Source organism: Arachis ipaensis, chromosome B2 (genome assembly GCF_059453495.1).
Source record: "Arachis ipaensis isolate K30076 ecotype BB chromosome B2, ASM5945349v1, whole genome shotgun sequence".
Taxonomy (NCBI): domain Eukaryota; kingdom Viridiplantae; phylum Streptophyta; class Magnoliopsida; order Fabales; family Fabaceae; genus Arachis; species Arachis ipaensis.
Genome location: NC_142437.1, coordinates 7,600,734 through 7,744,912, shown reverse-complemented (window position 1 = coordinate 7,744,912; position 144,179 = coordinate 7,600,734). Strand labels below are relative to the sequence as shown.

General features: G+C 35.7%; 7 protein-coding genes, 1 long non-coding RNA gene and 3 pseudogenes across 9 annotated transcripts; 4 read left to right on the top strand and 7 right to left on the bottom strand.

Moving 5' to 3' along the window:
- Window positions 1-79: 79 nt before the first annotated feature.
- LOC148572947 (uncharacterized) lies at window positions 80-772 on the top strand. The gene has a single exon (XM_088505585.1). It carries the CDS (start codon window positions 80-82, stop codon window positions 770-772), a length of 693 nt encoding a protein of 230 aa, XP_088361711.1.
- Window positions 773-795: 23 nt separating this feature from the next.
- LOC107626718 (uncharacterized) lies at window positions 796-2,850 on the top strand (annotated as a pseudogene).
- Window positions 2,851-30,758: 27,908 nt separating this feature from the next.
- On the bottom strand, window positions 30,759-38,604 carry LOC107624748 (uncharacterized). 2 transcript variants are annotated; one of them, XM_016327192.3, is made up of 9 exons: window positions 38,237-38,604; window positions 35,086-35,140; window positions 34,738-35,005; window positions 34,219-34,571; window positions 34,019-34,138; window positions 32,388-33,291; window positions 31,795-32,268; window positions 31,299-31,465; window positions 30,759-31,129 (listed from the first exon to the last, which is right to left on the bottom strand). In XM_016327192.3, the coding sequence occupies exons 2-9, from the start codon at window positions 35,095-35,097 to the stop codon at window positions 30,950-30,952; spliced, it is 2,478 nt and encodes an 825-aa protein (XP_016182678.1). In that variant the 5' UTR covers window positions 35,098-35,140; window positions 38,237-38,604; the 3' UTR covers window positions 30,759-30,949. The 2 variants fall into 2 exon arrangements, with proteins under 2 accessions (XP_016182678.1, XP_016182679.1); XM_016327193.3 differs by having other exon boundaries at window positions 31,795-32,253.
- Window positions 38,605-66,100: 27,496 nt separating this feature from the next.
- Window positions 66,101-67,467, bottom strand: LOC148572946 (uncharacterized). Its single transcript, XM_088505584.1, has 2 exons — window positions 66,492-67,467; window positions 66,101-66,219 (listed from the first exon to the last, which is right to left on the bottom strand). Exons 1-2 carry the CDS (start codon window positions 67,465-67,467, stop codon window positions 66,101-66,103), a joined length of 1,095 nt encoding a protein of 364 aa, XP_088361710.1.
- Window positions 67,468-76,780: 9,313 nt separating this feature from the next.
- On the top strand, window positions 76,781-84,408 carry LOC107626715 (uncharacterized). Its single transcript, XM_088503516.1, has 2 exons — window positions 76,781-77,951; window positions 84,383-84,408. Exons 1-2 carry the CDS (start codon window positions 76,781-76,783, stop codon window positions 84,406-84,408), a joined length of 1,197 nt encoding a protein of 398 aa, XP_088359642.1.
- A 10,221-nt stretch (window positions 84,409-94,629) lies between these two features.
- Window positions 94,630-96,920, bottom strand: LOC110267437 (uncharacterized). The gene is made up of 4 exons (XM_021112993.2): window positions 96,017-96,920; window positions 95,426-95,899; window positions 94,964-95,130; window positions 94,630-94,809 (listed from the first exon to the last, which is right to left on the bottom strand). The coding sequence occupies exons 1-4, from the start codon at window positions 96,918-96,920 to the stop codon at window positions 94,630-94,632; spliced, it is 1,725 nt and encodes a 574-aa protein (XP_020968652.2).
- A 7,538-nt stretch (window positions 96,921-104,458) lies between these two features.
- LOC107626714 (uncharacterized) lies at window positions 104,459-105,630 on the bottom strand (annotated as a pseudogene).
- Window positions 105,631-107,765: 2,135 nt separating this feature from the next.
- Window positions 107,766-109,658, top strand: LOC148572945 (uncharacterized). Its single transcript, XM_088505583.1, has 4 exons — window positions 107,766-107,836; window positions 108,311-108,512; window positions 108,597-109,431; window positions 109,615-109,658. The coding sequence occupies exons 1-4, from the start codon at window positions 107,766-107,768 to the stop codon at window positions 109,656-109,658; spliced, it is 1,152 nt and encodes a 383-aa protein (XP_088361709.1).
- A 10,418-nt stretch (window positions 109,659-120,076) lies between these two features.
- LOC107624747 (phosphoenolpyruvate carboxylase 2) lies at window positions 120,077-125,633 on the bottom strand. The gene is made up of 11 exons (XM_016327191.3): window positions 125,418-125,633; window positions 125,035-125,249; window positions 124,014-124,408; window positions 123,814-123,898; window positions 123,402-123,624; window positions 123,100-123,203; window positions 122,908-122,995; window positions 122,584-122,738; window positions 121,280-122,278; window positions 120,657-121,043; window positions 120,077-120,538 (listed from the first exon to the last, which is right to left on the bottom strand). Exons 2-11 carry the CDS (start codon window positions 125,206-125,208, stop codon window positions 120,242-120,244), a joined length of 2,907 nt encoding a protein of 968 aa, XP_016182677.1. The 5' UTR covers window positions 125,209-125,249; window positions 125,418-125,633; the 3' UTR covers window positions 120,077-120,241.
- A 15,871-nt stretch (window positions 125,634-141,504) lies between these two features.
- LOC148572944 (uncharacterized) lies at window positions 141,505-142,697 on the bottom strand. Its single transcript, XR_015905262.1, has 3 exons — window positions 142,350-142,697; window positions 142,204-142,259; window positions 141,505-142,125 (listed from the first exon to the last, which is right to left on the bottom strand). It is a non-coding gene; the product is annotated as an uncharacterized LOC148572944 (long non-coding RNA).
- Window positions 142,698-143,789: 1,092 nt separating this feature from the next.
- The window catches only part of LOC107624746 (pentatricopeptide repeat-containing protein At2g22070-like), a 9,485-nt pseudogene continuing 9,095 nt past the window's right edge, over window positions 143,790-144,179 (bottom strand).

Genomic DNA, 144,179 nt, shown 5'->3' with positions numbered 1-144,179 from the left:
GATGTAAGATTGAAGAAACTATGTTGCATGTTTAAATTTTTTATTTAGGAATTAACAAAATTTTATTGCACTTTTCCAGATGTCTGAATGTCTTGTTACCCCTATGTTTCACCACGGGGGAAATTTCACGAAGGACAGTGAAGGAAATCTTAGCTACATGCATGGAAAAGTTCATAGGTGGCCACCAATGGATGTTGACCTGATTAATTACTTTGATTTGGTTGTTTTGTTTAAAGAGTTAGGTTATGTGAAGTTTAAGGCAATGTATTGGTGTGATATGACTGCCTCTAATATAGAATCTGGCCTTTATCAAATTCATGGGGATAAAGAAATTAACGAACTGAGGGAGGGTATTGATAAGAACAGGCACACAGATGAATTTTACATCTACTTTGATCATCTTGTGGACTTGCCAGAGTTAGTTGCTGAGGGGGCTGTGGAGGAGGATGTGATTGCCAGTGATGTCAATTCGCTTAGGTCATCATCATCTTCCTCGGATGATGGATATGAAAGCACTGAGGATGAGGCTTACAAACCGCCTCCTCCTGGTTATGAGTCTGATGACAGTGGGAGTGATGACAGTTTGAATAAGAAGATGAAAAAGCAGAAGACCCGAGTTAAAGAGAAGATGTCACCTAAAGGAAGAAAAAAATTGGTGTGGCTAGGAAGAAGGGGACTAAGTCAGCAGAAGATGGGCCAAAGATGTCTCCTAAAACAGCTAAGAGAAGGGCTAGTAGAAAATACTCTGGTGCTAAGAGAAAACATGTGCTAAAGGAGGGGCTTGGTAGGCAAGATATGCAGGGGGAGAAAAGTGGGCCTAGGCCAGAGCTGGGAGGCCCAAGAAGCTCCAGACAACATGGGTCTGGGGGGCAGGATACAACAAATGCTGCTAATGGAGCTGAAGACCATGTACCAGACCCAACTGCAGCAGAGCTAGATAGTGAGTATGAGAAACCTTATGAGTATGAAAGTGAAGTATTCAACAGTCCAGTTTCATCTGGAGATGAGGGTAAAACAGCCTATGATACTTTTGATGAGGACACTGAATATGGTGAGGTCCAGTTTAAGGTTGGACAGTTGTTCCCCACCATGGAGTCATTCAAGAAGCCCTGAAAGATTATTTTGTGCACGAGGGTAAAGATGTTTTATACATTAAAAATGAGAAGATGAGGGTGAGAGCAGCTTGTGCAAGTGAAAAATGTCCTTGGCTAATTTTTACAAGCTGGAACAGTTCAAAAGGTTGCTTTCAGGTCAAAACCCTTTACAATAAACACAATTATGGAAGGGATTTTGGTAGCAACTTGGCTGACAGAGCATGGGTCACTGATAAGTTAGTTAAGAAGCTCTTCACAGAGCCTGGCCTAAAGCTAGGTACAACCAGGGATCATATCATAGATGAATACAATGTGAAGGTGAACATTAGAATAGTAGCTAGAGCATTGAAGGTTGCGAGAGAGGTTGTCATTGGGAGTGAAAATGCACAGTATGAAAAGACACGGGATTACCTGATGGAATTGCACAGAAGTAACCCAAGATCAACTGCCTTGATGGAAGTAATTCCCCAACCTAAATCCCTGCCACTATTCGATAGGTTATACATTAGTTTGGATGCCTGTAAGAAGGGGTTTAAGGAGGGATGTAGGCCACTAATAGGGTTGGATGGCTGCTTCTTGAAGGGACGTTATGGTGGCCAGCTTCTAAGTGCAATGGGTCAGGACGCAAATAACCACTTCTATGTCATTGCATATGCAGTGGTCCCGAATGAATGCAAGGAAACATGGAAGTGGTTCTTAACTTTACTGAAAGAAAACTTGGGTGAAGTTCCACAACATGGTTGGAACTTTATTTCCGATCAACAAAAAGTAAGTTAATTATGTTAAGTTATTTAACAAGTATACCTTGTTATCATAATTAAATTATTTTAAGTTAATTACATTTTCTATTAAATATCACATGTTCAGTTTACCTTTTCCTGATAATAATCACACTGATATTGTGTTATGAATCTGCCATAGGGTTTGGAACTGGCAATGAAGGAAGTTAACCCTATTGCTCATCACCGAAACTGTGTTCTTCATATTTGGAAGAACTTTATAAAACATTTCAAAGATGAACAAACAAAGCAGATGGTATGGGAGTGCTCTCGTTGTACAATAATTCAAGAATTAAGAAGTGCAATGGAGAAATTAAAGAATCTGAATGAGGGAGCCTGGGAGTATATGCAGAGGTTTGACCCGGGTGTGTGGTGCAAGGCTTACTTCAGCCATGGGCCCAAGGTTGATAACATAACAAACAATATGTGTGAGGTGTGGAACACAAAAATTGTTGAATATAGAAAGAAGCCAATTCTGTCAATGTGTGAAGACTTGAGGTATTACATCATGAGGAAAAGGGCTATGCACAAGAAGAGACTGGAGCACCACCCTGGTATGTTGGCCCCTGTGCAGCAGAAGAAGCTTGATCAGTTTATCAAGCCCAAGAGTACAAAGTGGAGAGCAACTTGGGCTGGTGATTCTGATAGAGTACTGTTTGAGGTTCATATGCAAAAGCACAAAGTTGGAGTAAACTTACAAAGCAAGACATGTACTTGCAATGTGTGGCAGCTAACTGGTATACAATTCATCGTCTTAATATTTTGTTAAGTTCTTTAACTACTTAATATTTTTTTAACATAATCTATGTGCAGGCATGCCTTGCAGACATGCGGTTGCAGCCATGGCTAAGATGGGGTTGAAGCCAGAAGACTTTGTGCATAAATGGCTCACTGTGGATGCTGTGAGAGCAGCCTACTCTGTCTGCATTAATCCAGTTAACAGTAAAAAATACTGGAACCCAACTGATTCACCATAGCCACTACCTCCCCCAATTAAGAAAGCTGCACATCATCCAAAGATGAAGAGAAAAGTTGATTCTGTGGAGACGGAGATGAATTTCCACAAAGCCAAAAAGTCATTCGAAGTGACTTGTAACAAGTGTGGCCAAAAGGGGTCATTACTATAAAACATGCTCCAATCCACCCAAAGACCCAAATTAGAAGCCTATGACCAAGAAGGAAAGGAGGAATTTGAAGCATTCTGCTCCAGCAGTGGACTCTGCTAGCACCACACAGGTATGCTTGTTTCAGGGTTCGATTTGTCATCTTTTTATAATGTTTAAGGATTTAAGTGTCACCTGATAGATTGGTTAGGGATTTAATTGTTACACCAAAGATTGATCCAGTATTTAAATGCTTGTTCTGTATGATGACCCACATAGAACCAGGTTGGTGAGGAAAACATGAGTACTGGTGTTGAAGGAACAATACTGGATCCTGTGGTAAGTAGTTTATAGGGTTAATTTGTTCATATGTTCACATGAGGTCTATTGTTGACTCTATATTAAGATAGATTACTATTCATGAATGTAGACAAAGGCAAAAAAACAAAAAAAGAAGCTACCTAAATCAACACCAAAGGAAGGTACAACTCTGGGACAAGGAGATGAAATTCCTCTTTCACAGTCTGCTCCCGAACCAGAAGTTGTAAGTGACCAGCGTAATTCACAACTGCATTATAAATAGCAACACCTTAGTCTTACTTTTTGTTTCATATAATACAATCTTGTTGGTTTGCAGGGAGCATCTGAGACCCCCATTTTCAATAACCCACCTCCACAAAGGATGAAGCAACCAATTGTTAGGCTACCAATCTCCTCCACCTTTGTTCAAACTTCTGTGGTGAATCAGATTCCCCCAGTCATTGGACCTCACTTCAGGCCTCCCACTCCTACCAACACAGAAATTCCACCCAACAATGATACTAATGTTGCTACTGGTTCAAGGATGCCTAAACCAAGTCAACAACATGGTCTTAGTGCCGAGACAATGGCCGCAGCAGCTTCCGGGACTGCATCAAGACTATTCAAGTTCATCCCCACTCCTGGATTTAGGCCTCCTAGAAAGAACTAGAAGTGTGGTCCTATGTTTAAATCAAGTTAAAAGAAGATGCTGACTTTTGGATAAACTATCTTTTATATAGCCACCACAAACAGTTTTTTGCTTTCTTTTTTGATAGCATATGTGAATTAAGGGCCTCCAATACTCTTTTTATTTTGGTGTTGCTGATGTTGGTATATAGGGCTATATGTTGCCCACTTTTGGAATTATTTTGTGACCAACATGTTGACATTTGGTGGCTGTTTGCAGTTGTTAATGTTACATATTACTGTTAGTTATTAATGGATTACTTTTCATGGTATGAACGGATTCGAGTATAACACATTCTAATTTTTGACACAATGAAACTTTTCCAAACAACCAGCACACCTGTTTCATTTAATAAAATCGGTTTTACAGTTTGAACTGATACAATAAAACTATTTCAGCAACAGGAACTTCCAACACAAAACCAACAAGATACACTAACTAACTTTCTGCTATCCACTCTAAAGGAGATATTTTGCACATATAACTCCAAAGACAAACATAACAAGAGTGAATGGATAACTAAACCACCTATTACACTTAACGTGGCTACAATTTTTCATCTGCAACTCTAACCCTGAAACTCTGTCCTCTAGCTTTGTCACTTTCCCCTCCATCCAAATAGCTTCATCAGAAAAATGATTTTCCTTTCGATTTCGACCATAAGGACTCCCATCATTTCTTTGCTCCTCTTCACACAGTGAAACATATTCATCCAACCATTGAAAATACTTACAACGACCTTGTGCAGTCTGCACAGTAAAAATAAAGAAAACTCAAATTATTAATGCAGACATGCCTGCTACAGATCTTGGCATGAATAGCAACATTACTAACTGTTTCATACCTTAAAATTTGGGCATCCAAAGAATAGTCTCTTAGGGTTCGACTATGTTGATGACATGAATAGAATTGCATGAATCCCACAATTGCATTTTGGGGCAACGAATCTTTTCTTCATCCTCGCTCCAGCACTACCAATGGAGCTCACAGAAATACTCCTGCCCTCGTCGTCCGACGCATCTCTTCCAATCCCACGATCTCTGCTGTTGCTCATGGTGGTATTAATTCCATACACAAAACAGGGAAGATAGACGACCAAACTCGTCTAATAAACGATGCCTGGAAGCCTCAAAACGCCATCGTTTTTGTGTTGTGGACGAGGACAGCAAGGCCCCTATCCATTTCATCTTGCCAGATAGGATTCCATCTTCCACGTCACAACCCGAGCCATCCGTGTCATATCCTAGCCTTCACACCTCAGCATTTTCCGTCGACTTTCCGCCGTGAAAGTGACAGAAGGACCGGGTTGGCAGACGGAGTTTAGGGTCAGGGACCGTAATGGAACGTGTTTTTGGTTAAGGATCGTCTTGACATTTTGGAAAATGGACAGGGACCGGGTTGGTACTTTACTCTTATTCATTATATGAGTGGTAAAATTCAAGTTTAAATACAACGGCTTCTACTAGTGGAAATGTTAAAGTAGGAAAATATGAAATCAAGAAATTTAATGGAAAAAATTATTTTTCCTATTGGAGGATGCAGATAAAAAATTTGCTTATATCACAGAAATTGCACAAGGCACTGGCGGGAAAAGAGAAAAAGTCAGAAGATATGAAGGATGAGGATTGGGAAGAATTAGATCTTGAAGCGCGGGCTGCGATAATCTTATGTCTTGAAAAAATGTTGCTTTCTTGGTGAATGAAGAAGCAATTGCAGCAGGCGTCTGGTTAAAGTTAAAGAATAACTTCATGACAAAGACTCTAACTAACAGGATCAACTTAAAATCTAAATTGTATACCTGCAAGATAGAGGAAGACACCTCAATTCGAGAATATATTAATAAGTTTGATAAGATTATATCAAACTTAAAGGATATAGATGTGAAGATTGATGATGAGGATCAGGCACTCATATTATTACTTTCATTACCGAAGTTCTATGAAAATATGGTACAGACTTTGATACTGGTGGGTGACACTCTTGCTATGGATAAGACAAGGGCATCACTTTTAGAAGATGATCTACGTAAAGTTGCTACGAGTGTAATGTCGTCTTCAAATGGAAGATAGTATAATGATCAAGCACAAGGATTGTTTACAGTTAGAGGGATGAGTAATAAAAGAGGAAAAGGTAAGCGTGGAAAGTCTAGACTAAAATCTAGACCTCACGTGGAGAGAACATGCTTTAAATATGATGAGCCTGGACATTTTAAAACAAATTGCCCAAATAAGAAGATAAATTCCAAGAAACAGAATAATGGCAACTCAAGAAAAATAAGAAGCAAGTTACGTCTTAAATGATGATGAAAATTGTTACTATATAATAGATTATTCTTACGAGATATCCGGTAAGTGGATGCTTGATTCTGGAGCCTCTCACCATATGTGTCCAAATAGGAAGTTGTTTACTACCTATTAAAGCACTAATAGCAGCATAGTTTTGATGGGCAACAATCATGCTTGCAAAACTGTAGAGGTAGGTACTATAAGAATCAAGATGCATAATGGAGTTGTAAAAACCTTGAAGGATGTGAAACATATTCCTGACTTGCAAAAAATCTGATCTCTATAGGTTTGTCAGAGAAAAATAGTTACAAAATTGTTACTGAAAATGAGATTTTAAAAGTTGTTCGTGGTTCTTTAGTAATGATGAAGGAGGTTCATCATGAATCTTTATCCTCTTTTGGGGACAACTGTTATAGGTGAGCTAGCAGTTGAAATCGGTGGAAATAAAGACCAAACAAACTGCACGAGGATTTGGCACATGCGGCTTGGGCATATGTTGGAAAAGGGTCTATCGTTGTTTAGCGGAAAAAGTTTGCTGAAAAATATGAAGAAACCACAAATTGAGTTTTGTGAACACTATGTATATGGAAAGGCACACAGGGTAAAGTTTTCTACAAGCAAACACAAAAGCAGAGGGTTGTTAGACTACGGGCATACTAATGTTTCGGGTCTGGCTAAAGTTACTTCCAAAGGTGGTTCCAGGTACTTTGTTACGTTTGTTAATGATTATTCAAGGTATGCTTGGGTTTACTTCCTCAAGCATAAGAATGAAGTATTTGATACTTTTAAGCGGTGGAGAACAATGGTTGAAAATAGAACAGGTGAAAAGCTAAAAACTTTGCGATCTGATAATGGCACAGAGTATATGGATGGAGCTTTCAAGGAATTCTGTGATCAAGAAGGCATTGTGAGATACTGACAGTTAGAGACACACCACAATAGAATAGAGTCGCGGAAAGACTGAATCGTACACTATTTGAGAAGGCAAGGTGTATGCACTCTAATTATGGGTTAGACAGATAATGGTGGGTTGAGTTAGTTGCTACATTGTGCTATATAGTAAATCGATCTCCACATTCTTCTTTTGATGGAGACACACCTTATAAGATGTAGTCAGGGGAACATGCAGATTACGAGAAACTCAGAGTCTTTGGATGCACGGTTTATTATCATGTCAAAGACAATAAACTTGATGAAAGAGCTAAAAAGACAATTTTTTGGGGTATCCAAGAGCGGTTCAAGGCTATCGTCTTTGGAGCGTAAGTGATTCGAAGTTTGTAATCAATAAGGATGTGACCTTTAATGAAAGATCTATGGTAGCTTTGTCTAAAGTTATGACGCCAAATGTTGGTAATGTTGGAAAAACTATAAACACTAAAGTAGTAGAGATAGAGTCTAAAAACTAACTAATAGACTCTAGTCATGTTCAGGTGGAGCATCTTAATGCTATTCACGAAGATGAGGAGGACGATGAACTTAATCATGAGCTGATTCAGCGAGAAAATACGCATGTATTACAACAGCAACAACAGGATTCTTTGGCATCTACTAGGCCAAAGAAGAATTACAAACTCATACAGAAACTTGGGTCAGACAAGCCTCTGAGGCATTATGGGAAATTAAATTTGGTAGAGTATGCACTCTCAGGTGGGTGATGATGAGCCAATTACCTTCAAACAAGCTATCAAGGATAAGGATAGTGAGAGATGGTTAGTTGTTATGGAAGAAAATATGTAGTCTCTTCATAAAAATAAGACATGGGAGGTGGTCCTATTGCCCGTGAAAAAGACTACTATTGGTTGTAAGTGGGTGTATAAAACAAAAGAAGATCCTCCTAAATCAGATGGTACAATATTCAAGATTAGGTTAGTGGCCAAGGGATTCGCAGAAAAAGAAGGAGTTGATTATAATAAGATATTTTCTCCTGTGGTGAAACACACTTTTATTCGGATGCTTTTAAGTCTTGTAGCTCATATCGATCTTGAGTTAGAATAACTAGATGTAAAGACAGCGTTCTTACACGGTGATTTAGAGGAAGAAATTTACATGTATCAACCTGAGAGTTTTAAGGTTGAGGGTAAAGAAGGTCAGGTTTGTCGCTTGGGTACTGCGAGAAAAATTTTAGGCATGGAGATTAGAAGAGAGAGAGATCCAGTCAAAAATTGTTCCTAAGTCAAAAAGGCTACATTGAATGGGTTATCGAAAGGTTTGGAATAAAAATGTTAAGCCAATTGTGACTCTATTGGCTCCACATTTTAGGCTTTTAGGTAAACAATCTCTTACAATAGTAGAAGATAAGGCTTAAATGGACAATGTGTTAGGTACCAGACAAATGACATAGCAAAATATAGAGATGAAAAATTAGAAATTTGTATAAAATATAGAAACAATTGAATAACTTTCTTTGAGAATTACAACTTCTCTCTATCACAAGGAGATTATAATAACACTCTCTCTTGACAAAAAGAGAACACACTTCTCTCTATCATATATAGGAGAAAACTAATCAAAGAAATATTATGTTATTCTATCTGGATGACTTGATTGAAATGAATTAAAGAAAAACTCAATTTATAGGCGAGTCTCTTCAATATGAACCATCCGTCAATTAGAGGTATATAATTCTTCTCTTTTTCAACCACTAAAATTCTAAGGTTATAAACTAAGATTGTTTATTACCTCTCATTTTATTTAGTTATTATTTATTTATATATTTTCTAAAATTAGCTTTACTATTTTTTCACAATCTCCCACTTAAAGCTAATTTTGATAAATTTTTAAAATTCATGTTGCTCATGTATTCCATAGGCCGTATGAGGATCTACATCATTCAAACTTTTCTGTGTTGATTGGTTTTGTCATGGCATCTGCTAGGTTATCTTTCGTGTGAATCTTCTGCATATCAACACTTCCTTCTTCTACTACTTCCCGAATAAAGTGATATTGTACTCCAATGTGTTTTGTTTTTGAATGAAAGGCAAGATTCCTTGCAATGTGCAAGGCACTCTGACTGTCACAATACACAGAAATCTTCTGTTGTTTGTGCCCGAGTTCTTCTATCAACCTTTGGATCCAAATAGCTTCCTTGCATGCTTGTGTAGCTGCCATATATTCAGCTTCTGTAGTAGATAAAACTACAACAGTTTGTATTTAGATAGCCAGCTCACAGCTCCTCTTGCAAGCATGAACACATATCCTGTAGTAGATTTTCGTTTATCAAGATCACCTGCAAAATCTGAGTCGACATATCCATTGACAATGAATTTCGATCCTCCAAAACATAATGCAACATTCGAGGTCCCTTTGATGTATCTCAAGATCCTCTTAACAACATTCCAATGCTCTTTACCCGGATCTGCCATAAATCAACTTACCACCGCAACTGCTTGAGCAATATCTGGCCTTGTACAGATCATGGCATACATAAGGCTTCCCACCGCTGATGCATACGGTACTCGAGACATTTCCATCCTCTCTGCTTCACTACTAGGGCACATACTTGAGGATAATTTGAAATTCATAGGAAGTGGGGTTGAAATTGGCTTACATTCTTGCATATTGAAGCGTTGCAAGATTTTCTTCAAATAATTCTTTTGCGATAGCCAAATCTTCCTATCTTTTTTGTTTCGGTGAATTTGCATCCCTAAAATCTTGTTTGCTGGTTCCAAGTCTTTCATATCAAACTCCCTAGCCAACTGTGCCTTCAATTCTTGGATTTGATATTTGTTGGGACCTACCACCAACATGTCATCCACATACAATAGCAGAATGATGAAATCATTATCACCAAACCTCTTGTAATAAGTACAATGATCTGAACTAAGTCTGTTGTATCCAAGGCTAATAATGAAAGAATCAAATCTCTTGTACCAACACCTTGGCGCTTGCTTTAGACCATACAGAGATTTAGTTAACCTGCAAACTAAGTTTTCTTTTCCTTGTTCTTCAAAACCTTTTGGTTGGAGCATATAGATCTCTTCTTCAAGTTCTCTATGAAGAAAAGCAGTCTTTACATCTAATTGCTCTAGATGTAAATCAAATGCAGCACACATAGCCAAAACTACTTTAATAGTAGTTAGTCTCACCACTGGAGAAAATATTTCATTGAAGTCAACACCTTCTTTCTGAGCATATCCCTTGACAACCAATCTTGCACGATATCGTTCCACCTGATCATTACTATCTCGTTTGATCTTGTAAACCCATTTGCTACCAATGGCTTTTCGACCTGCTGGAAGTTCAACAAGTTTCCAGGTATGGTTCCTATGTAATGCCTCAATTTCTTCTTGCATTGCTGTCATCCACATAGAAGCGTCTGGATTGCGCATAGCCTCCATAAAAGTTGTTGGTTCTCCATCTTCTGTTAAAAGACAATATGCATCATGGTTTGTCAAAACATAATTTGAGTGCCATGATGGTATTCTTCTTTGTCGAGTGGATCGACGAACTTCTATGTCATTGGCCTCTGCTTCTTGTTCTTCGTGCTGTGGTTCTGCTTCAGAAAGATCACCTTCTCTGCATTTTTCATCTATTTGAACAGTGGTTATCTCTTTAACAGTGCTGTCATTTTCTTGTTCCTTTTGCAATTCATCTTCTGCAAATATCACATCTCTACTGACAACTACCTTGCGGGCAGTGGGATCCCACAGGCGATACCCCTTAACTCCGTTAGCATAACCCAAGAATATACATTTTCTAGACTTTGGGTCCAGCTTTGTTCTTTCCTAGGAATTGTACATTACGTACACAGGACAACCAAATATATGTAAAGAAGAATAATTAGGTGGCTTACCTTGCCACATCTCCATTGGTGTCTTCAACCCAATTGCAGTTGATGGTGACCGATTTATCACATAACAGGCGATTTTAACAGCTTCTGTCCAAAAAGACTTAGCTAAACCTGTATTTTGTAACATAGCTCATGCTCTTTCTAGGAGAGTCCTATTCATTCGCTCTACTACACCATTTTGCTGAGGCATGTATGCAACTGTGAATTGCCGTTGAATACCTGCTTGCTTGTAAAATGTTAGAAAATCACCATCGACATATTCTCCTCCATTATCTGTCCTTAAACACTTGATCTTCTTTCCAGATTCAAGTTCTAACTTTGCTTTGAACTCTTTGAACATCGCAAACACGTCTGACTTCTTCTTGATCGGGTACACCCATAGCCTCCTAGAGTAATCATCAATAAATGATACAAGATATTTTGCTCCTCCTAGGGACATCTCTGGCGATTCCCACACATTAGAATGAATCAACTCCAATATGTGCTTGCTCCGAACAGTTGATCTACCAAACGTCAATATATGTTGTTTGCTTGTAACGCAGTGCTTACAAAACAATAAGTTTACCGATTTGAGCCTGGGAATGAGATTACGTTCTACAAGAATCTTCAAGCCTCTTTCTGACATATGGCCTAGTTTGCAATGCCATATCATCGTCATTTCTTCTTAGCTTGTTGAAGCAACTGATGCCTCTGCCTCTTGCAAAGTATCTCCCATAAGAATGTATAGATTTGCTGCAATCTTTTCTGCTTTTATTACCACAAGAGCTCCTTTAACAACTTTTAAGATCCCACCTTCAATATGGGTCTTACAACCAAGTTCATCCAATTGCCCAATCGACAACAAATTCTTCTTCAAGCCTTTCACGTGTCTTACCCCTTGAAGTGAACGAATAGAACCATCAAACATTTTTATTTTGACAGTACCCATTCCAATAATTTTTAAGGCATGATCGTTTTTCATAAACACAGATCCTTCCAAGACAGGTTCATATGTACAAAACCAATCACGATGAGGAGTCATGTGCCATGTTGCTCCTGAATCAACAATCCAAACATCAGTGAGCTGTTTACTGCCTTTAGAACCAATTGTTGCTTCGCCATACAGGATTTCTCTATCATCAGAGGTACTTGCAACATATCCTTGAGAACTTGATCATTCTGGAACCTTCTCTATACTCTTCTTATTCCAACAATCTTTCTTGAAGTGCCCTCTCTTACCACAATTGTAGCATTTGACCTGCTTCTTACTTTGTGACTTTGGTCTACTTTGACTCCCACTGGAACCACGCTCCATTGATCTTCCTCTTGTCATCAACAAAGCCTCTGCTTGTTTTGAGCTCTCTAATCTATCTTCCTTATTCTTGTGCCTAGATTCTTCTTCAAGAACTGCAGCAGCCATGTCATCAAAAGAAAGATAATCAGTCAAAACATTATTAGTTAAGTTAATGATAAGTTGATCATATAAATCTGGTAGACTTTGAAGTAAGAGCTCTACACGTTCATTTTCTGCTATGGTATATTCCAACGATGAAAGTTGGAAAAATAGCGTATTTAGATTGTTGATGTGATCCGTTGCCGATGTGGACTCACTCATTCGAAGAGTATAAAGTCTTCTCTTCAAGAATATCCTGTTGTGAAGTGACTTGACTTCATATAATTTGGTGAGAGCATCCCAAATTTCCTTTGCTGTCTTTTTCTCTGCTACACTTGATAAAACTGAATCAGCTAGTGCCAAGTGTAAGTTTGCAACAACATTATTGTCCATCTCCTTCCATTTTTCATCTGTAACTCCAGTGGGTCTACCTTCAATTGCTATCACACAATTGTCTTTTCTCATAATGGCTTTTATCTTCAATTTTCATATGGAAAAATTACTCCCACTGAATTTTGGAATTTCATACTTTGCTGCCATTTTTTTTAGACGGTAACTCGCAGCGGAAAAAAATATATTAATCAGCAACCTTTGGCTCTGATACCACTGTTAGGTACCAGACAAATGACACAGCAAAATATAGAGATAAAAAATTAGAAATTTGTATAAAATATGGAAACAATTGAATAACTTTCTTTGAGAATTACAACTTCTCTCTATCACAAGGAGATTACAATAACACTCTCTCTTGACAAAAGGAGAACACACTTCTCTCTATCATATATAGGAGAAAACTAATCAAAGAAATATTATGTTATTCTATCTGGATGACTTGATTGAAATGAATTAAAGAAAAACTCAATTTATAGGTGAGTCTCTTCAATATGAACCATCCGTCAATTAGAGGTATATAATTCTTCTCTTTTTCAACCACTAAAATTCTAAGGTTATAAACTAAGATTGTTTATTACCTCTCATTTTATTTAGTTATTATTTATTTATATATTTTCTAAAATTAGCTTTACTATTTTTTCACACAATGTACCTTACGCAAGTGTTGTAGGAAGCGTAATGTACGCTATGGTATGTACACGCCCAGACATTTCACAAGCTGTCAGTGTTGTTAGTAGGTTTATGGCAAACCTGGGAAAGACACACTAGGAAGCAGTCAAGTGGATATTAAGGTACTTGAAGGATACCATTGGAATAGGTTTATGCTTTGGTGGTAAATCATCATGTCAAATTAGCGATTTTGTTGATTCTGATTATGCTGGTGATCTAGACAAACTACGATCTACAACTAGTTATGTATCTAAAATCTATGGTGCTTCGGTTAGTTGCCGATCAATGTTACAAGCTATAATGACACTATCTATTATAGATGCTGAGTACATGGCAATAGTAGAAGGGGTGAAGGAGGCATTGTGGTTAAGGGGTCTTCTAGATGATTTAGGTTTTAAGCAAGGTTGTATGAATCTTAGTTGTGATAGCCAAAGTGCGATTTATTTGGCTAAAAATCAGGTTCATCATGCTCATACCAAACATATTGATATTAGGTATCATTTTGTGTGTGATATTATAGAGAAATGTGACATTTCTCTTGTAAAGGTACACACAAATAAAAACCTAGCAGACATGTTGACTAAAATAGTATCGAAAAATAAATTTCAACATTTCTTGAATTTGCTCAACATTATTCCCTATTAGGCATTACATGGCGAATAAAGGAACTACGTTTGGTTTGATCCTGGTAAAGGGTACGTAGACAGTCATTGTCAAGATGATCTAACCAGATACGACTACTACAATTTGTTTGTTCAAAATTTGAGTCAGTTTATCAAATTGTGACTGAGGTAGAGAATTGTAGAAATAATAGGTGTTCAGTAAGATTAGGAAAACCATGAGAAATTTAAAAAAAAATAGTGGAGTTTTATTTCTCATGTCACATAAACCTTCTTTAATTAGAAAACAATGTTAGTCGTTCTTTCTTTAGTTGTTTCAAGCATTATAAATTACATTGCATATTTTGTATCAGATGAAAAAGTGTAGTATTCACATCATATTAGAGCATTAATATAATCAATCTTTCATATTAGTTTTGTCTTTACAAAATATATAACAAGTGCATCGTTGTGGATAGTGATTAATTTCATATTACTTTGTATCTATTAGAAGTCCAAATTTCACTGCAGACTCAACAATAATTATCATTAAATGACAACGAAACTCCCAACAAAAAAAAATTTGTTAATACTAGTTAGTTCTTAATGGATAAATTAACATTTTAACATGTCATGTAAGCTTATTCCGTTAATATCGATAGAAAATATTGATTAAGGGGCTAATCACTCTCACAAAAGTAAATATCAGGGACCGAAAAGGATTTTTTTTTGTTGAGGATCTCGTTATCTTTTAAGATAATTGTCAATGGTCGTTTAGGATTTTTTTTCAATTTAATGTGATACAATGTTACTTTATGAAATTGAGAATGATATAATCAATTTTATTTTTTATTTAAATTATTAATTTTTACTTTTATTATACTTTATTTTGTCACAAGTGAGTTTTATCAGGAACAAGTAGATGTTTCACTTCATATTTTCTGTCAATATCTCTTTTAGGGTGTGACGCATATGTATAGGTGTGATGGCGTGGCAAAATTTTTGATATTAGGAATAGGTAGATGTTTCACTTTATACTTTCTTTCATTTTCTTTTACAGGTTGTGATGCTTGTGGATAAGTGTGATGAGGTGGCAAAATTTTTTATTCTGTATATCAAAAATAGGTAGATATTTCATTTCATACTTTTTGTCATTGTCTTTTTCAAGTTGTAACATGTATGGATAGGTGTGATGACATGATAAAATTTTTGATGTTGCAATGACTGTGGCAATAGCTGTGTAGATTTCTATAAAAAATTGCACTTTTGACCTCTTTAGAATTTATTTTGTGATTATCATTTATTGTATTATTAAATATAAAAAATTTACAATAAATATTTTTTTTCTTTTCCTGGTGAAGGGTATTGGACCTTGTATTATTGATAGCTGGTATTTAATTGTTTCAGAAGACTATATGCTGAAGTATCGAAAGTTTTGTTTTAATTTTAAAAAAAAACCTAATTAATACGTGCTTCAAATATTTGTGATATGAGACTTCAAGTATTATTTAAAAGTTATTAGTTTATATTTTTAAAATATTCAATTTAGTTTGATGTATTTTTATTTTCTATATTTAGTTACTAATAAGAGGTTATAAATAACTCATAAATTATTATAGTAGTCATATTCAGTGATTAGAAGTGTGAAAACCTCCATTTTGATTTCGTGATAAAATCATGATGTGGACAAGTGAGATTGAGTGAGTCTCTTTCTTGTTACAATTGAGAGGAATTGAGTAGAAAGTTGAGTGAGTCCATTCCATTCCTTCCCAAACTATGATGTAAGCAAGTTAAGTTGAGAAGTTCCCTTCTTGTTGCATTAAAAAGTTGAGTGATTTTCTTTATATTCAATTTCAATCTATCCTTTTTGTTTTTATTTCAATTTCAATATATCTTTTTATTCGGGTTTACTTCTTGTCTTTTTGTTTATTTTCATTTCATATTATTTGATATCAGATTTCAAGTATTAGATTAATATTTATTAATCTATATTTGTTCTTGTGTCCAAAAAAAAAAGATTTTCAATATTTCTCGCGTCTTTTTTTATGTTCTTGTTATTTCTGTCTTCTTTATTTGTGTTTCATTATTGTTTTATTGTTCATGCTGATTTTATTATTTAAAAAAAATAAAAAACATACAGTGCAAAAATAACAAAAAGAAGAAAAAAAAATATAAATTATCTTTTTGTATTTATTCTTTTCATACACTATTTTTTTAACTACAAGATTCGAGGACGAATCTTTTTTAAAGAGGAGGAGAATGATACGTGGTTCAAATATTCGTGATATGAAGAGTTCAAATATTATTTAGAAGTTATTAATTATATTTTTAGAATGTTCAATTTAGTTTGATATATTTTGATTTTCTTTATTTTTAGCTACTAAATTAGATTTTATGTTATGGGTTTAGAATTTTTTTTATTTTTATCTAATAAGAGGTTCTAAATACCTCATAAATTATTGTAGTCATCGTGTTTAGTGATTAGAGGTGTGAAAACTCTCATTTTGGTTTCGTGATGAAACTGTGGCATAAACAAGTGAAGATGAGTGAGTCCCTCTCTTGTTACATCGGAAAATTGGGTAGAAGGTTGAGTGAATCCCTTGGATTCAATTTCCAAAATATGACTTAGACAAGTTAGGTTGAGAAGTCCCTTTCTTGTTGCATCAACAAATTGAATAAAAAGTTGAGTGGTTTTCTTTATATTCAATTTTAACATATCTTTTTTATTTCAATTTCAATGTATCTTTTTATTCGGTTTTATTTCTTGTCTTTTTTATTTATTTTCATTTCGTATTATTTGGTATCAAATTTCAAGTATTAGGTTAATCTTTATTAATCTATATTTATTCTTTTTTTTTGTCCAAAAAAAATTCTAGTGTCTTTCACATCCTTTTTTATGTTTTTGTCATTGCTATCTTTTTTGTTTGTGTTTTATTATTGTTTTGTCGTTGTTATTGATTTCATTATTTTAAAAAAATAAAAAAGCATCAAGTGCAAAAAAAACAAGAAAAGAAAAAAAAATAAAAATTATTTTTCTTATATTTGTTCTTTTTATACACTATTTTTTTAACTACATGATTTGAAGATGAATCATTTTTGAAGAGGAGGAGAATGATACGTGCTTTAAGGTTGCGTTTGTTTTTTAGAACAGGACATGACAAGACACTGAAAATAAGACAGGACAAGACACTGATGGACAGAGACACAAAATTTTGTGTTCTTGTATTCTGTTTGGTGACATACTAGAATAAATTATAAAAATATAATTTATTCTCTTTTTTTTATTCAAAAAATTTGAGATGAAAAATATAATAATAAAAAATATAGAGGACTACCAGGGACCAGCAACTTTTGTGTTTTGTAACCATCAATTGGCCATCAATAATATTTTTAATCGTGTGAGATTAAATCTAATGGTGTGGGATCATTCAATTTTCTTTTGATGGTTAAATACTGGCCAACTTTTTAAAAAATTGCTGGCCCCAAGACTTTTCCTAAAATATAATTATAAAAAATTAACAAGAATAATAAAAGAAAAATGAAAAATAAGTTGTGTTCCTTGTTAGTGTCTCTGTATTCTTCCTGTTAGGATGGATACAAAATACACTAATTCAGTGTCTCTGGACACATTATCTCTATCCATGTCTCTTCTGTCAAACACAATTTTGTGTCTTTGTGTCCCTGTCTCAGTGTCTTATTTTTGTAAACAAAAGCAGTCTAAATGTTCGTGATATGAAGAGTTCAAGTATTATTTAGAAGTTATTAGTTTATATTTTTAGAATGTTTATTTTAGTTTGATGTATTTTGATTTTCTTTATTTAGTTACTAAATTAGACTTTATGTTATAGGTTTAGGATTTTCTGTGTTTTAATCTAATAAGAGGTTATAAATATCTTATAAATTAGTGTAGCCATCATATTCAGTGATTAAATGTGTGAAAACTTCCATTTTTGTTTTATGATGAAATCATGGTGTGGACAAATAAATTTGGATGAGTCTCTCTCTTATTACATCGAAAATTTGGGTAGAAGGTTGAGTGAGTTCCTTTGCTTCAATTCTCCAACTATGGTGTAGGCAAGTTAGGTTGAAGAGTCCCTTTCTTGTTGCATCAAGAAATTGAATAAAAAGTTGAGTGATTATCTTTATATTTAATTTCAATCTATCTTTTTCGTTTCTATTTCAATTTTAATGTATCCTTTTATTCGGTTTTACTTCTTGTCTTTTTGTTTACTTTTATTTCGTATAATTTGTTATCAGATTTTAGGTATTAAATTAATACTTATTAATTTATATTTATTCTTCTTGTGTAAAAAAAATATTCTGGTATCTCTAGCGTTCTTTTTTATGTTCTTGTCATTTTTGTCTTCTTTATTTATGTTTTATTATTATTTCATTATTTTTGTTGATTTTATTATTTAAAAAAATAAAAAATGTAGTGCAAAAAGAGAAAAATATGTTTTTGTATTTGTTCTTTTCATGCACTATTTTTTTCAACTATAAGATTTGATAACGAATCTTTTTTGAAGAGGAGAAGAATGATTCGTGTTTCAAATGTTCGTGATATGTAAAGTTCAAATATTATTTGAAAGTTATTATTTTATATTTTTAAAATGTTCATTTTAGTTTGATGTATTTTAATTTTTTTATTTAACTATTAAATTGGGCTTTATATTATGGGTTTAGAATTTTTTTATTTTAATTTAATAAGAAGTTATAAATATCTCATAAATTATTGTAGTCGTCATGTTCAGTGATTAAAGGTATGAAAACTCCTTTTGATTTCATGATAAACTATGGTGTGGACAAGTGAGATTGACCGAATCTATTTCTTATTACATCGAAGAATTGTATTGAATGTTGAGTGAGTCCCTTTGATTCAATTATCAAACTATGGTGTAGGCAAGTTAGGTTGATGAGTCACTTTCTTGTTGCATCAAGAAATTGAATAAAAAGTTGAGCGATTCTCTTTATATTCAATTTCAACCTATCCTTTTTGTTTCTATTTCAATTTTAATATATCTTTTTATTCGGTTTTATTTCTTGTCTTTTTGTTTATTTTCATTTCGTATCATTTGGTATCAAATTTCAGGTATTAGATTAATCCTTATTAATCTATATTTGTTCTTCTTGTGTCTAAAAAAAAGAGTTCCACTATCTCTCGCATCATTTTTTATGTTCTTGTCATTTTTGTCTTCCTTGTTTGTATTTTATTATTGTTTTGTCGTTCTTGTTGATTTTATTATTTAAAAATAAAAAAGAACATAGAGCCGAAAAGAGAAAAAAAAAAGAGAAAAAAATAAAAATATCTTTCTTGTATATGTTCTTTTCATACAATATTTTTTTCAACTACAAGATTCGAGGATGAATCTTTTTTAAAGAGGAGAATAATACGTGCTTTAAATTTTCGTGATATGAAGAGTTTAAGTATTATTTAAAAATTTATTAATTTATATTTTTAGAATGTTCAATTTAGTTTGATATATTTGATTTTCTTTATTTAGTTACTAAAATAGATTTTATATTATGCGCTTAAGATTTTTTATTTTTATCTAATAAGAGGTTATAAATACCTCATAAATTATTGTAGTCATCGTATTCAGTGATTAGAGTTGTGAACCCCCCCTCCCCATTTTGGTTTTATGATGAAACCATAGTGTAGACAGGTGAGGTTGAGTAAGTCTCTCTCTTGTTATATCGAAAAATTGGGTAGAAGGTTGAGTGAATCCTTTGATTCAATTCCCAAACTATGGTGTAGACAAGTTATGTTAGTTGAAAAGTTTCTTGTTATATCAAGAAATTGAATAAAAAGTTGAGTGATTCTCTTTATATTCAATTTCAACCTATAATTTTTTTTTTGTTTCAATTTCAATATATCTTTTTTATTCAATTTCAATGATGTGTTCTTGTTTATCCTTTTTTTTTTTTTCTATATTACTAATTCTGCAATAATCCTCTATAATTCCAATATCTAGATCCATTAGGTTTAACATGTATTTGTAGTTCTTTGGAGCTGCAGTTTTTTTTAGTTCTACTAAGTATTTGCAATGAGTTTTCTATTCTTTGCTATGACCAAAGAACATCATCATTCTGGTGTTTTCATAAGTTGGGAAGAAGCCAATAAATATGTTACTAATTTTACTTTCCTGAAGTTTGAATGCTTCGATAGATATGAACAGGCGTCTATGTGCTTTAAGTCAAGAATGCCATAACCTATTTTTCCATTCAAATTTCAGTTCAATACACCATTGTCATCGGAGATGACCTTCCATTGCTCTTTAGAAGAAGCCGAGACCAAGCCTCCCGCTTCACGCCCATGACCATCACTAGAAGTCGTGATTGCTGTCGCATGGGTGTTGTCGCGCCTCCCTCGATTTGGAGAGTCAGTTTCTGTTGTTCGTTGATGTCGGATCATGGTTGCCGCGCTTGGACGTTGTCACGCATGGACATGTCCTCCTCCCTAATTTGTGATTGTTGAGTTAAGAAATTAACTAAATCAATTAGTGATGACAAACATTATTTTTGGGCAAAATAAATAATTAGTGTTGATTATTTATATTTACTTTTAACTAATTGTTTATTGTTGTAGGCCAAATTTCAATAACCCAAATGGAATAAAAAGCAATCAGCAAGGATATTGGGCTGAAAGCAAAAAATTAAGAGCCCAAGAAAAAGCAAGGAAAGAAGCCAAAGAAATCAAATCTAGCCAAGCATACCAATACCCAATCCAAGCCCGATCTGGTTTCAGAAAAGCAAATCCCTCTCTTTTGCTTAACCAAGAGCAACGTTCATCTCTCTCTGACCAAGTCAAATCAGCTTCAGAAAAGTAAGAAAGAGAAAGAGAGAAAGAGCTTCTTCACCAAGATAGTCACCAAAGAAGCAAGAAAGAGAAACTAAGCTTGAAAGGCAGAAGTCATCTCAACAAATCTAAACCAAATCAAGCTTAGGTTATAGGTAAATATTTTTCTCATACATGCAACTTGGTTACATCTCTTCTTCCCAACTCTCTGCTCTATCCGAAATGGGATACAAAGGAAAGAGGATTTCTGTTCTTCCCTGCTGTGTATCTACAGTCTTAAACAAGACTTGGGAACCAAGTTGGTTTTCAAGGGTTCAGATCAAGTTGACTTTTGGAAGATTTCTATGGTTTCTATTTTATGGCTTTCGGTCAAGATGAGGAAGTCAGAAGGAAAGTTTCCTCTCTAAGGATTAAGGTGAAAAAGTGATTCTGTGGGTTGGTGAAACTCAAGGCTCAAGGTGTTGACCTTGGAAGAAGAACCAAGCAACATGCAAGGAGATAAAAGAAGCTTGCTGCTCATTCAGAAACCAAGGAGAGAAAACCAGAGTGTGAGAACAGTGTTCTGTAAAGAAGTTCCTCTACTTGGATAATGCTTTCTTTCAAAGAAGCATTCGGCCAATACTGAAGAACTCAAGCTGAGGTTTGCGAATCTGGTTTTGCACATAGCAAAGAGGCTGCTGATGAAGTCAATCTCCTTCATGTTTTACTGATTGTAATGTACTTTTCTAAGTTTATCTTTCTGTAATTTCTTGAGAGAAAAGGCATTGTGAGAAAGCTTAAGAAAAAGCCATGAGTGGAAAAAGGCTGAGAGATACACTTGAGAGAAAAGCCTAGAGTTATTTTCTGATTTCTTTAGGTATGTCTATGTCTTGTATCTTGTACCTGTGAGGAATCCCTTTCTTAGTTGGGTTAGCACTAAGAGTGAATAGTTAGGTATTAGCATAGCCAATGTCAAGTTAGGTTAGAACTTGAGTGTGAAAGGATTGGGTCAATCCTGTGAAATTGGTGTATGTAATACTGTTAACTATAGTGAAATTCTTCCATAGTTGTGGAGGAGACTGGACGTAGGTTGCATAGCACAAGGTAACCGAACCAGGATACATGCTGGTGTTAGCTTTTCTCTTCTCTGCTGTGTTCTGTTTTCTGATATTCATGAGACAAAAATAAATTGTCTCATAAATTTTCGCTGCTAAGTACAAACAGAATCAGAATTGAAAGTTTGTTTAAAAAGGATAATAACAGCAACTTAAAAGGAAGGCATAGATTCAACCCCCCTTCTCTAAGCCTACCACAACCTTCAGTGATCGACGGCGCGTTAAAGATGTCTCTGTTCCGACGCTCTAGTGACCTTGTTCCTCTTCTCTGGCAGCGTTTTTCAATCTACCGTTAATTTCTCGGCGACTACTCCCATGACCTCTCCAATCTCTCTCCCGTAATTCCTTCACTTTCCATGATCAAAAATCAACAAAGATTTTTTTAGAGTGAATACCCCACCCGACCCTGATAATTAACTCGAAAGGACAACGAGGCCCCTAAAAAAAAATACCCAATCCAGCCCCTAATCTTTATTTTTGGGACTGATTAGCCCCTGTGCCAAAAAAATAACATTGACTATTTTTGACACAGAGACCTCGTTGTCCTTTTGAAGTAATTGTCAGGGGCCAAGTTGAGTTTTTTTTTTGTGAAGGGCCTCGTTGTCTTTCGAAGCAATTGTTAGGGGTTGTTTTGGGTTTTTTTTTCAATTTTTTATTATTTGGCACTGCAAAAAAGGAGTTTTTGTTTCGGTGTATTTTTTTTATGGTTGGAACCAAACACAATAAAAGCCTCCTATAGACTCATATCTCCCAAGACGAAAAACTATGCAAATCTATGATGTACGGACATTGACACGGATACAGGACACGACACGACATGACACGGGACAAGCCGACACGCGAATTTTAAAATCTTACATGACATGGGGACACACATACATATAAAATATAAAATATTTTTTAAATAAATCGTAATGATATTTTGATATTTTATTGATATTAAAATATAAATTAATTTTTTTAATTATTTTTAATGTCTTATTTTAATTATATCAAGTATTTAAAATATTTTTTGTTTTAATAAATAATAATATATACTATATCTAAATTTATTTTAAGAATATATGTTAAGAATAAGACTGGACACGCTGACACATGATGGTATTTAGGTGTGTCCAAGCGTGTCCGGAGAAGAATTTTTTATTTTTTTATTAAGACACGGTTAGACACAACAAACACGCGTGTCGGACGAGTGTCGGCGAGTGTCGTGTCCGAAATATGTCCGACACGCAGACACAGTAATTCAGCGAAGTGTCCGTACTTCATAGATGCAAATATTATTAATTTTGTGGTCCATTAGAGAATAAAAGAGGATTAAATATTTCAGTTTCAAATTACGCTAAAAACGGAACAAATATACCCTTACTTGTATAAGACAATAGGAGGTGGATGCTTCACCTCTTCTTACTAGGTGCAGGTGAAAACTTACTCTTTTTGTCAAGATTGATTATGTTTAACTTTTATTTTACTAAAATAATTGGTGGGTTTTAACCTGCACTTGATAGAAAGAAGTAAAACATCAACTTTGTATTTTTTGGGTTGTTATCTTTTTCACGCTGTAATGCGTGTAGGTAGTTATATATGATGGCGTGGAAAAATGTGTGACCTTGCAAAAATTATGTAGGTTTTTATAAAAAATTATACTTTTGATGTTTTTGAAGTTTATTTTATAATTATCTTTTATTGTAATGTTAAGAAAAGAATTTTTTTTTAAAAAAAAAAAGAATTTTTTTTATTTCTGGTTTAGGGTATTGGACCAATGTCCTGCCTTGTATTATTGATATCCTATAATTAATAGTTGGGTAAAGTACTAAATTGGTCCCCTAGGTTTGGGTGTAATTCTGTTTTGCTCCTTAAGGTTTAAAGTGTTCTATTTGAATCCAAAAAAGTTTCATTTAGCATCAATTTAGTCCCACAGTGAAGTCAAAATTAAATAATTAACAAAATGTCCTACATAACAACAGTTCAAGAACAAAATCGATAATCTGGAGAACAAGTACAAGCTCCAGAGGCACAAAATCAACCATTGATGCATAAATATATTTATTTATCATTTTCTTTAGTTTTATAGAAAATATTTTATTTATATTATAAAAAAAATAATAAATAAATGTATTGATGTATCAATGGTTGATTTTATGCCTCTGGAGCTTGTACTTGTTCTCCATATTATCGATTTTGTTATTGTACTGTTATTATGTAGGACATTTTGTTAATTATTTAATTTTGACCTCACTGTGAGACTAAATTGATGCTAAATGAAACTTTTTTGGATTCAAATAGAACACTTTAAACCTTAAGGACCAAAACAGAATTACGCCCAAACCTAGAGGACCAATTTAGTACTTTACCCTTAATAATTTTAGATTATATGCTATCTCATTTTAAATTTAAAAAGAAAAAGAAAATTAATTTTGCGATCCTCTATAATCCCCAATATATAGATTTATGGGAGATGCTACACATCCATGTAACCATGTAACCAAGTTAGTCCAACACTAAAAAAACCCAATACCATTAAATGAAATGTGAAATATACGCGCCCAACATACACGAAATCACTCTTGCCCAAAGCTTCTTCTCCCCCACACTTTTTCTTCTTCTTCTTCTTCTTCTTCTTCTTCTTCTTCTTCTTCTTCTTCTTCTTCGCATTCCTCCTTCTCCTCTTTTTCCTCCTTTTTCGCGTTCCTTCTTCTTCACGTGTTTTCTCCTTATCGTAATTCTTTTGTTGTTGTTGCTGCTGTATTTTTTTTTACTTTTTCTCCTTCTCTCTCTGGTGAAGAAGCCGTAGAAGGTGAGGAAGAAGAGTTTTAAATAGTGCAGAATGAACCGAACACAGTACTCATGGTGAACCGAACACAATACAATTATATAGTACTGAGTGAATGAAACATAATCCATTATATAAAATCAAATTCAAACAGCTTTCTGCAGAATGAACCAAACACAGTACTCATGATGAATCGAACACAGTACTCATGGTGAACCAAACACAATCAATTGTATAGTACTGAGTGAAAGAAACATAATCCATTATATAAAATCAAATTCAAACAGCTTTCTGCAGAATGAACCGAACACAGTACTCATGGTGAATCGAACATAGTACTCATGGTGAAACAATTGTATAGTACTGAGTGAACGAAACATAATCCATTATATAAAATCAAATTCAAATAACTCTGCCTACAATTTACATATTATCAATTCAATTCAGTACACCTCCGTCCATTTAATTCAATTCAAATTAGCAATTGCATTCCATTCAATTCGATTCAAAATTGAATAATCCAAACTTTGTCAGTTTGATTCGTTTCAGAAGAGTAATCCAAATCGCTCTCCTGATTTGAAGTTGAGTCATTTATTGTTTCGATTCAGAAGTGCAGATCAAAGAAGAAAACGAAGAAGAATAGGAAGAAGATAAATGCAACGTAACCAGATCGAAATAAGAAAACGAAAAGATGAACGCGACCAGAGGAGAACGACGAAGGCAATGCAGATCAATAAGGAAGAACACGAGCAGAGAAGAAGAAGGAGGAGGAGGAGGAGGAGGAGGAGGAGGTTTACGTTGCAGCAGAAGGTTTACGTTGAGCAAAGCTTTATGTTGTAGCACGTTATATGTAGTGCGTGTATGACAAACGAGTGAGGGATGGGGGATGCGCGTGTGGAGGAAATTACTTGGTTAACAACCATGTAAAAAATACATGGATGCAGAACTTTTTCGTAGATTTATTTTGTTTAACATCTATTTCTAGTTTTGTCGAGATGCAGTTTTTTTAGTTCCATTGAATTATTTACAGTGAATTACATTGAGTGAGTTGCACAAGTCCAAAACAAAAATGGATAAAAATCTTGAGCATTTTCTATTTTTCGTTGTGACTAAAGGACATCGTTCGAATGTTTTCTCAAGTTAAAAAGAAGTCAATGTACAAATTACTAACTTTACCTTTTTAAAATTTGAATGCTTGAATAATTATGAATAAATCACTAACTTTATCATTAATAGCTCTTTTTTCCAAATTGTCATAGAAGTTGTCACCAAAAAATTCATCCATATTAAAATTAAGAGTAAAAGACAAATAGGTCCCTGAACTTTTAAAACGAGGACATTTTCGTCTTTCAAAATTGGAAAATACATTTCGATCCCTCACGTTTTAAAACGGCTGACAATTATACCCCTCCGTCTATTTTGGGCAAAAAACGGCAACAGAGCCAGCTGACATGGAGGGGTAGAGAATGACGTATCCATTACACTTACTGAAGTGGACTGGGACAAATTATTAGTGGACAAATTCGTCCCTTAATAACCAAAACGACGCCGTAAGCATGAATGAGCCATGTTTCATCAAAATGCAAGGTGGAAGCCTTGACCACTACTGGTGCGATCGTCAAACACCCTTCTGCTTCTCATGAAATCCAAGCTAGAGGCATTGCCCATAGATTGTGCCTTCATTAGCCTACATAGAGCACATTGTTAATTTGTTATGTAAAATCCTCAAAATTTGTTATTAAGTATATGATAGAAAGGAAGACCCACCTTTTCATGTTTGCAGACCAACCACATTTTCCTAACACCAGAACACAAGGTGAAGAGCTTAGTCTGTTTGAAATTTGCACACTTGCAACTTTATCCCCCAAATGTTTCTTAATCCAGTCACAAGTTTGGCCGAATTCCTGTTTCATCTCCTTTTCCCTTTCTTCATTCTTATCACCTTTAGAAACAACAAATCAAATTTAACTAGCTATAAAGAAGAACCAAGCCATGATGAATCCACTGAAAGACAAGGACTACTAAATATTTGGTTGATGAAAATACTGATACCATTGACTAAATGAATATTTTCCCAAAACATGAAGTATATCAAGCATTTGGGATATGTTATTCCCATACACCACGCAATAGGAACATACCTAGATCCAAGTCTTCCTTGCTAATATCAACAAAATTCTTTTCCTTATATGACTTGAGGTTTTGAATAGCAACCTCATCAATTAGATCCACCAAAAACAGTACCTAAGAAAAAAACACAAAATCAATATTAAGAAATGATATAATTAATCCGTACAAAGTTATAAACTTAGGAAAGAAAACAAACTTATATTTCAAGATCCTTCTCTGCAAGTCTCTCCAAGAAAGGTGTGTTCTTTGCACTATTCACACTATCGGCTACAATATAATAAATATCTTTTTGATCAGACTTCATGTTCTCAACATATTCATCCAAGCTGATCAGTTCTTCTTCACTTTGGGATGAGAAAAACCTAAGCAACGGAGCGATGCGTTTGTGATTCTCATGATCTTCAATACAACCCAATTTCAAATGTTTGCCAAAATTCTCCTAGAACTTCTCATAGTCCTGCATACAGAGCAAGACATCTAGTCAAACGAATAAACACATATAGATATACGGATAGTATTAGTGAATCTAAGTTAACACAATTTATCCTATGTAGAATGGGATAATGACAGAATGTGTACAACTAAAATTCGTCAAAATATGAACATACCTCCCTGTTATCACTCATAGATATCCCCAAAATCATGTCAAAAGCTTTCCGAACTAAACGTTTCCTCATAATCCGCACCTTCATAAAACATGGAAAAAAGGATAAGCAAGATGAAGAATCCCCCTCACTCGTCATGGACGATCGCACCAGCAGCGGCCATAGCTTCCACCTTGCATTTTGATGAAATAGGGCTCACTCATGCTTATGGCGTCGTTTTGGTCATTAAGGAACGAATTTGTCCACTAATAATTTGTCCCAATCCACTTCAGCAAGTGTAACGGACACGTTATTCTCTACCCCTCCATGTCAGCTGGCTCCGTTGCCGTTTTTGATTGTCAGCCGTTTTAAAACGTGAGGGATCGGAATGTATTTTCCAATCTTGAGAAACAAAAATGTCCTCATTTTAAAAGGTTAGGAACCTATTTATCTTTTACTCTAAAATTAATATCCAATACTTTTTTGACATAATTTTTTAGAACACGACAACCCTCAATATCCTTTCATGACAAAGGATCATTATTGTCGACACGCATATCTTCATCTTGCAAAAGGAATGAACATTCCAAATGGTTCATTGCTTTCTTATTCAGGCACGCCTATACAAAACGCAGAACTAACTTAGTCCCATCTTTTATTTTTAATTCACTATTTTGAATAGTATAGCAACAGCAATATTCAATTACATACATGCATAAATTTATCTCTCCAAGATGGGCAAAATATGCAATATTATTAATTTTGTGGTTTATTACAGAATAAAAAAAGAACAAGTATTTTAGTTTGAAATTATGCTAAAATGAAACATATATATCCTTATCTGTGTTAGAAAATACGAAGCGGATGCTTTATTTCTTTCTATTTGGTACATGTAAAAACTCATCAAAATAATTATAATAGAGAATCAAATATATATTTTCATATTATAAAATTTGATTATAGACAATTTTTAATTAGAGGTAAATACTAAATCAATATCCGAAAAATTTTGACACTGACAAAATGGTACCTGACTTTTGTTATTGACAAAATAGTTTTTGAAAAATTTTAAAATTTGACAAGCGTACCCACGAGTTTCGCCGGAGCACATCTCCGACAAGTACAATACTGACATGGCCACGATGTTTTAATGACATGGCAAAAACCCTTCCCACCCTAATCCTTCCTCTCCAACGGACTTCCTCTTCCCCCTTCCCAATGCACTCCCTCCTTTTCTTTCCTGAATGCACTCTCTCCCCCTCCCCAACCCTAATTCTTTCCTCCCCCTCCCTAACCCTAATCGCCCCCCCTCCCCCCCCCCCCCCCAACGCACTTCCCCCTTCTCAATCCAAAATCCCCTTTCTGAATCCTAATCCCCTTTCCTTGTCCCTTTGAACCCTAATTTCCTTCCCAACACATTGTCTCACACTCTCAACTTACTCTCCTCCAAAACGGCAGTGGAGCTCAACATTCTCAGTCTTACAGAGCCAGTGTCACCGACACCGCACTATCGTCATCTCGTCGTCGGGTCTTCTGCGTCTGCTAGCATCGTCTGTCTCCTTCGTCGGCATTGCGTCGTCTGTGCGCCTTCACTATTGTCGCCTTCACTGCTTGTATTTGCTTGCTACTCGCTCCCAGTCGCTGCCCTACCTCCTCTGTCTGTGTTCCATCTTGGTTCCGTCGTGTTGTGCCTTCTGTCTCTGATGTTCTTCTTCTGGCCTTATCTAAATCCGCTTCATGTTTTGGTGGTGTCTGTATTAAGCTTTATTTTATTTTTATTATTGTATATGAATTTGTTTGTTTTCTCTGAATTTTGGTAGTTTGCCAAGTCACCAAAACACGGTGGCCATGTCAGTATTGTGCTTGCCGGCGGCGAGTTCGGAGACACGCTTGTCAAATTTCAAAATCTTTTAGGGATTATTTTGTCAATAACAAAAGTTATTAGGTACTATTTTGTTAACGTCAGAATCTTTCGAATACCATTTGGTATTTACCTCTTTTAATTATTAACTATAATTTATTTATATTTTTGTATTATATATATAAATAAAAATACTATTTATATACCAAACACTCTTGACATTCGTATAAAAATATGGTTATTATTAATTAATTATATATTTAAATTTTTTAATAAATAAAATATAAAAGATACATATTTAATTGTTAAAAAAATATTAATATCAAAATAATATTTATTATAAAATTTATATATATATAGTAGGATTGATATATAAATATGATTTTAAAATTTTTAATGTACTAAAAATATGTTTCAGGAAACAAAAATTCTAATGAAACAAAATTGAGTATTAAAGTGTGATGGAGAAGAAGAGGTAGACTGCAATAATAACAACAACGATCGTAGTGTTGAAAGCTGCAGCTACGGTAGAAAGCAACAATTGTGATGGTGACAAATTAAAAGATATAATAATTTTGAAATATTTGATAAATGTTAAAAATAAAAGCAAATCTTATTCATGGTAATTAAAGTGTATATCTTACCTACACCTTTTTAAAAATGGAAAAAACTTATATTTTTACAAACAATAAACACTAATTATACATTTATACTTACTCAAAATAAAATTTCATCTCCGCGTGGCCGTTGAGTTTTTGTTTTTTTCTAACAGGTACTACATTAATTTCTTTGTCGTTAGCACTACGAACCTTACTTTAAATGGACAAAGTACTAGGCTGTGCCCTATCCATATCTTCACTCTTCAGGTAATGACAGTTACCATTTTCCTGTCTTATTATAAAAGATATTGGAGTATTACTGCTGTTTTATTTTATTCCTAATGGCCCTTTCAAAATCAGTTTTAAAAAAGTAAAATATATATGAATTACTTTTCATTTTATTAAAATTACTTTTAGGAAAAAATATTAACTAAAAAATAAAAAATCATTCATTATTTAACTTCAAATTTAAGTAAACAGTTTAATTAAATTTTTTTAAAAAAATAATTTAAAAAATAAATATTTATATTAAAAATAGCTTATAAATAAATTATTTAATATTAAGATTTTTAATTTTAAAAATACTTATTTTAAAAAATATATGATAAAAAAAATTTATTATAAAAAAAATTATTTTTTTTAATTTTTCTATAAACTCTTAAATAAATATTATTTCTTGTGGTCGCTTTTACTATCTTACATTTTACCAATTTCGTTAGGAACAAAAAACTCATTACTATTGTTGACTTACGCTTTTCACCTCCAATAAAAAGAGATTTTGTCTCCAAGGAATTGCATGTTCCCATATCCACTCATAATTCTTCCGTATTAAATTTTTTAACCCCATAAATGATTTCTAAAAATGTTATCTATTAAGCTTTACAAAAGGTGCAAATCCTTCACAGGTTCATGCAAAACGAAAATGACTTCTCTATCTAACCTCAACAATTGGCATACCTAATTACGAATCTGACCTTCCATCAAATTGCTAATTAGTTCGGCCAATTGCGGCTACTATATTTAAAATAAAAAAAAAAGCTGAGCTTACAAAAGGTATTGTAAATTATTTTTTATAGATGTCATTACAATCATTCTCTTAAGCTTTTCTACCTCTAGAATACGATCTTGAATCTCCTTAACCAGATCTTCACATTCTTGGTTGTTCTCCGAAATGCACTGCAGAACAGTTTTGAGGCTTGTGATTTCTTGTTTTGCGGCTTTGATCTGAGCCAAGGTTCAACATGTCACTTAGCAATTAGCATGCAATGCAACCATGTAACACAAAATAATGAAATACAACTTCATGCAACATATAAAATACACAAACATATTTCACAATATCACGTTCTAAATTTCAATCTTGTTACACTTGAAAATAGAAGAAAAAACGAACCTTAATAGACTTAGGTTCCTTGCAACTGCTCTCACATGTCAATTTTGCCTTGTTCACATGTTCTCGAAAGAGATCAGCCGCTAGATTCTTCTCTGCCAAGTCATATGCACAAATGAATCTGACAGCTTCGATATACTGCTCATTCTTGATAAGATTCTCAACAAAATCTGTGCGAAAGCAAGAAGAATACATTTCATAAAAAATAACCAGAGGAGTCCTATATTACTTCAAAAGAGGAAATACTAGTGCATTGTGCATGCAAAGTTCAAGTCATAAAAGAATATCAGAGAGAAAACCAGTTCTAGTTACCATATCTAAGCAGAAGGAACTGTACAGAAGTAACCTCAGATCAATTAGAAAAATGGCAGACGCAAGTATACATGAAAAGAGATCTAAAGTTCACTCCTAAAAGTATTAACTAGACTAAGATTCAATTTCATTTGAATTGCTACCCTTAATATTGGCAACTGAACAAAATAGTTTTCAATCAACATACCAGAGATTTTATCTGCGAAACCAATCATCTGGAAGACCTCAATAGCTGGCTTGTGGTGAGCAACAATTTCAAAAAGCTTTAAAACTTCATCTTCATCAAAGGAGGAAACTAGTTTATAAATGGACAAGATCATTAGGAAACTTAGAACCACCAATGAATTGTCAGTACTTAATCTCATATTAGCTTTCATATGAAGAGCAAGCTCCATTGCCTCCTCTCTAACATGAGATGCAATATCTGGTGAGATTTTCATCAGCTGCTCAAGAAGGAAGATGTGGCTATCATCTATAGCCATAGCTTGATCTCCCTTCTTACAATGTGAATCAATAGGATCCTTTATTATATCCAAAGTGACTTTTGCTGGATCCGACATCGATCGGAGAACATCTAAGATGTCTCTATCATTTGGTTCACTTGAGAAAAGTCGAAAACTCCCTTCATCAGTAGAAGATTGATTATCTGTGTAATTTGCAACTGTAGTGTTGTGATGTTAAGACACTTAACCAAGGATACAATATACTAAGATTTTCTGCATTGGAAAGACATTTACAATGCTGTTCAAAACAAACTAAAAACAAAGACATTTTTTTTACCTTCTTGTTTTTGCTCTTTGAATGATTTTACAGATGCTTCATGCTGCATCATTTTAGCCTCAAGCTCCTTCGATTGAGCTTCAACTTGCTTCTGTTTGAATAGGATCTTCTTCAATTTGCATTCATATTTCTTCCTGATTGATTCAACTTCCTCCAATTGGCCTTCAAATTGCTTCTCTTTTGAATAGAGTTTCATCGTTCGTTCATCAATTTGCCTCTCCTTCAACTCAATGTCTTCCATTCGGGCAGAAAATCGCTTTTCTTTCGACTCAAGCTCCTTTATCCGTCCCTCGATGCCTCTTTGCAACCTTTCATATTCTTTCCTTTTTACTTCAACATTTGAAGAATATGAACTCAATTGTCCGTGAATAGAATCAAATTGTTTCTTCTTGCATTCAAGCTTTTTCGAGAGCTCCTCAATATCTTTCTCTAGCAAGTGCAATTTCTGATTTACAGCTTCTCTCTTCTTTTGGCATTCCTCTGAATACTGACCCGACAATATCTCTTTTCCTTTCAAATGTGTTATAGAAGTCTCTTCCTCTTTCAAAGAAGGGAGTAAGTTATGTTTTGAAGCATTTTCCGACGTCTTTAATTTCTTGGCCTGCTGCACATAGTTTTGGGAACTACGCATCTTAGTACTCACGGGAATATCATTGTCATGGTCACAATCGAGCATATTTCGTTTCTGAGGTTCAGGAAGAACCTTTTGAACAGAGCTATCATTTTTACTGATGGATGTTGCTAAACTTGAATTCAGAGCTATGCGTGATGACAAAGGAATATTGTCATTATTATCAGACTCTTCCATTCCAGTACTCACTGGAGAATCATCATCTGAATCACCTAGAGACCTTTTCCTTATCTGAAAGAAGCTTAGTCTCTCTCTCTTAGGCCGTGTTTGAAACTACATACAGAGCAGAAATACAAAGTAAGGTAACAAAGGACAAAAACAAAAACGAAAATGTATTTTGTATCATATTCAGTTATAATTTATAAACTTATAATAGCATAGACAAGAAAAAATGTGGATGTATCATTTTTCATATTTTTTATGACTCTATCTCTCTATTTGTACTTTAATCACTCTAAACACACAAGCCAAACACTACCCTAATGACACTTATTTAACTTGCAATAGGGAACTTCACAGACCAGTGACAGTTTACATGCAAAACCCTCAGACAAAAAACCGGGAAAAAAAAACAGAGAAAGTTCTGTAGCGATGATATGGTCCGAAACCAAAGACAAATGGCATGCAAAAAACTTAAATTTATTTATGGTCTTTATCAAACTTCATAGTACATACAGAACTAATGCATGAAATATATATATATATATATATATATATATAAGGAAAATTATAGGGGCCAACTCCTAAACCAGCCAACTTAAACCACTATTTAATAATTAATTTTTAAATTTTCAAAAAATCAGAATTTGAATAATTAGAATTAATTAGGTTTTGAATAATTAGGATTAGGTCAAGGAAATTCCTAAACGCATTCTCTCACAGAATGCACAGTGCGCCGCCTAATATCAAAGAAACATCCACCAAACAAGAAGAAGCATCCTAGTAATTTAGTAAGAAAGTTCCAAGTACAATAAAAAGAAACACCCATTTAAGTAACTACCTCGTCAAGAACATTTATTGCCTTCTTCTCGAGCTCCTCAGCAGTCCATGCAGAAATCCATGGCTCCGGTTCTTGACAATGCTCTAACTGGCCATGTTTCAGCCATTGGAAGTACAATACCTGGAGAGAGACAAACACAAATTATGGTTGCAACGTAAAAGTTGGGTACAGTTAAATAATTGATATATAACATAACATACCAACAAGGCGAACATGCAACCTTCGCATGTCTTGTTCTTTTTAAGTTGGTACTTTTTGATTGCCTTTTTCAACCAGTTGAAAATCTTCATTGGCCAAATGAATCTTCTTGGATTGGAAACATCCAGAATCGGGGGAATGTGCCATGCCGAGATTACTGGTTGGGTTGTGGGGCACAAGAACATTTTCAGGACAACTAATATGAAATGTCTTCTAAACTCCATCCTGTCTGCTTCACTTTCCATTGAGCATTCGTATATGAACTTGCGAAGTTCGGTCTGTGTTCTTCTATGGAACTGTTTTTTCACTGCCACATGAGCTGCATTCTTGTCGTTAAAAGAGGGGAAGTCATCGCCTACATCATGCAGATTTGTCAGCTCAGAAACATGAAAATTGATAGATGAAATATATATAGTTTGGATAAGATAGAAATATGGAAATTGAACGAATTGGCCCAAAGAAGTCTACTTAATATAAAATGTATAAGTCATGTTGTATAACATATGCAAATCGGTACTCACCACCAGAAGGGAGTCCGAAAACACGCCCAATTAAATCGGCGTTAATTGAAATGTTGGCAGCATCCAGCTGCAATGTATTTCTATCAAGGTTGTAGGACCTTGCCAACGCCACCATGATGCCCTGCTTCACAGGCCACTTTGGGATGTGCCTCAAGAATCCGAAGCCTATAGCTTCTATTTCCGCTAACTTCGCATCGGAATGGGTCTTTTCTAGATGGCTCATTATATCATTAATATAACAGGGTGAGCACCTTGACTCTAACAATTTCTGTAAACATTGGAAGTGATAGTAAGAAGCAACCACAATCATGATGGAATACAAGCATACCATAGTAAATGATGTAGTACCTTTTTGCCCATATCGTTACGAGTTACAGCAACACAGCAAAAGTGCGGTTATAATCTGTAAACATCCGATAATGGTAAGAGAACATCCCACATTATATTTAAGAAAAAAATCGAAAGGCAGAAACCAAAGATACAGTGTATCACTAAAAGAAACATCCAGGACCCAAAAACATTTAGTAGTCGATCTTGAGAATCAACTGAGTTACCAAACGATACACTTATAGCAAAATAGAAACATCCACTTATAAAAAAATTAGGGGTGGTAAAACGGGTTGAACCCGTTGGGCCGATCCACTAAAAAAGACGGGTCGGGCTAGGATTTGGAGTCCGCCAAATTAGCGGGTTTTGGCGGAGAGGGGCGGACCGGTCCGCCGGGCCGAAGATTTTTATTTTTCTTTTTTTTTATTAAATAAAAGAGTGATTACTATTATAAAATTAGTAATTATAGAATTTTCAAACACTTTTTTTTTTTATTCTTCTTTTAGTTATTAACTTTATTTATTTTATTTTACAATTTCGTATATTTGCTCAAATTATGTGACTTATTTTTTAAAATAAAGATGATTTTATTGACAAATATTATTTTAAACAATTTTATTGAAGTTAAAAATTAAAAAAAAAAATATAGTGAAAAAAATTATATTATAATTTGACTATTTTTTATTTGTATTTGATTTTTTAATTATTATTTTTTTGTTAATTTCAATGAATTTTATTTTTTAAAAAAAAAAAAAAGAGTCAAGCGGGCTAGCCCGTCAATCCGCCATAAAGTGGGACAAGCTAGCATTTTGAACCCATCTTAGTTGGCGGGGTGGGGCGGGCCGGCCCGCTTTGCCACCCCTAAAAAAAATCCACTTATTCATATAGAAGGATCTACTTACTTCAAGAGAAACATCCAATTTAATTAAAAAAAATTCACATATTCATAGAAAATGACCAATAGTATTACTAAAAATAAATCCAATATATACTGAAAGAAGCATCCATTAATCCAACTAGAGAACCATCATAGAGTTACCAAAAAGATCCAACTCTCTTAATGCTACAATTTTAAATGACTACATTCAAATCCAACTTACATAGATAAATCAGTTAAAATCATATACTAGAACATCTAAAATAGTTTAAAAGAAGGAGGCTTCTATGGTGGGGAAAGTATTTTCTGGTCCCTGAAGGACCTGAATACTTTTTGAATTATAGAAAAATTTGGGATTGTTTTGAAATTATGTATTCATACCCAACAATGGTTCAACTACCTATTCAAAATCCAAACAAAGCCCATGGAGAGCCCAAGCTAGCGGGAGCGGGTCCTCTCCCATGCCAATAAAAATTGACACCCTCCAGTGCTAAATCTCAGCCTTTAATTAATTTAAATGGTGATAATTATAGTTGTTTTACGACATCGTTTTATTTAACCAACAAATTATCTTTGCCTTCTCTTCAGTTATGTTAAACCTTTCTTCTGCCAGGCCTTTCTTCTTACTTGTACGTTTCATCTCTACAGACTACAGGCCATCAAACTTTATGTTCATGATGCCGCTATGCTTCCGACCTTAGTTTTTTTGCTTGACCCTCCTTCTTCACACAACTCCATCTCTTCGAGCTCGATGTTGATGTCGATGATGCCACTGTCATGTTCGACCTCATATAAAATTGAGTTTTTATTCACACTTTTTCGCTTAGACAACAAATCGTAACACCTTCCCATCTATTCAAATGGTCAATGCTCCTAAGCTATTGATATTGATGAACGAGACTAACACATGTCTGCTATTTGGTTTGGTGAGACAGATTTTTGAAGGATATGGGAGGACACGGATGGACACAGAGATACTAAATTTGTGTACCTCCAATTTGGTGAAACACTGAGACACAACTTGTGAGATTGATTTTTTACTCTTTTACCCTTATTAACTTTTTAAAATTTGTCCTCTTATCTCTCCAAACCTTTTTTTTTTCTCTTCCTCTTCTAGATTCTACAACCAAATTTATCCTTCTATTTTCTTCAAGAAAAAAAATTGTACATTTAATTTTTTATTTATTTAAATTTTGATTAATCTTTAATAAATTCTAAGCTTTAGTTTTTTATTTTTTTAAAGAAAAATTATATATTTAATATTTGAATGATAATTTAAGATGATATTAGAAGAAATAAAAAATATTAGAAGAAATAAAAATTTAATGGTGATGATATGCAATGTTTGGGGTAAAGGGTATACACTAATAATGGTAAAACTTGTGGTTGAATGAAGGGTAATTCAGTCTTCTTTAAATATGTGTGTCTTGTTCCTTATTTTTTCTAAACACAATACATTGACACAAATATTTATGTCCATGTCTTTAATGTCTGTGTCTTTGTGTCTATGTCTTATCATATACATCAACCAAAGGGAGCCTAATGTGTATGTCTTGGAGAAAATGTGTGACCAAAATGAGGTGGATGGCGATGATGAAATGCAAATGGTTTGGCATGAAGCTCCTTATGCTAACTAAACAAACCTTTCAATTTTTAATAATATTTTACGATGGAGCAATAATGGCAAACAAGAACCAATTTATGAACAAGAGCATCCTCATTCAAGACTTGAATCTAGAACTCACGATCAAACGGAAGTGGAGTTAACTAAGGGCATATCATGGAAGCCATGGAGTTTGTTCTCGGTGCTGGGATTCAAGTTCTTTTTTTTTGTTTGGTCATGTGGGATTCAAGTTCAACACATCGAGAGAGATGATTAGTATTGGGTTTGGGTTCAAGTGGGTTGGTGTTGCGGGTTCCGATACGGTTTTCGCGCTAAGCCCAAGACAAAAAAAATCCAAACAAAGCCACTGTAAACATCTGCCAAGTGCCACATCCTCATTCATTTACTTAATTATTTGGGCACCTAACTGAATTTTGAAAAGTTTTGGGTACACACGGCAGAAAAAAAAAACTTACGTACGGCAGCAATGAGAGCCACAATTTTGGGATATTCCATATTGAACCTCTAACTCTAAGAATCACTTTCTACTTTCTTCACCAAAAACAATTCCTTATAAGAAACATCTAGAATAAAATCAAAAAACAACTTATATGAACCACTGTACCCAGTATCAGGACCATGGAACAGAGAAGATACATTCATTGAACCATAAACCATAAACATCTACTAACCTTTTTAGAGACCACTGAGGTAAATGAAGAGCAGCGGTGCGCGACCGAAGAGGAGGAGACACGATGACGCGACTTGGAAGCAGAGGCGGAGGAAACGCGGCTCGATAGAAGGATGGTGGTGGCGGCGTGACGTCGCGGGTTTTTGAAGAGGACGTTGACGTGCGTCGGAAACGGCAGCGGCGCTGAGATGCGCTGTTGACGGGGACGGCGTGCTCTCGGGGGTCGGCGGCGGCGCTGAGATGCGTTGTCGACGACGGAGACGGCATGTGAAGGAGGATGAGCGACGTGGCTGTGGTGAAAAGAGGGAGAAAGTGAAGAAGGGAAAGGAGAAATGGCAGAAAGTAAAATGTGAATTAGGGTATCATGATTACTCAATAAAAAATCGAGTTAACTATTAGGGTGTGAAATTTAAATCTTTTAAATTTTGAATTTTATTTTAAAAGGTAAAGTATATTTTTTTATTATTTATTTTATAAGTGAAATAAAAAAATATAAAAAAATTATTTAAAAATAAAAAATTATATTTTATTTTTTAAAATAAATATTTAAAATTTAAAGTATTTAAATTTAATTGTGTATGTTTATTTTTAGAATGATAAGTTGACAACCTGATTTTTTAAAATAGAAATAATTTATTTTTGTGACGCAATGTAATTTTTGTGAATATTTTTCTATTAATTTTAAATAGAAAATGTTAACATATTAAGTTTAAAAATAAAAATAAGTATTTTTTTAAATTTATATTGATGAAAAATTTATTTATCTTTATTTTTTTAATAATATTTTTTAAAATTATTTTTATTATTATATTAATATTTTTTAATAAATATATAGTATAATAAGTAAAAATTAATTAATAAATGATTTAAATTTAAAATATTATTCATTATAAAACTAAATAAATAATTTTTAAATATATAAATAATAAATATTAAAATACGGTTAATACATTAATAATAATAACTCTATAATATATTATTAATATTACGATCTAAATAATTTTTATAATAAAGTAAAAACTAGTAAATATATTATTTGATATATAGTAAAAAAATTGAATAATAACAAATTTAATTTTTTATCTTTTTAAATTAAATTAATAATTATATTTGATATTTTTATATTAAAATATACTATGAATAGGCTACTAATACTAAATATAATAAAATATTTTATATATATATTATAGAAACTATTTATAAACTCAAAACATCAATAATATTATTAATTTATTGATAATACATATTGTTATAAAAGTTACAGATCGATAAAAATTTATCAATATAAGAATAATATAGATTAATTAAATTTACATATTTAATTAATCCACATTATTTTTATATTGAAAAATCTTCATCAATTTGCAACCTTATCACAATTTATCAATAGATTAATAATATTATTGATACTTTGAGTTTATTCAATTTATAAATAGTCTCCATAAAATATATATATATATATTATGTTTTATTTTATTTAGTATTAGTAGCCTACTCATAGTGTACTATACAAAGATATCAAATAAAATTATTATTTTAGTTTAAAAAGATAAAAAATTAAATTTGTTATTACTCAAAAAATTTTACTATATATTAAATAATGTGTTCATTAGTTTCCACTTTATTGTAAAATTATCAAGGTTATTATTATTAATGTATTAGCCGTATTTTAATGTTTATTATTTATATATTTAAAACTTATTTGAAAATTATTTATTTAGTTTCATAATAAATGATATTTTAAATTTTAATAATTTATTAATTAGTTTGTACTTATTACATCATATATTCAACAATTTATTGAAAAAATATTAATATAATAAATAAAAAAATAATTTGAAAAAAAATTATTGTTTAAAAAATTAGGACAAATAAACTCCTAACCAATTTAAATTTAGAAACAATTAGGCCCCTCATTTAACACGTCAGCATTTTTCGTTCAGAGTGACGGAAAAACACCGTAGAGACACGGAAATAAAAGAAAGGAACTGAAGTGGATCGTTTTTATCTTGATGATTGCGTTGTCATTCTGAGAAATGACAATTAGATATAAACCGAATTGATAGTTCGTTCTAAAAATTTATTTGACTACATTTTTATTGATTACTTAGCGAGATTGTCTATATAAAGCATGAAAAATCAATCTCAAATTGTGAAGCATGAACAAAAATTACCTAGCTTGAACGGTAAAAATGGAAGATGAAGGTAACAAGAAAGTTTACCTAGCTTGAAAGCAAATGGTTTCGAAAGGTTTAGAGAACAAAAGGGAACAGCAACGACGAGTCAAATAACCTAGCAAAGAAGGCTCAACTTCAGTTTACACTTTCTCCACGTCCAACTTCATTTGATAGCGGATTTTAATAACTAGAATTCTAAATTTTTAAAATTAGATAAGATATAAATCAATCTAATCTAAAAATCAATCTCTAAAATCTCTAAAGTAATGGTGCATGGATTGCAGGCATTCATTAATGGGATAATAATTGTCGATCAATGTCCCCCTTTTTTTGGAAGGGAATGTTTAAGTATTTTCAATTGTTTCTTTCAATTTTTTAAATTGTTAGGAGAACTCTTACTACTCTTTTGTAGTTTATAGAACAACTTTTTAATTTCTTCTTCGATGAATGCCATTCAACCTTTCAAAAAAAAAGAAAATCACTCTTTACCCTAAAGAGAGAGTAATCACTTGAATACTTTACTTTTGAGTAATATTAGATTTAACTACAGTGAAAATTTATATGGAGTTGTTTTTAAGTGAAGTTGATATTTAAAAATTATTAGATAATTTGATAAGTTTAACTAAATAATTATCTAATAGTTTTCAACGGTTCAATTTCATATAAAAACATCTGCATGTGAGTATTTTATCTTTAATTATTTTGAAGATCTTTATATAGTGTGTATATGGAATGATAAAAAATTTGTTTTGAAAAATTTAGATCATATATGACGCTTTTCATTTTTAAAATGGATGCAAAAATGGTGTTTTATAAATTAAAAAAGAATAAAAAAATATAAAAAATGAAAATTCCTTAGAAGCAAAATGTGCTCTTTTTAGTTTTGGTGTTAGTCTTTCAATGGTATTTTTAAATAATGTAGATATTTTTAAATAATATAGAGATTTGATGTATTTTTTTTATATGGAGATTGGAGAACACAAATTTTAGGGTCAAATTTGTATCTAAATGTACAACTTAGATCCTAAATTTTTGTATCTCAAATAAAACTGAGCCTTCATTTTCACCACATCACAAACTAAATTCTAGATTTTGTATTGCTGACAAAATTGAGCCTCCAATTTATAAATTTTAATTAAAAAAATTCATTTCCATATCTATAACAAAATGCTATAGTTTTATAACTGTACATAACACATACTAAGTCTCCATTACAAAAAAAAAAATTAGCCAGAAAAAGGGTTAGGTTAGCTTTATTTTTCTTTTTTGTTTACTCTATCCAACACTGAAAGTAGGTTGGAATTTAATACTTAGTGGAGTATGGGAAATAATTATTATGTCTTATAAAATCATTTTATATTTTCCTAACTATTATAAATAGAAGTAGTAGCATTGGCCAAAGAAGTATCCGAAAATCGTGGGTCTTGAATAAAGAGTTACTGGTTTTTTTTTTTTTTTTTTACCGAAGATATGGAGACTCGAACCCGCAACCTCTTAATTGAGTATGGAGAGACTATGCCATTTGAGCTATTGCTTCTTGGCAAAGAGTTACTGGTTTGTTTGAGTTTCTTTTGTGAGATTGATTGTATATACCATTTGGTTTAATATCAATAAGTATTTAGATATATTTGATATGAATTTGTGTGGTTTGTTATCATTTCCAGTTTGATTTTTTTTTTAAATATTTGGTAAAGATAGGATTATAACTATTTTAAATTTTTGTCATATTTTATAATAAAATATTTAGTTATTAGTTTGTTAGTAAACTTTTAGAATCACATAAATTTTCTTGTACCAATATTATTTATTTCGGTTTCCTTAAGAAACCAACTAAAAAGATAGTCAACTAGAGCTAACTAATTGAAAAACAAAAAATCTGTTATAAAAAAGAAAAAATAAACCCCCACTATCCTAATTTTTTGAATTTTAAAACTAGAAATACAAAAAATTGGCTTGAGATAACTTATATTGTAGTTGACTCTTTAAACTTTTTCTATTTTTTTTATGTTTCTGGTCTCGTGTAATTCATATCTTCTAAAATCCTAACAAAATCAATGCAATTCCATTGGGAGTTAAAAAAGTTTATAAAAGTTTCTTCTCATGCTTTTCGTCACCATTGAAAAGTGTTTTTCTGCCCCAACAAACTGCGTATTCTTATATGCACTCATAATTCTTCCTTATCAAAATTTTCCAGCCTTATGTGATTTCTAAAAATAATGTCTATTAAGCTTTACAAAAGGTACAAAACCTTCATGAATTCTTCAGCTCATGCAGAAAAAAACGGAAATATCTAGCAACAAAAAAATATTAGTCAAAACAGTCAGAATTTGCATTATTTAGCATTAATTAATTGTTGCAATAATTAATGAATGTTAAATAAAGCAAGTTCTGTCTATTTTTTTTGCCTCCCTAGTATTACTGAAAAGAAAATGACTTCTCTGTCTAACCATAACAATTGGCATACCTAATTATTGCAGCTATTAGATAAAAAAAATGTTAGTTTACAAAAGTTATTGTAAATTATTTTTGATAGAGGCTATTATAATCATTCTCTTAAGCTTTTCTACCTCTAGAATGTGATGTTGAATCTCTTTAACCAGATCTTCACATTCATGGTTGTTCTCCAAAATGCACTGCAAAACAATTTTGAGGCTTGTGATTTCTTGTTTTGCGGCTCTCATTTGAGTCCAGGTTCAACATGTTATTTAGCATGCAATGCAACCATGTAACACAAAATAATGAAATACAACTTCATGCAACATATAAAATACACAAATCATATTTCACAATGTTACGTTCTAAATTTCAATCTTGCTACGCTTGAAAATAGAAGAAAAAACGAACCTTACTAGACTTAGACTTAGGTTCCTTTGCAACTGCTCTCACATGTCAATTTTGCCTTGTTCACATGTTATCGAAAGGGATCAGCCGCTAGATTCTTCTCTGCCAAGTCATATGCACAAATGAATCTGACAGCTTTGATATACTGCTCATTCTTGATAAGATTCTCAACAAAATCTACGTGAAAGCAAGAACAATGCATTTTATAGAAAATAACCAGAGAAAGCTAAGTCCTATATTACTTCAAAAGGCAAAATACTAGTGCATTGTGCATGCAAAGTTCAAGTCATAAAGAATAGTAAAAAGAAAAAGGTTCTGGTTACAATATCTTGTAACCTTAATTTAGCGGAAGCATTAATTAAGATCTTAAAAGTTGTAATTTTCATACCTGAATTGGTTGCCATAATGAATTTTGGTTATGGTAGAGTTGGACTTTAAGACTGATTTCTCTCCCTTTTCTTTTCTTGTAGACGTTCATCAAGATGGCAGTTTCTCGGTATTTTCAGTGAGTGAAAACTATAAAAGATGTCGTGTCTAAAGGCAGAGAGAGGACCACTTTTTATCTGTTATTATCTTTAAATCTAATGTGTCCATCAAACATTAGAATTAACGGATGAGATTAAGTCATTAATAATTTATAAATAATTACTATTAGGCCACAACAGAAGTTTAAATTACAATAAACTTCTAATATTCTCCCACTTGGCCTAAGTGTAATCATATTTTCACACGTTACATAATTGTTTTAATATGGTAAAATACTTTGTGTGAGTTATGGCAGTCATGCATTTAATATGAAACACATTTCCTTCCATATACTACAATCACTAGCATCTTACTACACAAGCTACATAAATAACACAATTTTATATTTGTCTCGTTAAATTTCTAGATCATTATGTTATAACTCATAAAATAATATTACTTTAACTAGAAACAACAAACTATCAATGTTCAAAAAATACATAAATAAACATAGTGAGCTCAGAGTGTTAGCATCATTTAGAAGAACCAAGACCTATTTTATGTACATTTTCCTTAAATGTCTTTGGTTGCAATCCTTTAGTTAATGGATCAACAAGCATAAGTTTTGATCTAACATGTTCTATGAACATTCTTTGTTTCCGAACTTCCTCCTTAACATCAAAGTACTTTATTTCCATATGCTTGGCACCTTTAGAATATCTATCATTTTTGGAAAAAAATACCGCTGCAGAATTATCACAATAAATTTTCAATGGCCTAACAATTGAGTCAATAATACTAAGTCCTGAAATGAAATTTCGCAACCATAAAGCTTGATTTGTAGCTTCAAAACATGCTACAAATTTTGCCTCCATAGTAGATGTTGCCACAACATTTTGCTTGGAGATTTTCCATGATATGGCAACTTCTCTAAATAAGAATAAGTAGCCAAATGTAAACTTTCTTGTGTCAGCACATCTACCAAAATCTGAATCTGAATAACCAATTACTTCTAATTAGCTAGACCTTTTGTACATGAGTATATAATTTTTTGTACCTTGAAGATATCTTAAAACCTTCTTCGCAGCTTTCCAATGATCCATTCCAGGATTACTTTGATACCTTCTAGCTAGCATTCCTACTGCAAAGCTAATGTCCAGTCTTGTGCAAGTTTGCACATACATAAGACTTCCCACTATAGAACTATATGAAATTCCTTCTATTTACTTCCGTTCTATATCATTTTTTGGGCATTGCATAAGACTAAATTTGTCCCCTTTTTGAATTGATGCAATTCCTGCAGAATACTTTTTCATATTGAACCTCTTTAGAACTTTATTTATATAGGCCTTCTGAGACAATCCTAACAATCTTTGTGATTTATCACGAAAAATTTCAATTTCTATCACATAGGATGCCTCCCCCATATAATTCATTTCAAAGTTTCTAGAAAGATATTCTTTAGTCTCACGCAACATTCCCAAATTATTTGTTGCAAGCAAAATATCATCAACATATAAGACTAGAAAGATGAACTTACTCCCACTGACCTTTCGGCATATGCATACATCAACAACATTTTCTTCAAAACCAAAAGAAAGAATGGTATTATTAAACTTAATATACCATTGTCGTGAGACTTGTTTCAGTCCATATATTGATTTTTTAAGTTTACACACCATACGACCTTTTCCTTCCGTTGGAAAACCTTTAAGTTTATCCATATAAACTTCTTCATCAAGATTAACATTCGAAAAGGCAGTTTTTACATCCATTTGATGTAACTCTAAGTCATAATGAGCCACAAGTGCCATAATGATATGAAATGAATCTTTCTTAGAAATAGGTAAAAATATTTCTTTATAATCAGCACCATTCTTTTGAGTAAATCCCTTAACAACAAGTCTAGCTTTATATTGTTCAACATTGCCTTTTGAGTCTCGCTTAACTTTGAAGACCCATTTACAACCAATACATTTAGCACATTCTGGCAATGCAACAATATCCCAAACTTTGTTATCTTCCATGGATTTTAACTCTTTTTTCATGGCATCAATCCATTTTTCTAAATCATCACTATTTATGCCTTGTGTAAATGAAACTGGATCTTTAGGTATCCCAATATCTTCTTCTTGTAAATAAGTCTCATAATAGCTTGGAATAGCTGACTTTCTTTCCTTTGAGATCTCCTCAATGGTATTTTTAGAGACTCATTTCTTTCTGATATTTGTGAGTTAGTTTCTTCATTAGGAGCATTATCATTTAAATCTTGTTCATCACAATTAATGTGTTCAACAATAGTTGGAACAACTCTTTGAGTAGGTGTGGATAAAAGAACACTAACATATATAGGAACATTAACTTTAATTTCCTTTATTTCTATATTTTGATGATTTTCACTCCCACTAACTTCACCATTTTCAAAGAATTTGGCATTACCAGTTTCTACAATTCTTGAACTATGATTTGGATAATAAAAAATATACCCTTTAGACTTCTCTGGATAGCCAATAAAATAGGCACTTACTGTTCGAGAATCTAATTTCTTTTCTTGTGGATTAAATATTCTTACTTCTGCTGGACAATCCCAAACACGCAAATGTCATAAACTAGGTTTCCTATTAGTCCATAATTCAAAAGGAGTCTTTGAAACAGCTTACTAGGAATTCTATTTAGCAAATACATGACAGTCTTTAATGCATACATCCACAAAAATTTGGATAAAGAAACATTACTCATCATACTTCTAACCATATCCATTAACGTTCGATTACGCCTTTCTGCCACACCATTTTGTTGTAGTGTGTATGGCATTGTGTATTGTGCACATATACCATGTCTTTCTAGAAGTTTTACAAATGGACCAGGATATTATCCTATTTCATTATGTTTTCCATAATATTCACCACCTCTATCTGACCTAACAACTTTCACCTTTTTGTCTAATTGTCTTTCAACTTCTTTAATATAAATCTCAATAGCATCAACTGCTTGAGACTTTTCTTTAAGCAAATAGACATATCCATAACGTGAAAAATTATCAATAAAAGTGATGAAATATTTTTCTCCACCAATAGATGGAGCATCAAAAGGTCTGTATACATCAGTGTGTATAATTTCAAGAAGCTAACTACTTCTTGTGGCACCTTTCTTGTTTTGTTTGGTTTGTTTTTTTCTTAATACAATCCACACATAAACCAAGATCAGTAAAATTTAGATTTTCTAAAATCTCATTCTTTACTAATCTTTCTATTCTTTCCTTAGATATGTGACCCAAGCATTTATGCCACAAGAATGCAGAACTTTCTTTAAGCATATTTGATCTAACTACGTCATTTTGGTACTCAATAAGCAAGGATTCAGAAAATTGATCAAGAAGTTTTAATTTATATAAGCCATCAATTAAAACACCATAACCAACAACATTAAAATTTTTAAATAAATTAAAACAATCATGTCCACCATTAAAAGAAAAACCACAATTGTCCAACTTTGAAACAGAAATTAAATTCCTGACATTGAAGGTACATAAAGAGTTTTAGGTAAATCTAAGTGAAAGTTTGTATCCAAACGATAAGTTTCTATTCCTTCAATTGGTACTTTCACACGGTTTTCCATGTAGAGGAACATCTTACTTTGGCTTGTGATTTGGATCGTAAGAAATCCCTGCATTACATTAGATACATGAGTTGTAGTACCAGAATCAAGCCACCAAGAATTATGAGGAATATCAATTAAATTTGATTCATAAGTACATACATATGTTTCAAATATACCTTTCTTTTCGAACCATGTCTTAGGTTTAGGACAATCCTTTTGGAAATGTCATTCCTTCTTACAGAAATGACACTGTTTTGCATTGGCATATCCTTTCTTCTTAAAATTCTTGGGCTTTGTCTTTAATTTCTTTTTTGATTTGTCAGCTCCTTGAACTAAGTTGACAGAATAACCACCACAATTTTTAAGCCTATTTTCTTCCTATATGAGCTTTCTAATCAATTCATTAACATCCCATTTTTCCTTCATAAAATTATAATTAATTTGAAAAGCTCCATACTCAGAAGGTAGTGAGTTCAGAATGAACTGCATCATAAAGGAGTCATCAACTGTGATACCCAGTGGCTTTAATTTTGTAGCAATATTAGTCATCTCAATAGTATGCTCTTGCATATGCTCTTAGACCCATCAAACTTCATGGTCGTAAGATGTGACATTAATGTACTAGCAAGTGACTTATCAGCAGAACAGAAGCGGTCTTTCACAAATGTAAGATATTTTTTAGCACTTTCTGTTTGTGGAAGGGTAGTCTTAGTATTGCTTGTCGTAGTCATTTGCATAAACATAAGGCTTAATCTATTAGAATGTTCCCATGTCTTAAGTGCATACTTCTCATCCTCATCATTATCATCAGTGATAATGGGTCTCTCCTCCAAAAGTGACAAGTCAAGATCTAAAAGACCTAAATGGAACTTCACGTGTTCACTCCATTCAGATAAATTTAAGCCATTAAACATGGTAATAGATGAAACTTGCAAATGAATTGAAATACCTGTCATTTAATCATACAATGCTCATATTAATTTTAATTTTATCATCTACTCAAATTACAGAACATAACAAAGTATATTACAATTCACCTTTGGGTAAAATTCTATAATATACTAACATACAAATAAATGCCATATTTATCCTACTTGAAGATTGAAATTCTCTGCCAAATACATATACCATCTTTGGACAATATATATATCTGACTCAAAAATAATAAATTTTCTCTTTCAAGTCTATTAATAATAGAAGAGATTTTTCTTTGGGTAAATCTAATTCTAAAATTAATTAACATATTATTAACTATACTGGCATTTTACGTTATAACTTGGTCACTTTGGTGTACACAAGTAGTAAATAGTCAAAATAAACTTAATACTATAGATAAAATATTTATAGGTTTTTCATAAAACTAGAGTACGTACTCAAAATGAATTCATAATTGTCATCAACACTAAACATAAACTCAAGATTAAATTCATACATGAGTATAATTTATGGTCAAATTAAAATATTCAGAAGAAAACATATAAAACATATACAACCACAAATATACCGTTTTGATGGCATGGAATTTGAAACTCACTTAATTAAAATTCTACTATAAATAATTAATCAGAAACATCTGGACATCATAATTAGATCAGAAAAAATCACACACTTTCAAAACACATGCTCTGATACCACATGTAAACTTAATTTAGCGGAAGCATTAATTAGGATCTTAAAAGTTGTAATTTTCATACTTGGATTAGTTGCCATAATGAGTTTTGGTTATGGTAAAGTTGAACTTTAAGACTGGTTTCTCTCCCTTTCCTTTCCTTGCAGACGTTCATCAAGATGGCAGTTTCTCAGTATTTTCAGTGAGTAAAAACGGTAAAAGACGTTGTGTCTAGAGGTAGAGAGAGGACCACCTCTTATGTGTTATTACCTTTAAATCTAATGTGTCCATCAAACATTAGAATTAACGGATGATATTAAGTCATTAATAATTTATAAATAATTACAATTAGGTCACAACAGAAGTTTAAATTACAATAAACTTCTAGCATATCTAAGCAGATTTTTTGCATTGAAAAGACATTTGCAGTGATGTTCAAAACAAACTAAAAACAAGAAAATTTTTTACCTTCCTGTTTTTGCTCTTTGAATGATTTTACAAATGCTTCATGCTGCATCATTTTAGCCTTAAGCTCCTTTGATTGAGCTTCAACTTGCTTTTCTTTGAATAGGATTTTGTTCAATTTGCTTTCATATTTCTTTATAATTGATTCAACTTCCTCCAATTAGCTTTCAAATTGCTTCTTTTTTGAATAGAATTTCTTCATTCGTTCGTCAATTTGCCTCTCCTTCAATTCAATGTCTTCCATTCGCGCAGAAAATCGCTTTTCTTTTGACTAAAGCTCCTTTATCCGTCCTTGGATGCCTCTTTGCAGCCCTTCATACTCTTTCTTTTTTACTTCTTTGAAGAATATGAACTCAATTGTCTGTGAATAGAATCAAATTGTTTCTTCTTGCTTTTAAGCTTTTTCGAGAGTTCCTCAATATCTTTCTCTAGGAAGGGAAATTTCTGATTTATAGCTTCCCTTTTATTTTGGCATTCCTCTAAATACTGAACCGAAAATATCTCTTTTCCTTTCAAATGTGTTATAGAAGTCTCTTTCTCTTTCAAAGAAGGGAGTAAGTTATGTTTTGAAGCACTTTCCGACATCTATAATTTCTTAACCTGCTGCACATAGTTTTGGGAACTACGCATCTTATTACTAACGGGAATGTCATCATCATCGTCGTCATAGTCATAGTCGATTATATTTTGGAGGCTCTTGGTTCAACTTAAGCGATGTTGCTTGCACTTTTTTCAGAGGTTCCTGGACATGCTCGAAGACTTGCCGACACATCTCCTTCCAAATATTCCAAACTATAATCAAAATCAATCGAGCTCTTTGATGGCTTGTTCCATGAAGTCTAGTATGTAACACCGAATCCCTCCAACAGTCAAAGAACAAGGAACATCTTTGGTCCGGAATGAGGTAAGCCAAAAGATTATTCTTACACACTAGGTTAGCATCGTCACAGAAGAATAGACAGTGCATAACTGATTCTGGAGCTAACTTACAGATTGGACAAGTTGCCGGAGTGGATGAGAACGGCTAGTGGATGAGAAGCAGAACATGAAGCTTACCATGGAGGATTTTTCACGCAAAGAGAAAAATCTTGTGAGGAATTTTCGGCTTCCATAAATGGCTCCAAACTGGCCTCTGTTGCATGAAGTTCGAACAAAATTCAATGGAGGTATGGTAAAATTGGTAAGCAATCATGTATCCTAATGCAACATCACATGTTTTTGCTCATTTTATTACCCATTGAATTGTGTCTTCACCTTCTCTTGGGTTATGAAGAGGATTCGTTGAGCAATTTCTAGAGGAAAAAAATTTGAGATTAATATTTGGTTCCATTGTTTATTTGACAAAAATAGTTCTTTCACCCATAACAGATGGTAACTATTTGATAATAGTTTCACAGATGGTAGAACAGTGAAGGGGTAAGGAGGAGGGAGCCATAGTTCACTGAAGATTCGGATATTACCAGAACTTACTTTCCAACTAATACCTTTCTCTACAACTCGTCTCCCTTCAAGAATACTTTGTCAACCCCAAGAAAGTAAGTTTTCTATTTCTGCTGTAAAGATAGAATTAAATCTGAAGTATTTACCTTTAAGTATTTTAGAAAAAAGAGAGTTAGGTTGGGTCATGATTTTTAGCACTATTTACCCACCAAAAGAGCCAGGTTTTAAACCCTGAGATCTTTGAAATCAAGTCCTCCTTCTTTCTTAGGCCTAGTCATCTTATCCCAGAAGAATACCTGGTTTTCTTCATTAGATAACAAGCACCTTTTCCATCCTTGTGTCCTTTTGAGAACCTTATTTAATTGAGTTGAAGGTGGCTTTCTTAGAGCGGTTGACAAGGGAAGATAGACCTAAATATTTATCTTGTGCACCTATGTGAGAAATATTCAACTGGGCTGTTAGAGAGGTTCTAGTCAGCTCTGGAATCTTATTACTGAATAACAGGGCCGGTTTATTAAGATTGACTCTTTGCCCACTGCAACTCTCATAAGATTCCAATAATTCTAAAATAGAGGCACAACTATTTTCTGAGACTTTACTGAATAGAATGGAATCATCAGCAAATAGCAAGTGATTTATAGTTGGGTATCTTCTGTTTATCTGAATTCTCTGAATGAGATAGTTTTGCTCTGCTTTGTGTAGCAAGAAGGAAAGTTCTTCTGCACATAATAAGAAAAGAAAAAGCGATAGAGGGTCACCTTGATGGATGCCTCTATTTGGTTTAAAAAATCATAGGGTTGACCTTCAACAACAAGAAACAGTTGTCAACAATTCACGAACCCAGTCAATGAATCTCGATTCAAAGCGCAACTTCTCCATAATAAACCATAGAAAATGTCACTCCACCTTATCATAGGCTTTACTCATATCAAGTTTGAGTGTCATTTCGTATTTCAAGCATCACTTCTTTTGTTTAAAGTAGTGCATACATTCGTGTGGTATAAGAATGTTATCAGAAATAAGTCTACCTTTCAATAATGCACTTTAAGTAGGGCTAATTACCTTGTTCATACATCTTTGGAGTCTGTGGACTAGTACCTTTGAAATAATTTTGTAGACAATAGAGGACAAACTGATGGGCCTTATCTGAGTCATATCACTCGCATCTGGGACCTTTGGTATTAGACAGATATTAATGTGGCTAAAACTTTTCAAAATTCTACCTCCAGCAAAGAAACTCCTCACAGTCTAGAACGCGTCTTCTCCCACTATATTCCAGTAGAATTGGAAGAATTTAACTGTTATACCGTTCTCTCTTGGTGCACTCTGAGGGTGGATAATAAAAGTAGCTCTTTTTACTTCCTCCATAGAAACAAATCTTCCACCAAGTTTCTCACCTTGATCAATAATAGAATTGAAATCACCAACAATAACCGATTTATCTTAGAATTGGGAGAGCACTAAAGAGATTTCTTGGAACTGGGATAACCGAATATTCTCATTGCCATTTAAATAAACGCCTACAAATTTCCATTCAATATTGAGAGGGACATCTTTTATCAAGGTAGCAATATAAAACTCAAAACAACTGAATGGGCCATATGTGCTTGATTTTGTTGGGCCAACCTTGAACTTGTATTTAAAATAAGGGATAAGTATTGTTTTGGTCCCTAACGTTGAGGGTCAGAATTGAAACCATCCCTGGTGTAATTTTGGATTTAAAATCATCCTTAACGTTTTTTTCGTATTAAAATCGTCCTTTTAATTTTTTCCGGACAAAAATACCCTTACCACTACTGGCACCTTTACTTCCACCACCGGCACCGGCACCTTTACCTCCACTACCGGCACTGGCACCGGAACCGGCACCAACACCGGCACCAACACCAACACCTCCACCTCCACCTCCACCTCCACCTCCAAGAATAACAACATCAATGAAATGAACACAAATTCAACAAATCAAAGGAATCAGAAATTCAACAAATCAACACAAATTCAATAACTAAATCAACACAAGCAGAAACAGAAAGTAGAAAATTCAACAAGAAAGAGAAGAAGCACAAATTCAACGATGGAGAATTAGAAGCAAAAACTCAAATCACAAAGCAGAAAATTTAACAAAGAGAAGCAGAAGCAGAAAATTCAAGCACAAAGCCAAATCAACAGAGAAGTACAAAGCCAAATCAAAAATTCAAAGCACAAAGAAGTAGATGCAGAAGGCGAAGTAGGACCACCGGCAGCTCGTGGGCGACAGAGCGACGGCAGCTGGGTAGATCGGCGATGGCAGGAGCATGCATGAACGGCGGCGACGCACTCCACAGCTGGGTAGATCGGCAGCTCGGGCTCCCCTTCCTGGCGACGCACTCCACGGTGGCGGCAGAAGCATGCATGAACGACGGCGACGTCTTCCTCTATTCGTGGTTCTGGCGGCGGCTCGTGGGCGGACTGGCGACGATGCACGTGTCGGATGGTGGCGGCGGCTGTGGCGATGGCCTCTTCCCCTCCCTCCCGCATTTCCTTCCCCCCCAACAAAAACGCGTTTCCTTTGCCCCCCCTCCCCCAAAACGCATTTTTTTTATTAAAATAGGGGTAGTTTAGGAATAAAATTAAAAATTTTATTAAAAAAGACAATTTTAATACGAAAAAATGTTAAGGATGATTTTAAATCCAAAATTACACCAGGGACGGTTTCGATTCTGACCCTCAACGTTAGGGACCAAAACAGTACTTATCCCTTAAAATAATTATTTTCATATTATTTTTTAATTAGATTTATTTTTCTGATACATGGTGTATTACATGTACCTTGAGTCACAGTTGTAAAACTGTTTCTTTTTAAATTTTTTAACATTGTTTAAGCTTAGACCTTTGCACTTACATAAAACTGACCAGTATTCTATAAGTATTACTTTTTTCAGCGCTTTTCATTTATGACATACTGATTATGTTTTCTAAAATTTTCATTTCATTTGTTTATATTTTGTTAAGGCAAATGCATAAATGTGTTCATTCAAAAATTGCTTTACTTCATTAATATTGGTTCTTAAATCTAATTCTGCCAAGATCAAAAGTTTAGCTGGGATTGTGAAAGATGTATTTTAAGAGTTTGTGAACTTATCTGATCTTCTCATTAACATTAAGCTGAATGCAAGAGTGCTGAAGGAATGGCTGAATCTGCTCTCAAGAAGACCAAAGACCATATTCGCATCCTTCAAAACATTGCTAAATACATTGAAGTTGGTTTCATTATCTCTAAAAATGAGGATGATGAAGCCTCGAACGATACCAACTTTGATGTCTAGATTATCTCATTTCTGATCTAGACTCTTCAAACTCTTTCTTAATACTCTGCCCTGATTGCTTATTGGCTGCTACTTTTATGCTTCTAACACTTTTTTGCAGGTTCTTTGTTTTTATTCTTTGATGACAAAAGGAAAAGAAAAGAAAAAAAACTCTATTATGAGACCTTTGATACTTAATGCTTATACTATCTTCTACATGATAGGCAGCATGTGTTCAGTGTCAATTTGCTGCTGCATATTTTTCATAGTTCTTGTGATAGTTGATTATTTGCTCTCTACTATTGTTGCTATACTATATTGCTTTGGTGTTGGTTTTTGGCTACTTTGAGCATTTTCTATTTCAAGAGAAAGTCATGATTAAGGGGAGATATGCTGACATTGAGGGGGAACAATACTCATCCATATTCAGTTCAAATGAGCATCAAAGAGAAGTGTTCTTACTCCATTTAAATTAAATTTTAATTTCAATTTCATTTATCCTCTTTTATCATATTTGTCATAAGGAGGAGATTGTTGAGTTAGAATTAATTTTGTTAAGTTAATGTGATTACAAACATTTATCATTGGGTTAAAAGTCCAAAGTGTGGTTACTATATGTATTAGTGTTACAGGCCCAAGATGTTCATCTCAGCCCAGCTCATGTTGCTTCAGCCAAATCAAGACATCAGCCCATTATATTTGAAGAACAAGCTTCATCTCACATGTAATGGTGAGCAACACATCAGTTTCATGAAACTAAGAGAAAGGATTCAACAATTCATAGTTGACCAAAGAAGAAAAAGCAAATGGGACAGTTGGTAATGTTAGAAAAGAAGTAAGAGACAATAAGGACACAAGGACATTACAAGATCAAACTACAGAAGGCCACTAACTGAGTTTGAAAGAGCAAAATAAAAATGCAGTGCATTGAGCAGCAACTGTATTGGCACAAAATGGAAAAAGCTTTGCCTGCCAAGGAAGACAGCAACTCCAAGAACAGCAAATGATCAAAATTTCAAAGGTTGGTAGGGCAACAACAAAATACAAGGACAACAGAGGTTGTGGAGCAAAGTGAAAAAGTATTTCATGCCAAAGAAGACAGCTGCAACGGGAAGAATAAACCAGGAATTGGAAGAGGTAGTGAAGAAAATTTGAAGAGCAAGCTGCATCCTATAAAACTGGACTCACAATATCATTTGAAGACAAGGAAAAGAGAGTAGCATTTGAACATCATTCTTCACACTTGAGCAGGAATCTTTTTCCTTCAACATTGAGCTTCAGTCGAAATTTTAGTGTTATGGCTATCTAATGTTATCATTCTATAATTAAGAAAAAGGCTTGTTATGGTGAGTAGAAAAATATGAAAAAGTCATGAGAGAAGAGACAAGAGAGATGCATGAAAAAACTAATATAGTTTCTGTGTAATTTGGTTTTATTGAACTAAGGTTTAGTTCCCCTTTCCAAGTTGGGATAGCACTTGGTGGTTGATTGAACCAGTGGATTTTTCTTTGTCAAGTTGGAACATCACTTGGTGGTAGCTAGGCTTGGGTATAAACTTAGAATTTGATACTAGATGAATTAAATTGTAATTCATTAGTATTGGTGTATGTAATCTGGTTGATTATAGTGAAAATTCTACCATGATTATGGTGGAGACTGGATGTAGATTTCATGGCACTAGAAAACCGAACCAAGATACATATTGGCCTCATTCTTTTCTTCTCTTCTCTGTTTATTTCTGGTTTTAGAGATAAAAAGAAAAAAATTTCTTGCATAATCAGCTTCCGCAAAAAAATAGAGCAAAAGAAGTTCACTTCTGAATTCAACTTGATTGAACTCCCCCTTTTCAAGTTCTAGTAGTTTCATCACATAAGAATTTAATTTTGATGCACTGTCAGTGTAAAATAATTTTACACGTGCATTCAATTACGTAACACCATATTAGTAAAAATAACTACCTTTCACATTGACTGCATGAATGATCATCCAAAAAAACAGATATAATTGTACGACTGTGTAAATGTTTTACACTATTAGTACATCAAAATTAAACTCTACTCATAATACTTTGTTTTATAGATATTTTAGTTTAAAAATACAAATAAATATGACCATTTATGTATTTATGATTTTTCAAATTTTCTAAAAATTAATATGTTTAATTATCAAATAATATAACACTAACTGTTGAGTTATGAAATTCATAACCCATATAAAATTATTTGACAGTGTAAATCTCTTGACTTATATAGTTACATCTAGTATATAGTATATGGTATATTATTAAAATTTTTGTTGGACCTCTTATGGTATATAGTATATTATTTAATTTTCTGTTCTAGTATGTAATTTTTGTGATATAAATTAAAGGGTAAACTACTTAAATAAATTAAAGACATAGAAATATTACTTATATCACTCAAAGCATAAAATGGTACATAGATCTTTCAAAGGCAGTTTCTATGTAAATTGAATCAGAGTAATTCGAATTATAATTTTAGTAGTAAATCGAATTAGGCTACATAGATTTATTAGGAGAGGTTTAGATACACATAAATCAAATTAGGCAATTTCGATTTACACATGCATTAAGTAAATCGAATTAGGCTGATCAGATTTATGCATAGTTGGTATGCTTTCAAGTAAATTGAAGTAGCTTAATTCGATTTATTTTGTTGGAGATCAACATGCATAAATTGAATTAGAGTAGGCATATTTACTATAGTTTCAGCAACATTTAAAAAAAAAAAACATCTTTTGATAAAATTGATAGAATTTAAAATAACATAAAAATGAATCAAAGTCTATTAATGATTCTAACACTTTTTATAAAATTATATATATGATATTTTAGAAAAAAAAATTAAAAGCTTGAATTCGAATGTCTGGATCACCAAGTACATTACATGTGTACAATAAGCCCAGAGATGTACATACCTTCCATATTTTACCAGATTTTGAAAAAAAATGACAAGAGGATTAAAACTAAAGATAATTTAAAATAACCCATTGATACAAATTTTGTGAGATAAATTAAGAACTATCATATGTCAATTGGTCTAATTATAAGAGTAACAACTAAGAATTGGACAAGAGAATGATCAACGATTATGGAAAGTCAAACGTCCTACTATCTACAAGATGCATTGAAGACTCCCATTAGTTAAGATGAATTAAATAGGCATCACTTTCTTAGTATTTATTTTATGTTTATTTTATTTTAGTTTGTTTTGTTTGTTTTAAAACTTGATAGCCACTTTTTTTTTTCTTAATTTTGATGAATGAAAATTTCTTTGAGTTTCTTTGAGAAAGTTGGGTATAAACAGGAGAGTGGTAGAGTGATTTCCTTAATTATTGCATTAGGAAATCAAATTGAAGTAGAAAAGTCTCTTTTCTTTAATTTTCTATCTTACTCTAGGTTATATTCTATATCACCTATTCTATATTTTTTTTTACCATAAATTTTATCAAAAAAATATTTTTTTTTAAAATGTTACTAAAACTATAATAAATCTACCTACCATAATTCAATTTATGAATGTTGATCTCCAATAAAGTAAATCGAATTAAGCTATTTCGATTTACTTAGAAACATACCAATAATATATAAATTTGATCATCAGTCTAATTCAATTTATATGTATCTAAACCTCCCTTGATAAATTTATATAGCCTAATTTAATTTACTACTAAAAAATGTAATTTAAATTATTCTGATTCGATTTATATAAAAATTACTTTTAAAAAATCCACTTATCATTTTATACTTTAAATGATATAAATAAATTTTCATACCTTTAGCTTATCTAAGTAGTTTATTCTAAATTAAATAAGCATGCATCAAACAGGAGGGCAGCCTAATCAAATAAAATATATACTACAATACTATCACTTTCATTGGCATCTCTGTCCTTTCAAGCTATTAAATTAATGTATTACCTAAACATGCAAATTCTAATGTAAGGATTATCTATGTGCCAAAGAAGAAAAATAGAATAAGCCACTGGTTAATAATTAATATGAATAATAAGTAAATTATTATTTGTATTCATAAAAGTTAAAAATGTTAACATATCTACCTATAGAAAAAGGAAATTGTCATTTGTACCCATGAAATATAATTTTTTGCTAATAAAATTATCCAAATTCAAAAAAAATATTTAAAATTTTCAAATTACCCCACTACCACCACTTACTCCACACCGCCACTTTTTCAATCCCGAACCTACCACCGAAATTCTTCCTCACTACCACCCTAAATCCTAATTACCATCATCACTCAATTCAAAGGCACCACCACCTTATTTTCTTCATCACTACCATCACCACCACCACTATTATACCTCCATTATCATCTTCTTCACATAAAGCAACAACAACAGCAATAGAAAAAGCAAATTGTCTGAGACCACCACACCACCACCGGTGAACACCAAGCTGTCCCTCCTCACCCGATTTTCACTCTTCTTCCTCTCTCTCGCCCCTTCTTAGCTCCTCTGCGTAACCACCGCCGCGGCACTCAATAGTCGCTGGCGCCGTCAAGTCCCACCCAACCTCCACTCGCCGCCGCCGCGTCTTTTCCCCCTTTCTTTCCTCCTCCACCCTTTCTCTCTCTCTTTCTTCTTCTTCTTCCCCTCGCCTTATCTCCGCGAGCCCAGGACCACTGTCGCCTTCTATTTTCGCCGCCTTTTACAACCCTAGAGTCACTGCCGTTGCCTGATCGCTACCGCTGCCCCAACCCGTTCTAACTAGCCCTCCATCTCTCGCTGACACAGAGCTCCAACCCCTGTCCAGTCTGCGGTTCTATCCGCTCTTCCCCAGTCTACAAACTCAGAGACTACTGAACCTACATCACGCAACCATTCGAAGAAGTAGAAGAGAGAGAAGCAAAATATAGAAGGAAAGAGAGAAAAATAGAGAAGAGAGGAAGGAGTTGGCAGAGTTGACGGACTCTGGCGGGGCGACGAGCTCAGAAAATGGAAGGAGAGAGAGAGGATGAGGTTAGTAGTGGTGGAGGGAAAAATATGATGTAGATGATGATAAGGGTAACTTGAAATTTTTATGTGATTTTTTAGTGTTTGAATAATTTTGTTATATGAAACTCATGTTTTATGGGTACAAATAGTAATTTTCTTTTTTTATGAGTAGATATGTCACCGTTTTCAATTTTTGTGAATAAAAATGATAATTTACTCATGAATAATTGAATAATAATAAGCATTGCTATTCAGAAAATGACAAAAGAATCTGTGACGAGATTGCTTACATAGAAGAATACAAGTCTTCTGTAAAGGTGTGTCTCTTTCATTGTGAATTGTCAATTTCTTCCTTTATTATTTCCCATTCACCTTTTTTTGGTACATCTCTAATGACCTAAGCAAATAATCTAGGAGTGTCTAAAGATTACAAACCTCCATGAAAAATTATTGACCTTTGCTTGATTTCGTAAACCTTAACTTGCCTCGTCATGTTCCCAAAATTACGCGGCGCTCACTTTTGCAGTTACCCGATCATAAAAAAAATTCATTTATTTAAAAAAAATCCAAAAAAAAAAAAATTGTTTAGTAGGTCAGGTACCGGACGGTTCGTGTTGGAGTCCTGCAGATGGTGGGGTCTCGTCCGGTTTCGGGTAGCCGGTCAGGTAAGTGCGAGGTCCCGAGCACTTCGTGTAAAAAGGGGGGGTGCCACCTGCAAAGACACTCCGACGCTCTTGTCAGTAAATGTGCAGGCGGAAAGGGTGATATGATGTGTGACGTACCTTGGGGGAAAGGTAAATCCTTCCCCTTATATATTGTGTCAGGGGTGGGCCCTACAAGGACAGGCCCACTTTCTCTGGGACATTCTCCCACAGCCGTGAATGAGCTGTCTGGGACGCGTGTCCGGGTTGGTTGCGAGGCGCCTCACCCGTGGCCGTCCGGGTCGGGTGGCGCTCGGGTCGGGCCGACCCGTGGAGGGTTTGGGCCAGGCCGTAACAGTGCCCCCACGCGCCAGTGATAGTCGTGGGAGCTATCAGTGGCGTGTTACTTCGCGTTTCGTTCATCATCGTTAGGTCGGCCGCTCGTGGAAGGGACATGCCCCCTGCGCGCGTGTCTTTTGGTTACTGAGGCAACCGTTTGTCGCTTCGTTCCTCGTGCCGAGCATTAAATGCTCATAATGGGTTGCAAAACCCCGTGTGTAAGTACTATTTTGCCCCCAAGTCTTTCGCGCTTCCTGAGTGGCAGTTTTAAATAGTTTACCTCCCACTCTTTTTCTTTTTACGCTCCTGTTTCTTCCATTTCCTTGTTATCTCCCTCTTCTTCCCTCAGAAATTCCAGAGTGTTGTTGCAGTTTCTTCGAACATCTTCCTCTCATCCTTCCAGCTTTCGCAACAAATTCAGGTAATCCTCGGACTTCTCTCTTTTCTGCTCTGTTATTGTGTGCTTGTTGTTTGTATTTGCTTGTTCTTGCTGTCTTGTTTGGAATTTGTTGTTATATGACCTTTTGATTCTAGGTAGACGTGTTAGGGGAGGGGTACCATTCCAGGGTAGATTTTTAGGTGGCTTTCGGGATAGGTGTAGCTTTGGCCATGCTTGATCTTAATTGTTGAATAGGATAAACGTAGTTTTTGGGTTTTTCCGGGCTCCTGACCTCATAGACTAATGGAGTGGTACCCCCACTGTAGGTATGCCTCGCGTCGTCTCCCGGGCTTCCACCTCCGCGGAGAACTATGATCCCTACGCCTGGGTGACCTCAGACGTAAAGGACTCGCCGAACCAGATGGATCTGGAGGAGTTGACGGAGTTCCGGCAAGCCGGGTATCTGTGCGGGGGGACAGATGAGAAGACCAATTACGAGACCTTCGTCCCTGCGCCCAACGAGCGATTGTACGAGATTAATTTCCGTTCTCCCCGGGTCGGCGACTGGATTTGGTTTTACAAAGCCATGTTCACCCAGGTCGGCGTTCGCCTGCCGTTCTTCGATTTCCAGATGTCTCTTCTTAATCGGATATCCGTGTCGCCGTCACAACTCCATCCGAACAGCTGGGCTTCTATCCGCTGTTTCGAGATGATTTGTGAATATCTCAAACTGCCGGCGTCAGTGGATGTCTTCCTCTTCTTTTTCAACCTTACCAACCCCTCCAAACAAGGGAAAGCGAGGAAAGGGTTTTTGTCTTTCCGGTCTGCCCAAGGCCGGAGGATATTTGGCCTGTTCGAGGACTCTTATCATGGGTTCAAGGACAAATTCTTCAAAGTTTGCCCTGTTAAAGGTCGCCATCCCTTTTGGTTATCGTTAGAGGGGGAACGCCTCATCCCGACTTATTGGAGTTTCGGGGCGGGGTCTAACTCTTTCATCAAGGTGACCTACAAGGGAATGTCTCCTGTAAATAAAAGGATTGTCGATGTGTTGTTTGCTATTTTTGGAAAGAACCCCGTGAACCCCCACCTCCTCATGGGTGAACGGGAGTCCGTCAGGAATTATATTTGTGAGCTATTCTGCCTTGTGTTTTTACATTGTTTGTTGTTTATTTTGTTTTTCCCGACTTCACGACTAACGTATTTGGTTTCCTATTGTAGTGGAGATGTCTGCTTCGGTGACTGGGCTCGAAAATTTAGTCAAGACCTTCTTGGAGGATAGCGATGATGAGAAGGCTGACGAGAAGGATGCCGGAAAACCGGAGGGCCCTTCCGGGGAGAAGGAGGATCAGGCCGTGCCCACTCCCCAGGATACCGGGATGTCTGAAAAAGATCCAGCCAAGGTGCAGGCTTCCCCTATTCCCGAAGAGGCGGCCGTTGCTGGGCACTCGTCTCCTACCCATCAAGACTATGATGATGTTGAACTTATTCATACTCCTAAGAGGCGAAGGGCATCTGCCAGCCCGGAGGGAACTCTTACCGTCATGGAGCGAAATTTTGATGCTACGAATTTCATCGACTCCCATCTGATTCCTGGGATGGAGGAACATTTTCTTGGATCCGACCTGGCGGGGCAGGCGAGGTGGATGTACCGGACTCTGCTCCGGGGGGCAGTGATAGCTCGAAAGGCCGAGTTCGAGTTGTCGGGGATGCAGGCTCTCCGAAGGAAACTCGAATCTTCAGGCAAGGCGAACAATGACTTTAAGGTGCAAGTCGAGCTGCTCCAAGGTCAGTTGTCCGAGATGGGGAAGAAGCTTAAGGCTGTGGAGGAGAAAGCGACGTCTGTCGAGGAGAAATTGAAGACTTCCGATGAGTCGGTGGCCCGTCTAGCCGAGCGGGAGATGACCCTAAAGATCCAGCTGAACGCTGCTCAGGGTCGGGTGGCGGTCCTGGAGAAGGAGCGCGATCAGGCCGTTGCATCGGCTAAAGCTGCTAGGGCCGAGGTCGAAGAGCTCAAGAGAAAGCACAAAGCGACCAAGGAGCAAGGGAAGAACGCAATCTTCATGACTGAGGGTGCTCTGAAGGCTCAAGTGAAGGTCGTGGCCCCTGACTTCGATACGTCGGCTATCGGGGTCTTCAAAATGATCCAAGACGGCAAGATTGTTGACATGCCTCGGAAATGATTTCTTGTAACTTTGGTTTGGTATGGATTTGTTGAACATTTCGTTGTGACTTCTTAACTTTATGCTTAATTGGTCGCTTGATCGACTTATCATTACTATCGTTTATCTTGCTTGGTGTTTTGTTTTCGTTACCGTCTTTTTGGGGCGGACTTATTGCTTGTGTCCGTTTTGCCGTTTGTGTTGGTAACCCGATTGGAACCGTTGTGGTTTTATTTTTGAAACCATTGTGGTCTTATTATCGCGGCCGTTCGATATGGCTATGGTTCCGTTGGCTTCTCGGGATGATCAATCCCGGGTTGCCGTTTATGAGCACGATCTCGCGGGGTACGCGTTGGAAGATAATAGATGGAAGAATTTGGACAAGTAAGAATTAGTCGTTAGCTAGACAAGTTCATGAACACAGTAGGCATTTGATAAAAGTAAATAATTGGGAATTAACATTTGATTAAAGTGAACCTCTACCCAGTTTATCAGGCCGCTTGGTCGGTGGACCCAAGCTACGAATAGAACCTCCTCAGGTTACCTGCGTTCCATGTTCTTGGGATCTCTCTGCCGTCGAGTCTTTCCAGCTTGTAGGCGCCTTTACCGAGCACTTCTTTGATTCTGTAGGGACCTTCCAAATTTGCTGCCAGTTTTCCTTCTCCTGGGGTCGGTAAACCGACGTCGTTGCGTCGCAGGACGAGGTCTCCTTCCTCAAAATCCCTCCTGAGGACTTTGGTGTTGTAGCGCAGAGCTATTCTTTGTTTTAGTGCTGTTTCTGACAAGTGGGCCATCTCTTTGGTCTCTTCCACCAGGTCCTTTTCCACCGCTTCGTCTACTCCTACGAGAAGTAACCGTGGACTCGGTTCGCCAATTTCCACAGGTATCATTGCGTCGACCCCGTACGTTAGGCGAAAAGGGGTTTCCCCGGTGGAGCTTTGCTCGGTTGTCCGGTAGGACCAGAGGACCGAAGCGAGCTCGTCGGCCCATGCGCCTTTCTTGTTGTCTAAGCGCTTCTTGAGGCCTAGTAGGATGACTTTATTTGTGGACTCCACTTGTCCGTTCGTCTGGGGGTGTTCTACTGAGGAAAACTTTTGTTTTATCCCCAGGCCGGTGAGGAATTCCGTGAACTTCTTGTCAGTGAACTGCGTCCCATTATCCGAAATTACGACCTCCGGGATACCGAAACGGGTTATCACCTGTCTCCACATGAACTTCCTGCAATTGGATGAGGATATGCTGGCTAGTGGTTCAGCCTCTATCCATTTGGTGTAGTAGTCGATGGCGACTATGAGATATTTAACTTGTCCTGGGCCAACCGGGAAAGGCCCTAAGAGGTCGACTCCCCATTGAGCGAAAGGTCGTGTAGACGTCAGTAGGCTCAGCTCGGAGGCTGGCGCTTTGTGGAAGTTGGAATTTTCTTGACACTTTACGCATTTTCTGACGAATTCTTTGGAGTCTCTCATCATTGATGGCCAGTAATATCCAGCTCGGATGAGCTTCCTTGCTAGGGCTTTGCCCCCGATGTAGTGGCCGCAGCATCCCTCGTGGACTTCTCTAAGTACATAGTCCGTCTGGTCGGGGTGTAAGCACTTCAATAGGGGTTGACTGAGCCCCTTTCTGAACAGTTGTCCTTGTATGATTGCATATTTGGAAGCCTCCCTTCTCAACGTTTTGGTCGCTTTCTCATCATCAGGCAGCTTGCCATGTTCTAGGAAGTTTGTGATGGGGTCCAGCCAGGAGGGGCTTGACTCCATCAAATGGAGGGCAACCGTCGGTTCCTTCACCATGCCCTGGATGAGAGACCGGTTGCCCGCTCCCGGCTTCGTGCTTGCTAATTTAGATAGGAGGTCTGCCCGTGTGTTCCTTTCTCTTGGAATGTGTTGGACCGTGACCTCTTGGAACTGCCTGGTCAATTCTCTAACCTTTTCCAAATACTTTTGCAGGAGGGGGTCCCTGGCTTGATAGCTTCCGTTTACTTGCGAGGTGACGACCTGTGAATCGCTGCACACTTCCAGCCTTGTTACCCCGACTTCTTGGGCTAGGGTTAGTCCACCTAAGAGGGCTTCGTATTCCGCTTGATTGTTCGACACCGAAAATTCGAACTTGGTCGATTGCTCGTAAATGACTCCCGCCGGGCTCTCTAAGATGACCCCGGCTCCCCCGGACGTCTGGTTGGAGGCCCCGTCTATGTGGAGCCTCTACCGTGTGCCCATTTCCTCGTGGGGATCACCCGTTACCTCTACCAAGAAATCAGCCATCGCCTGCGCCTTGATTGCATGTTGGGGGCTCATACTGCAAGTCATATTGGGAGAGCTCGATGGCCCAGGTCATCATCCTTCTAGCCAAATCAGGTTTTTGGAGTACTTGGCGAATTGCTTGGTCCGTTCTCACGACTACACGGTGGCCCTGGAAGTACTACCTCAACCTTCGGGAGGAGGTTAGGAGTGTCAGCGCCAGCTTTTCCAGTTTGCTGTACCTCAGCTCTGCTCCTTGTAGAGCTCTGCTTACGAAGTAAATCGGTTGCTGAGCCTTCCCTTCTTCTCGTACGAGCACTGCTGCAAGCGCTTCTTCTGTTACTGCTAGGTAGAGGTAGAGTGACTCTCCGGCCTTGGGCTTCCCGAGCACCAGAGGTGCTGCTAGGATCTCCTTGAAGTGGTTGAATTCTTCCTCACACGCTGGGGTCCATTCGAATGCTATCCCCTTTTTCATCAGATTGAAGAAGGGCAGAGCTTTTGCTGCCGATGCGCCGAGAAAACGGGATAATACAGTCAGCCTTCCTGCCAATCGTTGGACGTCTTTGATACAACCCGGGCTCTTCATCTGAAGAATTGCTTGGCACTTCTCAGGGTTGGCTTCTACTCCTCTTTGGGTGATCATGAACCCTAAGAACTTCCCAGCCTCCATGGCAAAGGCACATTTGAGCGGGTTGAGCCTCATGCCGTGTTGCCGGAGGGACGCGAACACGCCCCCCAGGTCGCTTAGGAGTTCGTCGGGCCGTGTGGTTTTCGCGAGGATGTCGTCCACGTAGACTTCTACTGTCTTGCCTATGAGCTTGCTGAATATCTTGTTCATCAGTCTCTGGTACGTGGCGCTAGCGTTTTTCAAACCAAATGGCATTACCTTGTAGCAATAGATCCCTCCCGGCGTTATGAACGCTGTTTTGTCCTCGTCGGGTCGGTGCATCGGTATCTGATTGTACCCGGAGTAGGCGTCCATGAAGCTCAGATATCGGTACCCCGCCGCCGCGTCGACGAGCGCGTCAATATTGGGAAGGGGATAGCAGTGCTTGAGACATACCTTGTTGAGGTCGGAATAGTCTACACACATTCTCCACCTCCCATTGTGTTTTTTCACCAAGACCACGTTCGATAGCCAAGTCGAGTAGTCCAATTCTCGGATGAACCCTGCTTCCAGGAGGCTGGCCGTCTACCTGGCCACCTCCTCTGCCCTTTCCTGCGACATCTTCCTCCTCCTCTGGGCCACTGGCTTAGCCTCCGGCTTGACGGCCAGATAGTGTGACATGAGCTGGGGATCTATCCCTGGCATATCGGCTGGCGTCCAAGCGAAGAGGTCGGCATTGGCTCTGATCATCTCCATCAAAGGTTCCTTTAATTCATGGGGGAGATTTCTATTTATGAATGTGAACTTCTCCTCCCCGTCACCGACCCTAAATTTTTCCAATTCCCCCTCTGGCTCGGGCCTGGGTTTGTCGTCTATTCTGGCATCCAGGTCGGCAAGGAAAACCCCTGATGCTTCTTTGGACTTTTTCCTGAGAGAGAGGCTGGCGTGGTCGCAAGCGACTGCCGTTTCCAAGTCCCCTCTGATGGATCCTACGGATCCGTCATCAGTAATAAACTTCATTACGAGCAGCTTCGTACTAATCGCTGCCCCAAGGTCGTTGATGGTTTTTCTCCCCAGGATGATGTTGTAGGCTGTGGAGTCCCGCAGGACTACAAAATCGGCCATTACTGTCCTTCGCCTCTGTCCTTGTCCCAAGGAGGTCGGGAGGGAGATGATCCCATCCGGCTTGATGAAGTGGTCTCCCAACCCTACCACACCATGCTGGTGGGTCACTAGGTCAGCATCACGCAGTCCCAAGGCATCAAAAACGTTGCGAAACATGATGTTCGAGTCCGCCCCCGTATCCACTAGGATCCGTTTGACGAGGCCGGTTCCGACTCTGGCCGTGATGACCATGGGGGGACTTTCCGGTACCTCGTCGAACCATTGGTCCTCAGGGCCGAAGGAGATGGATGGGAGTCCCCGGGAACTTCGCGCGGATGAGGAGGAGACTGCCAGGACTTTGGTGTCTTTCTTCTGTGCCGATCTCGACCTCGGGGCGGAATTTCTCGCTGTTACGACGTTCACCACCGTGAGACCGCGGTCGTCCCCCTCTGGTTCTTGGCGTCGTCTTGTCACCCGGGATCTGTCCTCGCCCTCGTGATCGCGATTCCGTCTCCTCGGCTCCCTTATGAGGTGGGAGAATTCGGCAAGCTTTCTGTCCCTGATTGCTTGCTCCAGGGCATCCTTCAGGTCGAAACAATCTTGGGTTTTGTGTCCGTATCCCTTGTGATATTCGCAGTAAAGGCTTTTGTTTTCCCCCGTTCTGTCCTTCAGAGGTCGGGGTCTCGACAGTATCCCCTTCTCGGCTATCTGTTGATAAACTTCCGTGATTGGTGCCGTGATGGGGGGTGTAGTTGGTGAATTTCCCGACTCGGGAAAATGGCTTTGGCGTCTTACTCGGACTGCCGTCCCTGGCGTGTTCCTTTTGTCTTTCTCCACCCTCGTAGTGGCGGGTTTGGTTGTAGGGGGGTTGTCGTTTATTGGCAGCCACGACCCGGCTGACTTCTTCATCGTTAATATACTCCTTACCGATGCATTAGATCTCCTGCATCGTCCATACTGGCTTTGTGGTAAGGTGCTTCCTGAAGTCCTCGTTCAGGAGCCCGTTCGTCAAGCACAAGCTCGCCACCGAGTCCGTCAACCCGTCGATTTCCAAGCATTCATCGTTGAAACGATCTAGGTATTTCCTGGTCGGCTCCCCGGCTCTCTGGGTCACCCCCAGCAAATTGATCGGGTGCTTGGCTTTGGCGATCCTGGTCGTGAACTGAGCCAGGAAGGCATGGCTGATGTCTGAGAAGTGGGTTACCGAGCCCTGCGGGAGGTTATTGAACCACCGTATTGCAGGTCCCGCCAGGGTGACCGGGAAAGCGCGGCACCTTACCTCGTCTCCCACTCCTTCTAGGTTCATCCTGGCCTCAAAGGCCGTGAGGTGTTCCAGCGGGTCTTGCGTTCCATCGTACCTCATGTCCGTTGGCTTGTCAAAGTGTTTTGGCAGCCAGACCTCGAGTATGGAACAGTGGAATGGGGTCGCTCCCATTATTACAGGTCCTCGTGTTCCCGTCGTTCTTCCCTCGTCGTTCTCCCGACGAGTGTCCTCATCCCTGCGGTTCGTGGTACGCCGCCTGTCACGTCTGGCGTAAATGACGGGGTCGTGACGTCTTCTCGCGTGCCCTCTCTCCCCGGTGCTTTTGGACTCAGCTTGGGGGCTAGGCGTGCGTCTGGAGCGACTCCTGGAGCGAGAGCGGGAGTGACTCTGCTCTGGGGTGTGTTGGTCGCGTTCCCTATCTGCTAGCCGGCGTTCCAAGTCTTGCATTCTATGGCGTAGCTCTTGCATTATTCTGGCGTGGTTGTCGCCAGTCCCCCAAAGGGGCGTCTCTCGTGTGACTGTGTTGCGTTCCTCGGAGGCGACCTTGGATGTTGTCGGGTTTCCGTCGCGGCGGCGTCGCCTCCGGTTGCGGCGGCGTCGCCTCCGGGCACGGCCTTGCAGCCTGTCCCAGTTTGGACTAGCACGAAGTCCATGGACGAGTCCCCACAGACGGCGCCAATGTTCGGTAGGTCAGGTACCGGACGGTTCGTGTTGGAGTCCTGCAGATGGTGGGGTCTCATCCGGTTTCGGGCAGCCGGTCAGGTAAGCGCGAGGTCTCGAGCACTTCGTGTAAAAAGGGGGGGTGCCACCTGCAAAGATACTCCGACGCTCTTGTCAGTAAATGTGCAGGCGGAAAGGGTGATATGATGTGTGACGTACCTTGGGGGAAGGGTAAATCCTTCCCCTTATATATTGTGTCAGGGGTGGGCCCTACAAGGACAGGCCCACTTTCTCTGGGACGTTCTCCCACAGCCGTGAATGAGCTGTCTGGGACGCGTGTCCGGGTTGGTTGCGGGGCGCCTCACCCGTGGCCGTCCGGGTCGGGTGGCGCTCGGGTCGGGCCGACCCGTGGAGGGTTTGGGCCAGGCCGTAACAAAAACAATTCAAAAAATAAAAAAAAAACTTCAAAACTTATGAAAAAAAAAATCAAAGCTAAATTATACTTTTTATCTTTGAAATTTGACACAAATTTTAAAAATACCCTTAAGTTTTATTTTGTTTCAATTTTGTTCTAAAAGTTTTCGATTTGCATCAAATATACTCCTGACGACTAATTTTTCAAGAAATTTAAGAGAAATTCAACAACAATTTCATAAGAACAACTCTCAACACAAGAAAATTAAGGATAATTTTCATGTATTATTGTTAATTTGGTCTTAAATTTTTTGAAAATTTAGCCATCGAGGATATATTTGATACAAATCGAAAACTTTTTTGACAAAATTGAAATAAAATAAAACTTAGGAGTATTTTTTAAACTTTTGCTAAACTTCTGGAACAAAAAGTATACTTTACCTAAAAATCAATAACCCATATAAAACAGAATCATTCATTTGCACGAAAAGAAACATTTAAAACCCTATAAAAGAAACATCCGAAAAAATAGTCAAAGAAAAAAAAATAGAAATAAAATACACACAAGCGGCGTTACTTTGTCTATGAAGTCTTTGCAATAGCGACTGCTTCGTTCGACAACCTGGAGCGTCGACAACGGTGCTGGCAGGAAGATCGGCGACACAGCAATACGCATTTCACAGGGAGAGACCAATCGCGCCAAGGATTTGTTGCACGTAGAGATGCGTGTCGCGACGATGAGAAATCGACGTTGGGATGACGACAATGCGGCCCAACGCACTCCACGACAATCTCAGACAGCGGAAACTTACGCTAAGCAAAGCTCGACGTCAACGATCTGAATGCGTGACTCACGACAATGAGGATGCCATGCAGGTCAGTTCGGCGTGACGCACAGAGGATTGCGGCAAAGGTCACTTCGACAGCACAACAGACGGTTGGACTTGAAGGATCGACGACGCAATGAGAGAGTTCTTCACATTGACGAAGCGGTTACACGATGATATTAAGTGGAAGGTGACGTTGCAGTAATCTTAATTTTGTAATGCTAATCCTAATTATTTATAATCTTATTTTTTAAAAATTTAAAATCTTTTTTTAAATTGTTCAAGTTGGCTGATAATATAATTGGTCCATAAAAATTGATTTCCAATATATTTAAAAAAAGGTTATTTTAAAAAAGAAATGAATAGTTTAATGAAAATATTTATTTGTCTTAAATTGAAATAAAAAAAAATTCAGAGATTGATATAATATATATATTTTATTAAAAATAGAGAGACTCGAACCCACAATTTCTAAGTGAGTATGAAAAGGTTGTGTCATTTAAGTTATAATTCGTTGGCTATTTTTACCAAAAATAAAAAAATTCGAACCTATAAGACTATAACTTCTTAAGTAAGTATAGAAAAACTATGTCATTTTAGTTATAACTTATTGACTTATATTTTTTTATATCTAGGATGCAATTATTTTTAAGATAACCCACATCTAGGAACATATGAGATGTGTTTAATATGTCAAACGAGTCAGTCAAAATTCCAGTGTATCTAAAATCAAAGTATTAAAATTCTTTTCATATCATCATTGCATTGAGATAAATATATATATTTATCTTGTACCTAATATATTCAAGATGTACTTCAGGATTTAAATTAGAAAATATTTTAGAAATTAGACATATTGATAAATAAGAGATTTATTTTATTTATATATATAAAAAATCTGTCCTTAGCACCATGCACCTTGCCTTAAACGGACAAAGTACTAAACTGGGGCCTATCCATATTTAGGTAATGACAGGTACCATTCTCTAATAATGCTTCGTACACCTAGTTGGCCAGGCAGCCTAACAAGCAGTAACTCTGCCTTCAAATAATCACTTTACTGCCTTATTATGAAGAAAAATTGGAGTATTAATGTTGTTTGGTTGTATTCCTAATAGCCCTTTCAAAATCAGTTTTAGTAAAGTACAGAAAAATATATACGAATTTACTTTTCTTTTTCATTAAAATAACTTAAAAAAAATGTCACCATTATTTCTATTTCATGGTATACAATCCACAAGAGTGTAGGATTTAGGATCTGTCACAAATTCGCAATCAGTCTCTCTTTCAAGGCATACAAAATGATTTCAAAAGTAATGGTGCACATGCACGGATTGCAGGCATTCATTAATGGGATAATAATTGTCGACCAAAGTCCCTCTTTTTTTGGGAAGGAAATGTAAATGAGTATTTTGCAAGGTTCGGTCTCATAAACTATTTTAATTACTGTTTTATTGATTTATTAATTCAATTAATTCAATCATATTTTAATTAAAATAATTATTTTACAATAAAATAATAAATAAAATATAAATAAATATATTAAAATATAATTATAATTTAATATAAATTTTAAATATTATTTAAATTAAAATATTATATATATATTAATCACAATGTTCTTATTCAAATATAAATTTAAAAATGTCAAGAAGCAATAGCTCAAATGGCATAGTCTTCCCATATTCAATTAAGAGGTTGCGGGTTTGAGTCTCCATATCTTACCTAAAATTTTGTTAAGCCCTCTTTTTCACAAATGGTGTGCACTAAGCATCAACATGGATAGCCAAACTACTTTATAAAAGTTAAAAAGATGAATCATCAAACAACTAGAGGCTATTTTTTTACCTGAATATTTTATACATAATGAGAACAAGTGTAATACTGAACTAATTAAAAAAATTACGTGTTAAGATGAAGCAATAATTTGATCAACGTGTAAATTTGTTAAAATGCCTCTGGTTTAGTTTGTTATTGTCTTATACATATATAGGTTTGTTGGTCCAATTATAATTAGTTAGTGATTAATTTTAGAGAGTTTGTTAAAATCTTGCGTGAATCTTGTGGTTTAATTTCTCTTATATAAAGCTTATCAAGTTATTATTGAACTTAAGCGTGATTCACATTTTCAATACAATTCTTCTACGTTTTTGATTCATGCTCTCTCTTCTAAAGTACCTTCACTCTCTAATTCTCATTATGGTATCATAGAGCCACTGATTCTGCATCCATGGCCAATGCTATTATTCCTTTCCAATCTTCTTCAAACACTTTCTCCTATCCAATCTTAGACAAGCTTGATGAGAACATCCATTGTATCTGGCAGCAGTTAGCTTTACATGTCATTAGTGAAAATAGTTTAGGAGATCACCTGATTGAAGCAAAGATTCCAGCACAATTTGATAGTGAAGCATTGAAACAAGCTGGTACAGAATATGAGCAATACAAATCATGGAAGCTCAAGGATCATCAATTGATGACATGGTTACTCACCTCCTTTGATCCCTCATTCAAGAACAGAATGCTTGATTTCCACTTTGCTTAAGTTTGGAATAAAATCAATGATTATTTCTTCCAGATCTCGAAGATAAGGATTCAGCAACTGAAGGCCTAACTCAAGAACGTCAAGATGCATGGATTAACCACTACAGAATATCTTCAAAGAATCCGCAAGGTAGTTGATGCACTCACTGGTATCAGACATCTTTTTTCATTAGATGAGCATATCACTGTTATTACCGATGGCGTTAGTGAAGAGTATGTCATGTACATATCATCAATCATGACAAGATCTAGTGCAATTTCACTAATTGAGGCAGAAGGCTTGCTTTTGGCACATGAGAATATGTATGAAAGGTTTAGAAAATCTCAACTTGGCCCTCTTGTGCAAGCTAATTTTACAAATCCTACTCAAATCGGAAGAGAAATTTTTCGTAGAACTTCACAGCCAAAATAAGGTTGCGGATCAAGATTCTTCAGAGGTGGATGAAATTCAAATCAAGACTCGCGCCCTCAATGCCAAGTTTGTGGCAAACATGGTCACATTGCTCTTTCATGTTTTCACAGATTTGATCAAGCATTTCAAGCCAATTCGGGTCCCTCTGCCACCTCTCAATCTTTATCAATCCTGCCACCATCTTCTACCTTCCACAATCCTCGAGCTTACCTTGCCACTCCTGCATCTCTCTCAGATTTTGCTTGGTTCCCTGACACTGGTGCAAGTCATCATGTGACAGCCGATTCATCAAATTTCTTAACAATATCGGAATATAATGGTCCTGATCAAATCCTCTTGGGTAATGGTTCAGGTACCAAGATTTCTAATGTTGGTTCATCTTTTTTTGTTTCTTTAGATAATCATGATGCATTTATTTAAATAACCTATTGCATGCTCCTGATATAGTCCAAAATCTTGTTAGTGTTAGAAAGTTTGCAGCTGATAATTGTAAGAACCGCGACTAATCAACCAGTTAATTAAGTGATTAATTGCCCAAATTAGATTCCAAAAAGTTAGAAAGAGAATTTGTGGGTTTAAAGTTGATTTTTGGACTCAGTGGATTTTTCTGAGTCAGAAAATGTGCTTTCTGCAAAAAACCGTAAAAAACTGCGAACCGGCAGTTGAACCGGCTGAACCAGTTCAAGTCTGCCCGGTAGCGCATGAGAAAAAGTGAAAACCGGTGAAAATCTTAGAAAAATATTAGAAATGGAAAATTGGGCGTTAATTTTAAAGGTTTAGCCCGAAGTTAGGCCAAACGGGCTAAAAACGCTAACGGGTTAGACCGGGCCCAAGTTGGGCCCAAGCCCAACATATAAAAAGCTCTTAAGTGAATCCATTTTCAGCACAACACATAATCAAACACTACACTTGCATGCTGAAAAGGGGGAAGAAGAGAAACCCCATGGTTATATTTATCTCAAATTTCCAAAGCTCATATCTTGAGCTAGAGAGCTCCGATCGCCGCACTGTTTACGGCTACGCGTTCCTTGTGAAGAGCTCTACAAAATCCATATAAGAAACTGGTAAGAAAAGCTCGAATACCCCTCAGTTTTTCTCCTCAAAATTTTGGGTTTATAGGGTTTTTTATTAAATGAGTTTTGTAATTTTGGATGTTTAGGTTTGCTCTAATCCTTGCTTAGCCTTGGATTCTTGCTAGTAAATTTGTTGGAGAAGGTAAGAGCTACTAAACCCTTGTGAATTTATATTTAATTTGAACCCTAGGTTGATTTGAGGTGATTTATACGTATATAGTTTGATTATTGTGGCTTTGGAAGCTCTTGGAACTTAATTGTGCTTATTGTAGTGGAAGTGAAAGCTTGGAATTTGGTTAAAAGATATTTGGTGATCAATTTGAGTTTTGGTGCATAAAGGAAATCGGCCAAAGTATGGTTTCGGTTTCCTCTATGTAGTATATAATATTCATGGACACATAGACTAGTGACCAATAAGATAGGTTGAACTAAAATGATGGTTGGTGTGTTAAATGTTGATGAATTGATAAATGTTGGGTTGATTTGTGATTAATTTTAATGATATGATGTTGTTGAATGATTGTATGGATTGGAAGTTGGTTCCTTATGATAATTATAGTGTTGTGATTTATGAAATGGTGGGTTTGATGGTGATTTTGATCATAAGTGATATAGTTGATGTTGGAATTGGGAGTAATGAAATGAGAAGGAGAATGTGGTAAGGTTGGTGTATTATGGTATAACTAGTACATTTTGATGAAAAGTGGTATTTTGAATGGCTTGATGTGATTTGGTATGGGTATGGTAATAAATTTTGGAATTTGTGAAGTTTGGTAAAATTGGGTTTTTGATGAACTTTGTACGATCTTAACTTCTGCCTCGTTTTTCAAAACTGATTGAAATTTGTTTAGAATTAAAGATCTTTGAAAACTCTTTAAATCGATATAAAATTTGTGAAAATTAGAATTTTGTAGAGGAAGTTATGATCCTTCAAAATTGGTGTTAAAAATCTGAAATTCTGAAAAGTTGCAGAATTTCATGATTTCTAATATGTGCGGGCGCACACCCTCGTGCGGACGCACACCCTGCAAATATTTTGATCTATGCGGACGCACACACTTGTGCGGACACACAGGTAGGGAAATACATTCTGTTTGCAGTGCCAGCACGGCTTGTGCGCGCACATATCCAAGGAAAAATTTCAACCTGTGCGGACGCACACGTCGGGAAGGTCAGTCTGTTGGGGCGCTGGCACAGGTTGTGCGAGTGAACAGATTTTAAAAATTTTGTCTTCTGTGCAAACGCACACTCCTGTGCGTACGCACACATCTTAAAATCTCCTGGGCGTGCGCACGCACACACCCCTGTGCGGCCGCACACGTCCTGTTTCTTAAATTTTTCTTGTTTTTTAACTATTCTACCTTCTCAACAAGGTTGTAAACTTCTAAAACACCATTTTAAGACTTATGGGATTAATATTGAGTGTTAGAACATGTGATGTAACTTAAGGGTTCTAGAACATGGTTTTATGATAAATTAGAAAACGGAGGCCTAAGTTTTTGGCGTGCTGAGAATGATTTGACGTTGGGTGGAGGATAAGTGATATATGAGATAAGGAATGATGAACTTTTGACATTGGAAATTGAGTTATGAATGGACAGTGGTTGAGATGAGTCGAGGACTCGGATTGAGACGATGGATCTCTGTATATTGAAAATGTTTTCTGAAAACCACTGAAATAATGTTTTTACTGAGATTATGAGACGCTATGCGCCTGGCAGGGACGGCGGTTGGATCCCACCTGTCGAAGTAGTAGCGGCGGTGTAAGGGCGGTGGTTCATCCTGCTTGTGTTGAGATGTGAGGTCTGAGGCAAGAGTATCCCGCTCGCATCCCTTCCGATCTATAGGCGAGCAGGCGCCGGTACCTGGACAGTGATCCAGGCACTATATCTCGAGGGTTCCCATATGAGAAATCCAAAGGGCGACGTCTCCATGGAGATGTGTCGGGTTGGTAGTTGAACCGACAATGTGATATCATAGCCAGTAGGGCAGGCATTCATCATATGCATTTCCTATCTGTTTGTTTTCTTTGCCGACTTGTAATTATATGCCTAATTGAATAACATGTCTAATTGCTTACTTGATCTACTTGCCTTGTATGCTTTTACTTGTGAATTACTTGCATTGTTATTAATTGTGTTTTCTACTGGGATTGAGGAGTTTCGGAAGGCGGTGACGATGGGATCGCATGGAGGATAGGATATGAAGCTTAGGATTATCTTTGGCGTCCCGGGGTCTTATATCCTACATCACTGGGCACTGTTACCATACTGAGAACCTTCGGTTCTCATACCATATCTTTGTTGTGTTTTTCAGATGCAGGTCGCAACCTATCTCGGTGAGTTACTTGGGATGGTGACAGAAGTGGAGGATCCTGGATTATTTTGGAGTCTTTTGGTTTATTATGTTTATACATCTCTCCTTTTGTACTTTGTCTTTTCCTAGAAGCCTGTATTATGAGAGAAAAACTTGTATAAGTTGTTTTTAAACTGTCAGGTTTCTGTATGGTTTTGTATATCTATATATGGCTAGCCGGCTTAAACTCCGCGAGTCGTGGCTAGTTTCCTATGATATTATATACTTATCTTTTGATATATCTTATCTGTTTCTTGTGCCTCAAGCTAGTAGCTTTGTTAGTACGTTTTGCACTTTTCAAATCCAAAATTTGAGCTATATCTTTCATCGGGCTTCTAGATATTATATTATTCTTCTATATATTATACGTATGAGCTTAGAACTATCGTAACCTCTGATTAAACTTTGCTTTACGATGCGAGGTAAGGCTTAGGCTAATTAGGGTGTTACATTTAGTGGTATCAGAGCAGTTCGTCCTCGTGAGCCTGAGGGATAGACTGATCGTGCTTCATTGCATACTCTGTGTCTTTTTTTTATGCTATTAGGTTATCTACTTGATATACGTATAGCATGCTTGTTTGTGAGTGCCTGTTTGGGATAATTGAAATACTAGGCTTTTGATATTGAGATTGATCACCTTGATATTGATTGTTTGGTGTAGACAGGAACCCTAATGGCCACTCGCGGGCGAGGTCAAACACGTACGCGAGAGAGTAGGAATGAGCAACCAACTGATAACCATGCCGAGTTCATGGCGGCCATGCCTAACTTAGTGAACACCATGGAAGCGAATGCTACTGCGACTCTGCAAGCTGTGCAGAGGCTAGGCCAACCGGTGGGAAATGGCAATGGGAATGATGAAGGGAATGCCAATGATAATGCTGAGGGTAACGGCGATAACACGGGAGGAGTTCCGATGACCTTGGCAACGTTCCTCAAGGTTCATTCGCCAACTTTCCGAGTGTCCACAAATCCTATTGAAGCAGACCACTGGTTCCAGGCTATGGAGCGTGCTTTACAGGCGCAGCATGTTCCTCTTAATCAATATGTAGAGTTTGCCGCTTATCAGCTAGCGGGAGAGGCCCAGCCCTGGTGGCAAGTTGAGTGTCATTTGCTACAGCTTCAGAACGCCGACATTCCATGGGAGGTGTTCCAAACGGCTTTCTACAGGAAATACTTCCCTGAGTCTGCAAGGGAAGCAAAGGAGATGGAGCTAATGCAGCTGAAGCAAGGTTCCATGTCTGTGGCTAAGTACACCAACAAGTCCAAAAAGCTTTGTAGGTTTTCTCGCGTGTGTCAGGGTGACCCGAAGACTTTCGAGAGCTGGAGGTGCGTTAAGTACCAAAGGGGTTTGAAGAAGAGCATTATGACTGTTGTGGCTCCTATGGAGATCCGTGTCTTCTCCGACTTGGTGAATAAGGCTAGAGTAGTGGAAGAATATGCCAAGACCGTAGCGGCATCCAAGGACACTCGTGGAGGGAGTTCTAGTCGTGGGCGTGGCAAGTATTTTTATCCGAGAGGACAAAGCTTCAAGAGAGGAGGATATACGCCTCAAGGCCAAGGGGGCTTCAGAAAGAACAATCAGAATCAGTTTCAGTATGCTAGGGGAAGAGGAAATCAGAGTAAGGATTCTCCGGATTTAGCTTGTAATCGTTGTGGACGTTTTCACCCTTATGAATCATGCAAGATTGGTTTAGGTGGTTGCTTCAAGTGTGGGTTGCCTGGCCACATTGCGAAGGATTGCCCTCGTGGGAGGAATCAGAATGCAGGCCAGAGTCAGCATCAAGGCCGAGTCTTTGCTGTGAATGCCAATGATGCTTCCAAGGCGGATCCTTTGATGAGAGGTATATGTCTAATTGGTGATAAGTCCTTAGTTGCATTATATGATACTGGAGCTTCGCATTCATTTATTTCGTTTGTTAAAGTTGAGAAATTAGGTTTGAAAGTGTCAGAGTTGCCTTTTGATCTGCATGTATATACTCCGTATCAGACAGTTATGACTAGGTCAGGTTATAGACAAGTAGGTTTTAAGCTTAAGAGTAGAGATTTTGTGCATGATTTGATCTGTTTACCAATGGTGGGGCTTGAAATGATTTTGGGGTTTGATTGATTGTCAAAAAATCGGGTTTTGTTGGATTCCTTTGAACAGACAATTCGGTTTATGCCAGAAGGAGAGAATGGAGCCGTGGTAGCTACGGGGTATTACCTGAACTCTGTAATGGTGCATTGTAGTGGGAAGGAGTGACATGGTTATATTCTGTTGGCTGCTAATGCGTTGGGTGATGCCCATAACTTAGATCAGATACCGGTGGTTAAAGATTTTCCAGAAGTGTTCCCAGAAGATATCCCTGAGTTTCCACCTCAAAGGAAAATTGAATTTGCGATCGAATTGGTGCCGGGAGTCGGGCCAATGTCGATTGCGCCTTATAGGATGGCTCCGATAGAGCTGGCAGAGCTAAAGACTCAATTGGAAGAGCTTCTGAATAAGTGGTTCATTCGACCGAGTGTATCACCGTGGGGAGCGCCAGTTTTATTGGTGAAGAAGAAAGATGGAGGAATGCGTTTGTGTGTGGATTACCAACAGTTAAATAAAGTAACAGTGAATAACAAGTACCCGCTGCCAAGAATATATGACTTGATGGATCAATTGCAAGGAGCTGGAGTATTTTCCAAGATTTATTTGAGATCCGGTTACCATCAGATAAGTGTGAAGGAAGATGATATCCCTAAGACTACGTTTAGGACACGCTATGGACACTACGAGTTTGCGGTAATGTCCTTTGGGTTAACGAATGCACCTGCTATTTTTATGGATTACATGAACAGAGTATTTCGTCCCTTTTTGGACAAATTCGTGGTGGTTTTGATAGATGATATATTAGTTTATTCTAAAACAGTGGACGAGCATGAGGAACACTTGAAGATTGTGCTGCAAATCTTGAAGGAGCGGAAGTTGTACGCTAAGTTGTCAAAGTGCGAGTTCTAGAAGGAGGAAGTAAAGTTCTTAGGCCACGTGGTGAGTAAAGGAAGAATAGCTGTAGATCCTTCTAAGGTAGAAGTGGTGATGGAATGGGAAAGACCGACGACTGTGACGGAAGTCAGGAGCTTTTTGGGTTTAGCCGAATATTACCGGAGATTTATCAAAGTATTTTCCCGGATTGCGCTACCAATGACAAAGTTGACAAGGAAAGAAGTGCCATTCGTGTGGATGTCGGAGTGTGAAGAGAGTTTTCAGACGTTAAAGCAGAGATTAACTTCAGCACCTATTTTAATCTTGCCAGAACCGCATGAACCGTTTGAAGTGTACTGTGACGCTTCCTTGAAGGGTTTGGGTTGCGTGTTGATGCAACACCGGAACGTGGTGGCTTACACATCGCGTTAGCTGAGACCGCATGAGGTGAATTACCCCACTCATGACTTGGAATTAGCGGCAATGGTGTTTGCATTAAGATTTGGAGACACCACTTGTACGGAGTAAGGTTTAGCCTCTTTTCTTATCATAAGAGTGTCAAGTATATCTTTGATAAGAAAGAGCTTAATATGCGCCAGAGGAGGTGGATGGAGTTGCTTAAAGATTATGATTTTGAGTTGAGTTATCACCCTAGAAAGGCGAACGTGGTAGCAGATGCTCTGAGTCGGAAATCTTTAACAATTGCTTGGATGAGAATCAAGGAAGAGGAGCTAGTAGATAAGTTTGTGGATCTTAAGCTGGATATTGGTGAAGTTGCCGGGAGAGCTTGTTTGAACCAGCTACAAATCTCAAGCACGTTTAAATCAGAAATACAAAGGGCTCAGCAAGATGAGCAGAAGCTTCAGCAATTGTTTCAACCTGTTGGTGATAAGAGGCGCGAAGAATTCACTAAGGATGATAAAGGGTTATGGAGATACAAGGGAAGAACTTGCATACCGGATGTTGGGAGTTTGAGGCGAGACTTGCTGTCGGAGGCTCACAACAGTGGGTTTTCTATTCATCCCGGAAGTACGAAGATGTATTATGACTTGAAGAAGATGTTCTGGTGGCCAGGGATGAAAGGTGATGTAGCAACCATGGTATCCAAGTGTTTGACTTGTCAGAAAGTGAAGATAGAGCATCAAAAGCCGTCAGGAATGCTATAACCACTTGAGATTCCTCAGTGGAAGTGGGAATGAGTTGCTATGGATTTTGTGACCGGTTTACCGAGGACTAGGTCGGGATTTGATGCGATTTGGGTGATCGTGGATCGCTTAACCAAATCCGCTCATTTTCTGCCTATCAGAGTAAACTGTTCTATGGAAGATTTAGCAAGATTGTACATCAAGGAGATAGTACGGTTGCATGGTGTGCCGTCGAGCATAGTATCGGACCGTGATCCCCGATTCACTTCAAGGTTTTGGGGATCCTTCCAAAGGGCTTTCGACACAAAGCTATGTTTCAGTACCGTATATCATCCGCAAATTGATGGACAATCGGAAAGGACTATTCAGACGTTGGAAGATATGCTAAGAGCATGTGTGTTGGATCAACCCAGGAGTTGGAATCGTTACATGCCATTGGCGGAGTTTGCATACAACAACAGTTTTCATGCGAGCATTGGGATGGCTCCGTATGAGGCTTTGTATGTACGGAAGTGCCAGTCTCCACTGTTGGTATGAATCTGGTGAAGCAAGTGTATTGGGTCCAGATGTGGTAGCAGAGACTACTGAGAAGATTAAGAGAATACGAGAAAGGATTTTGACTGCTCAGAGTTGACAAAAGAGTTATGCGGATCAGAGAAGGAAACCGTTAGAGTTTGAAGTAGGAGAACACGTATTCCTTAGGGTTACACCGACAAATGGGATTGGAAGAGCAATCAAGACCAAGAAGTTGAACCCAAGATGCATAGGACCGTTTGAGATTCTGAAGAGATTCGGGCCGGTGGCGCATCAAGTCATTTTGCCACCTCATCTATCTAACTTGCATGATGTATTCCACGTGTCACAACTCTGTAAGTACACGTCGGATGCAGCTCATATGTTGGAGCCTAAATCGGTCGAGTTGGAAGAGAATTTCACTTTCCAAGTAACACCAGTGAGGATCGATGACACTAGTGTAAAGAAGCTGCGAGGAAAGGATGTCCCATTGGTTAAAGTTGCTTGGAAGCGAGCAGGAGTAGAAGAGCACACCTGGGAATTGGAGTCTGAAATGCGAAAGGATTATCCCGAGCTTTTCTCAGGTAATTCAAATTTTGAGGACAAAATTTCTTATTTGGTGGGGAGAATGTAAGAACCGCGACTAATCAACTGGTTAATTAAGTGATTAATTGCCCAAATTAGATTCCAAAAAGTTAGAAAGAGAATTTGCAGGTTTAAAGGTGATTTTTGGACTCAGTGGGTTTTTCTGAGTCAGAAAATGTGCTTTCTGCGAAAAACCGTAAAAAACTGCGAACCGGTAGTTGAACCGGCTGAACCGATTCAAGTCTGCCCGGTACCGCATGAGAAAAAGTGAAAACCGGTGAAAACCTTAGAAAAATATTAGAAATAGAAAACCGGGCGTTAATTTTAAAGGTTTGGCCTGAAGTTGGGCCAAACGGGCTAAAAATGCTAACGAGTTGAACCGGGCCCAAGTTGGGCCCAAGCCCAACATATAAAAAGCTCTTAAGTGAATCCATTTTCAGCACAACACATAATCAAACACTACACTTGCATGCTGAAAAGGGGGAAGAAGAGAAACCCCATGGTTACTATTCATCTCAAACTTCCAAAGCTCATATCTTGAGCTAGAGAGCTCCGATCGCCGCATCGTTTACGGCTACGCGTTTCTTGTGAAGAGCTCTACAAAACCCATATAAGAAACTGGTAAGAAAAGCTCGAATCCTCCTCAGTTTCTCTCCTCAAAATTTTGGGTTTATAGGGTTTTTGATTAAATGAGTTTTGTGATTTTGGATGTTTAGGTTTGCTCTAATCCTTGCTTAGCCCTGGATTCTTGCTAGTAAATCTGTTGGAGAAGGTAAGAGCTACTAAACCCTTGTAAATTTATGTTTAATTGGAACCCTAGGTTGATTTGAGGTGATTTATATGTATATAGTTTGATTATTGTGGCTTTGGGAGCTCTTGGAACTTAGTTGTGCTTATTGGAGTGGAAGTGAAAGCTTGGAATTTTGTTGAAAGCTATTTGGCGATCAATTTGAGTTTTGGTGCATAAAGGGAATCGGCCAAGGTATGGTTTCGGTTTCCTCTATGTAGTATATAATATTCATGGACACATAGGCTAGTGCCCAATAAGATAGGTTGAACTAAAATGATGGTTGGTGTGTTAAATGTTGATGAATTGATGAATGTTGGGTTGATTTGTGATGAATTTTAATGATATGTTGTTGTTGAATGATTCTATGGATTGGAAGTTAGTTCCTTATGATAATTGTAGTGTTGTGATTTATGAAATGGTGGGTTTGATGATGATTTTGATCATAAGTGATATAGTTGATGTTGGAATTGGGAGTAATGAAATGAGAAGGAGAATGTGGTAAGGTTGGTGTATTGTGGTATAACTAGTACATTTTGATGAAAAGTGGTATTTTGAATGGCTTGATGTGATTTGGTATGGGTATGGTAATAAATTTTGGAATTTGTGAAGTTTGGTAAAATTGGGTTTTTTATGAACTTTGTACGATCATAACTTCTGCCTCGTTTTTCAAAACTGATTGAAATTTATTTAGAATTAAAGATATTTGAAAACTCTTTAAATCGATATTAAATTTGTGAAAATTAGAATTTTGTAGAGGAATTTATGATCCTTCAAAGTTGGTGTTAAAAATATGAAATTCTGCAAAGTTGCAGAATTTCATGATTTCTAATATGTGCGGGCGCACACCCTCGTGCGGACGCACACCCTGCAAATATTTTGATTTGTGCGGACGCACACACCTGTGTGCACGCACAGGTAGGGAAGTGCATTCTGTTCGCAGCGCCAGCACGGCTTGTGCGCGCACATATCCAAGGAAAAACTTCAACCTGTGCGGACGCACACGTCGGGAAGGTCAGTCTGTTGGGGGCACTGGCACAGGTTGTGCGAGTGAACAGATTTTAAAAATTTTGTCACCTATGCATACGCAAACTCCTATGCGTACGCACACATCTTAAAATCTCCTGGGCATGCGCACGCACACACCCCTGTGCGGCCGCACACGTCCTGTTTCTTAAATTTTTCTTGTTTTTCAACTATTCTACCTTCCCAACAAGGTTGTAAACTTCTAAAACACCATTTTAAGACTTATGGGCTTAATATTAAGTATTAGAACATGTGATGTAACTTAAGGGTTCTAGAACATGGTTTTATGATAAATTAGAAAACGGAGGCCTAGATTTTTGGCGTGCTGAGAATGATTTGACGTTGGGTGGAGGATAAGTGATATATGAGATAAGGAATGATGAACTTTTGACATTGGAAATTGAGTTATGAATGGACAGTGGTTGAGATGAGTCGAGGACTCGGATTGAGACGATGGATCTCTGTATATTGAAAATATTTTCTGAAAACCACTGAAATAATGTTTTTACTGAGATTATGAGACGCTATGCGCCCGGCAGGGACGGCGGTTGGATCCCGCCTGTCGAGGTAGCGGCGGCGGCGTAAGGGCGGTGGTTCGTCCCGCTTGCGTTGAGATGTGAGGTCTGAGGCAAGGGTATCCCGCTCGCATCCCTCCGGATCTATAGGCGAGCAGGCGCCGGTACCTTGACAGTGATCCAGGCACTATATCTCGGGGGTTCCCATATGAGAAATCCGAAGGGCGACGTCTCCATGGAGATGTGTCGGGTTGGCAGTTGAACCGACAATGTGATATCACAGCCAGTAGGGCAGGCATTCATCATATGCATTTCCTATCTGTTTGTTTGCTTTGTCGACTTGTAATTGTATGCCTAATTGAATAACATGTATAATTGCTTACTTGATCTACATGCCTTGTATGGTTTTACTTGTGAATTACTTGCATTGTTATTAATTGTGTTTTCTATTGGGATTGAGGAGGTTCGGAAGGCGGTGGCGATGGGATCGCATGGAGGATAGGTTGGTGAAGGCTGTGGGACAGCGGTGTTTGGTTAGAATAGAAATATCCCTTAAGATAGATCACCCAGTTTATTTATGATAAGGTTTATATTATGCTTATTTGTTTAGAATGCTCTAAGTTTGAATCTTGTGATGGATATGAAGCTTAGGATTGTCTTTGGCGTCCCGGGGTTTTATATCCTACATCATTGGGCACTATTACCATACTGAGAACCTCCGGTTCTCATACCATATCTTTGTTGTGTTTTTCAGATGCAGGTCGCAACCTACCTCGGTGAGTTGCTTGGGATGGTGACAGAAGCGGAGGATCCTGGATTATTTTGGAGTCTTTTGGTTTATTATGTTTATACATCTCTCCTTTTGTACTTTGTCTTTGCCTAGAGGCTTGTATTATGAGAGAAAAATTTGTATAAGCTGTTTTTAAACTGTCAGATTTCTGTATGGTTCTGTATATCTATATATGGCTAGCCGGCTTAAACTCCGCGAGTCGTGCCTAGTTTCCTATGATATTATATACTTATCTTTTGATATATCTTATCTGTTTCTTGTGCCTCAAGCTAGTAGCTTCGTTAGTACGTTTTGCGCTTTTCAAATCCAAAATTTGAGCTATATCTTTCATCGGGCTTCTAGATATTATATTATTCTTCTATATATTATACGTATGAGCTTAGAACTATCGTAACCTCTGATTAACCTTTGCTTTACGACGCGAGGTAAGGCTTAGGCTAATTAGGGTGTTACAATAATGATGTTTATTTTGACTTTCATGCTAATGTGTGCTATGTAAAATCTTAGGAAACTCACAAAATTCTACACAATAAAGCTCCTAGGCATGGCGTTTATGAATTTGAAAATGTAGTTGTTACAAAAAATAATCAATTAGCTCCTATTTCAGCTTTTAATTTTCCTAAAGCCTTTGTTGCTAAATGTAATGAGTATTCCTTATGGCATAAAAGGCTTGGACATCCAGCCCCAAAAATTGTAATATATGTGATGAAACACTGTAATTTGTCTCCACCTACTTTGAATTCAATAAAGACACCACTTTGTGATTCTTGTTACATGGCTAAAATTCATTTACTCTCTTTTCAATTAGATTCATATAAGTATACTACTCCGTTAGAGATGGTTTACACTGACATTTGGAGGCCATCCCCTGTTACCTCTTATCATGGTTTTCGATACTATATTACTTTTATTGATTTCTTTACTCGATATACTTCAATTTTCTTGCTCAGAACTAAATCTCAAGCTTTTGCAGCATTTTTACAATTCAAAACACAGACGCAAAATTACACTGGTTTAAGAATTAAGAGTTTATAATCAGATCATGGAAGGGAGTATCTTTCTAATAAAATTACCTCATATCTTGTTACACAAGGGATATCCTGTCATTTCTCTTGCCCATACACACACCAACAAAATGGTAGGCAGAGAGAAAATATCGACACATTACTGAAACAGGTCTTGCTATATTAGCAAATGCATCTATTCCTCTCTTACATTGGGATGATGCTTTTCTCAGTGTTGTTTATCTTATTAATTGTTTGCCTTCTACTAATACTTCTTCTTTGTCACCATATGAATTGTTACATAAAGTCTCTCATGATTATTCTTTTCTGAAAATTTATGGATGTGCATGTTTTCCATTTCTTAAACCTTATGATGTGCATAAACTTGATTTTAAATCTCAACTTTTTATATTTTTAGGCTATGCGTCCAACCATAAGGGCTACAAGTGTTTAACATCTAATGGCAAATTAGTAATCACAAGACATGTTATCTTTGATGAGAGTAGGTTCCCTTACACTGAGATGTTCCCTCATCCACCAAATTCTTCTAAAGTTCAATTCTCACATACTCTCTCCATTCATTTAATTTCACCTCCCATGCCATTCCTCTCCACCAAATACAAGTAATACCTCATTTTTGAATCCTTCATTATCTACTGATGTCTCACCTTCTAGTGATTATAATCCATCTAATCCAAGTCAGGGCCCTAGCATAAATTCGGATACTAGTAATCTAGCTTCTCAAGCTAATGCTAGTAATTCCTCTCGATACTCTACTGACAATATCAATTCTACTACTTCTTTTCACCCAAAAAATACTAGTGCTTCTATTCCTTTATACCAATCTTTGCACAAGGACAGCATCGCCATCTTAGGGTTAGAAATTCAGTTTGGAACTCTTCCTCCCTCATCTCATTCCTCTAACATACACAAAATGCAAACTAGATCCAAATTTGGGATTTTCAAACCAAAATTATTTTCAACTATTTCTTGTGCACCCTTAGATCTTCTTAATAATATACCAACTTCTATAGAAAAAGCCTTATTAGCACCCCACTGATAAGTCACTATTTTATGATATATTTTGGACTGAATTGAATAGATTTTGTTAACTATTCTCACACTTATTCATGTAAATTGCATGTTTTTCATTTCCTTCCTAATTTTGTGCTATGATTGAAAACATGCTTCCTAGGCCTTAAAATTGTTAATTTTTAATTCTCCATTATTACCATTCGATGTCGTGATGTGTTTGTTAAGTGTTTTCAGGTTTACAGGGCATGAATGGCTTAAAGGATGAAGATGAAGCATGTTAGAGTGGAAGGAACACAAGCAACTAAAGAAATGAGAAGCGAGGAGCGACGCGCACGTATGGCTGACGCGTGCGTGTGATCCAGAGCATCTTTCAGCGACCCGTACGCGTGATAGAGCGTCACGTGCTGCACTTAACAGAACTCGCTGGGGCGATTTATGGGCTGATTTGGACCCAGTTTCAAGCCCGAAAACACAAACTAGAGACTGGGATGGTGCTGAGACTGAAGACACTTCACTTTTCACTTTAGTTTTAGTTTTTTAGTTTTCGAATTCTAGAGAGAGAAACACTTACTTTTCTCTAGGGTTTTGATGTTCTTAGTTTTGCTTTGGATTGAATTTTGAGAGAGCTGCTACTACCTTCAATTGGAGTCATTATCTTTACAATTTTCTCTCCAATAACTCAATTACTCTTTTCCATTTAATTGCTTTGAATTCATGTTTAGATCTTATTATTTTGAATTTTATTAATGCATTGAAGTATTTTTATGTTTATCTTTATTGCTTGTTTGATTCTTGTTGATCATTGTTAGCGCAAATTTTAATTTAATTAACTTCTCGTAATTATCATGTCTTTTATTTACTCCTATTATGTGTTTATGAAAATGGCATTCATGTTAATGGCTTAAAGCTCCCAACTTGGTTGGGGGTTGATAATTGAAAACCCTTGAGTTGTGATACTCAAGTATTAATCTGTAAGTGGGAATCATTGGGTAACTCAATTTTCACCAATTCTAGTCCTTCCCCACGAAGTGACTAGGACTTGTGAGTCAGAGTTAGTGACAACCACTTGACTTTCCTTCAATTGTTAGAGAATAACTAAGTGGAAGTAATGAACCTTTACTATTATACTTGAAAAAGACAACAAGGATAGAAACTCCAATTCTCTCCCCTGACCAAGGCCTTTTATTTTAAATACATATCACCTCTTGTTATTTGCTCATTGCTTTAATTTCTAGTTTCTTTATTTTTCCGTTCTCAAGTTCAGAAAATATTCAGAAAAATACTAACCAATAATTTGCATCCTGTGTCAACTCTTAGGGAAACGACTCGGGATTCTACTCCCGGTTATTTATTATTAACTGTGACACAATTTAAATTGATAGTGAAAATTTCGTCGGTTAAGATTGTACTTGCAACGCTGTTTTAGAAAATATTTTTCAGGAATTCTTAACCAGCATTTTTCCTCCCATCACCCACTGGAAATAGATATGTTGGAAGAGCTTAATGCTCTTTATAAAAAACAAACGTGGTCCTTGTTACCCATGTTCCTGACCAAAGAATTATAGGTTGTAGATGGGTGTATGCCATCAAGAGACACCCAAACGGTACCATCCTTAAATACAAAGCATGATTGGTTGCTAAGGGTAATCATCAAATTAAAGGCATTGACTTTGATCAAGTCTTTGCACCAGTGTTAAAACCAGCAACTATTAGGATTATTCTCTCCATTACTCTCTCTTATAAATGGATTATTCATCAATTTAATTTTAATAATGCTTTTTTGAATGGTGATTTGTATGAATTAGTTCTTATGAAGCAACCTTTAAGCTTCCATCAAGGTGATTTTTCTCAAGTTTGTAGGTTAAATAAATTATTATATGGATTACGACAGGCCCAAGGGCCTGGTTTATTAAGTTGGCAGTAACATTATCCTCTTTTGGCTTTTCAAATACAAGGCCAGATCCTTCACTTTTTATTAAAAAATTAGGTAATCTTCAACTCTTTCTTCTTGTATATGTTGATGATATACTCATAACGGATAATGACCCTAATGCTATTAGTTCAACTATTACTCAATTGAATGATATATTCTCTTTAAAAGTCCTTGGTGAGTTTAGTTATTTTCTTGGTATTGAGACTACAAAACTCTTATCAGGAGTTATTCATTTGTCACAAACAAAATATATTAGTGACCTTTTAAAGAAAGTTGGCATGGATGATTCAAAGGGTGTTCCGACACCAATGTTCTCCACTACTAAGTTGACAAGTCAAGGGGCTGCGTTGTTTGAGAACCCTTCACTTTATAAATCAATTGTAGGATTTTTGCAATATGCCATTCTTACCAGACTTGAAATTGCATATTCTGTTAATAAAGTTAGCCAATTTATGCATTCTCTTCTGGTTCCTCATTGGAAATGTGTGAAGAGAATACTTAGATACTTGGCTCGCTCTATCCATCAGGGGGTTAATTTTTCATTCTAGCACTGATTTTGGCTTGTTTGCCTTTTCAGATTCTGATAGGGCATCCGATCTTGATGACAGACGATCAACTTGTGGTTATTATGTCTACATGGGTTCCAATTTGATAGCTTGGTCGAGTAAGAAACAGGCTTCAATCAACAAGTCCAGCACTGAAGTTGAGTATAGGGGGCTAGCTGTTGTGGATACTGAGTTAATTTGGGTTCAAAACCTTCTCAAGGAACTTCACATATCATCATCAGGCATTCCAGTTCTCTACTGTGACAATATCAGCACTGTTCTTTTTGCAGCAAACCCAATATTACACAGTTGCACCAAGTATTTTGAGATCAATTTACACTTTGTTAGGGAGAGAGTTAACCAAAATCAACTAAAGGTGGTGCATATAAGTGTTGTTGATCAAGTGGCTGACATATTTACTAAGCCGTTAACGGCTAATCCCTTTGAAAAATTTAAGTCCAAACTTAAGGTAATTTTCAAAATTCCCCTGAGTTTGAGGGGGCGTCATGAGGACAAGTGTGATAATGAACTAATTGAAAGAACTATGTGTCAATATGAAGCAATAACTTGATCAACATGCAAGTTTGTTAGAGTGCCTTTGGTTTAGTTTGTTAGAGTCTTATGCATGTATAGATTTGTTGGTCCAGCTGTAATTAGTTAGTGATTAGTTTCGGAGAGTTTGTTAAAGTTTTGCATGGGTCTTGTGGTTTAATCTCTCTTATATAAAGCATGTCAGGTTATTGTTGAACTTAAACTTGATTCACATTTTCAATACAATTCTTCTACGTTTCTGATTCATGCTCTCTCTTCTAAAACACCTTCACTCTCTAATTCTCATTAATACACAATTCACATGAGTATTGCAAAATGAAAATAGAAAGGCTTCATAAAGCAAGTCAATACATGACTGTAAAATCATGTATTCAGTAAGTTGGTGACAAATTCAAAGCTTTCAATTTGCTGATCATATTTGACATATGAGGCAGCCATTCACATAACCTGTATTAATCCTTGTTTGATAGAACAGGTAATACCTTAGACACAATCAGTTACAAGTCAGTGAGAACTCTAGACCCTATCTTATTTGCGTTCAAAGTAACAATCCACCAATTAAGATTTATAAGACTGGCTAATAAGTTATCAAGTTAACAAGTTAATAAGATCAAGAACATGTCAAAACAAATTAATAATCAAAACTAAAATATAACAACACAAGTTAATAATCAAAACAAGTTAATACAGCAAACGAACAACAAAACAAAAACTTAAAGTCTGGAACAGCAACCTAATAATTAAAACAACAACAAACTAAAACAATAACTAAAAATCAACAGATGAGGGAAAGGAGCTGGAGTTTTATAACTCGATGGAGATGGCTGAACAAAGGGTTGAGCAGCGGTGGAACGACGTCTGAACAGAGGCTGAACAGTGGCGTTGCAACAACGTTGGAGAAGCGTGGCCGGTGGTGGTGGCTAGATTGGTTGAAGAACGACGACGAGATGGAGGGTGGTGCGTCGCGGAACTGGAGCAGAGGAGGGTGGAGTGTCGCAAAATTGGAGCAGAGAAGGACTGGAGCACGGTGAAACAGAGTTGGCACGGCAGAACAGTGGCTGCGCGATGGAGGAATGACGTGAGATGATTTGCAGTGGAGACGGCGGCTTCAAGCAGTGGTGGAGACGACCGTAGTAGGAAATACAGCTTCAAACAGTTGCAACGGCGATGGTGACACGACGATGGCTGGACGAAGCAAGTGTGGGAATGAGGAAGGAGCTGGAATGGGGATTAGGGTGCTCAAGGAAGAGGATTAGGGTTTTGGCCTTCTATGCTTTCCCCTTCAATGTTATTGTTTTATTTTTTTTAGAGAAAAGGACAAATAGGTCCTTGACCTTTTGATTCCAAATATTTAAGTTTTTGAGGATTTGAAAATACATTTAAGTCCCTGACATATCGATCCCTAATGTTCATTTGGGTCTGTCAGAATCAACAGAAAATTCAAACGTGACTCCCATTGTACTAACCTGGTTGATACGAATGCACACGTGAGAGAGTTTTTAAAATTGGACAAATTAAACTCAGGGATCGATGTATCCAGATTTTGAAGATGTCAGTAACTTAATTGTATTTTTAAATCCTCAATGACTTAAATGTCTGCGTACCAAAAAATCAGGGATCGATTTATCCTTTTTTTTTTTTAATTAATGAAGTAATGAACGAAACGGCGTCGTTTTCTTTTAAACTGTGAAAACCAACCGACGACTGACCAATGTTTGGCCGATTCAACAATTCAATTACAATTTACAATTTTTAAAATTGGTGGTTATAATTTTTTATTGAACTGCAATTTTTATCGATTTTCAGAACCCTGATATTTTGACTATTTTCAATTGTTTCTTTCATTTTTTTTTTATTTGTTAGGAGAACTACTCTTACTACTCTTATGTAGTTTATAGAACAACTTTTTAATTCCGTCTTCAATGAATGCCATTCAACCTTTCAAAAAAGGAAAATCGCTCTTTACCCTAAAAGAGATAGTAATCACTTGAATACTTTGCTTTTGAATGATGTTAGATTTAATTATTTTGAAGATCTTCATATATATAATGTGTATATGGAATGATAAAAAAATTGATTTAAAAAATTTAGATCATATATGACGCTTTTATTTTTAAAATGGATGCAAAAATGGGTGTTTTATAAAGAATAAAGTTCTACATTTAAGTTATAGCCTAACCAAGTTTAACCAAATATTTTAAATTAACATGTGCACATTTTACTGTCGTTACTTCTTCTTCTTCTTCTTTTAAATTTGCGCATGCAACTTCTTTCTTTTTCGTTATCTTTCTCTTTCGTTATCGTCATCACCAACAATACCAATATTTTGCTAACATCTTTATTGGTTCTAATTTTTTCTGGTGCCATCATTAAATAATTTCGATTCATTTCTTAGTTTATTTGAGGTTCATTTAGATTCATAAATAAATTTGATGTGTTTTTGTTGATGATTGAGTATTTTTGACTGCTTGTTTAAATATGAACTAATTTCGATTCATTTGTCAATTAATTGAGATTCACTTGATGCTGCTGATAAGTATTGACAAAATTTTTTATTCCTTAAGTAATTTCGGTTCATTTTTTAATTTAACTGAGGTTCATTTGAATCTAGAAATGAATTCGATATGTTTTTGTTGATGATTGAGTCTTTTTGACTACTTATTCAAATATGAATTGATTTTGATTCATTTGTATGTTAATTGAGGTTCACTTGATGCTGTGATAAGTATTGACCAAAATTTTTATTCCTTAAGTAATTTCAGTTCATATTTTAATTTAATTGAGGTTCATTTGGATCCAAAAATGAATTCGTGTGTTTTTGTTGATGATTGAGTCTTTTTGACTGCTTGTTTAAATTTGAACTAATTTCGGTTCATTTGTGTGTTAATTGAGTTTCACTTTATGCTGCTAATAAGTATTGACCAAATTTTTTATTTCTTAAGTAATTTTGGTTCATTTCTTAGTTTAATTGAGGTTCTTTTGGATTCAAAAATGAATTCGATATGTTTTTGTTAATGATTGAGTTTTTTTGACTGCTTGTTTAAATTTGAACTAATTTTAGTTCATTTATGTGTTAATTGAGGTTTACTTTATGCTGCTGATAAATATTGACCAAATTTGTTAGCAAAAAATAATGAGATTATTCATTATCACTTTATTCAAGTGCATTAGATTCTATTCCATTTCATTCAATTTGTCTTAAAAGTCATCCTAACTTTTGGGACAAATTGTTCGTCGACAACATACTTATACAGTAAATAAACTGAAATATTATTATAACAACACCATTGTGTAATAACAAATGAACCGAAAATTATGCATTTTATAAACTCAGAAACTCCTGTAATTTCGGTACATTTGGTCTCATTATCCTGTACAATTCAAAACTCTTCTTCCTTCTCCTTCTTATCTTTCGCTTTGTCTTCTTCTTTTTTTCATCTTTTTTCTTCATCTTCTCATTCTTATTTTATTTTCTCAAATTTTTTTTATTTACTCTCTTTTGAGAAATAAAATTAAAAAAAAAGAAGAAAATAACAAATAAAAAAAAGAATAAAATGACTGTAATAACATGAAAAAAAAGAGGAGGAGAAGAAACAAAAATAAAATGCAGCAACAACATCACTAATAAAAGGAGAGGAGGTGCACGAAGAACAAACATAAAGTGCGGGGTTTCGTTTATATTAGTGAAACGCGTGTGTATACACTACGTATAATGAAAGTAATTTTTGTTAAATTTAGACCAATTCAATTAGATTTAGTTAAAAAAAAATGTTTAGATATGTAGCTGCTCTCTTTTATAAATTAAAATAGAGGAATAAAAGATATGAACAATGAAAATTCTTAGAATCAAAAAGTGTTAGGTTAACTTTATTTTTCTTTCTTGTTTACTCTATCCAACACGGAAAGTAGGTTGGAATTTAATACTTAGCGGAGTATGGGTAATAATTATTATGTCCTATTAAATCATTTTATATTTCCATTGACTACTACTATAAATAGCAATAGCACTGGCCAAAAAGGCATCCCAAATTCGAGGGCCTTAAATAAAGAGATACTAGTTTGTTTTAGTTTCTCTTTTCTGAGATTGATTTTATATACCATTTGGTTTGATATCAATAGTATTTGGATATATTTGGTATGAATTTGTGTGGTTGGTTATCATTTCCATTTTGATTTCTCTTTCTTTTTTTGAAATATTTGATCATGATAAATTATACCTATTTTTAAATTTGCCATATTTTATAATAAAATATTTAGTTGCTGTTTTGTTTATGGATGTATGTAAACTTTAGTCGAACCACTTAAAATCTCTTGTACCAATATTATTTTTTATGTTTTCGGTCTAATTCATATCTTCTAAAATCCTAACAAAATGCATGCAATTCCATTGGGAGTAAAAAAAGTTTACAAAAGGTTTTTCTTATGTTTTTTGTGACCACTGAAAAGTGTTTTTCTGTCCCAACAAATTGCATATTCCTACATGCACTCAGTTCTTCCTTATCAAAAATTTTTAGCATTATGTGATTTCTAAAAGAGAAATTTTAGAGAACTAATTATAGCATAAGCCAACTCAATTAATTACCATGTTTTGAGGTACTGAAACAGAGATTGGAAGACTGAGACTCAGTATCATGTTTGTTGATTTAGAGACTAATACTAAATTTTCTGTCTCTGTCTCCAAAATTTCAATATTTCAGTACCTCCAAAAAATAGGAACATAGGGAACTAAAATTTTTAGAGATAGAGACTGAAATTTTAATAACATTTTATACCTAAAATACCCTCATTTCAATTTTACCATTTGTGCAAATTAAAATAGAATTTTATTCTTGTTTCAATTTCTGTCTCCCACTTTGCACCAAATAGAATACTGAGATTTATTTCAATTTCTGTCTCTTTAGTCTCTGTCTCTCAGTCTCAGTCTTTCCGTCTCTGTCTCTCCACCAAACGCTATCTAATTCACCATACTTCAAGTTGGTTTCCTAGCAGAATCTTTTCTAAAAAATTTGTCTATTAAGCTTTACAAAAGGTACAAATCCTCCATGAATTCATGGGCTCATGCAAAAAGAAAATGACTTCTCTATCTAACCATAACAATTGGCATACCTAATTATTGTGGCTACTAAATAAAAAAAGCTGAGCTTACAAAAGGTATTGTAAATTTTTTTTTATAGAGGCCATTATAATAATTCTCTTAAGCTTTTCTACCTCTAGGATGCGATCTTGAATCTCTTTAACCAGATCTTCACATTCTTGGTTGTTCTCCGAAATGCACTGCAGAACAGTTTTGAGGCTTGTGATTTCTTGTTTTGCGGCTCTGATCTGAGTCCAGGTTCAACATGTCAGTTAGCATGCAAAGCAACCATAGAACACAAAATAATGAAATACAATTTCATGCAACATATAAAATACACAAACAGGTTTTATGTTCTAAATTTTAATCTTGTTACACTTGAAAATAGAAGAAAAAACAAACCTTACTAGACTTAGGTTCCTTGCAACTGCTCTCACATGTCAATTTTGCCTTGTTCACATGTGCTCGAAAGAGATCAGCCGCTAGATTCTTCTCTGCCAAGTCATATGCACAAATGAATCCGACAGCTTCGATATACTGCTCATTCTTGATAAGATTCTCAACAAAATCTGCGTGAAAGCAAGAACAATGCATTTCATAAAAAAGAACCAGTGCATTGTGCATGCATAGTTCAAGCCATAAAAGAATATCATAAAGAGAAAACCAGTTCTAGTTACCATAACTAAGCAGAAGGAACTGTACAGAATCAACCTCAGATTAAATAGAAAAATGGCAGGCAACAACATACATAAAAAGGGATCTTAAGTTCATTTCTAAAAGCTAAACTAGAATCAGATTCAATTTCATATGAATAAGCTACCCTTAATCTTGGCAACTGAACAAAATAGTTTTCAATCAACATACCAGAGATTTTATCTGCGAAACCAATCATCCGGAAGAGCTCAATAGATGGCTTGTGGTGAGCAACAATTTCAAAAAGCTTTAAAACTTCATCTTCATCAAAGGAGGAAACTAGTTTATAAATTGACAAGATCATTAGGAAACTCAGAACCGCCAATGAATTGTCAGTACTTAATCTCATATTAGCTTTCATATTTAGAGCAAGCTCCATTGCCTCCTCTCTAACATGAGATTCAATATCTGGTGAGATTTTCATCAGCTGCTCGAGAAGGAAGATGTGGTTATTATCTATAGCCATGGCTTGATCTCCCTTCTTATCATGTGAATCCATAGGATCCTTCATTATATCCAAAATGACTTTTGCTGGATCCGATGATGACCGGAGAACATCTAAAATGTCAGTATCATTTGGCTCGCTTGCGAAAAGTCGAAAACTCCCTTCATCAGTAGAAGACTGATTATCTGTGTAATTTGCAACTGTAGTGCTGTGATGTTAAGACACTTAACCAAGGATACAATATACTAAGATTTTCTGCATTGGAAAGACATTTGAAACGGTGTTCAAAACAAACTAAAAACAAGCACATTTTTTACCTTCTTGTTTTTGCTCTCTGAATGATTTTACAGATGCTTCATGCTGCATCATTTTAACCTCAAGCTCCTTCAATTGAGCTTCAACTTGCTTCTCTTTGAATAGGATCTCGTTCAATTTGCTTTCATACTTCTTCCTGATTGATTCAACTTCCTCCAATTGGCCTTCAAATTGCTTCTCTTTTGAATCGAGTTTCTTCATTCGTTCTTCAATTTGCCTCTCCTTCAACTCAATGTCTTTCATTCGTGCAGCAAACCGCTCTTTAAGCTCCTTTATCTGTCCCTCAATGCCTCTTTGCACCCCTTCATATTCTTTCTTTTTTACCTCAACATTTGAAGAATACGAACTCAGTTGTCCTTGAATATAATCAAATTGTTTCTTCTTGTTTTCAAGCTTTTCCGACATCTCCTCAATATCTTTCTCTAGCAAGTGAAATTTCTTCTTTACAGCTTCTCTCTTCTTTTGGCATTCCTCTAAATACCGATCCGATAATGATATCTCTTTTTCTTTCAAATGTGGTTTAGAAGTTTCTTTCTCTTTCAAAGGGAATGAGTTATGTTTTGGAAGATTTTCCGACTTCTTTAATTTCTTGGCCTTCTGCACATAGTTTAGGGAACCATACCTCGTAACAGTCAGGGGAAACAGATCAGCATCGTCACAGTCGATTATATTTCGTTTCTGAGGTTTAGGAATATCCTTTTGAACAGAGCTATCATTTTTACTGTTGGATTTTGCTAAACTAGAATTCAGAGCTAAGCGTGATGACAAAGGAATATTGTCATTATTATCAGACTCTTCAGAATTCGAGCTGTTAACAGCAGCATCAAGGATTTTATCCTTCATTTTCAATTTAGTACTCACTGGATAATCATCATCTGAATCATAAGAAAGAGAAGCTAGAGACATTTTCCTGATCTGAAAGAAGTTTAGTCTCTCTCTCTCTTAGGCCGTGTTTGAAACTACATACAGAGACAGAAATACAAAGTAAGGGAAAGAAGGACAAAAACAAAAACGAAATTGTATTTTGTATCATATTCAGTTATAATTTATAAACTTATAATAGCATAGACAAGAAAAAATGTGGATTCATCATTTTTCTTATTTTTTATGACTCTCTATTTCTGTTTTAATCGCTCTAAATTTAACTTGCAATAACTTGCAATAGGGAACTTCACAGGCCAGTGACAGTGTACATGCAAAACCCTCAGATAAAAAACCGGAAAAAAAAATTATTAAGAAAGTCCTATAGCAATGAAATAGTTCCAAACCAAAAAAATGGCATGAAAAAAAAAATCACATTATTTATGATCTATATCGCACTTCATACTTCATAGTACATGCAGAACTAATGAAGCAATGTACAAAGAATGAAAGCTAAATAAGTAAATAATTCATGATATATATAAAAGAATGAAAAATCAAATTGTGAAGCATGAAAAAATGGAGTTAGTTACCTAGCTTGAAGAGTAAAACTGGAAGATGAAAGGTAATAAGAAGGGCAAGATGTAAATGGTTTTGAAACGGCGTGAGAAAGAGTCAAACAACTTAGCAAAGAAGGTTCTACTTCCGTTTCTACTGGCTCCACGTCCAACTTCATTTAAAAGCGGATTTTAATAACTAGAACTTTTTATTTTCAAAATTTAAAAAATTTTAATTTTATGATGATTTGATTATATAAGGGATGCTTTGGTGTGTTTTGGAGTAAAACTATAAAATTAAAATTATTTTAATAATTAATTTTCATATAATATTTGTTTATACAATCAATTATATAAGAATTAACTTTCTTCAAGTTTACTTTGGAATAGTTTGTTTTGTTTGAATTTTATTGAAAAAGAGTAAAGTATCATTTTTGTCTCAACGTTTAGGATAAGTTCTAAAGTTATCCCTAACGTTTTAAAATTGACTCAATGTTGTCCTGGTGTTAGGGATCCATTAACAGAATTGACGGCTGGACAAAATTGAGACGATTCTGAAACGTCAGTGACTTAAATAGAATGAAAACGTTGGAGACAAAAACGATACATAGAAATAAATTTTAATTTTATCCTTCAATAATATTAATTTTTTACTGTATAATATTCAATTATTTTTTAATCATATCTAAGTAAATAGATTTGGATACTCTAAAGTTTGAATTTAAGAGTAAAGTGTGATCTTTCACTGTTGCTTTCATAGGTGGACCAAGAATAAATATAAAAGAGAAATTCAAGGGTAGAAAATCACAATTTACTCTCTAAAGTAAAATTCAAACTTTAGAGGATCAAAATTCAATATAAAAATATAAAAAAATTATTTAGAATAAAAGTAGTGTTATTAAGTGTAATTTACTTAGATGTGATTAAAAAATAATTGAATATTATATACAGTAAAAATTTGATATTATTGAAGGATAAAACTAAAATTTATTTCTATGTATCGTTTTTGTCTCCAACGTTTTCATTCTATTTAAGTCAGTGACGTTTCAGAATCGTCTCAATTTTGTCCAACCATTAATTCTGTTAACGGATCCTAACGGTAAGATAACATTGAGCTAATTTTAAAACGTTAGGGACTTAAATAGGATGATTGAAACGTTAGGGATCATTTTGGGACTTACCTCCAAACGTTGGAAAAAAAAACGATACTTTACTTATTAAAAAAAAAATATTTGTGCATACAAAAATGTTGAAAATGATTTATATACGATAATAGTAATGTTAAAGAGAAAAAAAAAGTCTAAATTGATTTTATTTAATATTTATTAATTTTAGTAATAATTATTGAATATTAAATAAGATAATTTTTTTACTATTTTTTTTATTATTAAATATTTTCGATATAATAGTTGTTTATATTGTTTAATGGTGTTAATTTAGTAAAAAATAACATTGTGTACATGTGTATTGTGAAAAAGAAAAAAGAAATCACCAATGGTGCTCAAGATTGAGTTTTTTGCTTTTCTTGGTATAACCAGCTTAAATTATTCGTAAATATCGATAATTCATATATATTAATATAAATTATTATAATTTTTTAATATTAATTATCACTAATGTACGATAATTTATTGTAGGGCCAATAAAATGGAAAGAAAGAAATAAATTTAAAATGTTATGCACACTAATCGAGAATTTGAGATATTGTATAAATATTACATTTTTAAAAAAATTTAAAAGATTGACGGTAAAAATTATTATGGAATATTATTTGAAAATCGCTGTTAACCTAGCTTATAAATTGGGGAAGGATTCCCTTTAGTTTTTGCATTAGATTCAGAGTGAGAAAGGCAATTAATAATTAAACTGCTGGAAAATATATTCTCTGTAAGAGAAAATAGAAAGTATAAGGATGTGTTTTATTTACTTGTTTTCTATTTTCGTTTAAAAAAACTGAAAATATTAAAAAAAAAAAACGTGTTTGTTCGATCATCTTTATTTTCACTTTTAAAAATATTTTGAAAACGAAACAAAAAAAACATTTTCGATGTTTTCAAAAGAGATGGTAGTATTTTTGTTATTTAATCAAAACCTATTTTTTCTTTTATTTATTTTTTCACCTAAAGAATCCTTTTCTTTTTGTCCATCATCTCCCCCTTCAGACAACATTTTTCTTGCTCCTTACAGAGTATGCCATTGATTTTTCCACCATGGCCATGCTTGCAATTTTGGATTTCCAGTATAGTGACAACTAACTCTGCCATAGCCTTAAAAATAGTTCTTTATTTGAGATTCATTGTTTTCTTAATCAAAATTATAGAGATGAAAGTTGGGTGAAAAAAAAGACTGAGGTGGTTATGGCTGAAGTTTGAGCAAATAGAATAGCAAGTTTGTGATGATGCTTGATGATTAAGATGTCAGTGGAATGATTGTGATACATATGAATAAAAATGGTAATGACTAGGTGGGTGAAGGTTTTACAAGATGTTTTGGATGTTTTGAAAGGTGGTTCTCTTGTTCATGATAGTGTTAATGTGTGTTACTGAGTCGATAAAGAAGTTGTAGATTGAAAATAAAGATTTGAGATTCATATTATTTTTATTTTTTATGTAAAAAATACAAGAATACAAGAAAATAAAATGTTGGAAATTTTTAGTTTTTTTAATCTCAAGATTATAAAGGTAGTGTTTAGAAGAGAGACAGAGACTGAGACTGAGAAACACAGAGAGATTAAGATACAGAGATTAAAAATAAATTTTAGTATTGTGTTTGGTGTAAAATGGGAGATAGAGATTGAAATAAAAATGAAGCTCTAATTTAATTTGTACAAATGGTAAAATTAGAATTCATTAATTGAAATTGGGATATTTTATGGTATAAAATATTATTAAAATTTCAGTCTCTATCTCTAAAAATTTAAGCCTCCTATGTACCCACTTTTTGAAAGTACTGAAATACTGAAATTTTGGGAATAGAGACTGAAATTTTAGTACCAATATCTACACCAACAAACATGATACTTAGTTCCAGTCTTCCAGTCTCCATTCCAATACCTCAAAACAAATGCTACCATGTTAAATCATCAACAGAGAAATATTTGAGAGTACAAAAATATACCTGAATTGGTAAGTATAATTGAGAGAATTTGATTATTTAATCTTCCTCAATCAAAACCTTTTGTATTTCTGGTCAAATTACAACTCTTTTTATAAAAAAAGAGTTATGGAGTAGACGTGTTTGAGACCAAAATATTGAAGTTATTATTTATATTTGAATGTCACACCCATTATATCTTAAAACCCAAATAAAATAGTATCTTTGATTTTATTTTCATTTAATTCTAAATCAAAAATAATAATGACTTATTTAATTCAGTATTTATGACAAATAAAATTACCGTTATATAAATTCTTTAATGTGATATAACTTAATTTGTTATTATAATTAATTAATATATGTATTATCCATAAATAAATTAAAAAATAATAATTTCCTAACATAAAAAAATAAAACAAACACATTACATTTTCAAAATTTAAAAACAAAAAATGAAAACAAATTTTTAAAATCTAAAAATAAAAAATAAAATTAAAAATATTTTCTCATATCAAGCACACCCTAAATAAATCACCAATATTATAGAATGTAGATACAGTGAAAATATTTTTAGTTGTCATTTCTGTTATTTTTTGGTGCTAATTTGAATAGAAAGAAGATTTTATTTGAAAATATTATATGTACCTTTTGAATACGTAAAAATATAAAAAGATACTGTATAATTATTTTAAATATAACAAAATTTATGTCAAATTTGGCTCACAATTTTTATTCAATTTTAAAAATTTTCACCTTAAATATTAGTGTAAGTTACTATCAATAAATAGTACTTGTATATTATTATAAGGAATTTTTTATTTTAATAAATAAATTAATTACAATAATAACTGAAATAAATAATTTAAAAAATATTTACCAAAATAAATATTTTTTTCTTATTTCGTTTACACTGTAAACGAGATAATTTTGCATGCATCTCGTTTATAATGTAAATAAACGAGATAAGACAGGTGCACGCGACACGTGTATATTTCGTTTACAGTGTAAACGAGATACATGTATTTTTAATGAGAAATTTTTTGAAAATAATAAAAAGTATTAATAATATCAATAATCCAAACTTTTAAAATGCAATTAATACATAAAAAAATTGGTAAGAGAGATTAAAATGTATATGTTTGATCAACTTATACTCAAAAAGAGTATATAAAAAAATTTAGATTAAATTATGATCCAATTGAATTGATTTAAATTTAAGAAATAAAAAATTCGTAAGTGTTCAAGAAAAGTTCCATGATGAGAATAAATACGGTAATTGTGTCCACTTCTAAAAATTGAAAGATGAGAAGCGTGAAGTATGCATGATAAATAAAACACAAAAAGATGAGATAACCGTTTGCCAATTGTTAGGAAAGGTTGATGGAGATAGTGGGAAGAGAATTGAAACGGTTATCTCCACGTGGATAGTGAGTGAGAGATAACGTGTTTTTATTTATCGTGCATCAACTTCACGCTTCTCATCTTTCCATTTTAATCTATTCTACCAATCTTTTTATGTACTAATTGCATGCTAAAAGTTTGGATTATTGATATTATTAATATTTTTTATTATTTTTAATTTTTTTATTATTGCAATTTTTTTTAAAAATACATGTATCTCGTTTACAGTGTAAACGATATATGTATCTCGTTTATACTGTAAACAAGATATACACGTGTCGTGTGCACCTGTCTTATCTCGTTTACCGTATAAACGAGATAAGAGAGATATATTTATTTCGGTAAATATTTTTAAAATTATTTATTTCGATAATTATTACTTTTATTTAATTTATAAAAATAAAAAACCCGTACTATAAGTCGATATATATACACACACACTGTTGATTCATACAGCGGTATTAGTAACGAATCCAAAAAATTTTATCAGTGAGGACAAAAATGTATATAATATAATAATAATTTTTATAATTATACTATGATATTATAAGATATGATTATTCTTTAAATTATTTAACTATTAAATTAAAATAGTAAAATAATAATTCAAAATAATAACAAATAATTTAGAATTTCATTCTTCTAGGTTTCATATTTTAAAAAAATTGAATAATCTTTTCATTGTCAATACGATCAAATGTCTCTCTTTCTATGTATGTCACTAAACAATCATTTAAAAATTGATCTCCCATACAGTTACAAAGTCGACTCTTTATGATGTTCATGGCAGAAAAAGTTCTTTCAACTGATGCAGTTGCTACGGGCAAAACTAAAACTAACTTCAAAAGAAGAAACACTAATGGATAAATAATATTTTTTTGTGTTTCAACTAACTTCTGAGAAAGAGTACCAATTCCATTTTAGTCCGAGAATTGATCATCAGAATGCACATTTAGTATGAAGTTCTCAAGTTGACTGTCAAGTGGCAAAAGTTGAGTGAAAGAAAATTCTAATGGATAGAATTGAGCTAACTGTATCAACTTCTCCTTATCAAATGTAAAAAATGAGTGTCTTGAATTCAAACAAGCTATGCAAAGAAGCAATTCAGTATTCACCTCTAAAAAACGATTATTGAGTTCTTGAAGTTATCTATCAATTACTTGATAGAATATCTCAACTTGAAAATGATGCAAATTTGATATCTTTTGAGCTTTGCGTCTTGATCTTCCTTGTGACACAAATATATCATCCATGATTGGAACAGTAATATTATGTTAGTCACAAAATAGTGAGACTTCGTCAAGTAAAAGAGACCAACCATCATCTCTTATATTTTGCATTCGTTGCTTAGACACTTTAACTAATGCCATAGCATTTACAGTGTCTTGATCATTCTTTTGTAACGCTTGAGATAACTCATTAGTAACTCCCAAGATATTTTTCATCAAGTGCAAGTTGAAAATGAATTCAAAAGATCGAATGACATTCAATAAATGACATGCTTCAGCTCTTTGTTATGAATTATTTCCATCTTCCTCAACATATTTAAGAACATTAACCATAGAAGGAAATAAAAAAATTAATCTAAGTATAGTTCCATAATGTGAATCCCATCTAGTGTCTCCAACTCTTTTTAAAGCTATTTCTTGATTTAAACCACGCCCACTAAAAATTTCTCCACTTTTTAATGCTTCAATTGTCTTAGTCATCCAACTATCATGAAGCATATCTCTTCGTTTACACGAAGCTCCAACAACATTACACAAATTGGTTAATAATAGGGGTGCACATGGGTCGGGTGAAGCCGGGTTTAATGTGACCCAGACCCGACCCGAAATATACACCGGGTCTATTTATTAGACCCGAACCCGGCCCTAGACCCGATGAAACCAATACACTTTCGGGCCACAATTATACCGGATGAAAACCGGACCGTTAACATTACATTACGTTGATACCTTCTTGTAAGCTAGCATGTAAAAATATCCAAATTTTCAAGACTCTAACCATTATTTAACATAGTAAAATTCACTTAGAAAAATATAACAAAAACCAACCCTTCTTCAAAATTAAAGCATAACCACAATCAATACTAAAACATAACCACAATCAATACTAATATTGTCTAATAATACCAAATATTTAAATCAATACAAATAACACAATATTATGCATTAGTCTAAAGTCTTATGCATTCTAAACATAAAACATTAACTTATAGTCTTATAATGACTAATAACACAAAATATTAAGGTTTACAATACTTAAATTCCACATAAGAATAGTCATGATCCATCACTAATAACACAAAATATTAATTGTGTATGATGACCGAGCCATCGGGCCGACTTCGGGTGACCCAAGCTATGGCCCGGACCCGACCCGAAATAATGACCGGGTCTATTTTTGAGATTCTTACCCGGCCCTAAACCCAATGAAATCACACCAAATTAGCCCCTAAAGTGTTCGGGACTGGGCCGGGCCGGGTCACATGTACCCCTAGTTAACAAATTAAAAAACAAAATAATTTCAACTTTTTTTTGCAACCGTTACAAGAGCTAACTGAAGTTGGTGGTCAAAGCAATGTACATAGAAAGCATAAGAATTTTCTTTCAATATCAAAATTTTTAAACCATTAAAATCTCCTTGCATATTACTTGCACCATCATATCCTTGTCCACATACTCTTGATAAACTTAAATTATATGTTTCTAATAATGACTCCAATGCTAATTTTAGAAATAAAGCATTAGTATTAGAAACATGAACAAGACCAAGAAAATACTCCCTAACTTGTCCTTCTTTGTTCACATACCTTAAGCAAACTGACATTTGCTCCTTAATAGAAATGTCGCAGGCTTCATCAACCAATACAGCAAATAATTCATCCCCAAGATCATCAACAATAACTTTTTTCGTTTCCCTTGCAGCAGCTCTTACAATGTCTTTTTGGATTGAAGGTGCTATTAGTTTAAGATTTCCACGAGCATTTTTGAAAGCACGACCAATCTCTTTATTATGTTGCACAAAAAAGTTTAGAAGTTCCAAAAAAATTTATTGGTTAACAGAATCATCTATCTCATCATTACCACGAAAGGCCAATCTTTGTCATAAAAGAAATCTAATACAATCAATTGTTGCTGTCAAGTGAATATGATAATTCTTTTTAGCTTGCTCAGATTGTTTTCAATAGCAGCAGTGATGTGTTGTTTTGGTCTCATAAATGCTTCACATTTTCTCTAAACTTGATTATGAGCGCTATCATGAATCTCAACATGAATTTTTAGTCTCTCATTTTTTTCCAATTTGAAAAGCCATTCATTACAAAAGCATCACCACCTTTACTCTCGGATTTCATAAGATAACAACAAAGACAAAAAAATAGCATCTTTTGATATACTATACTCTAACCAATTGCCATAGTCATCAAACCAATTAGGATTAAATCTTCGAAAAGAAGAAGCACAAACAGTTTGCGAAAAATCATGAGTCATTGGTTGACAAGGACCTTTTTGCAAATATGCACATCTAACTTTGTCTCTGTCATTCGGGTGATAACTTGAAATATTTGGTCGTTATCTTGGATCTGTTATAAGACTCTCTACTTCGAATTCTAAAAACCTCCTTTTATTAGTAGAGGTCGATGGATTGTTTTGGGATCCAATCTCCAATGATGAGATTTTTTTGAAATATTTCTCCATTACTAATAGGATAAAATTATAAATCTAAGTTAATTAATTAATAAAAAAATTCACAATTCTACACAAATTGAAAATTACAATATAAAATTATAAATATAAAATTGATAAGCATATGTCATTCAAATTAATTTCCAACAACAACCACAACTAATAGTATCCCAAATTCCTAATTCAAAATAGGTCAATACACAAAAATAATTAACAAACAAATTAATGAAACTAAATTTGCAATTACATCATCAGAACAAATTCAATCACAATTAAAAAATCAACTATATCAATTATCAAACAATAATGAAGCAAATAAGTGAATAAGCAATGAAGTAATAGCAGATATCGATTTCCGTAAATCATGATTCATGAATGTACCAAGAATAATCCAAGACTGAATCTGAATAGTTGAACTCTAGGAAGCAGAACTCAGTAGGCAGTAGCGATGTGGCGTCTAGTGGCAGCAGGCAGCAGGACGAAGGCGTTCTCTGCTGAAGCCTAAAGACCGAAGAGAGAAGAGGATCGCAACCTTCACATAAGAAGAAGAAGAAGAAAGAATCAATCGTTGAAGAAGAAGAAGGTAGAACCACTACTCTACCAGATGCGGCGCAGTGGCGATATAAGGAGAAACTGACGGAGCCACGCGGGACGGCGGGAGAATCACAGCGATGCAAGGAGAAATTGACAGAGCCAGTGAGACAGTGACAATGGTGGAGACGCGGCAGTGACTCTGGAGACAGGAGGGTGGAGACGTCAACGGGAAGAGAGCTGTGACATTGGCTGAGACGCGGAGTGGCAGCACACAGCAGCAAGCCAGCAGTGGCTCTAGTCTCTAGAGACAGGAGGGCAGACTGCGGAGGCTGGAGCAGGTGAAGAGGATTGGGGGAGAAAAAGAAGTGTTAGGGATTTGATTTGGGGTGGGGTCAAAATTAATTATATAGTGGAGACAATTAAGGCACTTCACTAAGAACTACTAAGTAATTTTTGAAATTTCACTAGGGGCAGTTGCCCCTACTCTCCAATGAATACATCCGTCCTTGAGCGGTATTATATATATTTTTTATTTATATAGTTATTATTGATAAATATAATTTTGTTCGTATTTTTTTAACGTGATGTAGTATTTGATAGATTTTAGTATAGAATTTTTTTTAATAAATAAAAAATATTTTATTTATTGTAAATAAATAATTTTAAAAATAATTACAAAAATACGTAGCATGTTTTATCTTGTTTACACTATAAATGAGATAAGACAAAGCGAGTGACACGTGTATATCGTATTTACAGTGTAAACAAAATACAGCAAGACAAATTTTAACAGCTATAAAAAGATGTGCAACCCTTGGTATTTTCCACATACACTTCATATCCTCTTCTCCTCCGTCTTTCTTCCAAAAATTAGGCAAAAATATCCAATAGTAGCAGATATGTGATTGTTTGTGTGTATCCCAATTGTTGTATGAGAAACAGTGACAATATAATAATATATGAGTGTGATAATCTGTTATTGTTGTGCACTCAGCGAGTAAGTTCGTTGTCAGAGTTGAAGAGTCTGATATTGAGTAACTTTGGTGATTTAGGAAGAAAAGAGATCGGAAGGGTGAGGTATAGGTTGCTAGCACCGTTGGGAAACTGAATTTTTCAGTTTTGTCTGTTTCGCCTCCATAGAGACGAGCATGTCTGTCTCATATTTGACATCCATGGGAGAATCATGGAGAAACAATTGATGGAGCTTTCCATGGAGGTTGGTGATGTTGGTGGCGGTGGATCCGTCCATTCAACCTTTGTGCAAGATGACCCACCTCTCGCACCACCACCGATTCATGTTGTTAGTCCAGTGGAAGACATGGACATGGATGATGAAGACTCTGACGAAGAGTATGTTGCAGATAGTAACGATAGTGGTTCTTCTAAAGATGATGAGGAGGAGGAGTTTGTACCAGAGATGCCTGCCGAGGCAGCAGTGTGCTATGTTTTGCCTCCCTCCCACCCGATTCCAGCGCTATCAGATGTACCAAGTCACTATCATGCATTGGATGCATGAAAAATCTCCATTTTCCAACACCGGGAAAGATGATTACAACCTAGACAGTGGGGTGGAGTTTCGGATCGGCAACAGATTCAAAAACAGATATGCAGTAATGCAGGGTGTGAAGAACTACAGCATTCGCAGAAGTGCTGATTATCGAGTTGTCGAATCGGACCGATTAAAGTACTATGTGAATTTTTGCTAATCTGCAACTGAATGTCCTTGGAGTCTCCGTGTAGCCCTCCAACAGAATCTCGGATATTGGTGAGGTCAAGTTTAATTGTGCCATTTTTAATTATTATATCTGGTGTAGTTTCCAACCATGAATGTTTTATTTCGTTAGGGAGGTTCGGAGGGTTGGTGGAGCGCATACGTGTTTAGCAACCACCATGTCCCAAGACCATTGATAGTTGGACAGCACCCTCATCTACAATGTCATCCTGCCGTTGATACAATCCAACCCATCCGTCAGCACCCGGTCCCATAGGGTGTAGTTCGGCAAAGCTATCACTTCAAATCCTTGTATAGAAAGGTCTGGATAACGAAGAAAAAGTCAATTGCACAGATATACGGGGACTGGGAGGAGTCATACAACAAGGTGCCAAAGCTGCTACAAGCACTATAGAGTTGTTATCCCAGAACAATATGTGAGCTCAGGGCCTTACCTTACTATGATGGGCACCTTATGGTCCGCGACTGTAGCATGTTCGACAAAGTATTATGGGCCTTCCCATCTTGTGTTAAGGCTTTCAAGCATTGCAAGCCATTTGTTTCTATTGATGACACGCATTTGTATGGCAAATATAGTTGTGTGTTGCTGATTTCAGTGGCACAAGACGGTAACAGCAATATCCTTCCTGTTACTTTTGTAATTGTAGAGTCTGAGAGTACGGAGTCATGATCTTTCTTCCTGGCTAATTTGAGATGACATGTCACTCCATAGGAAGGCCTGTTGATTATATCTGATAGATCCCAAGCGATCAAGGCTGCGTTGAGGGTCGATGATAGTAGTTGGCATCCTCGCAGGACGTTCCATGCTTATTGTGTAAGACACATGGCCGCAAACTTCATATCTCATCTTAAGTCCAGCAAGGGCAAGCGATACCTCATAAACGCTGCTTATAGTCCAAGCAAGGCTGGCTACGAGTGGTACATAGATGCCTTGAGAGGTTTATCACGAGAGATGGCGGACTGTGTTGGTAGGTTCAACAAAGAAATATGGCTACAACACTGCGACGACGGTCGCCAGTTTGGTCACATGATAGCGAATCTCTTAGAGTGCATCAATACAATGCTTAAGGTTACACGGTACTTGCCGATTTCTGCCATCGTGCGATGCACTTACGAGAGGCTGCAGAAGTTGTTCGTCACGACGGGCAGGGAGGCTGAGGCACAACTGGCGGCTAGAAATCGTTACTCCCAATGGCTAATGACTGCCATTGAAAAGAACAGAGAGGACATCCCAAATATGCGTGTTACTCACTGTGATAGACGGGTTTCAGTATTTGTCGTTGAGGTGTTGGAGCCTTTTGAGAGTTGGTATCAAGGTTCGTTCCGTGTTCGGCTCACGGTGGGGACGTACGACTGTGGCCTTTTCCAATCTCTTCATTTTCCATGCCGTCATGCGCTTACCGCTTGTGCTGCCGCAAGTGGTATGGGACACGGCTTCGTCCCATCCCCCTCATGCGCAGGAAGGCTATTGGAAGACCTGTATCCACTAGGTTTCGGAATGACATGGATGAGGGCGAGCGCTAGGAGAAGAGGTGTGGCCTATGCAGGCAAGTCGGGCATACTAGTAGAGGTTATCCCAACCAATCCACAAACAAAGCTTAGATGGTTGTTTCCATTTTGGTGGCTGGAAGTTACCAGTTGTTTAGGGTTGAGCTTTCTTTTTCCGAGTTGCACTCGAGGGTTATTTTCATTGTGTAAAATACTATGAATGTTATGTTATCTGCATGCAGTTATCGTTTATGCCATAATTGAAGATTGTGTTCTTTGTTACTAATTTTATGGTGTCTTTTATCGTTATTTTCTTTGTTTACTTCGTGTGTTCTAGACTTTAGTACTGAAACATCATTGATATAAAACATTCATACATAATATCGGTGAAGTTGCATACATCATAAAACATCCAGTACATAAAAAGTGTGGATAAGACAAGTTTTGCAACATGATAAATGACATAATAAATAACATAAAATCATCGGTGCTGGTGGTCCTGGTAGTGCAACCGATGTCTGGTGCCACATCGCAGACACTGTGCCTGGCATTGAGGTCTGCATGGGGTTGTGCCTGTGTAGAGGGATCCTATGGCTGCAGTGGTAGAGGTGGTGGAAGAGACATAGTAACCTCCCGAGTAAGGAATGGGGACATATTGATACATCTGACGCTGAGGCTGAGGCAGTGCAGGGTACGACGGTGTAAAGCTGTGGACGAGATGACGTGACCAGAATGTTGAACTACTGGAGGCCTGGCACCAAGTAGTTGCTCCACCAACTCCCAAGTCTCTATGCCATACCATATGTAGAAATCACGGAAGCACCCCCACTGGCTCACCATGTGTGTAGTCTGAGGTGGTATGCAACGTTCTGCAGGGTGATGGTGCACTCATCCCATGGCAGGTGAAACTTGTGGATCTCCAGACACCAGCACTCCACAAATACCGTGATCAGGGAGTTATCAAAGATGAAGTCCTTGAGAGGCCCCATGGTGCCGAAGCCAACCTCCCTCAAATATGGGACGATGGCGTCCAGTGGTGCAAGTGTGTGACTCACTCGCCAAGGAAGAAGTAGGTGAGGCCGCTGACAAAAAATAAATGATCACAATTAGAAAAATAAAGTCCCAATGAACATTAACATAACAAATTGAGTTAACTATTATATGCATTTATTTACCAGAAATTTATAAATATATACTAACTGAATTTATTTAAATGAAACCTTTTACGTTAATAATTACTAAGTTAATTAATAAACATCTCTTCAATACGTTAATTAAAATAAAAATATTTACTAAAGTAATTAATAATCTAATTAACAAACTTTTACTTAATGATTTAATTTAGATAAATATAAAATTACATAATTATTTACTTAAAAAATAACTTCTACTTGGATAGTTAATAACTAAATTAATAAATTAAGAAATATATAATTAATAAATTAACTTTAAAAATAACATCTACCACAATATATAATATCTAAACTAATAATAATTATGTACTTAATTACAAAAAAATCAGAACCACATTTCTAAAATCATACCCTATCAGTAACCTGTTGCTAACGATATATTTAGCCACCTAAATTATAAATTATATATTAGTTTTTGGCAAATATTTTAACCATGGATATACATATATGCGCTAACATAAACATGAAGATAACAAAACTAACCGCAAAGTCGGCTGCCCTGGCGATGTGTCATATCGCGTTCAGTCAATTAATGTTCGAATCACGTGCATCTATGCGCGCCATCTTAGAGTTACTCAACAATATGGTCAGAAAATGATAGAAGAGAGGGAAAAGTGGTCAAAAGGTTGGAAACGGGGCTCGAAACATTACTGTCAACGATATGTATATATAGGTCGTGCCCAATCTTATCTCGTTTATACATATCTCGTTTACACTGTAAACGAATATACACGTGTCACTCGCTCTGTCTTATCTCGTTTACAGTGTAAACGAGATATGTGTAAACTTATCTTGTTTACACAGTAAACGAGATAAAAAAAATGCTACGTATTTTCGTAATTATTTTTAAATTTAGTTCAGTAAATTAAATATTTTTTATTTATTTAAAAAAATTCTTCTAGTATGTTAAGAATATTTTGGTATTTATTAGGGGTGTTTAGAATCAAACTGGTCCAAAAAAATTACAAAACTGCACTGATTCAAACCGAAAATCGAAACAAATCGCTCAATTTTAAATATTTTTGGATTTTGGATCGGTTTTATTGTGGTTTGGTTTAATTTTGCAATTTCACTCTGCAAACCGAACCGAACCACATATTATAATAATAATAATAATAATAATAATAATAATAATAATAATAATAATAATAATAATAATAATAATATCCTTACTCAATTACTTTACTCCCTTACCTTTCTCCACACTGCCGCACACACCTCATCATTCTCTTTTCCCCCAAACATACACAAACCCTAACCTAAAGAAATTCTTCTCTTCACTCTTCACTCTTCACTCTCACTCACTCTCACCATATCATATCTCAAACACACCTCACTCACTCTCACCGTCACGCGCCGACACCATCCACCGCCTCCTCTTCTCAACGATGCCCTCCGCCACCTCCTCTTCTCGGTGACGTCGTTGCCGTCTCCTCTTCTCGATGATACTGCTGCTGTCTCTTCTTCTCAGTATGTTTTTAATTGTTTTCGTTTAATTTTGTTTTGTTCTGAAGGATAACATTTTAGTTTTTATTAAATTTTGTTAAATTTTGTGTTGTATTGTTATTCTTGTTATTTTTGACAATTTGTTCTTGTCATTAAAATTTGATAAACTTTATATTAAATTAAATATTTTATTCTTGTTGTAGTATTATTCTTGTTATTTTTTATAATATGATCTTATTATTAAAATTTGTTAAACTTTATATTAAATTAAATATTTTGTTCTTGTTGTACTATTATTCTTGTTATTTTTTACAATATGATCTTATTATTAAAATTTGTTAAACTTTATATTAAATTAAATATTTTGTTCTTGTTGTACTGTTGTTCTTGTTATTTTTGATAATATGATCTTGTTATTAAAATTTGTTAAACTTTGTATTAAATTAAGTATTTTGTTCTTATTGATTGAATTTTATTTTTTTTATCTTTTGCAGATTTTATATTTGTTCAGTTGATTTTAGTTTTCAATTTGAAGGTCAACAATGTCAGCTTCATATCTTGAGATAATATTCTTATTTTGTAATATGTATATTGGTAACTATTCAATATGTTGATTAATTAAGAAAAATATTAAAATAACATAAATTTATTAACTATTCTTTGTTATCACAGGATGTTCAAAGGAGTGAGCCAAGATTTATCAGTGCTACTCCGTCCACTTTTGAATCAGTCAGATCTTCGGGACAGTCAGAGTCGATGCCGCAGTCGCAGCCACAAACTCAGTCGCAGACACAGCCACCATCGCTACCGCCACGCAGTGATCAGAACAGTGAAGGAACTAGATCTAAGAGGAGGAGAGGCAAAGCAAATGTTGCTGATGACTCACCTAATCCTGGCCAGTCTGAGGAACCAGGTACAAGTAACACTAAAAAATCTGTTAGACCTAGATCTTGGACTTGGGAGCATTTTAAAAAAGATGAAAGTAGTGCCAAACCTAAGGCTATATATGTAAGTAGTGTGGAGCATCTTATGTGGCTGATTCACATAAAAATGGTACTAGCAATCTTAAAAGTCACTTGTTGAGTCAATGTAAAAAATTTTCAAAAGATTCACTTGATCCCATACAAAAAACACTTTTTATGTATCAACTTAAAAAAGAAAAAGAAAATGGGCTGGATAATTGTTTGACTACTAATATTATTTGATCTTGATTTATGTAGACAAGCTCTTGCTAAAATGATAATCGTAGATGAGTTACCTTTTAGATTTGTCGAAGGAGAGGGTTTCGTTATTTCATGAGTGTTTTGCAGCCAAAACTCCATATTCTGGGCAGGATATCAGTTGCTAGGAATTTTTGGAACTTGTTCATGAATGAAAAATATAACTTGTTCCAACAATCCCTAGCAACTGATATCCTACGCGGAATATGGAGTTTTGGCTGCAAAAGACTCATGAAATAACGAAATCCCTATCCTTCGACAAATCTAAAAGGCAACTCATCTACAATTATCATTCTAGCAAGAGTTTGTCTACATAAATCAGGATCAAATGATACAGCAGTCAAACAATTACCCAGCTCATTTTCTTCTTCTTTTTTAAGTTGTTACATAACAAGTATTTTTTGTGTGGGATCAAGTGAATTTTTTGGAAATTTTCTACACTGACTCAACAAGTGCTTTTAAGATTGTTAGTACCATTTTTATGTGAATCAGCCGCATAAGATGCTCCACACTACTTACATATAGCCCTAGGTTTGGGACCACTGTTATCTTTTTTTTTTTAAATGCTCCCAAGTCCAGTATCTAAGTCTAACAGGTTTTTTAGTGTTACCTATACCTGGTTCCTCAGACTGATCAGGATTAGATGACTCATTAACAACATTTGCTTTGCCTCTCCTCCTCTTAGATCTAGTTCCTTCATTGTTCTGATCATTGCGTGGCGGCAACGACGGCAGCGATGGTGGCTGCGTCTACGTCTACATCTGAGTTTGTGGCTGCGACTGCGGCAATGGCGCCAGCATCGACTTTGCCTGTCCCGAAAATCTGACTAATTCAGAAGTGGACGGAGTAGCACTGGTAAATCATGACTCACTCCTTTGAACATCCTGTGATAACAAAGAGTAATTAATCAATTTATGTTATTTTAATATTTTTTTAAATTAATCAACATATTGAATAGTTACCAACATACATATTACAAAATAAGAATATTACCTCAGGATATGAAGCTGACATTGTTGACCTTCAAATTGAAAGCTAAAATCAACTGAACAAATATAAAATTTGCAAAAGATAAAAAAAATAGAATTCAATCAACAAGAACAAAATATTTAATTTAATACAAAGTTTAACGAATTTTAATAACAAGATCATATTGTCAAAAATAACAAAAACAACAGTACAACAAAAACAAAATATTTAATTTAATATAAAGTTTAACAAATTTTAATGACAAGAACAGATTGTCAAAAAAACAAGAACAATGGTACAACAAAAAATTTAACACAGTTTAACAAAAACTAGAACGCTACCCTCTAGAACAAAACAAAATTAAACAAAAATAATTAAAAACATACCGAGAAGAAGAGGCAACAGAAATGTCACCGAAAAGAAGAGGCGACAAACGGCGTTACCGAGAAGAGAAAGAGGAGGTGGCAACGACGTTACCGAGAAGAGGAGGCGACGGAGGCATCGTTGAGAAGAGGAGGTAGCGAACGGCGTCAACGTGTGACGGTGAGAGTGAGTGAGAGTGCAGAGTGAAGAGAAGGGCTTCTTTAGGTTAGGATTTGTGTATATTTTGCGGGAAGGGGAATAAGGTGTGTGCGGCGCTGTGGGAAAAGGTAAGGGAGTAGAGTAACTGAATAAGGGTATTATTATTATTATTATTATTATTATTATTATTATTATTATTATATGCGGTTCAGTTCGGGTCAGTTGTGCAGAGTGGAATTGTAAATTGGATCGAACTGCAATAAAACTGATCCAAAATCTAAAAAATATCCAAAGTTGAGCGGTTTGTTTTGGTTTTTGATTTGGATCGATGCGATTTTACAGTTTTTTTTTAATCGGTTTGGATCTGAAACCTATCTAATGTTATTATATTAATTTTTTTAAACTTTTTATGTAATAAAGACTTTAACGACATGATTTTTTTTATTTTATTAAAAAAAACTTGTTAGCTATTAAACAACTTTTGTTCAAAATCAAGTATCCATTGCAACCGTAATTGATCATCTCACAGCATGAATTCTGTAAACATAAGTTGACTACAAATTATCTTCTATTCTAGTAAATAAATGAATAAAACTCTACATTCAAACAAAATTCTTATCCAAATCTATCCAAATTGTTGTAACAACTTTTCAAATCACGCGCTCCTTCTCTGTTTCTTTCTCCTTCTCCTTCTCCTCCTCTTTCTCTTCGTATTTCTTTTTCTTCTTCTTCTTCCAAATTTGCGCAGGTTCTTCTTCTTCCCTTCTTCTTCTTCTTCTTCCAAATTTGCACACACAGGTTTTTCTTCTTTCCTTCTTCTTCTCCTCCTCTTAGAGATTATCAATTCAATTCAATTCAGAACACCTGGGTCCATTCAATTCAATTCATAATGAACCGAATATGTTATTAAGGTGAAACAATTGTATAGTACTAAATGAATGGAATATTATCCATTATATAAAATCAAATTCAAAACAGCTTTCTGCATAATGAACCGAACACGTTATTAAGGTGAAATAATTGTATAATACTAAATGAACGGAACATTATCCATTATATAAAATCAAATTCAAAACACCCGTGTCTACAATTTAGAGATTATCAATTCAATTCAATTTAAAATACCTGCGTCCATTCAATTCAATTCAACTCATAATGAACCGAACATGTTATTAAGGTGAAACAATTGTATAGTACTAAATGAACGGAACATTATCCATTATATAAAATCAAATTCAAAATAGCTTTCTGCATAATGAACAGAACATGTTATTAAGGTGAAACAATTGTATGGTACTAAATGAACGGAACATTATCTATTATATAAAATCAAATTCAAAACACTTGTGTCTATAATTTAGAGAATATCAATTCAATTCAAAACACTTGCGTCCATTCAATTCAATTCAATTCAATTTAGCAATTGCATTCCATTCAATTCGATTGAAAAAATAATCCATTGGCAAAATGTTGGTGTTGTTGGTGATGACGATAACAAAAGAGAAGAAGAAGAAGAAGAATCTGCATGCGCGAAAGAAGGAGGAAGAGGAGGAGGAGGAGGTATGCGTGAATTTGAAAGAAGAAGAAGAAGAGGACGTATGCGTGTATTTGAAAGAAGAAGAAGAAGTGCAAGGGAGAAGAAGAAGCGTGGGGGAGGAGAAGAAGAAAAACGCGTGTAATGACACTCTTTTAATGAGAGTGATTTTTGTTGGTGTTGGATCTACTTGGATAAACTTAAATGAAAAAATACTTGGACGTGTAGCAACACCCTAAATAAATAGATATCGAACTCCATCCTAGGTAGTAGGGGTGTGCATGGGGTGGGTGAAACCGGGTTTGATGTGACCCATACCCGACCCGAAATATATACCGGGCCTATTTATTAGACCCGAACCCGGCCCTAGACCCGATGAAACCTATGCACTTTCGAGCCACAATTATACCGGGTAAAAATCGGGTAAAAACCGGGCCATTAACATTACATTACCTTGATACCTTCTTATAAGCTAGCATGTGAAAATATCCAAATTTCCAAGACTCCAACCATTATTTGACATGGTAAAATTCACTTAGAAAAATATAACAAGAACCAACTCTTCTCTAAAATTAAAGCATAACCATAATCAATACTAATATTGTCTAATAACACTAAATATTTAAATCAATATAAATAACATAATATTATGCATTAGTCTAAAATCTTATGCATTTTAAACGTAAAACATTAACTTATAGTCTTATAATAACTAATAACACAAAATATTAAGGTTTACAATACTTAAATTCCACATAAGAATAGCCATCATCCATCACTAATAACACAAAATATTAATTGTGTATAATGACCGGGTCTATTTTTGAGACCCTTACCCGACCCTAAATCCAGTGAAATCACACCAAAATAGCTCCTAAAGTGTTCAGCACCGGATCGGGTCTTCGGGCCGGGCCGGGCCATACACACCCCTACCAGGTAGTTACAAAACGAGATGAATTACTATCATACTATACTTAATATTATTCTTTCTATTTTATATTATGTATTTATTTGATAGAAAAGTACAAGAAATAACTCTCCTACAAGCTAACATAGGCTCACTCTATTATAATTTAAATTTTATAAATAAATAAAAATTTAAAAATCAAAAATCAAAATTCTTTCTTCATTTATCCTAATCACATTTATAATACATAATAAAAACAATCCATAAAAAATTAATTAATCCATTTTCATTCATTTGGAAATAGTCAAATCTCTCTCTCCTCAAATCCACCGTCTCTACGTATTTTCGACGCCGCCTCCCACTGACCACCGTCGCGTCTTTCGTCGCGCTGCGCAGCCTCTTCCACGCATTCCGTCGCCATCCTTCTTTCGTCGATGCCGTCGCCCACCGTCCCGTTGCGACGCAGCCACCGCTGGTCCACCATTCGCGACGTGCGATCAACTACTCCGATCTATAGTGATTCCTCCACTCGCGATGCCCAACCTCCGTGACTTCCTCCTCGCAACGCGCCACCATGAGTCTCCCACCGTACACGCAATACCGTCTAAGATGTCGTCGCCGGTCACCCTACGGCTCTTTTTCTTTTCTCTCCTATTTGGTTTTGAATGATTCTTTTAACTAATTTTTTATGTTTCTTTTTTCTAAATTTCGGATGATTTTTTTTATTAGTTTTGGATGATTCTTTTTCCTATGTTTTATATGTTTTTTCTTAGAATGTAGATAATTCTTTTTCCTATGTTTTGTATGTTTTTTTTTCTTAAGATTTAGATGATTTTTTATTTTATATTTTGGTGTTTTTTTTTAGTTCTGATGTTTTTTTTAAAGAGAAATTAGAGTTTGGATAATAAATAGTAAAAGATGAATGAGAATAAAAAGAAGTAATTAATAATAATTAATTTTATATTTTTAAAAAATATAATTTAAATAATTAATAATTAATAACAATTAATTAGTATAAAATATAATTTAAATATATTTGTTAGCTTGTTGTTATTGGGTATACCCTGTTTGTTCGTAACAGAATTCTTATTTGATTATATCATATATACCTTATTGGGAGCTTTACTTACCTTGTCAAGATCTACTTTCACAAATCACAAGCTAAAAAAGGGACCGAAACTTGAATATGGCAAAGATGATTATGACCTTAAAAGAGTCGCATATATCTTATTAATTGGCCATAAAGTATAGTAGAGGAAAAGAAACAAGTGACACATGCTCTTATTAAGCCAAAGCTTCTCTCACAATAACCGTACTATATAAAATTATAAATAACAAAAGACTCAAATTAAACAACAAAACAACTAATTAAAAGAACATATGCTTCGCCATACATAATACCTTGCTATATATCTTCTAGTTAAGTCTTTCCTTATAATAAAAGCAAAGAAAATAAAGGGAATAAAAATCAATGACTAGTGAATGCATGCATTCATTTGTCAATTTTCTTTCCTTTTATTTTCTCTCTTTCATATCATAGTCAGGTAAATCTTTTTAATTTTACTAAATTTTTATTTAAATTTTTATAATTTATAAATAAAAAAATATAGGTAGATAATGAAAATATTAAACAATGTGAACAATGGATATATCGAATGTTCAATTTACTAGATATGCAGATGGTTATTTTAATATTAAGATTTAGGTTAGTAATTTAGATATATAGTGTGTTTTACTTGAATTGGGCTAATTTTAGGATCCGTTGTTCATGTTGTTCAAAAGAGTTATTGGTTACCTATAACCCTTTATAAATTTATAATTCAATTTCTGTATTAATTAAAAAAATTTATCTGATAAAAAAAACTCAATTATAAACTTTAAAATTATAAAAATCTAGTTGAAAAATTAGTAAAATTATAAAAGCATACCGAATAATTAAGCAAAAAATTAAACAAGGAAAGATCAACCTTAATTTTTACTATTATGGTGGTTGTCCTTTGGAACCTTGTGGTCACCAGAACTTGGTGAATTGACACACCCAGCAACACACCTATAAAGTTGGTTATGGCGTGATGAAGGTCCAGAAGGTGGAGCCAACACTCCTTTTGGAAGAACATTGAATACCGCGTGGCTAAACCCTGAATAAACGTTGCCGTACTCACCACCATGTCTTCTAGCAACACTTCTTGAACCGTGGGGAATGTTGAACCCCTTGTAGTATCTAATGGTTTTCAAGTTATCATCAAGAGTGGTGGAAAATGAAGCATTTGATGATGTTATGGCTATGGTATAAAGGAGAAGGAAGAAGAGCATAAGGGTGCTTAATGTGGCTAAGAGGGGATTGGAAGCCATGGCAAGAACACAAATTGTGTGAGATCAAGGTAAGACCTTGGTTTCAGTTTTTTGGGTTTATATTTTGACTAAATGGTAATGGTGAAAATATGAAAATGTTAAAATTATTACGGTAGTGTCACGTATGCAGGATAAGAAAAGGAAAAAGAAATGGCTTTAATTAAATGTGATTTTGAGAAAGAAAAAACAAATGTGTAATGATACATGCATAAATCAGTAAAACTATTAGCAGAAATTCTTACAAGGGTCATTGTGGTAATGTTACTTATCTTTAGTGAATCTTTTAATTAATCTTGTAAATAAAATATATTTCTAAATAACCCTATCTAGAGGTTTTCGGATTAAAAGATATTTTTTTTCCTATAGACTCGAATTACAAACCTTTGCTCTCCTAAATATTTCTTCTTGAATTGACTTTATCAACAGACTCTGACATAGATAGCAATGCCTTAATTGAAATCCCAAGTTCACAAATCATGAAGGTAATGTAACATTTTTCTAATCAGTATTAAAAACATGAAATAAAATAAAATAAAAACAAAATTTTTATATAACCAAATATGCCATCATAAAGGATCAAAGTCTTATTATATAAATAACAATAGTATTAGCGACACAGTCATATGATGCTGATCTAAATATCCAGCAGACATCATAGAATAGGTTATACAATGTTTACATATCCACTGACATAACCAAAAAAAAATGCCAATTTTTTTCAGCTTCTTAACCTGTGTTTTGCATGCCAGCAGCAATACCCTTCATTGTCAAGATAAGTGTGTCCTCCAAACCAGGAGCATACTCACTTTTTGGGTTGAGTTTAACAAGTTCTGCAGCTGGCTTGTTTGATTCCATGAATTCCTTTGACAAATGTGGCCTCAACTTGACATGGTAGTCGGGGTCGCGGATTCTCTTCAACGTGTAGGCTTGTAACACATTCAGGGTTGTGATGTATGAATCGCGGAGACGAAGCCTTTGCTTCAAGTAGGGGTCACCTTCAAGAAGATCCCTGTGCCCAGCAACCTACAATATACACAAAAGATGTTGAAGTACAAAATTTGGCAAGTTAAAGTGCCATGATAAGTTTCATTCAAATTTATAGATATAATTTATCATGATGTTACAGCAAGTAATGAATTACCTTAAGGAGAAAACTCTTGGTTTCTTCATATTTAGTCCTCAAGCGCTCTCCGAATGGCAACAGCTCTTCTGACACTAGGAGTTTGTCGTACAGGGAAGCGATCCCCGGGTCTCCCTTGGCGAACACCATCTCGATCAAGTCCAGGGTGACCCTGAAGAAAGGCCACTGGTTGTACATATCCTGAAGCATTAGGAGATTCTTTGGATCCTTCTCAATTGCATGCTTAAATGCAGAACCAAAGCCAAGCCACACTGGCAAATGAAACCTTGTTTGTGTCCAAGCAAAAATCCATGGAATAGCACGCAGTGATTCGATTCCTCCACTCGGCTTTCTCTTTGATGGACGACTTCCAATGTTCATTCGTCCATACTCCAACTCAGGGGTAGCCTACAGATCACAATAATAATCATAAATAAAGAAGAAAAGTAATGCTTTATATCAAATTATTTTAAAAACTATAAAACTAATGTTACATAAGCATTTGTTATGAACATTATCAATGAAATCTCAGCAAATTTTTACTTAATGAAGAATACCACCTAATTTGCTATATATTTTCTTCCAAGGCTATCATCTTCTATATCTAGGTTAATAAATCAAGATCGAGTGTAGATAATACTTACACATCGGAAGTATTCAACAAAACGGGGTTCCTGGAAAACAATGGAGCGATACTCCTTCGTTGCAATGACAGCCATCTCATCTAGCAGCACTCGCCATTCCGGTTTGGGTGACACGGGAGGGTGCATTCCGTGCTCAAGTGTAGCAGCAGTGAATCGCTGGAGAGTTCTAAAGCACAAGTGCTCCTCTCCAAAGGATTGTTCAATAACTTCACCTTGAACTGTCACCCGAAGTGAGCCATGAATGGTTTCTGGTGGCTGAGATAATATAGCAAGGTGAGTGGGGCCGCCTCCTCTTCCAACAGTCCCTCCTCTGCCATGGAACATTGTCAGCTTAACACCGAAATCCTTCGCAACCTTTATGAGCTCCTCTTGAGCCTTGTACAGCGCCCAAGCCGCAGAAAGACGACCGGCATCTTTTCCTGAGTCTGAGTATCCTATCATAACTTCTTGCTTCCCATTGATTCGGTTTCTGTACCAATCAATAGAGAAAAGCCGCGCCACTGCAGCAGGAGCAGACTCAAGATCAGCAAGCTTTTCAAACAATGGCACAACCCTTAGCGGTTGCTTCACATGGCATTCCCGTTGTAAGAGCTCAACAGCAAGCACATCAGACGGTGCTGTTGCCATTGAGATTATGTAGGCACCAAAGTTGTCTGAGGGAAGTTCTGCAATGACATGGAAGGTTTCCAGAACATCGGCGATCTCTTCTGTTTTGGGAAGATCAGGGCCGAACAGAGGGCGCTTTCCACTGAGCTCTGACAGAAGCCATTCCTGCCTGCGTTCCTCAGACCACTCTCGGTATGATCCAATCTCCAAGTGTTTGGTAATGGCATCCATGACATCAGTGTGCCGGTCTGACTCTTGACGAATGTCGAGTCTTACCATTGAGAGTCCAAATGTGGAAACTTGCCGCAAGAAATCAAGAAGGCTACCATCTGCTATTGGTCGGTCACCACATGCGCAGAGTGATCTATAGCAGAGTTCAAGGGGCTCCAGGAACTGCAAGAAATGAATTGGAGTCAAATAGTGTTTTAACATATATTGCCATGCATTTTGTATTGTCCTTTGTGAATCATGGATTTGCTACTCTGAATGAAATAAAAAACATAAGAAATCAATTTTAAGGAGCAACATAAATATTTACTGCTCCAAAACCACCGTGGATAAACCTGAAGAATATGTATGATATAGGTAATTATAAGTGTCCACAAAAATTAGAAAGTACCACGGTAAAGAAGGAACTCAGTATGTGACTACAAACCATAAGGTGATTGCAGTTTATAGGGCTGTTCTGAGGACAATACCTGCTCAACATTTGTGAAGGTTGTCTCTTCGGGGATGTCAGAGGTTCCATTGGCTAATAACTGGCGAGCACGTTCGCGTGTATTGTATAGTTTGTCCCTCACATCACCAAGAATAACACGATATGGCTCATTTGGAGGAATCTGCTTCCAAAATTCTGAAGGAATGAAGAAATTATTACAATGAATGACATTCAAGAGCAACTGAATTTTACTTGCCAAGTATTCAACTCTAAATGAATCAATAGGTGTGAACAGTTCAGTTTTGTAGATTCCAATGAAGATTTCAATAGTTCATTATGCAGTTCAGAGAAAAGTAGAACATACCAATGTAATGTTTTGCATCTCTCCTTGAGGACACATGGAGTTCATCAGCACGAACACGAAGCTCATCATTGCAGCGCCACATAGACAGCTAAAAATGCAGATAGAATCAATAATTTAAGAATCATGCTTTTAATGCTTTCACAAAATTATTACATACCAAATACATTGTTATAATAGCAGCATATTTGATACCTCAAACATGAGATCTTCTATCTGAGAGAAGTATAAATTAGCAGCCATCATTCTAGCCAGCAAACACACATCCCTTGTAACTTCAGGGGTTACCCTAGGGTTACCTGTAATGGACATTATACATATGAAGCTGAGAATCAAAACTCAAAAAGAAAAACAAACAAAGAAATAGCGAAGCATCATGGATGAGGTGAAGATATTTTAAATCCATTCCACATGAATACTTTGAAGATAATTAAGTTTGAGATTTAACGAGAAATAAGTTTGTGTGCTAATTTTTGGGAAAAAAAAAAGTAAGGTACCATCACGATCTCCTCCCATCCAAGAAGAGAATTGAATAAGAGGGGCATTGTATGGGACACGCTCATTTATTCCGATGTTCTTCAGAGCTGTGTCAACACGGCGCAAAAACTTTGGTACACCTTTCCATATTGTCTCATGAAAGTAGCTCATTCCTGCCCTCATCTCATCTTGTGGTGTCGGAGGACTCCTTCGAATTTCATCTGTGCGAAATGCAGCTTGAATCTGCATGAGAGAAACATCTTTAGAGCTATTGCTTTACCATAAACATAGCCACATATATGTAACCACAAATTTGAAACCATAAAATTTACTGACATATCAAAGGGAAATGGTAATAGAAATCATACACAGCTGACAATAAATAAGAAAAGAAACCCAAATGCATAACAGTACACAGAATCAAGAATGCACCTCTCTTTGGAGAGCCTCATCAAGTTCCTGCTTATCATCCGGTGTTATGTCTTTTGCATACAACTGTGTCAGACAGTTCCTTATCCTGAAAAAAGAGGACAATGATTACCAATGAGATCAATGATTTCCAGATTCTGGTGAATTGAAACGATAAATTCGCAGTTAATGGACTATAATTATTCCTGAGTCCAGTGACAAACCTTCCATGCTTTTGCAGCAGAGATCGACGAATGGACTGAGTGGGATGAGCAGTTAGGACCAAATCTACAGTTTGGTTCTTCAAGGCATCAAACACTTCCTGTGGGGACTTCTTCAGTTCAGTCACAAGCCTCTTGAAGGTTTCTTCAATGTCAGATTCAGTGATGGCAGAGTTCTCATCAGCAAAATCGCCCTTCTTTAATAGTTTAATCCTTCTTCGGTAGGCAATTTGGACTTCTTCTGCCAAGTTAGCCAAATTAAGCATGTGGGAAAATGATTTGGCAATGACAATAGAATCCCCAGCATCAAGACCAGTTAGCATATTCCCAAGTTCCTCCAACTTCTCAGTCTTATGCTTCCCTTCATACTCAGCTGAAAGCTCATAACAATCTTGAACCTATTAAGCATCAAATTGTTGAAACTATAAGCCACAACAGGAAAATAACAAAGAAAGAAAAAATTACAAAACAAAGCGGAATATTTGGTTCCTCTTTTTGAGTCAGTGCCAATCCATAGTATGTAACATGTTTGAGAGTACTTGTGCATATTAAACTTCTCCCCTCTTTTCTAGAGTCAATAGATCAAAATATTACCAGGAAAGAAAAAAAGGATCAGATTTTGTGCATCACATCAAAGTGGAACTGAATTTATTTACTTAAGAGTTTGCATTTATTTATGGCTCTAAAACAAAATCAAAAAGAGTAAAGGCCCCTGGTTCTAGATTAACGTTTCTGTTGCATTCCAATTGCTACAATTGAAGAAAAATTACGAGTAAATGCAGCTGAAACATTGAAGTACTACCATGATAGTGACACAGAGTAATTTGAAAACTGTATAGTCAACTAAAGATTGGAAAAGTGAAAATTTCTCAAATCCAGGGGACACACTACCATACAAATCAAAAGGGAAACGTCCAAACACCAACAAGGATTAATCTTTCCATGAAATTCGAAATGGGGTTTAAGAAATCAGCTAAAATTAAACCAAAAGTAAAGTCCTTGATAGAAAATTGAGGTGAATTACCGTTTGCCTGATATCTTCACCATGCAAATCCTGAAGAATGTCAAGGAATCGATCAAGCAACAAAGCATCATACTCAACAAGCTTGTCATCATCAGAAACCTTCCTTGGTGCCAGCAACCTCAGCTGAGCATCAATTGAAGCCATCTTCTCAATGTTCCTACTAGTAGCTGCCATCTTAGTCCTTCCTCACAAAAAACTATGTGCTATTTTTATATCTGTATTATAACAACAATTCAATTCATGCAAATAAATATATGTATGACCCCACAAAGCTTCACAACAATCTATTTCTTGTTACTGTATAACAGTGACCTCAGAAAATTAATCTATTAAAAGAAAAAAGAATACTAGAGAGAGTGAGAGAGATTAATCCCGTGACACACCGTAGATGAAAGATGTTGTTGCTAGAAGGGTGCTGACGATGTGGGCACGAGAAAGTGCATAGAAAAGAAAAGAAGAAGAAGCTGATAGGGTGGAACAAGTTGAAAGACTTATTAATAACTGAAAGAAACTCCTATTATCACGGACACACACACAGAGAAGAGGAGAGTGTGCTTGGAAACGGCATGTGAAACTAATAAGAAAGCTCGTATCTCGCCGTCTATTTATAGAGACTAAAATCACTTATATTCAAAATTTAACATTTATGAAATAGGATTCGAACCGGGACACTTAAGCTAACTACTAGACCAATTTAATTAGTTAAAAAAAAAATTTTTTATATTAATTATACAAATAGTTATTTAAAAATTTAAATTTGATGTCAATGAATTATAGCTTAAATAGTATAGTCTTCTCATACTCAATTTAGAAGTTGTGAGTTCGAGTCTCTTATTTTTTTTGTATAAAAAAAAACTTAAATTTAATTGGATGATAGTATAAAATATTTTATACAATTAATTCGTTAAAATTAAACCTTTTGCTAAATCACATCCGTTAAGATGCTTATAATAAATATTTTAATTTCTTGGTTGACTACTACCGATAAAGTTTGGGCTGTTTCGAAGACGGTCAAAGAGCTGTTTGAGAGCTGGATTGAAGCGCCTGATCGTAAATCTGAGTAAAAGAAGTGGCTGATAGGGTTCTTTGCGGTTATCTGGAACATTTGGTTAGAACGGAATAGCAGAGTATTCCGGAGCTGCGAGACAGGTGTTGATGGAATCAAGAATATGTCGTTTGTAAGTGACAAGGAGTGGTGTGGTGTTGATCCGTTCAATTGTTGATGGCAATGTCGGAAATGACAACGGATTATACCGTATTGTATGGTGTTTATTTTCTTGTTTCTTTTTTTGTGTTTTACATTCTTATATGCTCCACTTTAATGTGTTGAGCTCTTTTTGTTAAAAAAAAAATATTTTAATTTCTTTATAAATATATTATAAATGAATTGAAAAATTTTAGTTCAAATAAATTTTTTGTCTTCATAAAATATTTATTTGTTATTTTTGTTAAATTTTTCTTTTGATTTTGATCAAATATAATTTAAAATTTTTCTAGTTTAGTCTTTTACTACTAATTTGTTTCGTTAAATGTTGATGAAACATATTAAATCCTATGTGACAAACTGAAATACTAATATGACAAAATATTAGTCAGTATTTAATTTGTTTGGAAATAAATACTAACATATATAAGTCTTTTTAAAGTTAAACCAAAATGGAAAAATAAAAAAATAGAAATTAAAACTTTTTTAAGCCAACAATTTTTCAAAGTAAATATTTTTTAAAAAATAAAATTTTTGTTTTGGATTAAAATATTTGTTAGTTAAATCTATATTTTAAATGGATGGAATATTATTTTAATATTGATACACTAACTGAAAATTAACGAGTTTCTTCCAGGTCAAACTAGTACTACTGATTGATATTGGCATTCTTGTTTCTATTTATATATTCCAAATTGAAATGTGGCTACAATATTTTTCATTTGGAAAATTATTTTTGTCGAGACATATTTAAGACTGTATCTTCGTGTAGTACAACTCAAAACACTTACGTACAATACGGCCACGTCTTAACAAAATACAACAAAGGAATCATTGACTAAGAAATTTTTTTTATTCCATACATTAAGAAAGAAGAGAAACAAAAGTTGAGTGCTTAAACCTCAAGCACAAGCCAAATTGGAATATATTTGCCATTTTCTTTTGTACTCGGGAAATAGAATTCAGAATATTGTGTTGTGACCTTGTGAGTTGTGGTTTCTTTTCTTTTCTTTTTTAGTTGGAATATTATTTGAGTTTAATTAAAGAGATAATTTTTTTAAGTTAATATCAGTTAATTTTTTAAAATTATTTTTATATTTTAAATCTTAAATTCTAAATTTTTTTATATCCTAATTCTAAACATTAAATACTTCAAAAATAAGGGTTAAAAAATAATATTTGAAAATTAATTTTATAATAAAAATCAATTAGTATTAACTAATTAAAAATTAATTTTTTATGTATTTACAAGGTTTTGAAAATCGAACCGGTCATTGAACCGTTCTAACAACTGATTCATTGATTTATAAGTTCAACCGGTTCAACTGTGGTTGAATCGAAAATATTATTTTATAATAAAATAACAAATAAAATATAAATAAATACACTAAAACATAATTATAGTCTAATATAAACTTTAAAATATCATATAAATTAAAAGTACTACATAAACCAGAATGTTATGATCTCATTCAAATACAAACTCAAAAGTCAAATAACAAAAACAACAAATCAAACATAAAATACCAACATCCACGGTTGTCATCAATCATAGAAATTTATACATGTTGAGAAATTTAACAAATGGTTTTATAGATGTTTATGAAGGTAGTAACTCGGACGACCTACCCGGTTTGCAAATTTATACTTTGTTGATTAACACAACCGATATGCAGCATGAGATGTTGAAGAGACTGCACACAAAAATGCAAAAGTGCAATGGATATCCTCGAGTTAGAGCTTTTGATAACTCTTGGGTCCATACATACTTGGTTGATCAAAATTGCTGAGAGAGCTAGAGAAATGCAAGTTTGATTTGAAGATAGGGTCTAAGGTAAAATTTGTTATGAGCCTTATCTATCGCGTGGTCCAGAAGGAGAAGATCCTCATCTTCTGCCACAACATTGCACCAAGTGAAGTTATTCATAGAATATTTTGAGTTGTTCTTCAAATGGAAAAAAGGGCGGGAAATTCTCATGTTTACCGAGGAACTAGAGCTCTTCGAGCGTGGTAGAGTGATGGATAAGTTTGAGGAACCTAGTGGAGTTTCAAAGATACTCCTTGCTTCGATTACAGCTTGTGCCGAAGGCATTAGTTTGATGGCAGCTTCTCAGGTGATCATTGTAACACTCTAATTAGCCTAAGCTTTACCTCGCGTCGTAAAGCAGAGGTTAATTAGAGATTACGATAATTCTAAGCTCATACATAATATATATATAATCTAGAAGCCCGATGAAAGATATAGCTCAAAAACAGGATTTCAAAGCGCAAAACGTACTAACGAAGCTACTAGCTTAAGGCACAAGAAACAGATAAGATACAACAAAATATAAGTATATAATATCATAGAAAATTAGCCTCGACTTGCGGAGTTTAAGCTAGCTAGCCATATACAGGTATACAGGACCATACAGTGAAAACAACTTATACAAGTTTTGTTCTCTCAAATACAAGCCTCTAGGCTAAACAAAATACAAAAGAGAGATGTATAAACAAGATAAACCAAAAGACTCCAAAAGAATCCAGGATCCTCCGCTTCTGTCACCATCCAAAGCAACTCACCAAGGTGGATTGCGACCTGCATCTGAAAAATACAACAAAGATATGGTATGAGAACCGAGGGTTCTCAGTATGGTAACAGTACCCAATGATGTAGGATATAAGACTCCGAGATGCCAAAGGCAATCCTAAACTCCATATCCATCACAAGATTCAAAGTTAAGCATTCTAAGACAAATAAACATAATATATGAACCCTTAACATAACTAAACAGGGTACTCTATCTTAGGGAAAAACTATTCTAACCAAACACCGCTGTCCCACAGCCTTTACCAACCTACTCTCCATGCGATCTCATCGCCACCGTCTTCCGAACCTCCTCAATCCCAATAGAAAGCACAATTAATAATAATGCAAGTAATTCACAAGTAAAAGCATACAAAGCAATTAGATCAAGTAAGCAAATAGGCATGTTATTCAATTAGGCATACAAGTACAAGTCGACAAAGCAAACAAACAGATAGAAATGCATATGATGAATGCCTGCCCTACTGGCTGTGATATCACATTGTCGGTTCAACTGCCAACCGGACACATCTCCATGGAGACGTCGCCCTTCGAATTTCTCATATGGGAACCTGGTGCACGAAATTGTGATCATCAACAATGGCGCCAAAGAATTGGAGCTCTCAAACGTGAATCACACTTTGTCACAATTTCGCACAACTAACCAGCAAGTGCACTGGGTCGTCCAAGTAATAAACCTTACGTGAGTAAGGGTCGATCCCACGGAGACTATCGGCTTGAAGCAAGCTATGGTCGTCTTGTAAATCTCAGTCAGGCAGATTCAAATGGTTATGGAGGATTGATAATTAAAGATAAATAAAACATAAAATAAAGATAGAGATAGAGATACTTATGTAATTCATTGGTAGGAATTTCAGATAAGCGTATGAAGATGCTTTGTTCCCCCTGAACCTCTGCTTTCCTATTGCCTTCTTCCAATCATTCATACTCCTTTCCATGGCAAGCTTTATGTTGGGCATCACCGTTGTCAATGGCTACTTCCCGTCCTCTCAGTGAAAATGTTCTACGCACGCTGTCACCGCACGGCTAATCATCTGTCGGTTCTCGATCATGTTGGAATAGGATCCATTGATCCTTTTGCGTCTGTCACACGCCCGACAATCGCGAGTTTGAAGCTCGTCACAGTCATCCCTTCCCAGATCCTACTCGGAATACCACAGACAAGGTTTAGACTTTCCGGATCTCAAGAATGACCGCCAATAATTCTAGCCTATACCACGAAGGTTCCAATCTTAGATTAGAAACCCAAGAGATACACATTCAAGCCATTGCTAGTAGAACAGAGGTGGTTGTCAGGCACATATTCATAGGTGAGAATGGTGATGAGTGTCACATAATCATCACATTCATCATGTTCTTGGGTGCGAATGAATATCTTAGAGAAGAAGTAGACTTGAGTTAAATAGAAAAACAGTAGTACTTTGCATTAATTCATGAAGAACAGCAGAGCTCCACACCTTAATCTATGGTGTGTAGAAACTCCACCGTTGAAAATACATAAGAACAAGGTCTAGGCATGGCCGTGAGGCCAGCCTCCCAAAAGCGTGAAAAGGTCTATCAAAAGTATATATTTTTATACAATAGTAAAAGGTCCTATTTATAGAGAACTAGTAGCCTAGGGTTTACAGAAATAAGTAATTAATGCAGAAATCTTCTTCCGGGCCCACTTGGTGTGTGCTTGGGCTGAGCATTGAAGCTTCCATGTGTAGAGACTTTTCTTGGAGTTAAACGCTAGCTTTTGTGCCAGTTTGGGCGTTTAACTCCAGTTTTTATGCCAGTTCTGGCGTTTTGACGCCAGAATTTTTGTGCTGACTTGAAACGCCGGTTTGGGCCATCAAATCTCGAGAAAAGTATAGACTATTATATATTGCTGGAAAGCCCACTTTCCAACGCAATTGAGAGCGCTCCAATTGGGCTTCTGTAGCTCTAGAAAATCCACTTCGAGTGTAGAGAGGTCAGAATCCAACAGCATCTGCAGTCCTTTTTCAGCCTCTGAATCAGATTTTTGCTCAGGTCCCTCAATTTTAGCCAGAAAATACCTGAAATAATAGAAAAACACACAAACTCATAGTAAAGTCCAGAAATGTGATTTTTATTTAAAAACTAATAAAAACATAATAAAAACTAACTAAAATATACTAAAAACATACTAAAAACAATGCCAAAAAGCGTATAAATTATCCACTCATCACAACACCAAACTTAAATTGTTGCTTGTCCCCAAGCAACTGAAAATCAAATAGGATAAAAAGAAGAGAATATACAATGAATTCCAAAAACATCTATGAAGATCAGTATTAATTAGAAGAGCGGGGCTTTTAGCTTTTTGCTTCTAAACAGTTTTGGCATCTCACTTTATCCTTTAAAGTTCAGGATGATTGGCTTCTATAGGAACTCAGAATCCAGATAGTGTTATTGATTCTCCTAGTTAAGTATGTTGATTCTTGAACACAGCTACTTTATGAGTCTTGGCCGTGACCCAAAGCATTTTGTTTTCCAGTATTACCACCGGATACATAAATGCCACAGACATATAACTGGGTGAACCTTTTCAGATTGTGACTCAGCTTTGCTAGAGTCCTCAATTAGAGGTGTCCAGAGCTCTTAAGCACACTCTTTTTGCTTTTGGACCACGACTTTAACTGCTCAGTCTCAAGTTTTCACTTGACACCTTCACGCCACAAGCACATGGTTAGGGACAGCTTGGTTTAGCCGCTTAGGCCAGGATTTTATTCCTGTGGGCCCTCCTATCCACTAATGCTCAAAGCCTTGGATCCTTTTTATTTTACTCTTTCCTTTTGGTTTAAAGAGCTATTGGCTTTTTCTGCTTGCTTTTTCTTTTTCTTTCTTTCTCTCTCTTTTTTTTTCGCATATTTATATTTTTTTCTACAAGCTTTTCACTGCTTTTTCTTGCTTCAAGAATCAATTTTATGATTTTTTAGATTATCAAATAACATTTCTCCTTTTCCATCATTCTTTCAAGAGCCAACAATTTTAACATTCATGAATTAACAAATTCAAAAAATATGCACTGTTCAAGCATTCATTCAGAAAAATAATAGTATTGCCACCACATCAAAATAACTAAACTGTTTTAAAATTTGAAATTCATACACTTCTTTTTCTTTTTCAATTAAAAACATTTTTCATTTAAGAAAGGTGATGGATTCTTTTTCATAGCTTCAAGGCATAGACACTAAGACACTAATAATCATGTAATAAAGACACAAACATAGATAAACATAAAGCATAATTTTTGAAAAACAGAGAAATAAAGAACAAGGAAATTAAAGAACGGGTCCACCTTAGTGATGGCGGCTAGTTCTTCCTCTTGAAGATTTTATGGAGTGCTTGAGCTCCTCAATGTCTCTTCCTTGCCTTTGTTGCTCCCCTCTCATGACTCTTTGATCTTCTCTAATTTCATGGAGGAGGATGAAATGCTCTTGGTGCTCCACCCTTAGTTGTCCCATGTTGGAACTTAATTCTCCTAGGGAGGTGTTGATTTTCTCCCAATAGTTTTGTGGAGGAAAATGCATCCCTTGAGGCATCTCATGGATTTCATGGTGAGGAATTTCCTCATGTCCATGAGTGGGATCTCTTGTTTGCTCCATCCTTTTCTTAGTGATGGGCTTATCCTCATCAATGAGGATGTCTTTCTCTATGTCAATTCCAGCTGAATTACAGAGGTGACAAATGAGATGAGGGAAGGCTAACCTTCCCAAAGTAGAGGACTTGGTCCAACCTTTGATCAAAGTTGACCCTTCTAGTGTAGGGGTGTGCATCTCCTTGTATCATGGGCAAGTTGAATGCCAACCTTACATTCTCCGGACTAAAATCTAAGCATTTTTCCCGAACCATTGTAAGCCAATTCTTTGGGTCCGGGTTCACACTTTGATCATGGTTCTTGGTGATCCATGCATTGGCATAGAACTCTTGAACCATTAAGATTCTGACTTGTTGAATGGGGTTGGTGAGAACTTCCCAACCTCTTCTTCGAATCTCATGTCGGATCTCCGGATATTCACCCTTTTGAGTTTGAAAGGGACCTCGGGGATCACCTTCTTCTTGGCCACAACTTCATAGAAGTGGTCTTGGTGCACCCTTGAGATGAATCTCTCCATCTCCCATGACTCGGAGGTGGAAGCTTTTGCCTTCCCTTTTCTCTTTCTAGAGGTTTCTCCGGCCTTAGGTGCCATAAATGGTTATGGAAAAACAAAAAGCAACACTTTTTTACCACACCAAACTTAGAAGGTTTGCTCGTCCTCGAGCAAAAGAAGAAAGAAGAGAGTAGAAGAAGAAGAAATAGAGGAGATGGAGGGGGCTTAATTTTTCGGCCAAGGGGGAGAAGTAGTGTGTATGTTGTGTGAAAATGAAGGAGTGAAGATGGGTTTATATAAGAGTGGAGAGGAGGGTATGGTTCGGCCATTATGGGTGGGTTTGGGTGGAAAAGTGGTTTGAATTTGAATGGTGAGGTAGGTGGGGTTTTATGAAGGATGGATGTGAGTGGTGAAGAGAATGGTGGAATTTGATAGGTGAGAGGTTTTGGGGAAGAGGTATTGAGGTGATTGGTGAATGGGTGAAGAAGAGAGAGAGAGGTGGGGTAGGTGGGGATCCTGTGGGGTCCACAGATCCTGAGGTGTCAAGGATATCTCATCCCTGCACCAAGTGGCATGCAAAAATGCCCCTTTCTGCCAATCCTGGCGTTAAACGGCAGGTTGCTGCCCATTTCTGGCGTTTAATGCCAGCTTCTTGCCCTTTTCTGGCGTTAAACACCAGTCTGGTGCCCATTTCTGGCGTTAAATGCCTAGAATGGTGCCAGACTGGGCGTTTAACGCCCATTCTGCTACCCTTACTGGCGTTTAAACGCCAGTAAGTGTCTCCTCTAGGGTGTTCTATTTTTCATTCTATTTTTCAGTCTATTTTTGCTTTTTCAATTGTTTTTGTGACTTCACATGATCATCAACCTACAGAAAACATAAAATAACAATGGAAAATAACATAGATAAGTAAAATTGGGTTGCCTCCCAACAAGCGCTTCTTTAATGTCAATAGCTTGACAGTGGGCTCTCATGGAGCCTCACATATGTTTAGAGCAATGTTGGAACCTCCCAACACCAAACTTTAGAGTTTGAATGTGGGGGTTCAACACCAAACTTAGAGTTTGACTGTGGGGCTCTGTTTGTCTCTGTATTGAGAGAAGCTCTTCATGCTTCCTCTCCATGGTTACAGAGGGATATCCTTGAGCTTTAAACACAAGGGAGTCTTCATTCACTTGAATGATCAATTCTCCTTTGTCAACATCAATTATAGCTTTTACTGTGGCTAGAAAGGGTCTGCCAAGGATGATGGATTCATCCATACTTCCCAGTCTCTAAGATTATGAAATCAGCAGGGATGTAGTGGCCTTCAACCTTTACCAAGACATCCTCTACAAGTCCATAAGCCTGTTTTTTTTTTTGAATTGTCTGCCATCTCTAGTGAGATTCTTGCAGCTTGTACCTCAATGATCCCTAACTTCTCCATTACAGAGAGAGACATGAAGTTTATGCTTGACCCTAGGTCACACAGAGCCTTCTCAAAGGTCATGGTGCCTATGGTACAAGGTATTGAGAACTTTCCAGGATCTTGTCTCTTCAGAGGTAATTTCTGCCTAGTCAAGTCATCCAGTTCTTTAGTGAGCAATGGAGGTTCATTCTCCCAAGTCTCATTACCAAATAATTTGGCGTTTAGCTTCATGATTGCTCCAAGGTACTTAGCAACTTGCTCTTCAGTAACATCTTCATCCTCTTCAGAGGAAGAATACTTATCAGAGCTCATGAATGGTAGGAGTAAATTCAATGGAATCTCTATGGTCTCTGTGTGAGCCTCAGATTCCCATGGTTTTTCATCAGGGAATTCCATGGAGGCCAGTGGACATTCATTGAGGTCTTCCTCAGTGGAGGTCACTGCCTCTTCCTCCTCTCCAGGTTCGGCCATGTGAGACGTGCTTATGGCCTTACACTCTCTCTTTAGATTCTCTTTTGTATTGCTTGGGAGAGTACTAGGAGGGAGTTCAGTAACTTTCTTACTCAGCTGGCCCACTTGTGCCTCCAAATTTCTAATGAAGGACCTTGTTTCAGTCATGAAACTTTGAGTGGTTTTAATTAGATCAGAGACTATAGTTGCTAAGTCAGAGTGGCTCTGCTTAGAATCCTTTGTCTGTTGCTGAGAAGATGATGGAAAAGGCTTGCTATTGCTAAACCTGTTTCTTCCACCATTACTGTTGTTGAAACCTTGTTGAGGTCTCTGTTGATCCTTCCATGAGAGATTCGGATGATTTCTCCATGAAGGATTATAGGTGTTTCCATAGGGTTCTCCCATGTAATTCACCTCTTCCATTGCTGGGTTCTCAGGATCATAAGCTTCTTCTTTAGATGAAGCTTCTTTGGTACTGCCTGTTGCTGCTTGCATTCCAGACAGACTCTGAGAAATCATATTGACTTGTTGAGTCAATATTTTGTTCTGAGCTAGTATGGCATTCAGAGTATCAATTTCAAGAACTTCTTTCTTCTGATTTGTCCCATTATTCACAAGATTCCTTTCAGAGGTGTACATGAATTGGTTATTTGCAACCATTTCAATGAGTTCTTGAGCTTCTGCAGGCATCTTCTTCAGATGAAGAGATCCTCCAGCAGAGCTGTCTAATGACATTTTGGACAGTTCAGACAGACCATCATAGAAGATACCTATGATGCTCCATTCTGAAAGCATGTCAGAAGGACACCTTCTGATCAATTTCTTGTATCTTTCCCAAGCTTCATATAGGGATTCTCCTTCCTTCTATCTGAAGGTTTGGACTTCCACTCTATGCTTGCTCAATTTTTGAGGTGGAAAGAACTTTGCCAAGAAGGCATTGACTAGCTTTTCCCAAGAGTTCAGGCTTTCTTTGGGCTATGAATCCAACCATGTCCTAGCTCTGTCTCTTACAGCAAAAGGGAAGAGCATAAGTCTGTATACTTCAGGGTTAACCCCATTGGTCTTGACAGTGTCACAGATTTGCAAAAATTCAGCTAAGAACTGATGAGGATCTTCCAATGGAAGTCCATGAAACTTGCAATTCTGTTGCATTAGAGAAACTAATTGAGGCTTAAGCTCAAAGTTGTTTGCTCCAATGGCAGGGATTGAGATGCTTCTCCCATAGAAGTCGGGAGTAGGTGCAGTAGAGTCACCAAGCACCTTCCTTGCATTGTTGGCATTGTTGTTATTTTCGGCTGCCATGGCTTCTTCTTCCTTGAAGAGCTCTGTTAGGCCCTCTAGAGAGAGTTGTGCTTTAACTTCTCTTAGCTTTCTCTTCAAGGTCCTTTCAGGTTCAGGATCAGCTTTAACAAGGATGCTTTTGTCCTTGCTCCTGCTCATATGAAAGAAAGGAGAACAAGAAAGTATGAAATCCTCTATGTTACAGTATAGAGATTCCTTGAAGTGTCAGAGAAAAAGAAGAATAGAAGGAGAAGGTAGAAAGAGAAGAATTCGAACTTATCAAGAGGGATAGAGTTTGAATTGTTGATAGTAGAGGAGTGTTAGTCCTTAAATAGAAGGATGTGAGAAGAGGGGAAGAATTTTCAAAATTGAAGTAAAAGATTTTGAAATAATTAAAAGAAATTTTGAAAATTTGATTGATGATTTTCGAAAACAAAGATTGGGAAAGAAATTAAGTGATTTTTGAAAAGATTTTGAAATTAGAAATCAAAAAGATATGATTAAAAATTAATTTTGAAAAAGATGTGATTGAAAAGATATGATTGAGAAGATATGATTGAAAATCAAATTAAAAAGAGAAAGTTTTAAAATTAAAGTTGATTACTTGACTAACAAGAAATTAAAAGATATGATTCTAAAATTTAAAATTTGATCCTTCCTTAATAGGCAAGTAACAACTTGAAAATTTTGAATTAAATTACTAATTGTAGCAAGGATTTTCGAAAATAGTAAAAAAAGATAAAAAATGGAAAGAAATTGATTTTGAAGAGATATGATTGAAAAGATATGATTTGAAAAAGATTTGATTTTGAAAAATTATGAAGATTTGAAAAAATTTGGATTAAAAACAATATCTTCCCTCTAGTGTCATCCTGGCGTTAAACGCCCAGAATGGCATCCATTCTGGCGTTTAACGCCCAAAATGCTACCTTTTTGGGCGTTAAACGCCCAGCCAGGTACCTTGGCTGGCGTTTAAACGCCAGTTTTCCTTCTTCACTGGGCGTTTTGAACGCCCAACTTTTTCTGTTTAATTCCTCTGCTGAATGTTCTGAATCTTCAATTCTCTGTATTATTGACTTGAAAAGACACAATTTTAAAAATATTTTTGAATTTTTAATGATGATAAACAATAAAAGTGCAACTAAGATCAAATAAACAATGCATGCAAGACACCAAACTTAAAAATTAGTCACTAGACTCAAACAAGAGACAAAAAAAATATTTTTGACTTTATGATTTTATAAATTTTTTGTGATTTTTCAAAAATTATATGGAAAAGAGAATAAAGAGATTCAAAACTTTTAATAAGAATTCCAGGAATCATACAATGTTAGTCTAAAGCTTCAGTCTAGAAAGATTAGACATGGCTAGCCGAGCTTCAGCAGGACAATACATTCAGCAGCTAAATTGATGAGAATCAATCAGCTTTTGTGATGATAAGAACATCATCTTGAAATTCTAGAATTCATTCTTAAAAATTCTGAAAAATAAAAAGAAAAGTACCTAATCTAAGCAACAAGATGAACCGTCAGTTGTCCAAACTCGAACAATCCCCGGCAACGGCGCCAAAAACTTGGTGCACGAAATTGTGATCATCAACAATGGCGCCAAAGAATTGGAGCTCTCAAACGTGAATCACACTTTGTCACAATTCCGCACAACTAACCAGCAAGTGCACTGGGTCGTCCAAGTAATAAACCTTACGTGAGTAAGGGTCGATCCCACGGAGACTGTCGGCTTGAAGCAAGCTATGGTCATCTTGTAAATCTCAGTCAGGCAGATTCAAATGGTTATGGAGGATTGATAATTAAAGATAAATAAAACATAAAATAAAGATAGAGATAGAGATACTTATGTAATTCATTGGTAGGAATTTTAGATAAGCGTATGAAGATGCTTTGTTCCCCCTGAACCTCTGCTTTCCTATTGCCTTCTTCCAATCATTCATACTCCTTTCCATGGCAAGCTTTATGTTGGGCATCACCGTTGTCAATGGCTACTTCCCGTCCTCTCAGTGAAAATGTTCTACGCACGCTGTCACCGCACGGCTAATCATCTGTCGGTTCTCGATCATGTTGGAATAGGATCCATTGATCCTTTTGTGTCTGTCACACGCCTGACAATCGCGAGTTTGAAGCTCGTCACAGTCATCCCTTCCCAGATCCTACTCGGAATACCACAGACAAGGTTTAGACTTTCCGGATCTCAAGAATGACCGCCAATAATTCTAGCCTATACCACGAAGGTTCCAATCTTAGATTAGAAACCCAAGAGATACGCATTCAAGCCATTGCTAGTAGAACAGAGGTGGTTGTCAGGCACATGTTCATAGGTGAGAATGGTGATGAGTGTCACATAATCATCACATTCATCATGTTCTTGGGTACGAATAAATATCTTAGAGAAGAAGTAAACTTGAGTTGAATAGAAAAACAGTAGTACTTTGCATTAATTCATGAAGAACATCAGAGCTCCACACCTTAATCTATGGTGTGTAGAAACTCCACCGTTGAAAATACATAAGAACAAGGTCTAGGCATGGCCGTGAGGCCAGCCTCCCAAAAGCGTGAAAAGGTCTATCAAAAGTATATATTTTTATACAATAGTAAAAGGTCCTATTTATAGAGAACTAGTAGCCTATGGTTTACAGAAATAAGTAATTAATGCAGAAATCTTCTTCTGGGCCCACTTGGTGTGTGCTTGGGCTGAGTATTGAAGCTTCCATGTGTAGAGACTTTTCTTGGAGTTAAACGCCAGCTTTTGTGCCAGTTTGGGCGTTTAACTCCAGCTTTTATGCCAGTTCTGGCGTTTTGACGCTAGAATTTTTGTGCTGACTTGAAATGCCGGTTTGGGCCATCAAATCTCAGGCAAAGTATAAACTATTATATATTTCTGAAAAGTCCAGGATGTCTACTTTCCAACGCAATTGAGAGCACACCAATTGGGTTTCTATAGCTCTAGAAAATCCACTTTGAGTGCAGGGAGGTCAGAATCCAACAGCATATGCAGTCCTTTTTCAGCCTCTGAATCATATTTTTGCTCAGGTCCCCCAATTTCAGCTAGAAAATACCTGAAATCATATAAAAACACACAAACTCATAGTAAAGTCCAGAAATGTGATTTTTATTTAAAAACTAATAAAAACATAATAAAAACTAACTAAAATATACTAAAAACATACTAAAAACAATGCCAAAAAGCGTATAAATTATCCGCTCATCAGAACCCCCGAGATATAGTGCCCGGATCACTATGCAGGTACCGGCGCCTGCACGCTCTATAGATCCGAAGGGATGCGAGCGGGATACTCTTGCCTCAGACCTCACATCTCAACGTAAGCGGGATTAACCACCGTCCTTACACCGCCGCCGCTACCACGACAGGCGGGATTAACCACCGTCCCTGCCGGACGCATAGCGTCTCATAATCTCAGTAAAAATATTATTTCAGTGGTTTTCAAAAAGAATTTTCAGTATACAGAGATCCATCATCTCAATCCGAGTCCCCGACTCATCTCAACCACTATCCATTCATAACTCAGTTTCCAAATATCAAAAGTTCATCATTCCTCATCTCATATATCAATCATCCTTCACCTAACGTCAAACCATTCTTAGCACGCCAGAAACCTATGCCTCCATTTTCTAATTTATCATAAAATCATGTACTAGAAACCTTAAGTTATATCCCATGTTCTAATACTCGAAACTAGGCCCAAAAGTCTTAAATGGTGTTATAGAAGCTTACAACCTCGTCGGGAAGGTGAAATAGTTGAAAAACAAAGCAAAATTTGAGAAACAGGGCGTGTGCGTCCGCACAGGGGTGTGCGTGCGCACGCCCAGGAAATTTTTAAAAGTGTGCGTACGCACAGGTGTCAAAACTCAAAATAGTCTATTCACCCGCACAACCTGTGCCAGCACTCCCAACAGACTGGCCTTCCCAACGTGTGCGTCTGCACAGGTTGACATTCTTCCTTAGATATGCGCGCGCACAAGCTGTGCTAGCGCTGCAAACAGAACGCACTTCTCTGCCTGTGCGTGTGCACAGATGTGTGCGTCCGCACAGGTCAAAATTTTTCGCAAGGTGTGCATCCGCACGAGGGTGTGCGCTCGCACATATCAGAAATCATGAAATTCTGCAACTTTGCAGAATTTCAGATTTTTAACACCAACTTTGAATGATAATAACTCCCTTCACAAAATTCCAAATTTTACAAACTTTATATCGATTAAAGGATTTTCAAAGATCTTTAATTCTAGAGAAGTTTTATCAATTTTTGAAAACCGAGGCAAAAGTTATGATCGAACAAAGTTCACCAAAAACCCCATTTTACGAAACTTCACAATTTACACAATTTCTTACCATACACATTCCAACTCATACCAAACCATTCAAAAACTCCATCTTTCATCAAAATTGACCTGTTGTGCCCTAATGCACCAACATTACCATATTTCCCTTCATATTTCATCATCTTCAACATCAACACCAATATATCACAATTTTACAACCATAATGCCAATTCATCAAATCCAATACCACTTATATCATCATTATGCTATTTCAATTTACACAATCAATCATCATTATCATATTACCATCACTCATTATACTCAAACCCAACAATCATTAATTCATCATAATTCACCACATATCCTCATTTAACAACTCAACAACTAATTAAATTCAAACCTGTCCTATGGGTCACTAGCCTAAGTGTCCATGAATATTATATACTACATAGAGGAAACCGAAACCATACCTTGGTGATGCGGGCGGAAATTGGCCGATTAAGAAATTAATATAAGAAATACTTTGTGAGTACAGTTCTTAACCAGCGAAAATCCGCTTATCAATTTAGAAAGGTTGTCACAAAATTAGAATAAAAATACTAGGAGTATGAATCCCAGGTCGTCTCCCAACAAGTTGACAAAAGGGTGCTATCTTATTAATCAGGAATTTTCCGAGAAATTTTGAGAGTTGAATAACAGAAAATAAATAATTGTAAATTATCGCAATGAAAATTAAAAGAGATTTATATATTCAAAATAAAAAGCCTTGACCGGGGGAAGATTAATTGGAAGTTCTATCCTTGTTGGAATTCTCTCAAGTGTAGTATCAAGAGGTTGTTGTTTTCACTTAGTTAACCCTTACTAAATAAAGAAAAGTCAAGTGATTGAGCTAACTCTTATTCGCAAATCATAATCCTCTCCCTTGGGAAGGACTAGCGTTAGTAAATAGAGAATTAGCCAACAACTTCCAATTTAACTAATCACTTGAGCATTCCAACTCTAGGGTCTCCATTTAATCAATCCCCAAGTCAAGTTGAGAGTCTACTCCATTGACATGAATATAACGCTCACAGAAATATAAAAAGAAGACATAATAAATTAAATGAAATAGGAAATGAAAATTAATTAAAAGTAAAAATAATTCTTCGCATTAATAAATTCTAAAAACAATCCAATGGTAACTCTGAACAAAGATTAAGGATATGGAAGAGTAAGGGAATAAGAAAATAAACTAGAAAACAATCCAATTTTCCTTGTCACGCGTACGTGTCAGGCACGCGCACGCGTCGTTGTGCAAACTCCAATTTACACGCACGCGTGAGCCATGCGTGCGCGTCACTCCTCGCCGATTGTCTCCTTTATTTCTTGTGCTCCTTCCATTTTTGTAAGCTTCCTCTCCATCCTCTAAGCCATTCCTGCCCTATAAAGCCTGAAAACACTGAACACATAGATCACGGTATCGAATGGTATAAAGAGGGATTAAAATACACAAATTAAAGGTTTAAGAAGCAAGTTTTTAACCATAGAACAAAACTAGGAAGGAATTGTAAAACCATGCAATTTGTATGAATAAGTGTGCAAAGACTTGATGAAACCACTCAATTGAGCACAAGATAAACCATAAAATAGTGGTTTATCACTTGGCCGATCCCCTATATGTCCAAAACTCAATATTGAGCACCCAAGAGCTTTCAACCAAAATCCAAGCTTTCACTTCCACTCCAATAAGCAAAAATTAAGTTCCAAAAGCTCCCAAAGCCACAATAATCAAACTATATACATATAAATCATCTCAAATCAACATAGGGTTTCAATTAAACATAAATTCACAAGGGTTTAATGGCTCTTACCTCTTCCAATAGATTTGGATGTCAAAACCCAATGCTAAGCAAGGCTTAGAGCAAACCTAAACATCCAAAATAACAAAAACTCACTTAATCACAAACCCTAAGAACCGAAATTTTGGAGAGAAAAATAGAAAAGATTTCGTGGTTACCTCTCCAGTTTCTTGTATGGGTTTTGTAGATCTCTTCACGAGGAACGCGTAGCCTCAAACGGTGCGGCGATCGGAGCTCCGTAGCTCAAGATATGAGCTAGAGAAGAAGAGGGTGAATAGTGTTTCTTCTTCCCCTCCTCCCCTTTTCTATTTCTGAAGTGTGTGTGTATTTAATGGAGTTGTGGCTGGTTTGGTTCACTTAAAGACCCTTTTATATGTTGGGCTTGGGCCCAACTTGGGTCCGGTCCAACCCGTTAGCGTTTTTAGCCCGTTTGGCCCATCTTCGGGCCAAACCTTTAAAATTAACGCCCGATTTTCCATTTCTAACATTTTTTCTAAGGTTTTTGACTATTTTCACATTTTTCTCATGCGGTACCGGGCAGACTTGAACCGGTTCAACCGGTTCAACTATCGGTTCGCGGTTTTTCACGGTTTTTTGCAGAAAGCACATTTTCTGACTCAAAAAAACCCACTGAGTCCAAAAATCACCTTTAAATCCTCAAATTATCTTTCTAACTTTTTGGAATCTAATTTGGACAACATTAATTACTTAATTAACCGGTCGATTAATTGCGGTTCTTACAATCATGCTGGATTCCGAGTGGAATCCATCGAAAACAAAATTAATCAATAATTATCCAACCCATTAACAACAGCATGATTTAGTGGTTTCCAGACTAACTAACAACAATTATTCAACAATTATTCAACTTAATAACAATAACAAGGTTCACAGATTGATTAAGAACAATTATTCAACAATTATTTAATCTATTATTCTACCTAGTAATTCACATATCAGTCAACAATTATTCAACCTCACAGATTATTCAACAATAATTATTTAACAATTATTGTAAAAAAAAGTAAAATACCTATAACAAGTGAAGAACAGAGCTGGCGAGGAGGCAACAACTAAGCTGGCGACGGAGGCAGGAAGTCAGGAACAAAGCTGGCGATGGTAACTGTCATCAATATACTGTCATCCCTTAAGCCACTATGAGTAATACAATGATTAACTGTCATCAATATACCCCAAAAAATAAAAAATGAAAAGTCATTTCCCAGATGCAAGAAATTGAAAGTCAATTAAAATAGGTGTGGATACTATGAACTAAAGCAGACCAGGTAAAGAGAGACCACCGAATTATCTGAACTGATTGATTCAAATCCAGGGTTATAGAAAATGTGCCGCCTCCAATTTGGTAAGATTAGACCTCAACTACAAGATATCTTGACAGGCATGAACAAGAACACAATCATTTGATTGACTCAGAAGCATTCTAGCGCGCGTCCACTTGAAGTCAGACCTAAGGCAAACTCATCTAAAAAAGTGGATGATTTTAAGCTCCAGTGTACATTTATATATTTTCAGTTTAATATACTTGTAAATTACTCCTCAGTTCTAGTTGGATTCTTCATGAAATTTCACATTTTCTTCTACCAGTAATCCTGACATGAACATGAACCATCATTGAAATGATGAAAACGTGTGGAGTCTCTTACAATAATTTCTCTACCAACAAGCTTAGAGATATATTTTATGGCGAAATGACAGTTATTGCAGACTCTAAGGTTTTTCATGATCCTCAATGTCGCAATGTCGCATATCCTGGAGTATTTAACAAAGCAAATGCAATAGCGAGTTTTTCGCTATGGTGTCTAAGGATTTGTTCCTTCACTTCCTGGTCTAGATCATGCAAGACAGAATTAGTGTTTGGAATAAAGCCCATTTTCTTTATCTCCATCCATATTTTTGAAATCATTCTATATATTGGATCTCTTTGTGGATGAAGCCTATCTTCAACCCTAAAAATATGGACCTTGTTG

Bases quoted from the DNA above. Each gene is read 5' to 3' on its own strand.
- LOC148572947 (XM_088505585.1), top strand. From the start codon at position 80: ATGTCTGAATGTCTTGTTACCCCTATGTTTCACCACGGGGGAAATTTC.
- LOC107624748 (XM_016327192.3), bottom strand. The intron at 34,572-34,737 runs GTGAGTACCGAT...TGCATGATGTAG, and splicing joins TTTCGGACTCCCTTCTGGTG to GCGATGACTTCCCCTCTTTT. The intron at 31,130-31,298 runs GTTCGTTTTTTC...ACCTTGGCTCAG, and splicing joins AGGAACCTAAGTCTATTAAG to ATCAAAGCCGCAAAACAAGA.
- LOC148572946 (XM_088505584.1), bottom strand. From the start codon at position 67,467: ATGAAGAAGTCAGCCGGGTCGTGGCTGCCAATAAACGACAACCCCCCT. The intron at 66,220-66,491 runs GTACGAAGCTGC...CATGAATTAAAG, and splicing joins CGACCTTGGGGCAGCGATTA to GAACCTTTGATGGAGATGAT.
- LOC107626715 (XM_088503516.1), top strand. From the start codon at position 76,781: ATGGCCACTCGCGGGCGAGGTCAAACACGTACGCGAGAGAGTAGGAAT. The intron at 77,952-84,382 runs GTATATGTCTAA...TGTGTTTTTCAG, and splicing joins GGCGGATCCTTTGATGAGAG to ATGCAGGTCGCAACCTACCT.
- LOC110267437 (XM_021112993.2), bottom strand. From the start codon at position 96,920: ATGTCTCTAGCTTCTCTTTCTTATGATTCAGATGATGATTATCCAGTG. The intron at 95,900-96,016 runs GTAAAAAATGTG...ACAGCACTACAG, and splicing joins CAGAGAGCAAAAACAAGAAG to TTGCAAATTACACAGATAAT. The intron at 94,810-94,963 runs GTTTGTTTTTTC...ACCTGGACTCAG, and splicing joins AGGAACCTAAGTCTAGTAAG to ATCAGAGCCGCAAAACAAGA.
- LOC148572945 (XM_088505583.1), top strand. From the start codon at position 107,766: ATGCAGGGTGTGAAGAACTACAGCATTCGCAGAAGTGCTGATTATCGA. The intron at 107,837-108,310 runs GTACTATGTGAA...ATGTGAGCTCAG, and splicing joins GTCGAATCGGACCGATTAAA to GGCCTTACCTTACTATGATG. The intron at 108,513-108,596 runs GTTACTTTTGTA...GTCACTCCATAG, and splicing joins GTAACAGCAATATCCTTCCT to GAAGGCCTGTTGATTATATC.
- LOC107624747 (XM_016327191.3), bottom strand. From the start codon at position 125,208: ATGGCAGCTACTAGTAGGAACATTGAGAAGATGGCTTCAATTGATGCT. The intron at 124,409-125,034 runs GTAATTCACCTC...GATGCTTAATAG, and splicing joins GTGAAGATATCAGGCAAACG to GTTCAAGATTGTTATGAGCT. The intron at 121,044-121,279 runs GTAAGTATTATC...TGTGATCTGTAG, and splicing joins TTGTTGAATACTTCCGATGT to GCTACCCCTGAGTTGGAGTA.